The 144,179-nt window shown below is 35.1% G+C and overlaps 2 protein-coding genes and 1 long non-coding RNA gene across 4 annotated transcripts; 2 read left to right on the top strand and 1 right to left on the bottom strand.

Annotated features, from left to right (window-relative positions):
• Positions 1-30,122: 30,122 nt before the first annotated feature.
• Positions 30,123-44,736, top strand: POU1F1 (POU class 1 homeobox 1). 2 transcript variants are annotated; one of them, XM_068545607.1, is made up of 6 exons: positions 30,123-30,264; positions 33,092-33,241; positions 40,407-40,631; positions 42,704-42,868; positions 43,603-43,663; positions 44,526-44,736. In XM_068545607.1, exons 1-6 carry the CDS (start codon positions 30,123-30,125, stop codon positions 44,734-44,736), a joined length of 954 nt encoding a protein of 317 aa, XP_068401708.1. The 2 variants fall into 2 exon arrangements, with proteins under 2 accessions (XP_068401708.1, XP_068401709.1); XM_068545608.1 differs by having other exon boundaries at positions 33,170-33,241.
• Positions 44,737-50,280: 5,544 nt separating this feature from the next.
• CHMP2B (charged multivesicular body protein 2B) lies at positions 50,281-79,470 on the bottom strand. Its single transcript, XM_068546903.1, has 6 exons — positions 79,190-79,470; positions 63,695-63,786; positions 58,336-58,530; positions 54,692-54,794; positions 51,328-51,434; positions 50,281-51,123 (listed from the first exon to the last, which is right to left on the bottom strand). Exons 1-6 carry the CDS (start codon positions 79,221-79,223, stop codon positions 51,013-51,015), a joined length of 642 nt encoding a protein of 213 aa, XP_068403004.1. The 5' UTR covers positions 79,224-79,470; the 3' UTR covers positions 50,281-51,012.
• A 96-nt stretch (positions 79,471-79,566) lies between these two features.
• On the top strand, positions 79,567-86,647 carry LOC137765811 (uncharacterized). The gene is made up of 4 exons (XR_011074256.1): positions 79,567-79,644; positions 83,147-83,318; positions 83,801-83,882; positions 86,558-86,647. It is a non-coding gene; the product is annotated as an uncharacterized lncRNA (long non-coding RNA).
• The last annotated feature ends 57,532 nt before the right edge of the window (positions 86,648-144,179 follow it).

A 144,179-nucleotide genomic window follows, 5' to 3' on the forward strand; every position in this document is an offset into this window, starting at 1 on the left:
TTTGAATATATGACACTAAATATATTCTAACAGAACACAAGCGTTGGGAACATTTGAGTTGTATAGTGCAGGGCTCAGAAACTCAAAGGCTGATGTGGATCAGACTAGTCTCTCTTCTCAGGAAACTTCCACAGACTACCAACACAAACTATGAAGAAAGTGAACTTCTACTTCAAATACCCTCGGCTCAGAATTTTGGGCCTTTCCCTGCCTCCATTGCAGTCTTTCCAATTCAATTTCTCAGAAACGTTCTGATACTATAGTTTAATTAAATAATGTTTCAATTGTTTTGCAAAACTTAGTGGCATAGAAGAAAAATGATTTATTGGTTTCATGATTTTTTGGTTTGGCTGGGTTCAACTGGATAGTTCTTCAGGTCTAGGTAGTTTCAGTAGAGGTAATTTGTGTATCTGCCTTCCACTGAGAGTTGGATTATAGCTGGGTATTTAAGATGGCCTCAGTTACGTGTCTGGTACCTCAGCTGGGGCGGATGAAACTGCTTGAGATTGACAGGTCTTCTCTTCCCAACAAGATTCAGCTTCTAACATGGGGCCCAGCTTTCCAAACAGCAAAAGTGGAAGCTGTCAGGTCTCTTATGCTCTTGTCCCATACTGCTATAGGGTCACTTTTGCCACATGCTTTGGGTCAAAGCAAGTCACATGGCAACATATATTAAAGGAAGGGAATATGAACTCCATTTCTTGAAGAGAGGGACATCATACATGCACAGGAGAAGTTATTTCTGTCACCCAGTTTTGGAAGCAATCTACCCAAAAAGAATTTTTTTCTATAAGTGTATTAAATTTCAACTTTATTTCTAATTATGAAATAAAAGGCATTGCTGTGCTCTGTTAAAGAAATTCCAAACCTTATCAAATTAGTAGCAGAATTTGTTAGCAATCATGGATGCTTCCTGGAACCATCTAATCAAGATATAGGTGTTACAGACTGATTATCTGTGTTCCCCCAGAATTCACATGTTGAAGTCCTAACTCCCAATATGGTGGTATTTGGAGATGGGGTCTTTGGGAGGTAATCAGGTTTAGATGAAGTAATGAGGGTGGGGCTGATGATGGATTAGTGTCTTTATAAGAAGGAAAAACAAGACCAGAGTTTGTTCTCTCTTCCATGGAAGGACCAGAGAAAGGGCATCTGTCTTCAAGCCAGGAAGAGGGCCGTCAAAACCAAATCTGTTGGTACTTTGATCTTGAACTTCCCAGCCCTCAGAACTGTGAGAAGTAAATATCTGTTGTTTAAGTCACCCAGTCTATGATATTTTCTTATAGCAGCCTGAGCTAACACAACAAGTAAGGCTAAGTAAGGCTAATCCTTCATCTAGAAAAACAGTTTCTCCAATAACAGCTCCATTCTTCATTATTCATGTATAAAATCTAAGTGACTTTTACCACCATCAAATTTCAGTAACAAGCTTCGTGATTTTTTCATGACTTATAGATTAATATAAGCTGAAATCACCAAAGATAAAGTCTTTGGCTTATGCAGAATATCGTCGTGTATTTGAGAGCTATTGCTGAAATTCAGTGGCTTACAGGAACAGCAACAAGATTATACATTATAATATATGTAATAGATATTACAAGAATATTTATTCTTCTTGTCCACAGATCTGTGGGGCAGCCAGGGAAGCTCTGCTTCAGGCTGTGGGTCAGCTGGACTGGGCTCCCGGCTGTGGACTGGCTTCCGGTGTTCTCCACAGGTCTCATTCTGGGACCAGCATCCAGGGCATATGCTTCTTTTGAGAGCTAGTAAGAGCATACCAACGCAAGTAGAAATGCACAAAATTTGTTAAGACCTTGTAAGACCTACCCATACTGCACTTGCTGAAACAAGCCGCTTCACCAAAGCTAACATGCATGGGACAGGGCACTGTATTTCACAGACTCAAGGTCACTGCAAGTCACATGCAGAGGAGAGAAGTAAAGAACAGTAAACAATATTCCCATCTACCCACAGCAGGACAAATCCCATGACTGACAAAATCTAAGGACAACATTGGAGTGGCATATATGACTACTGATGCTTCACGAGGTGAAGATAACTGATGTTCATAACAGTGATCTTGAACCATCTAGAAAACATGGCATAATGTTCAAGAATTTTAGTTAACAATCAAAATGTTTCTAAAACATTTTAACACCAAAAATGATTGTCTCTAATTTCACAAAAAATTTATTTTTGTTGAACACATCCTATTATAGTGCCATATAATTGACATTATTGTACTTAATTAAAATTTTCTTCTATATCCTATTTAAGTCTATAATTCCTGTACTCCAAAATCATATTGTTCATTTTTTCTCTATATTCACGCTCTAAAACTGTAGTGGAGCTGAACTTTAAGAAAGAGGTATTTTCTTTTCTTAATTTCAATTTAATCTAAGGAAATCCTAGAAATGTATTCTAAAATAAGCAAAGCATAAGCAATCAAAACTGCCTGGCTCTTCCACTCTATCATACTGAAGCAGCATTTAAAATGCTTTTAACATATTTCTTTTCCTTTGAATTTGTAACTGTTGGAGAAGGTCATCAAGAAGACCTGAGTGCCCTTTGACACTCAAACTTGACCTGGGCAATTGGAGGCTCCTCCCCCATCCCCTGTCCTTGGAATGTAAGTTCTACCGCTAGGAGTTGCCTTCAAGGACATAGCCGTGAAACAGTAATGTGTTGTTAAGACCATCTGGATGGTTTATGTGACCGAATCCAGTATTAAGGCCTCTATATAAACTTTTATACATAGATTCTGGAAGGCGGGTGCCAAGATCTACTCATCTTGCACCTGCCCAAGACAAACCTCTTTTGTATGTAAATTCCCTTGTTTATTAAACCTGCCACCTACAAATCTGGAGTAATCTGCCTCTTTCTTCTGTCTCTCCTTACCCTCTGTGTACAGGGGTCAGTTCCCACCTGGGGAATTCCCAAGGTTGCAAACCAAGAGCAACATAACTCAGTGTTTAAAAAATTGAAATGCCATAAATTTCATTCCAATAATAATTCATTATACATTTTACCAACCTCTTGAATGTTCTTAACAATTGTGGCCCTTGAAATTAAAGCACATGAATTAAGTTGAAAATGAAATACATACTACTGTTCTCTCCATTCCCTTGACTTGTCTCTTTTGATATGCTCAGATAAAATACAGTTATGCCTAGGTACAAGCATACCTTGTTCTGCGCTTCACTTTATCGTGCTTTGTAGATATTGAGTTTTTTGCAAATTGAATGTTTGTGGCAACCCTCTTTCAAACAAGTACATCGGTGCCATTTTTCCAACAACATTTGCTCACTTCATGTTTCTGTGCCATATTTTCATAATTTCCAACTTTTTCATTATTATTATATTTGTTATAGTGGTCTGTGATCAGTGACCTTTGATGTTACTATTGTTTTGGGGCACAACGAATCACGCTGCCCATATAAGACTGTTAACTTGATCCATAAATGTAGTGTGTGTTCTGACTGCTCCACTGAACGGTCCTTCCCCCATCTCTCTCTCTCTCCTTGGGCCTCCCTATTCCCTGACACACAATAATATTAAAATTAGGCCAATTAATAACCCTACAATGGCCTCTACGTGTTCAGTCAAAAGCTAGAAATGATTAAGCTTAGTGAGGAAGTCATGTCCAAAGCCAAGATAAGCCAAAAGCTAGGCCTCTCGGCCAAACAGTTAGCCAAGTTGTGAATGCAAAAAATAAAGTTCTTGAAGGACATTAAAAGTGCTACTCCAGTGATCCCATGAATAATAAGAAAGCAAAACAGCCTTATTGCTGATATGGAGAAAGTTTTAGTGGTCTGGTTAGAAGATCAAACCAGCCTTAACATCCCCTTAAACCAAAGCCTAATCCAGAGAAGACCTTAACTCTCTTCAATTCTGTGAAGGCTTAGAGAGGTGAGGAAGCTGTAGAGAAGAAGTTTGAAACTCGCAGAGGTTAGTTTATGAACTTTAAGGAAAGAAGCCATCTTCATAACGTAAAAATGCAAGGTTAAGCAGCAAGTGCTGATGTAGAAGCTACAGCAAGTTATCCAGAAGATCTAGCTGAGATAATTAATGATGGTGGCTATGCTAAACAACAGATTTTCAATGTAGACCAAACAATCTTATATTGGAAGAAGATGCCATCTAGTTCTCTCTCTCAAGAGAAGTCAATGCCTGGCTTCAAGGGGTCAAAGCACAGGTTAACTCTCCTGTTTTGGGCTAATGCAGCTGGTGACGAAGTTGAAGCTAACGTTCATTTACCATTCTGAAAATCCTAGGGCCCTTAAGAACTGTGCTACTGCACCTGTGCTGTATAAATGGAACCACATAGCCTGAATGACAACACATCTGTTTATAATGTGGTGTACTGAATATTTTAAGCCCACTGTTGAGAACTACTGCCTAGAAAAGAAGATTCCTTTCCAAATATTACTGCACATTGACAGTGCTCCCAAGAGCGCTGATGGAGAAGTACGACAAGATTAATGTCATTTTCATGCCTGCTAACACAACATCCATTCTGCAGCCGTGGGTTGAGGAGTAATTTCGACTTTTCAGTCTTATTATTTAAGAAATACATTTTGTAAGGCTATAGCTGCCATAGATGGTGATTTATCTGATAAATCTGAGCCAAAGTAAATTGAAAACCTTCTGGAAAGGATTTACCATTCTATATGTCATTAATAACATTTGTGATTCATGGGAAGAGGCCAAAATATCAACATTAATAGGAGTTTGAAAGAAGTTGATTCCAACCCTCATGGATGACTTTGAGGGGTTCAGGACTTCAGTGGAGGAAGTAACTGCAGATGTGGTGAAAATAGCAAGAGAACTAGAATTAGAAGTGGGTCTGCCGATGTGACTGAATTGCTGCAATCTCGTGATAAAACTTGAATGGATGAGGAGTTGTTTCTTATGGTTGAGCAAAGAAAGTGGTTTCTTGAGGTGAAATCTACTCCTGGTGAAGAGGCTGTGGAGATTGTGGAAATGGCAACAAAGGATTTAGATTATGACATAAACTTAGTTGATGCCACAGCAACTCCAACCTTCAGCAACCACCGTCCTGATCAGTCAGCAGCCATCACCATCAAGGCAAGACCCTCCACCAGCAAAAAGATTATGATTCGCTGAACACTTAGATGATGGTTAGCATTTTTAAGCAATAAGTATTTTTTAATTAAGGTAGGTACATTCTTTTATTAGATATAATGCTATTGCACAGTTAACAGACTACAGCATAGTGTAAACATAACTTTTATATGCAATGGAAAATCAAAAAAATGTGACTCACTTTATTGCAGTGGTCTGGAACTGAACCAGCAATATTTCTGAGGTATGGCTGTATTTAAAAACTAGGGAAAATTGTATGACAAGCTCTACTAATATTATTTAAATGGTATTTCATTGAATTGAAAAGTTATTTCTTTTGGAAGGGGGAAAGGAGGAGTTTAGTTACAAGCTATAGGTTTTTATAGTCATAATGCAGTCATTACATTTCTATAAAATATAACATTTATTGCATGAATTATTCCTTATAAATTAGACACAAATTTACACTGAAGTTGAAATACCAACAAATGCCCCCAAACTAAAGTATATATTAACATATTCATAGTAAAACTATAACAAACTCTGAATACACATACACGCATCAAAGTCATTCAAGCTATTTCCTTTGTCTGGAATTTTCTTTCCTTATTTGCCAAAATTGTGAATCTTACTAGTTATGAACAAGTGGATTCCTCACCTTTAAAATTGTTACTGATAATAAAGCCTCTAAATTTAGTTACCTTAAACAATGGTCTTACATTTCCCTGAATTCCTAGAGCATTTATTGACTGTGCCTTCTCTTTGAAATTTAGCTGATATTGGTTTGTATTTTAGTTATCTTTATAAGTGCCATATCTCTCCCCAAAGACTATAAGCTCTTGGATATTAGGAACTGAGTCTTATAACTGTTTGTATCCTCTGAGCCTCACGTGGTATGCATTTTGATTATTGGAAGTCCGAGGAATTCATTACTGATTAATGAATTTTGAGGCTTCTTTAAATTGTATGATGATCGATAGGGAGAAATCACAAATACACATGTACATACATTATCATTGTACTTTTGTTTATGCAATCTCTTCATGTAATTTGAGGGAAAACATATAAATAAAATGTGTATTTTAGAGCTAGGTTGGTAGATTGTTTTTGTAAAGGGCCAGATAATAAATATTTTAGATTTTACAGGCTATATTATCTCTGTTGCAACTGCTCAGCTCAGCTGTTACAGTGTGAGAACACCCACAGGCACTACACAGAGAAATGAGCAGAGCTATTTTCCAATAAAACTATATTTACCAAAGCAGGTAGTAGGCTAGATTCTTCTGCCCAAATCTGGAAGGATTTTCTAGTGTGTTGTTCTAGAGAGTTGACCAGGACATATTAAACCAAAAAGCATACATCTTATTTCACTTGTACTTAGGGCTACGGAATAAATTAACCAATGTTCACTCAAAAGAGTTTGTTTTTCTCACATACTCCCTGATATTCAGCAAATTTTATGCTAGCAAACAAGTTTAATGCAGGTTTTGGTATTGCAAAATTTGAAAATACTTTGTAGTACAGCATAATTTTCTTTGTGTTAAAAGTATATTCCCTCATGAATCTATGGTTTCAGTGGTAAGTTTATTTAGGTAACATAAATGTTGTTACATTTTTCTCGAAAATTGAAAGAAACAATTAACATTTACTCATGATCCAGAGTTCATTTTAAACATTTTAATCACAGAGTATAATTTTTTATTAATTAATAAATACATTTGGGAATCTCTTAAATAAATACCACTCTAAGGTTTATTCCAGGCACCAGGAAAACTGCACAACTATCTCCCTTCATCCTGTTTGTTCTAGAAACACATTCAATGTGCATTCTTTGTGCTTCTCTTTTGTGTGACTCCAGATTTTCTGCAGAAAAAGTGATAGACAATCATCTGTATAATTCATAAAAAGACTTGGAAGTCAAAGTTAAGCTTTGATTTTTTACTTACAGTTATTACTTTAAAAATATTATTAGACTTGTTTTTTTGTTTTGTTTTTTTTAAATTTATTTATTTATTTATGTATTTATTTATGGCTGTGTTGGGTCTTCGTTTCTGTGCGAGGGCTTTCTCTAGCTGTGGCAAGTGGGGGCCACTCTTCCTCGCGGTGCGCGGGCCTCTCACTGTCGCGGCCTCTCTTGTTGCGGAGCACAGGCTCCAGACGCGCAGGCTCAGTAACTGTGGCTCACGGGCCCAGCCGCTCCGCAGCATGTGGGATCCTCCCAGACCTGGGCTCGAACCCGTGTCCCCTGCATGGGCAGGCAGATTCTCAACCACTGCGCCACCAGGGAAGCCCCTAGACTTGTTTTTGAGAAAAGTTTATTTTCCTGACAATAGTCAATAGTCGCAGATAAATTTTAACAATCCCTTTTGTTTTCCTGGCTCTAGATGTGTGGTAGTGCCACCTGTTGGTATACTTGAAGCAAATGTCAAAATCATGAACCAAAAAAAAAAATCTACATGTTGGACATAGTATAAAGATGCATTAGAAAGAGCTAGAACAACATAGTATAAAGATGCATTAGAAAGAGCTAGAACATTAAATAACCTTGAATACTATTTGAGGTGCATAAAGTTACTTCACCTAATTTGTATGTATTTTATTTTTTAAAGATTCATTTTTAAATGCAGTAAAATTTTTCATCTCAGACCTTTAGCAAAGTTTTTTTTATAATTGTAAAACTTTCTAAACTTCCTAATGAGGAGTTTACAGCTTTAGCTACTAAAATTGTTTTTATTCAGTTTTTTGTTTGAAATTTTTATGAAATTTCTCTATACTTCTCAGCTTTCTCAAACAGAATATTCAAAACACAATTAATCTGATGCTTACTCATCAATGGCAAGCATGCCCTCAATCAACTTTCCACTCTATTTCCCAAGTCAACTGATGAGTTATCACTGCCTGACAGAGTATTTCATAATACTAGCCGCTCTGTTTCCCTCCAATTTTCTTTTTATAACCTCTTGTATTCATGGAAATTACCTAAACAATGAACAACTTTTAAAACAAAAATGTTAAACAATCGGAATGGAAGTATTAGTGTCAGCTTGCAAAAAAGCTTGCAATTTAATACTAGAGTATTTGTAGAGGGAGGAGAGAAGACAGATCTCTACCTTAGAAAGTTTTAATTGAATTTTCTGTAATAGATGAAGGAAACAAAAGTTTTAGCACCATGTATGAACTCTCAGTAACTGACTCTTTCACTCACCCCACTCCTTCAACATCTTTTGAACAACCGTTAACTGCTCTTTTCCTGGGTCAGAAAGATAAGTAGAGTAAAAATGGCAGAGCTGATTCACCCTGAAGGTGAATAGCATAGCAGACAAGTTTATATAAATGTAGTAGTTTCCTCATGTCAACTTTCTGAGCATTTCTAGAATCCCCTCTGGCAATCATCCCCCATTTAGTAAATATCTATGCCTTTATGCTGCTGTCCAGTTACACAGTGACCACCACTAAAGTATTGATACTTGGGACATTTACGGTCTCCATTAATGCAGTCATCAATATGTCATCACCTTCCTTGGACCAAAGACTATGGTAGCACTCTCTGCCTTCCTTTTGCTACATGGCTCTCAATATTTTTTGCTCCATTTTTAATAGTCAAATTTTAAGTGCTTTTACCATAAGCTACCTTAAATTCCTTTAGAAATAGTCTAGGTATAAAGATTAAACATATTCAATAAATAAATACCTGTTGTAGGCTTTTTTTCCCTTGAAGACCTTTTTCTAAAAAAATTATCCGTAGAACTAGTGACTTAATACATTCCTGGTTAAGGCTTTGCATGGTTGATCCTTTTCAAAACTTTGCTTAAACCAAAAGAAGACATATGAATGTGAGCTTTTTATCTACCTGATGTGTTAGTGGCAGGTTATGGGGAAGAAACAAGGTCTTGTGGACCCCTGGAATTCCACAATTTGTTTACTGCTTTTAGAACCCCAAATCAGAGCTGACCCTATGGGAAGTTAACAGTAAAGGTACCAGGACACATCTCATCTTGGTTTCTATTAGCATCACAACCCATTTTGACAAAAAAGAATCAAGCAGAATTTTCCAAACTTCTGTAGGCTTGCCAATGTAAACCAAATCTAATGTGATTTCTATAACAAAAAATATTTAATGCTTTGTAATGCTTATACGAAGCATTAAATCTACCAAAATGTAGCAAAGCCATGCATCATCACCTATCACTGTGGAGACACATTACTTGACCTGAATAGATAATGCTGTGTATTGATTCAAAGCATTAATCTCCTTTTAAGGAGAAAATTCACACTCTTGTCCTGTGTTGCTTTATTATTAAACGGTGGTCAATGCTGGCCATCTGCTTGACGAGCAACAGGAAAAGTGACTTTAATTCTATTGGACACTAATTTGTTGAGGATTTGAGTTGGCACGTCATTGAGGAAGCCTTCTTTCATTTCCTTAAACAGTTATCTCTTTATGTAAGTTTGCTAAAAGTACTTTTTCTGTCTCTAAAGAACTATTTTAAGAGATAGTTTTAGTCTGAATTAAAAACTTCAGCTTATCCCTTTACACTTAAAATTCTAAACCTATCCTTGGAGACTGACTAGCCCATCCTCAACACCTCACAATGTAGAATCTCTTCGTGAAAAACCACTCTGTAGGAGTAAAGTGGATATCTTTTGAAGATGCATGGATTACCCAAACTAGCAGAATGAGATTTAGTATAAATGAATACTAATTTAGCGAGAAATGTCTGCTTATATGACAGAAGGTTATTTGCTACAAGGAGATGATGACAAATTTTCTGTTTGTGTGTTATTAATGCTTATTGTGACTAACTAGTGGTTGTAGACTAATTCAAAGGTCGGAAGGTTAAGTGCAAGAGTGCCTATAGTAGCGAATGTCCAGTAAATGTCCTGATGGTCAAACACTAAAACTTGGGACCTTGGAAAGCACACTAAGTTTTTCCCAAGTCATAAAGATCCTGCGCTAGGAAATACAAGGACTCAAGCGTTGCCCCATTTGCCTACCTAAGCTGTGATCAGTGCTGGTGTAATTTGCCATGCTGGATACTGACTTGGCAGGTAAAGTTTTAACACCTAGTTATATTACTTACTATGGAGATTATAGGTAAATATAGACTCCACCAAACTTAAAAGCAATTTATGACATCGTGGTAAACAACCCTTGATTTTGAAATGATTTAAGTGTTTTCTCAAGTGTTTAAATCAAGTTGTTTGCAGTTTAAAACCGCCAACTCACCTAGGTAGACACGCACATTAAAATAGTAAAAATTATTATGTTTACCATGAAAGTCAGTATTTAAGCAATTTTCTTATTAATAGTTACTTTTAAAAACATTTTGATGGAATATTTACAAGATGGAGAAATGTGACAATGTTACTTAATTCTTCCCTCAAACAATAACTGTGCATTCTATAAATATGCCTATCCTCTTTCTGACATCTGTGTCAGGACATTTCCTGAGTTACTTTTGACACAGGCAGTGCTTTGGCAATATTTGCAATTTGAGAGGAAACTGCAAAAATGTTTCAAGTAACCACATAGATGACTTGAATCATACCTCAGGGAAGAGGATGAAAAACCAGCTTTAGACAATGTTTCATTCTAGGCACACATTTGTAAAATCAGATTGTAGGATATTATAACATTGGTGGCCTGTTTCTTTTTTTATTTCAAATCCTTTTTCACTATAATATTTTGGCTTAAGCTTGTGTTATCATGAAAGCATCTATTGCCTAATTCTACTATAAGATTTGCACTTCTCCAGATGTGATATGACTTAAGATATTGACAAGCAGCAGAAGTAATCACATATCTGATCATCTGGAATATGTCACTACCTGTGTTAGTATATAAACTTGGAAACCATTTATGGGCAGATCATGGAGAATTCTTTATCTTCAATATAATACAATACAATTTGTGATACATTTAATACGTGCAGCTAGTACATTCAGTTTTACATTTATACTCAAATAATTTTAGTTATAATTTTACTTTAAAGTCTATTTTAAACTCTTTGAAATCCTGAAATCAAAACATTCTGGTATAATCTCATAGGTTGTATACTTTCTATGCATTTTACATCTTCCAGTTCTGGATAGGGATATTACATGAAGGAAGGTATTGTTTTTACAAATAGTAAGAATAATTCAGCTAGCCAATAATCTTGAACACTGATGATTAATAGCTGTATTAGTTAGTGTTCTGTAGAGAAACCAAACCCACAGAATTATAGTGTGTGTGGGTGTGTGTATTTAAAGGAATTGGCTCCTGTGATTATGGGGACCAACAAGTCTGAAATCTGTAAACATCTGGCCTATTGGAAACTCAGGCAGGAGTTGGGATTGAGTCATGAGGCAGAATTTCTTCTCTGAAATCTCAGTTTTTGCTCTTAAAGCCTTCAACTGATTGGATTAGATCGATCACATTATTAAAGGGTCGTCTCCCTTTCTTAAAATCAACTGACTGTAGGTGTTAACCACGTCTATAAAATACCTTCACAGCAACACCTAGATTGGCACTTGATTAAATCACTGGGTACTACAACCTAGCCAAACTGCCATAGAAAAAGAACCACCACAGAAGCTAATGGAATTAATTTCTCCTTATTACCATTTTTTCTCTATTACCTTTCCAAAACCTTTGAATGAAAAGACAAAATGGCATGGTCATAAGGGGAGGTTGCTACTTTTGAAAAGCTGCTACACTTAAACGGTTGTTAAAATGAAATTACTTCCCTTAAAGAATGAATTTTTACTCGCTTTTTGTTTAACAAACTGGTTTGGGCAGAAGTGAAAAATAGAGAGGAGTAAATGCTCTGAAAATGGAATGACTAATGTAAGAGACACCATTGCAGAAAGAAAGAAGAGTATGTATGTTTCTAACAAGTTCAAAAAACAGAAGCTTTAAAAGAGCAATTATTCAAATGAAGGACCTGAACTGGTTAGTGATGTGAATTACAGGACATATACCCTGTTTTTTTCCTAACGTATATTTTTTTTCTTATTGGGGCAGTAGAGATTTGGGAATATTTAGTTAAACCAAACAAATTCTTGAGAAATATATGAGTTTGTTTCACTTTCTAAATAAGAACTTCTAATTCCTACATTGCACAGATGGAATTCCTTACACCTGCTCTGCGTTATTATGATGGTTTAATTCAACTAGCACTCTGCATATGTGCATGCTGCAGCATTCACCAGTGCAATGTCTCTGAGACAGATATTGTGAGCTTTCGTCAGCATCTCCCGGATGGTAGATTGATTTATTGTTAGAACACTGGTAAGAGAATATTTCTGATACTATCACAACCAACAACAAAAAACAGACAGCAAACTACCAATTCTCCTTTCACCCGCATTGCAACCCCATTCTGCCCAACTTTCTTTCCTCTTACTCTTCTTCCTTTCATAACTCCTATGCTGCAACCATATAGTTGGCTATTAACAGGCATGACAGTTAACATCTATAGACCCTTTTTATAAAAAGAACTGTGGGCCTAGGTTAGACGACTCCTTCTGAAAAGCCTTCTAGAACCAAGAGTAAATCATCTAAGGAATCTGCTGAATTCTCAGCAGTCTATATAACTTCAGAAGTCCCTGATTGCTCTAATGTTCCTAAGCAATGTCAGCATGATTGTGCCCATCAGACATTTTTAATATTTCCTTCCTGAATGGTAGCCTTCAAAATAAGTTATATTTGTATCAATGGAGAGGGAGGATTGAGGAATTCACATTGAGTTTGATATTCTTCCATATTGGTCTCTTCAGATCACAAATTAAGAGAGGTCAAAAAATCATTAAATAGTTGAAAGGCCAAAAAAAAATGACCAATAAACAAACAAATAATCAATAAACATCCTCATTAGTAATGAAAAAGAATCAAGTTAAAGAGCAATAATCAGATACTATATTCTTTCCATCTCTCTATACATATTGTTCAATACTTCAAGGGTATGTTGAGACCTTCACACTCATAAATAGCTAGTCAGAGTGTAAATTTAAAAATCCTTTACAGAATGTAATTTTGTAATCTCAATTACCAAATTACAATCCTTAAAATATTCTGATCTTTTGAAGAATTCATTTTCATAACAATTCATTTTTAGTAGTCTAGTCTAAGGGAGCAATCATAGATGTTAACAAATATTTATATACAAAGATTTTCATTGCAGCATTATGTGTAATTTGTCAAATATTGAAATTGTCCTAAATGTTCAATAATAAGTTAACATTAACAAATACAATAATATAAAGGGAACCCTCCTACACTGTTGGTGGGAATATAAATTGGTACAGCTACTATAGAGAACAGTATGGAGGTTCCTTAAAAAACTAAAAATAGAGCCAGCATATGACCCAGCAATCCCACTCCTGGGCATATACCTGAAGAAAACCATAATTCTAAAAGATACATGCACCCCAATGTTCATTGCAGCCTATTTACAATAGCCAGGACATGGAAGCAACCTAAATGTCCATCAACAGAGGAATGGATAAAGAAGATGTGGTACATATATACACTGGAAAATTACTCAGTCATAAAAAAGAACAAAACAATGCCATTTGCAGCAACATGGATGGACTTAGAGATTGTCATATTGAGTGAAGTTAGTCAGACACAGAAAGACAAATATCATATGATATCGTTTATATGTGGAATCTAAAAAACGGTACAAGTGAACTTATTTACAAAAGAGAAGTAGAGTCACAGAAGTAGAAAACAAACTTATGGTTACCAGGGGATGGGGGGTGGGGAGAGGAGGGATAAATTGGGAGATTGGGATTGACATATACACACTACTATATATAAAATAGATAGCTAGTAAGAATCTGCTGTATAGAGCAGGGAACTCTATTCAATACTCTGTAATGGCCTATATGGTAAAAGAATCTAAAAGAAAGAGTGTATATATGTATATGTATAACTGATTCACTTTGCTGTACACCTGAAACTAACACAACGTTGTAAATCAACTATACTCCAATAAAAATTTTTTACAAATTACTATAAAAAAAAAGATATATGATGAAACATTATATAAACATCAAAAATACCTTTTTTAAAGTTTTTTAAAATATTGAGAAATGATCATACTATTATATAAAAAGATGATATAAATATATATTGACAGAAAGTATTAACCAAATTATATTTGACAAACTAAACAAATATTTCCTAATGTTTTTCATGTCTCTTCTGTCTTAGTCTTTCCTTTGTTATATGGGCAAATGTCATTTGGAAAAGAAAAGGCTATGAGACAGGGGACTAGAATGAAAGAAGTTAAAAATAGCCTTTCTGATCGCCAGAGAAGGGGCCCATGGTTAAAATGGTTGCTATTATTCCCAACATGCCAGATCTTAGGCTTTAACCAAGCACCGGACTTTCTAATCCTGCACAGAGAAGAAAGAAACCAATGTAAAAGCATTATGTTAAGTGGTTTTGCATCAATTATATATAGATATATAAGATATATAATATATAAGATAAGATATATAGTATATATAATAAATACACATATGTATATTACAACTATACATGTATATCTAAGGTTGTAAAAAATAACTAAGGGGTTTTAGTTTCTTTGATCATTATTTTCCTTTATCCTTAACATTTTTGTTTGCTAATAATGATATTTACTTTTACTCTTAATAATTTATGTACGTGTGTGTGTGTGTATATATATATATATATATATATACACATACATATATATATGTATATAAAATCTATACTACCCTTCTCTCCAGGGATAGAAAGTATACCTGTCTAAGACATAGCAGGCTTGTGCCGTAGAGGTGGTCTTTGTTAAGGATGTGTGAAACCCTGAAATTACTGGGCAAATAAAATGGTTATAATTTGAAATTTATGTATATTTAAACTTAGATCTCAAATACTAAATTTAATAAAAATTTACATAGCTGTCACAATCTAGTTAATAAAAGGAAGAAACATACCTGTTCATTTTGATCAATATTTTACAAAACAATATTAAAAATCCTTCAATCCCTAAGGTAACATAGGCAAGTCTTGATAATGGTTAGGTTGTTTTTATTTTGTTCCCATTAAGCTTTAGAAGGTGAATGTCATTGCCCTCTTCCATGCTTTGCCTGTGTTCTTAGCCTCTCAGTCACAAGCTGTCCCACCAGGATGCCCAAATTAAGTATTCCCACCATCCAATCCTAAAGTCCAAGTCAATATATACCTGTTATATGTCCACTTGGGGTTCTGTTCTATATAAATCTGACAAGTTATGGTTATGATGGGCCATAATTATATTTCCTCAACCATGCCCGAGATGCATCACATAGAGCCCTATATCCCAGTTTACCCAGTTCACACCTGTTACCCAGGATAATTTTGAATAGAATCCATTTGCTTCTAAAGGCTGTCCATATTTGGATGATAAATTATATGGTCACCTTAATCATAACAGAAAAGGACTATTTGAATAAAGAGATAAGCAGTGCTTATTATCAAAGACCTGTCAGTAGAGATAATTATCAGGGAGTAAGAAAGGTGTGGTCAATAACATAATGTAAGCAGCTATATTAATTAGCCTTCATGTAGAACTAGTCCTGATATGACTTAGTGTCAGAAATTGAATTGCTCTGTGCATCATGATGATTTACTCATCCTATTTTTGTCACTGATTAAAGTAACTTTTTGAACCTTGATTTCCTCATCTGTAACCAAGACTAATATCTCCCATACTAATTACCCAGAATGGATTGTGTAATTTAGTAAATTATTTATCTTAAGTTCATTGGAAGAGAAAATATGCAACATTATTTTACAAAGATTCGCCTCTTACGGTCACATCTACTCTGGTTACTTCTATTTTTAATTAATGCATCTCATTCTTTGTACTTTCATGAAGCATTATGATTTATCCTGTATCTTCCTAAGAAGGCTGATTTCCTTCTAACCAAAGGGGTTAAGTTTGATTTTTTTTTAAAACTTCCCATGAAATTATTCATTTCATTTTCAAATATAATCTTTTAGATTTTAATACTAAATATTAATTGAAGAAGGTGTAGATATTCTTTCTACAAGCTATGCATTCAGTAAATGGGATAATGCAGCATCACAAATGAACATTTAAAACCAACAGATGTCCTTATGCCAGCATCTAGCTCCTCCAAATGCAACGGATGAGGCCAGGGAGTAGATGGAAACAGACATGATTCTTGCTTATCTCAAAGGTGTAATTTAGAAAATGTAGAAAAACCATTATTCTAAAGAAAAATACACATGAAGAAATTTTAAAAGGATTATATAATAGTAATATTCTTTTTAGTTTTTTTAAAAGAATTATTCAACATGCTCCAGCTCCTCTCCACATCTCAGATTATTTCTTTGCTTATTTACTTGGATAAAGTTACATTTGGGATTTTTAAAAGAACCAATATTTGAAAACAGTAGTGTAATTAGGATATTGCCCAAGTGGCCATGGAGACAGGAGGGAAAGCTGTCCCGATTGCTCCTTGCGTTCCCTCCAACATCCTCTGCTGCTTTTCTCGTTTGGTCATAGAGTTCTGCCAGCCTAATTGCCTTTCCTCCAGTTCAATTACTGCTCATTCTTCAATGCTGGATTACAGCCTCAAATTTTCCATAAATAATTTTCATAATGACTTCAACTTGAACAATATTTTCTTTTCACAATCTCCTTTAAGTAAGTCTTAGAATTTAGGCTAAAATACTTTTTGAAGAAGTTCATTTATATTTTTCTTCTTACTTTTTCCATATTTTCTTTCTCCATCTTCTCTTCCCATCTCTTCAAGTGCTTCCATGACTTTTATGGCAAGACTTTCTAGGTTATGTTTCCAAAAATCTAAGCACTTGAGGGGGAAGGGAGATGGGAGCCTTCAAACTCTTCGGGCTAAGAGAATACATTAGCGGTATTAGTGGTGTCAGTATTGAAGAGGAGACTAGCAGACAACTCCTTGGCAGGAGCCAAGGACCTCAGGAAGGATAGACACAAGTGCTTGAAGAGGTTTAATTCACACCCAGCACTACTGCACCAAAGATTTATGTTTCTCAATAATGGCAGAAGTGTAACGATGAAGGCCTGAAGTGACCATGTAGATTGGAACAAAAAGTATCTAAACAGTAACCAGTGTGATCACATCTTCAGGGACTAAGGACCCCTGAAAAAAGAGTGGGGATGTGGATTTTCAAGAATGTCTTATATTACATTTCCCACAAGTCTTATGAGATGGGGGCTTTGAGTTTAAAAGGACACTACTTATAGAAATTAACAACTATAGTCTTTCTTGTACAGCTGAATTTCTGAATGGAAATGTATAGATGTTTTGAAATTGTTTTATAGAGCCTCGTGGGAAGAAATTATGCCCTATCATGATTCTTCATATTAAAGTAGAGCTGGTGGGAAGCAGTTTCTTACAAATTTCTTGATGCTTTAAGTCTCATCCTCGTACACCAGCTTTAGAGTTCAGACACCTCGGTGGTAACTCCAGGTCTGTCATTTCCTCATTGTGAGAACTCGAAGAAGCTGTCTAACCTCTCTGGACCTGTTGTATTTGAGCTCTTGTTCTCTACAACATAGATAAGGCAGAAATCTCAGATCCCTTCCCCAGAATTGTGTTTTCCAACTTCACTTTTGGTAGGTGGTTGGGTGGAGAAGGAAGTCTTTTAGAAGAAACACTCATTGAAGTTATGCTGTGGCATGTGATTGTTGTTTTTGAGAGAACTTGCTTTGCCTTGTAGATGTTCCATTCCCAATGTCATAGGTACTGTTTTTCTATGTAGCAGGCAAGTGTCTCCTGGAGCATGACACCTTCAAATGTACAAGGTGGAGATGGGTCCTTGTGGTGAGAGTAGAGAGGAAGGGAAACATGGAACAGGGACCGCCAAAAGATTTGTAGGCTTCCATCCAGAGCGGTCTCTGTAAGGTTTGCTTTTTATGAATATCCCTACCTACACCAATTACCACTCAATTTCTTTACTTTCCTCTACTCCAAACTTCTTTTAAAAAGTCTGAATTTCAGCTTCCAATTTCCAGTCTCTCTTTTACTCTGTTACTAAGTGATCCAGCTTTATATTGGATAACTGTTGATTTTTCCTGCCCAATGTCTTTATTTTCTTCTTTAATTAAGCTTCAATATTTTTTTGGATAGCTATACCTTTTGTTAATTGTGTGAATATATACAGTTTAGTGTGGTCACTAAACCCAAGGTCCCGACTATTACTAAGCAAGCATTCACTTTACCATACCAGCAACACAGGTCTGGTATAGATTCACCAACGTATTTATCCTTGTTTGTTTCTATTATCTGAAGATTTCTTTTTCCTTCTTTCTCTTTATTTCTTTTTCTTTCTTTCTTTCTTCCTTCCTTCCTTTCTTTCTTTCTTTCTTCCTTTCTTTCTTTCTTTATCTTTCTTCTCTCTCTCTCTTAGTTATATATGTTTAAAAAACTCTTTATTTTATGCAGCATTTCCATTTGTTGCAGAAAGTTTTCTGGGTTATATGAGTGACATTTTTTCAGAACTGCAAGTATTAAAAATTAGTGTATTTATGGTGATTTTGATATACAGACCTTTATATATGTATGTAAAGCTAAATCTGAAAGTCTTTTCTTTAAAAAAATCCTTTTATTTTTTCTTTGAAATTTCCATCATGAGATTAAAAAATCACCTATAAATTCTACTTGTAAGACAACATTTTTAAAAATAATAGACACTTTAATCCATGTGTACTTATTTGATATATGCTCCAAAGTGAAACTCTTTTTCCAACGTATTTTTCAATAGTGAGCCAAATGTCACAGGACCATTTACTAAATAACTCTTTCTTTTCCTACTGATTCGTAAAGGCATCTACATCAAAAACAAAATTCTCACATTGATACTTGTATAAATTATTTTGAAATTATTAGTAGAATTTGACAAATTATTGTAAGTATAAAAGATTAAAAACTGTCTTGTCAGAAAAGAATTTCGTTTTAATGTTTTTAAGTTAACAATCTTACCTTCTCTGTTTTATGTTTCAAAGTGTTACAAGTGACCTTTTACAGGTGATGGGTATTGATTTGAATATGCTGATGAAATTGCTTGGTTTGCAAGATGTTTGATAAAAAAATGAAACCTTAAACTACCAACTGTGTTTGAACAGATGATGTTTTTCTGCTTAATGCACCAATATTCATTAAACAGAAGTATGTGTCCAAAGTTCAGGTATGAATAAAAATGAAATGGATTTTCTCGGTGCTTACATGTTAATCTCCATTAGGTCATCGTTTCTCAATATCTTTATGATTTGTACTTTGTTCTTCAATATAAAAAGAGCAATTAAAATATTACAAAGCTTCCCTGAACTCTGAAGAACTTTTGTTCTCATTACTAATCATTTTTAAACTGGAATTCTGTAGTTAGCTTTACAAACTTGCGTAATTGGCTAATTCTAGGAACTTGTTCTATTCCTATTTTCATCCATCTTATTTCCCTGAATTATCTCTCCAGATTATGGATATCAAATACAAGTAAAGGATATACTAAGAAGAATAATTTAAAAAGACAAAATTCTTTGTAATATTTTACATGGTGCTTACTATATCATAATTACCTGAATCATATGATGTGGTATATTTGTCTTTTATATCTATCACATGTGAAGCACGACCAGAGTTTCCTGCTATATATGTCTCATGTGTCTGTTCCTACCTACCGTTACACAAGATTCTCAGTGGATCTTTTAAACACATGGCCTATCATTAACCCTCTCTTGTCCCTTCATCTCCCTTCCCCCAACTCCCTCTTGCTTTTCCCCTTCACTTTTCCCCTCACCCTCTCCAAACTATTTGACCCCTTGGAAAATATGTAGAGTTAAAGTAAGGCAAGTAAGAAACATGTTTATTTCACTATGTATCAACTAGTCAATACATTTGTTTATTAAAGGGAAATGTATTTTGCAAAATAATTGTCATGTGTTTTTTATATTTTGTAAATTTTATCAGTATTTTAATCACTCATCATTCATGACGTCTGATTCATTGACTCAATTTTTCATTAGAAATAGAATTATCATATTCACTTTAATATATAATGTATTTTTAAATGATCTTATTTCATACAGTGAAGTAATTAGGTGATTCTGACCATATTCAGTTTCATAGATGACTCCATTAAAACTCACTTTTTAATTTTCATTCTTCCATAGATCCTAAGAATATCAGTGTCATTGGTTTTATGACATTTATTGGTTTTATTTATTTTCTGGGTTCAACTTTATTGTCATAAACATTTCCAAGCCAGTTATTGTTTTACTAAGATTCATTATTTATCATTATTTAAAATTCAAAATTTAGCTAATCTAGCTTTAAAAAATTCTGTCAAAACACTTTGTTTACACTCTACATGTTCTCTGAGAACCGTGGGAAGAACAGCTTTATCCTCAGAGATAGTTCCTTTCTTTAATGTACAACAGAGTGGTTTTCATTTGCAGAATCAATCTGGTTCAAGGCAGGTGTCTCAGTGAAAGAAATTCTAATTTTATTTACCCTTTATTGAACCTTTCATTTTTTCTTAATTAAACTTCAAGGCGCCTGTCAGGAGTAATGTAATTACCTTCGTTTTTATTCAGAGACCTAAGATCTAGGCAGCTAATTATTCATAAAAAATATATATGTATACACATACATACACATACACAGGACACAAACATATATGGTTAATTGCTAAATTGTTTTAATCTGTTCTCTCCATTTTCCCCTGCAGAAACAAATGCACTTTACTTGCTTAATAAGACACCCAATAAAGAATTGAAATTACCTCCACAGACTTGTTCAGTTACTACACTGAAAGAGTTCTTGTACTGGATGAAAATATATGTGGAGAGATTAAGATTTTTAAAGTAAGTGCAAGTCAGAATATTTAGATATTTCTGTGATAGTAACACTACAAGAAACATAAAGGAAGTATTTTCAACTAAAGAAATATAAATAACAAATTTACATTTAATAATTTATATATCTAACAATGTTGGGAAAATATAGAACAGAGATCAGCATAAAATCACTTGGATATTGTTAAAATTACACTCAATTAAATAACATATGCTGGGGTAACATGATATATTTCAAAACACTTAGCACAAATGGGTCACAGAGTAGATGTTCAATAAAAAATAATTGAATCTGGGCTTCCCTGGTGGCGCAGTGGTTGAGAGTCTGCCTGCCAATGCAGGGGACACGGGTTCGAGCCCTGGTGTGGGAGGATCCCGCATGCCGCGGAGCAACTAGGCCCGTGAGCCACAATTACTGAGCCAGCGCGTCTGGAGCCTGTGCTCCGCAACAAGAGAGGCCGCGATAGTGTGAGGCCCGCGCACCGCGATGAAGAGTGGCCCCCGCTTGCCGCAACTGGAGGAAGCCCTCGCACAGAGGCGAAGACCCCACACAGCCAAAAATAAATATAAAAATAAATAAGTAAATAAAAGAGCCTTCCCTAAATTAAAAAAAAAAAAAAAAAAGAAAGAAAAAAAAAATAATTGAATCTGAATTCAAATTAGAAAACGTCTTATTGTTTACAATAAAAGAATGTTCTTTCCTAATAATTGGGCACTAACCAGAACTGTGTGCCTGTGAGCCAAGAGCAGCCCTCAGCACTATTCTTAAATAATGACCCTCAGGCACTGGGGTTTTTCAATAAATTTAGTTATGCTGCTACTTAGTTCTCCCACATTCATCAAGCCATTCATTTTTCCCCCATTTTAATCATTGACTGAAAATAGATATAGCCACATCTGATTCAGAATAATATAGAATTCTGAAAGTTTAGGTTATTAGATCTGTTTCTCAAATGATCACACAAATTTAAAAACTTTATCTGCTCTTGACATTGCTGCCTGATAAGTAGGAAATATAAAAGTAGCATAAACATGGTAGTAAAAAAAAGAAAAAAAACAAAGCATAGGATAAGCAGAAGAGGAGTAAATGATATAGATAACATTTCAGGAGAGGTAGTCTTAAAGCAGAACATAGTATTAATTTGTCTTCTAAAAGCCTTCTAATTCATTATGATCTATAATGCCTAGCTTACCGTCACTTTAAGAACATGTTTTTCTTCCAGTTTTATTGAGGTATAATTGACATATAGTACTGTATAAGGTTAAGGTGTACAGTGTAATGATTTGATTATTTATATGCATCATGAAATGATTACCACATTAACTTGAGTGAAATATTTTTTAGCAAACGTTGTGAATCACGCATAAATAACTGAATTTTTTAGTTGACATATTCCAGCCCCACTCAAACAGAACACAAAATACTGAGGCAATCCCAAATAATCAAACTTAGCCTTTGATCTCTATCAGAGGAAATGAAACACCTTTCTTTCTCCTACTTTGCACCCCTGTTTACCTTGTCCCCCTTCTACAACCCCTACATTAGATTATCTTGTGTCCTGAACTAAGCCACAGCCAGATGATTATAATTAAATAATCTCACTGCAGTAACTAAGGAAAGCATTCGCTTCTTTCATCTTCAGAGATACCTAAATGAAAAAAGGAGTCAGACTCACTCGGCACAGTATCAATTAATTTGCTGTGTTCTGTATACATTTCTTGTTACACCACATGATATCCTTGTGTCACCCAATAAGACTACTAAGGAGCTAATCTTTTTTTTTTTTACACCATGAGTGTAAGGAATAAAAATATAATTTCTAATTTAGGTTCAAATAGCAAACACCTCTTGTGAAAGATTTACTCACTCCAAAACGTACCTCTATGCATCATGTATTAACGCTGTCTAATGAAACTTGGAGCAAAGATGTTTTCCAACTAAATTTTAATTCAAGCACAGCAGTCCATTGTTTAGACAAGACTTACTCTATTAAGTGAGTGAGGCAAATAATAAATCTACCCATGAACTATAGTACAACAGAGATATGGCCCTTGTGGAAGAGCATCATTCCTAAGTCAATGTCTCACCTTGACATTTATTTCCCATAAGTACCAAGTTTACCCTTTAGACAGCATTAAGAAAGCATTCATCTTCAGCAAGGCTGCAAGTCATTGACATTATCTCTTCCTTGGGCAATAAAGAACCTTGATTTCTGGATACGAAAGAATTTAAGCAAGAATAAACTGCATAATGCACACATTCGTTGCTGCTTTCACAATCAACAAAGAGCTAAATATGACATGCATGACTGCTGCATGTTTTGAATAATGTCTGCTTCCAATGTAACAGAGTTTCTTTTCAAGCCATATGTCTGTATAATCTTTTCTTTAAAAACTGGTTGGAGTAAAATCTATCATCTTCTCCAATGTTGAGTTGTGGGAATACTACATTTTATTGTCACTTACACTAACTGAATAAATTAATTTAGATTCATTTTCATATGCTGATGGGAATCCCCCATCTTAATTCCTTCTCCTCTCTCTCTCTCTCAATCTCTCTCTGTTTATATATAGAGAGAACATATGTAACATATATATAAATAAATATATATATATATATATATATATATATAAATTCTAGTTAGTTCAAAGTGATTTGAATTACAAATTGGTAAAGAAAGAATATTAACATTAATTGAACATATTGAATAGGGTTAAATTATTTAGTAGTGCCAGTCCATTACCCCACAAGAAATAATATCTATATTATTCATGTAATACACCTGGGAACTAATATAGGTTTGTACAGAGACCCATATGCTGAGAAGGTGAGAATACTACATCTTGTAGAGAATTAGCTCTTTTTCCATGTTTTCTCCCTGAAGTCATGTGACAAGCAAAAAGTCTAAATATAAAGATACGTAGAAAGAGTCAGGGAACTATAGTTAATAAATCTCAAAATCAATACACCTTTTCCTTATACAATAAAAGGCAGTATTACGTAGCTTGTTCAGGCTTTAAATGGATTGCTTGGATTCCTATACCATCTCCGTTACTTACTGTATGACTTTTGGTAAGTCTTTAACCTCTCTATTCCTCAGTTTCCCAGTCTGTAAAACAGTGCCTAGGTTGCTGGATTAATGTGAGGATCAAAGAAAATAATAACCATAAAGCACATAGGCTTAATAAGCATAAATGTTTATTTTAAAATTCACATATTAATAATTGTTAACATTTATAGAGAACTTATTAGTATTATCTCCATTTTATAGAAAAAGTAAACTGAGACACTGTAAGGTGAAGTTACTTTCCTGTCACTTCATAGCTATTAGGGTGTCAAGCTTGAGTTCAAGCCCAAGTATTTTGGCTCCAAAATCTATCTACATGCTGAACTATTACTTTATTTCTCAACTCATGCAAAAATGTAGAAAAATTAAGAAAAAAGATTTCACTTCTATTACCTGGAGACAAATAGATTTGAGTATTATTTCCTAATAACATAACAGCATTTTTTCTGGGTTTATATATTTTTGTCAAAATGTGATTATTCTGTCAAAACTCAGTTTATTTTTAAAAAATAATTGTTTAGTTAATTGAAGAGAAGCTACAATGAATGAACCAAACTAACAAATGTGCCTCACCAAGACGTCTGCTATATTTTCTTTTATTACCTTAACTTGAAGTGGATTTTTCTGCTTATTTATCTGATAGTTTTCAAATTATGCTATAATTTTCTTTAGTGTCTAAGCAATTATAAATGAACTCTATTGCAGCATTATTTACAACAGCCAAGATATGGAAGCAACTTAAGTGTCCATCAATAGATAAATGAATAAGATACAGTGTATGTATACAGTGGAATATTACTCGGCCATAAAAAAGAATGAAATTGTGCCATTTGTGACAACATGGATGGACCAAGAGTGTATTATTCTAAGTGAAATAAGTCAGGCAGAGAGAGACAAATACTGTATGATTTCATTGAGTTGTGAAATCTAAAAAACAAAACAAATGAACAAACATAACCAAACAGAAACAGAGTCATAAAACAGAGGAAAAACAGGTGGTTGCCAGAGGGGAGGTGAGTGGAGGGAGAGAAATAGGTGAGGGAGATTAAGAAGTACAAAGTTTCAGTTACAAAATAAATGTCACAGTTGTGAAATATATAGTATAGAGACTATAGTCAATAATTATGTAGTATCTTTGTATGGTGACAGATGACAACTAGACTTATCAACGTGATCATTTTGAAATGTATAGAAATATCAAATCACTATGTTCTATACCAGAAATTAACATAGTGTTGTAGGTCAATTATACTTCAAAAACAAATAAAACTCATAGAAAAAGAGACCAAATTTGTGGCTACTAGAGGTGGGGGTTAGGGGAAAGAGCAATTGGATGAAGGTAGTCAAAAGGTACAAACTTCCAGTTATAAGAAAAATAAATACTAGGGATGTAATGTACAACATGATAAAGATAATTCACTCTGCTTTATGTTATATATGAAAGTTGTTAAGAGTGTAAGTCCGAAGAGTTCTCATCATAAGGAAAAAACTTTTTTTGCTATTTCTTTAATATTGCATCTATATGGGATGATGGATGTTAAGTAAACTTGTTGTGGTAATCATTTCATTATATATATAAGTCAAATCATTATGTTGTGCACCTTAAACTTATACAGTGCTGTATATCAATTATATCTCAGTAGAAAAATGTTTTAAATAAATCAAATCTAGAAACATAATGCATACGCCAGCTTAAAATGTTAAGAGGAATTTTTTAAGGCTCCAAAATAACAAAAAACAACAAAAACAAAAACAAAACCCCTAGACAAAAGAGAATTTTAAAACTTAAAATCATTAAGAAATGCACAAAGGAAAACATCAACATATTTAGTTCATGCACAAAAAATTATATATGTCAATATCCAATATAAATTTAAAAGACAAACAAGAAATTTTAAAAAATTTAATCATTAAATGATGGAAACAATGAAAATGAAACAATGACAATTAAAATTAATGTTTTAATATATTTAAAAAACACATACAAATTGATAATAAAAATCAATATTAAGTAAAAAGGCAAAACAACATCTGTTATCAACAAAACAATAAATACATATAGCTAATATAAATATGAAAATATAGCATATTAGCAATAAAAATGCAAATTAAATTAATAAAATGCTATTGTCTTAAGTGACTAATAGAGCTAAGTGTTTAAAATTTAGTTTATTAATACCATTGAGAAAGCAACAAAAATGTAAGATTTACTCTACTGAGGCTATTATGAAATTGCAGAACAGCATCAGTCACATTTTAAGGGTGTCTTCCCAGGTAGCAATCCATCCCTCATTGTCTACAAATGCCTGAGCGCTTCCAGTGCAACCCAATCCATTCACAAATGTGGACACAGGGAACCATGTTGTGCTTCTGGAACACAACAAAAGCCATGGCCAATCAGAATGTTTCTCTCATAAATGTAGACTGAGAAATGGCAAAATAATCTCTTTGGTTAAAAGCTTAAGGTGTGATCTGGAGATCTGTTAAGTGGCCATAGATGGACTCAACCTAGGTTGTGTTGTAGAGAGTTAAAAAGTGAGAGACACAGAGTAAGGGAGATAGGAGAGTCAGAGAGATGTGGCAGATGGCTTTCATTTCCTATTCAGTCCCTCCCTATGGCCTGACCTCTGTGAGATCCAAGAATCCTCTGTATCACCTAATAATAAACAATTATTTTTTGCTCAACTTGTTCCTGGTATTTGAAACCAAATCATAATAGAACAAATTGTTTGAAAAATAAACTTGGAAGACAAGCCACAGACTGGGAAAAATTATTTGCTAAAGACATATCTGATAATGGATTGTTATCCAAAATATACAAAGAACCCTTAAAATTCAACAATAAGAACAAACAGCAACCCAATTTAAAAATGGACAAACGATCTGAACACTTTACTGAAGAAGATATACAGAAGGCAAATAAATATGAAAAGATGCTCAACATCATATGCCATCAGGGAATAGTAAATTAAGAAAACAATGAAATACTACTGCATACCTACTAGAATGATCACAATCCAAAATACTGACAGCACTAAATGCTGAGGAGGACGTGGAAGCAACATGCACTCTCATTCACTGCTGGTGAGAATACAAAATGGTACAGCCACTTTGGAAAACAGTTTGCCACTTTCTTACAAAACTAAACATATTCTTACTATACAATCCAGCAATCTTGCTCCTTGGTATTTATCCTAAAGAGCTGAAAACTTATGTCCACACAAAATCTTGCACACAGGTGTATACCCCAGCCTTATTCAAAATCGCCAAAACTTGGAAGTAACAAGATGTCCTTCAGTAGGTGAATGGATGAACTGTGGTACATCCAAACAATGCAATATTATTCAGAGCTAAAAATAAAAGAGCTACCAAACCCTAAAAAGATCTGGGGGAAACTTACATGCATATTACCAAGTGAAAGAAGCCAATGTGAAAAAGCTACATACTGTATGATTCCAACCACATGGCATTCTGGAAAAGGCAAAACTATGGAGACAGTCAAAAGATCAATGGTGCCAGGGGTTAGGAGGAAGGGGAGAATGAATAGGCAGAGCAAGGGGGATTTTTAGAGCAGTGAAACTATCCTGTATGATACTACAATAGTTGATACAGGTCATTAAACCTTTGTTCAAGCAAGTTGAATACACAGGAGTGAACTCTAATGTAAACCGTGGACTTTGGATGATAATGATGTATCATTGCAGTTTCATTAATTGTAACAAATGTATCACTCTGGTGCAGATGTGAGGTGGACCGTGCATATGTGGGAGCAGAGTACATACAGGAACTCTTAGTACTTTCTGCTCAGTTTTGCCGTGAACCTAAAACTGCTCTAAAAAAAAAGTCCTTCGTTTTTAAAGCAATTTAAGAATGTTTTCAAGAACTTTAAAAATATCATAAGGCAAACTCATAATCCCACTTCTAAGAACCCATCATAAGGAGGGATATTCAAAACAATCCTATAGATAAATTGTAAAAATGCATTGTGTAAAAACAACATTTTGGACAAAGAGTTAATTGCATTGTTATTTATAAAAGTGAAAAGCAAAAAGCAATACAAACACCCAACAATAAACGGCTAAATTGTAATAGAGCTATATAGTTCAGTACTATGCAAAAGCAAAACTGTGTACAAAAGCTGATTTAAAAATCTGATAAATTAATAATTTACAGTGCTAAGTAAAGATTATAATGGGAACATCTACTTCCTGGCTTCACACAATTTTAACTGTAACAGTCTGGTTTCCACTTCACAGCACAAATAGTTAAAAATTTTTAAACCATTATTAAGGAAATTATGTCTAAAATTGCAATTTTAGAATTTTAGGTGGCAAATACTGGTGAAGTTCTTTGTTGCTGTTCCAGGCAAGTTTTACAGTGCCCCTCTTTATCATTTGGTTGATGTACTTTACTGACATATTCCAATGACTCAAACTATAGCAAAATTATTAGGGGCAATTTTCAAGTACTATTCTCTCTAAATATCATTTAGTTTATTTTAAAAATTATTTGATGCCCTATAAACTTTTAATTTTCTTAGCAAATCTCTTTATAAAAAAATTCTCTTTATAAACACATCAAAAAAATACTTTTTTGTATATATGAAGTCTGAAAATTACAAGAATTCTGCAAAAGTAAAATAAATACGTTTGATTACCTGTAACCTTCTTCTCTCATTAAAGAAGACAAATGGAGCTTCAAAGAGAATTCAGAAAAGAAAATATGTCATTTTTACAATAAATATTTTCAGGCAATATCTAATGATTTGGGCAACCTTATAACATCTTTTTCCTACAAAATATTAACTGGTTAATGACAAGCGTTCAAATTTCAAGTTTTTGAAAGTGTATTCTCATCAATATCGACATTAAATTTAGCACAAAGCAACCAATTCCAAGGTAAATATTCCATAATATAAAATTTCAAAAATATCTAATGGAGCATAAGTCCTTGCTTATGTCAGTAATATCTATGCCTGTCAGGTTACTTCTGGTCCCTATATTATCCCTAGTATACATAATAAAGACAGTATTGCATTCATTCATTTATATGTAGAGATCATGATCATTGTGAAATCATTATAGTGATAATTATCTTTGAATCAATTGTTTATAGTATATTATTTTTTTCATAGTCTTATAATGTCAATATATTTTGTGTGGAAAGTTTGCACCCAGTGCAGGTTCTGGAGCGGAATGGCAAAGATCAGAGGCTCTGGCACAATCAAGGTTAGTGGGAATGGTACAGATCTCACAAAGATGTGACATTTGCTGACATAACTGTAGAAAGTGACTAGAATAGTGTTGACATCTAGTAAGAGCTCACTAAGTGTATGTTCTTGTTGAATAAATTGAAACAAAGGGAGAGATACTATCACTAATGTTCATCTTCTCTACAAATTACTACAATTTTATTTAATATTTTATCATTTTCTATTTGTGATATAGTAAAAATTCAATTGTTTTTATAGTTTTTCAGAATTATATTGAGTGTGAATCACTAGTTGGCAATATATTCATTCTCACATTTAGTCTTTTATGCTTCTTTCAATTTAAACTTAAAAATTCTGCTTCTTAAAATTATGTAGCGTGTACTTCTCTTGTTTTGTTATTTTTCAGATTTAATGAGGTTATGAAAAAAAAGAAAAAATCTCATATGTATAAATTTATCATTTTGTTAGTAGCAAAAATACACCTAGTGTGTTTCAAATCATTGTAGTGTTATTTCTTTGAGGGACACTTTTTTTTTTTTTTTTTAAGTTCTTGATTCCTTTCTAAAAGGTCTGAATTACTGAAGTTGTCAAATAAAGTTTCATATTTCTCCTTTGCCTTCAGTCTGTACCCAAGAACCAGCTTCCCCTCTTGGGCATGGATTATGTTTGGGTAAGAAGGAAGACTGTCCAGATTGATGAAGCAATACCCCTGGGAAAAGACGATTAACATGTATAAAGGGATTTCCCTGCAGTATAAATACCAGCACGCGCCCTCCCGGTGCTCAGAGCCTCCCTGATGTATATATGCAGGTAGTGAGATTTGAAACGGCCCTTTGAGATGGTGATATAATAAAACTCTGACTTGAGGAGCAGCACTTCTCATTTTTCTGCTCTTTTGTGGGAATGAGTTGCCAACCTTTTACTTCGGCTGATACCTTTATACCTCTGAATTCTGAGTCTTCTGCAACTCTGCCTCTGATAATGCATCACAGCGCTGCCGAGTGCCTACCTGTCTCCAACCACGCCACCAACGTGATGTCCACAGGTACTGACTTCAATAACCGTCTACGTGTGGCTGGGCCTAAAATGTCAGGGTGGACTCTTTGAATCTTGTTAGTTTAGAATCTCATTGCTTCTTTTATTTTCATTGGTGTTAAGTTAAATATTCAGGATATCGAAGAGGTCAAAATGCCTAAGAAAATTTTCAAGAAATATTAGTAAGTGTAGTAATTTCTATTACTGTTGGTTTTATTATGAAAGAGATCTGTTTTCTATATAAGTAAACAGTGAGTCTGAAAACCATTTTTATGTAGACATGTATGGATAAAGAGCAAAGCTAAAGAAATAGTGTAAAATAATTTAAAAGGTGTTATCTCTTTATCTAAGAGATTTATTTGGTTTTTAGATTACGTTTACTACCATGTCTAAAAACAGTCATGCACCTCACAGTAAACACAAGTGAATGATTCCCAATGCCAACAACAATGGGTTTCAAAGAATAAAATAATTAGGTGTTTAAATACACTTACATTTTAAGCATAATTAAAAACTCGGAAATCAAATCAAGAGGCAATATAATATTTAGAGCCCATGGACTGAGTTGAATTTTCTCAAAATTGAGTTCTGAAGAGACTTCAAAGTTTTTATATTTTCTTATATAACTTTCTTAAATGAAAATTAAACTTGAGAATTCAAATATATTGTCTCAAACACAACCAAGCAGATAAGTATATTTTGTTAATGTGTCCATTTTTTATGCAGTAACAAAGTGTTTTGAAGTTGATTTATAAACAGTCTTGAGTTGAGTAAATGTCTTCTGTTTAACAGCACTTTCCACTTGTTTTAAAAGCAATCTAAATATGAACTAAATTTTATACATTTACGAATCAAAATTTGAGTTGATACATTTATATGCTGATTTAAAGTATTTTAGCCTTATCTTTTGTTATAATTAAGCAGCTTTCAAACTTATACGTAAGTTTGGCATTAATCTTCAGCTGAATTTTAAAGTATCTAGAGATCATATGTTTAGACTTTGGGAAAATTATTAATGTAGTGATCTTTTTATCTACTAAACATTCTCAGAATTTAATTTAAAATGTACTAATGAAAATATCCTCAAACATATTTTTTGGAAAATGTAATAAAGTATTTTTATCAAAGAGGTGTGGTATAAATAAATTTAAACAATTATCACATAGCTAATTGTATATTTTACATTATAGGCATTTATATAGGTTGGTGATGAGAAGGATAATGCATTGTTTGCTTAATCTACTGTGTGTGGATAGTATTTGGCTAGAATAAAAGTAAAATTTGGAATTGAGGTTAAAATTAAGCGAGTTTAGGTCAAAACCCTATTTATTTATTTAAAAATAAGTAAATAATGTATAAATAAATAATTTATAAATATTATCTATAGCTAATTCATAAATAATTATAAATAATAATGTATAAATAAATAATTTAAAAATAAATAAATAATGTACTTAGTAAGTTAGCCTACCCTTTTACACTACTTCCCCAAATCAGAAAAACAAAAGGTATTTAAACCTTGGAAGTAAAAAAATTCATAATCAGAAAAGTGACCTAACGTGTTTTAAATAACAATAACATTGATTTTTATAATTTTTCCATCAAATTGTACTCATATACATCTAATTGTCTAAGTAAGGAATTAAAAATAGTGATTATAATGAGCTGAGCACTTAGATATTGAATGCGTTTCATGTTCATTTGTTTAATTTTGGAATGCATAGTAATCACTTTAAAGTGACTTCAGTTCTCTGTGTCAGTTGTAAAATGAAAATTTATGCAGATATTTTAAAGTATTAAAAATTGAGTTATAGTTAGAGAAAATATGTTTTACTTTCTGAAGAAATTTTGTCTTTAATCGGTAGACCATATATTTTCAAAGGATTCTAAATCTATTCTTTATAATATCTCATATTATTCAAGAATATACAATTTTATTTATGAAAATCCACCACTACATTCAGGATATCATGAAAAAAAAGAGAAAATAAAATACATAAGAAAACGTTGGCTAGTGATTTTATTGTCAGTAGTCCATTGTGATTCATGTTTAAAGCTTGATAAAAGTTTAGTAATTCTAATTTATAATACTTTCAACATACACATTAATTCAATGAAACCTATAACTATTTATAAATGAGGTTAAGTTTATATGCTAGGTTCAACCTTTATAAACCTCAAGTTACTCAACAATCAATGAACTTATTTTTTGACCAGCTTCATCATTAGAATTGTTGAATTAATTGTGTGCCTGAAGAAAACCTACAACCTCATGATTTCAACACCAGCCTAAATACATTGTACATTGTCGCAGGCTTTTCATAAGCCTCTGAACTTAGTGGGGTTTTTATTATTATATCCAATAAAAGGCTAGTGACTCTGCCATTTCCTCTTTGATGGAAACAATTTGTTAGGTGAATAAGCAGAAGTAAAGACTGATCGGGAGTTGATTTCTGTATTCATTGCTCCAGAAAAAGACCACTGTATTATACTATGTTATACAAGAATTTTAAGAAACTATCCTCTCGTCAGTTCTTTGCAATGTCTATATTGGGTGGAACCTGCGAGAATTCGGCTACTTCCAATTAGCCAAGTTTCAAACTGGTCAATCACCCCAACACAGAGCACAGGATATAATTAATGAAGGTTCTAGTCCACTTTGATGATTCATGATCTCATTATTTGAGACAAATTTCAACCCCTAGTTTTAACCTACTCATCAGAGAACCGCCCCCAAATGAGAACAAATTATTGGCATATAACTTTAAGAATAGCTTAAACGTGTACTTTTGAAATGAAACGAATGTGTCTTGAATCCTCGTACATTTTCTTACCAGTCCCGTCTATTTTGTCTTTGATCCAAACTCCTAAATGTTTGTGCACATATTTCTTGGTGACAACATTGGGAACCACAGCAACAGGACTTCATTATTCTGTTCCTTCCTGTCATTATGGAAACCAGTCATCGACCTATGGAGTGATGCCAGGTAAGACAAATTGTCTTTACATATAAGATTGAGTTTGGGGACACGTGGATGGATTTCCTGGGTCTGAGGGAATCTTGACCAGAGTATATCATGAATTTCAGATCTCTTAACCTTGGAAATGCTGGTAAAACCACCGCTTATTGAAATGTTCTCTGATCTGTGATGTCTTCAGAGACCATAATAGTTATACCTGATTGCCCCTTCTCTACACACCTCTGAACTGCTATGCTTCTTAACTCTTGTGTTTGCTTTGTATGATTTTTATTTTAATTCTCTACTGCCAAACTGCTCATTGTCACTTGTTTATACCATTAGTGGGCTTGCCTACAGTAATAATAAGGTAGCCGCGAGCCTTATGTGTCTATTTAAATTTAGATGTAAATTAACTAAAATAAGGTCAAATTTAAAATTCAGTTCCTCAGTTGCACTAGCCATATTTCAAGTGCTCAGTAACCTTACGTGGCTACCAAAGCAGATGGACCAACTTATAGAGCATCTTCCTCATCACAATATTTCTCTGGCCATTTGGTCCATAAAGATAAATAAGGCATTGAAGGCTAAGAGTGATTTGCAGCTGCTTTAGCAATAGTTGAGTCTTCGGCAGCCCTGTCTGAGATGCTTCTGAGTCTTAGATGAGACTGAAATAGTTGAAGTTACATATCTTTTTTCCCTTTGGATAAGTAAAGCATCACTAGATCAAGATAAACTACTTGTTTATTGACACTTGCATGAAGATATTGATAGCACATTTCTTAAGGAAAAGAAAATATGACCTAAGAGATCCACTCATTACAAAATATATGACTTAATTTTAGGATATGGCCATAGAAACAATTTTGCTGGGCACAGAAGTTTTTTTGGGTATCCCTTAATCTTTTATATTTATTTCTGCAACAGGGAGAGAAATACTGTGGGTAACAATAAACTACCAAGGATCTATGGGAGAATGTGAGTGTGTGTGTGTGTGTGTGTGTGTGTGTGCACACTTGTGTGATATTGAGAAACTCTGGATAGAGAAATCACATATTAGGGAAATCTTGTGTTTTGTTATCCAGAGTAGGTAATAAAAAATCAAATATGGATTTATGCTTAGACATTTGAAATAAAATTGAACAAAGAATTTAGTTCACCAAACTTTAATTTCTCAGAATTTCTCTGTTTGGCTCAATAAAACATTAAAACTTTAAAATAAAATATTCCAGAACAAATTAGCTTCTTTTACCTTCTATTAGGCAGCATTCTGAATAAACTAGTATCCTCACCTTTATATAAAATGAAAACTGATGTTCTTAATGGTTACCTGTAAATCCTAATGTCTCACTTTAATAAGTAAGAAATAAAGAAAGCCATATTTTTTCTTCCTCTTTGAAAACAGATCATTTATGATTCATATACGTAGTAGTTAATCAGTATTCATGGTGAATGAGAACGGCCCTCGATGATGAACTACTTTCATTATAAAATAGAATAATAAGCATTTAGCCACTAGAGGTGCAGGCAGAATGCCTTCTGTGGCCTCCACCACATTTTGATTATGGAGACTGGAAATAACAAGCTCATGGCCACGTGCTGCCCTTTCTTGGAGGAAAAAGGCCTTGCTCTTCCTTCACAGTAAGTCCCAGGAACCCCTGTACAACTATAGGCTCCCTCTATACCCAGCAAGTGGCAGGAATGGATTGAGGTTGGCACAAAGATAAAACCAGCCACAGACCAAATACTTTTAGACGGTTTTTGCTACCACCTCCCTCTCACCAGATCTAGGCCAGTGTCTGCGGAGTTCACAGCTGACCTGAGAAATCTAACACCCTTCCAATTTCCAGGATTGGAGAGAACAGGCCCAGGTTCACACTGGGAGTCCACAGGCAGCTCAGATTGTGCTGGTACAAGTTTCCCTGGAAGGCTCAGCAAACTCTCTTCCTCATTAAAAGCTGAAAAGGAGAGACCCCTGGAAAAGCCCTTTAAAATGATTCAAAGCCTGGGTTAGTGACAATCACGAGAAAAATTGCCCTAAGATTTGGAGGTATTGCTGTGGTCTTAAACCAAAATTAAATATATTTTGTCACTGAAAGAAAAATTCACCATAGCAAGCATAGAGATTATATTCGAATATTTTTTGAGAGGGATATCATTAAAATGTGGTGTGCTTTATAATTTGTTACAATGTCACTATTTTGACATATATTTGGTAATTAGCCTTTGCATCATGGCCGATTAAATCTCAGAGAATCTGAACCTTTCTGCCGTCATCCCCATAGAAGCTACACCAATTGAGTTGTAAAACACAAGAATTCAGAAGTATTCAGGAATTCAGAAAAGGTATAAAAAACACAAGAGAAACCTGGCAATGTCATCTGAATTTTCTGAGAAGTCTCAAGGCGTTCATCAAATCAGCTGCTTCCACACGATCCACAGAAGCGTCTAATCATCAACAACAAAGACAGATTCATTGTCACATACTCCATATAAAAGTGAAGCCGCAGAAAGAACAATATTTCAAAGGGTGTGAAATTGGCTTTATTTGAATATGGTTATTTTGTCACTGTACTCTGCTGCTTACATTTAGTTTGAGCATTTCATTAAATTAATAACCCATCAGAAGACAAGAGCTATAGCTAAATATTTTGTTAAGGTTGGTAGGGAGGACTCTAATGATCAGATGTATCCCCTGTGCTTCATAGCCCAGGTGTGGGCATACCAAAGAGAATGACTGATTGGATGAAATGGATTAGCCACACCAGGAGCTAATGACAAACCTTGCTCAAGTCAGCATCTCCAAGTGTCAGTCTCTTCATATCCAAGGTACAGTGGGTACCGCAGGTCTATCAGAGTTGAGTTGTGGCAACTTTGTACCAACTCAACCTGGCTTTCTCCTTGATCTTCTCTTCGGATACATTCTCAGTTAAATTTCTTCTTCTGTCTCCTTTCTCCTGAGAACTTAGATAATTCAACAGCCTACAGTATAGATAATAGGAAACAGGGAATTATAAATGCTATTCAAAAATCTCTTCTGGAAAAACACAAAATAAAGCAAAATAACAACAAAAACCCTTCAAAACTCTGATTCCTGGGTATCTGACATTGTGTCTGTTCTCCAGTTTCTAAAGCTGGGTCAAAGTTAGAAAACAAGCTTAATGAGCTGCGTACTTTGTCCACTGTCCTGTGGAAACTGGGCAAATCAGCTACATGGTAATGATTGCTAAATCCAGCAAGGTTATGACATAATGGCCACCCAAGATGTGCTGTAAGAGTCCTTGCTTAAAAATTAATTTTATCAGGAAAGCAAAATAGCTGATATTGGGGAATTAATCAAGAAGATGGATGTTCTTTTCTCATGAGAAGTGGATAATAAGAGAAAAGATTAGTATGGCTGCAAGTGCCCTTTCCACCTGGGCTAAGGCAAAGGGTAACAGAAATCTGTTTGACAGTGACATAGAGAAATAGTCTACTTTGGAGCCCATCTCTTCATTCTTAAGTTGTCTTCTTTTTTTTTTTTTCTGTTTCATTTTTGTCTTTTTTTGTTTTATTTAGTCTTACTTTTCCCTAACTTATTCTGGTTGTGTTGACACTAAGGGAAGGAGTAATTCTGACCATCTTTTGCCTCTGGATCATGAAAGGACTTTCAGTAGCACTGACACTATGTATTTTCCCTAAATTTTGTAGCCTCTGTCTCAACTACACAACTCGGTGATTGTAAAGCAGCCACAGGCAATATTTAAACAAACAGGCATGCCTGTGCGCCAAATCAACGTAATTTATAAAACCAGGCAGAGGACCCTGTTGTACATGAATAGGATGTACAAATGCACAAAAGAGAAAAAAAATCACAATTCGAATTTATGATTTGTTTCACGTTGTCATGCATGAGGACAAAAAAAAAAAAAAAAAGAAATGGAAATATTCAAATGCACTTTGCTGTGCATGTCTACAGCAAGGTGGGAGTATTTTACTGTGTCCCTCTGCTTCCCCTGTTTGTTCTTTTAAAGCTTCATAACCTCAGAGATGTTGTCAGTTAGCATCTGGCTGAGCCACATGATGCAGAAGAGCCCCCTGCCCTGTATCACAGAACCTTGAGCCAGGTCCCCGCAAGGCAAGACCATGGCCTCCCCATCACCTGCTTTAAAAGACTCACCTCTGTTCCTCTCCCTCCTCCGCCACCCAGAAGTACATGCAGAGCAGTTCAGAAAGGCTGTGGTGGATTAATCTGCAGTGTGAAAATACATCTTGGGCTGTAAAGAATGTACAAACACTTCCAAGCTATTTAGGTGTGCGCTTGTTCTAGGCTTATAGACAATTTTGCTTTAGCAATGTTTTGGAAATTGTTCATGAAACTTCTGCTGGACACGACTCACTGCATCTTATTCTCCTCCTCCTCAACCTGACTTTTCAATAATCCAGGCTTTAGAAAAAAATTTTAAATATCTTGTCATGTATACCATACCAATCACTCCCCATTTTCCCCCAAATATAGGATCATATGATAGAAACCACAGGTTGTTTGGCTGTGCTTGTGACTATCATGAATTTCTGTTTAAGGTTAGTTCCAGGAAAACCGTGTCCTTGCAGATAATTGTGGATACTTTCAATTAATGAAAAATAAAAGCATGTCACACATTGTGCTTTCCTTTTTCCTCTGGATGCCAGACTTTTGAACATGGTATTTCCTGTGTACTTTTTATGGACTCATGTTCAAATTTATTTGCTAAATGTGCATTTCTCCAGAGTATTTATAATGTATAAACTAGCTTTAAAATTTTCCAGAAATAGAGATGGCACACTTCCAATATTTGATTAAATAAATATAATACTTTTGTCTGAAAGCGTTTGTTTAATGTAGCCAAATATGTTTAAGATGCAGAAATCTTTAAAGTCATTTGATTTCCCTGAGTGCAGACTACCTGAAAAATGAACTGATTATTTTGATTTGGTTTACTGCAATGTTCATTGGACTTCACTTCTAGTTTCAACTGTGTAGTGAATTCATCATAGCACCCAAGGAGAGTTATTTAACTTGTTTTTATTCAAATTTTAAATTGTAGGTAAAAAATACATATCTTTTCTACTTCATTTGTTTATATAAGGATAAGAAGATGACAAATGTAAAATGAACACAGCACGGAGATTTGTAGCAGTGCGACTATTATCAGCAAGAAAAATTGAAAAGAGTGATCAAGATTGCTAACAAATTCAGACCTTTCTGCATCTCATGTAAACGATATGCAACAAATTACTTATGTGAAATAAAAATAATTTGACACAGATTACATGAGTTATCCAAAGTGCCTTAAAATACATTAAATATGCAAAATAAAACAGCAGCCTGATTTGTCTCTCTGTTTTTACCGTTTCTCAGAGTATTTAATCATTAAGTGTATTAAGTGGCATTTGCTCTTTCTGAATGATGAAAGAAGTGAAGAGTTTTTCATATGTGTAAGATTCAACTCTGAAAGCAAAGCAAAAGAAGTCTTGAGATGAATATTAAGTAAATGTTAAAATAAAAGTGATCAGTTTTCTTTTTTATATATTAGTCTTTTCTTTTACTTCAACTAGCAGAAATCTAAAACTAATAGAAAGCTAAAAATGAACCCCAAAGGTAATAAACATTAACAAATTGAGTTATGTAATAAATTAAAAATTGATATTTAAAAAAAAATGAAACTGGATAATTTTGATTTTTAGAAGTAACATTAATTGCTCTAGACAGGAATAGTTTCTTTTGTATATTTTTTACATCTGTGAAACGGCTAAATTTATTTTATGCTACTTTGTTTAATTTCTCACTTGTATGTGTATTTTGCTTCAGAAAAGTAATATAGTCTACTGGATAGGAGTACACTATATATATAAAATACATATTCTCATGTAAATAATATAAGCCAACAATTTGCTGACTTACACTATTCTTTGCTCATTACGTGTTGATATATTAATGTAAGCTTTATATATTCTGGGAAAATACACTATTACTCATGTCTGACTTGTGAATGTATTTATAGAGAAATTATAGGTAGCATAAACTCGATGTATTTTTTCAGTAAGTTTCTAAGAATGATTACTGCAGGTAGTCTGTAGTTATTTATTTTTAGTGTAAATACTTATTTGTACTCACAAGAAAGATTATTAATTATTGCATATTTTATTTACATCAAAATGTCTTGGTTATACAGGTGTCATTTAATATAAATTAAAGTTAAACCTCTATGAATAAAAATGTAAAGTACTGATGAAGAAAACAGAAATAAAATGTGTGGGAATTTGGCTTATACCATCCTCTCACCCACACTCCACGACTGAGGCAGACTCTTCTTTCCAAATGAAGAATGAAATCTAGAAGCAATTAAAAAATTAAATCTTTTAGTTTTTTGTGATGTATTTAACTCACTAAATGGATTCAATGCTTCATCATTTATGGGTGATTACCTATCATATCTAGAACTGCACCCTTCCTTGCCACTTATTTTTGCTTCCTAAATAATTGTCAGGAAGTGATTCCATTATATTTTATACTTTTCAAGAACTCTTGTTGCTGACTTTTTAACGGAACTTCAAAAATTACTTTTTGTTAATGTCTGTCGCTTGTTAACGTCGAATCTATTTAAACATATTAATGTATTTTGTGTTCTCATAATTTTCTTTTTACCTGCCTTTACTAAGTTAAGCATTTACTGAAAAAACAGTGGGGTTTCTTAATAATGTAAAATCAATTTTTCAGTCCTATGAAAACTTCCCAGCATAGCCCTTAACCACGTGGCTTGATTATAACAAACATCATAGATTATTTGTTCAAAGAATTAAGAAAACAGAGATGAATATGTACATTCTGGTTAAAGTTGAACCTCAGATTCCCAGGAATAGATGTCTTTTAAGAGAAAAAAATGATGGAAAACTCACACTTCTGTGAAATTTGCTTATTTCTATTTTAATTATTTGTAAGTCCCTGCTTCTTTCCTTTGGCTTTGCATTATCTTCGTTTTTGCTGCTCCCAGGAAGGTGGAAAATAAATCATTGCATTTATACTAAGCTACTCTTCTATTTCAGAAGACTGAATGTCAGGTAACCTTTCAGAATTGAGACTGGCTGTCACAGAATAATCTTATGGGCCAAACTCTTGCATGTATAGAAATGGGGGATAATTACAAACGGTCCTTTCCTTTTCTTGCTGTTACAGGGAGCTTAGCCCCTTGTCTTTATAAGTTTCCCGACCACACCTTGAGTCATGGCTTTCCTCCCATGCACCAGCCTCTCCTGGCAGAGGACCTCACAGCCGCTGATTTCAAGCAGGAGCTCAGGCGGAAAAGCAAGTTGGCTGAAGAGCCAATAGACATGGATTCTCCAGAAATCCGAGAACTTGAAAAGTTTGCCAATGAATTTAAAGTGAGAAGAATTAAACTAGGTATGTGCTTGTTATGAGCAGTGGGGCACACAACCTGCTCTGCAAATTCTTACTCTGTTACTGTTCAGTCTCTGACACTCTGCTCAAAAGTCCAAGACAGTTCTCATTCTACATCTCTACTGTGGATGTAAGTTACTCGAATGATGACAAACCTTCAAAAACCTTCATTTCCCTGTAAATTCTTAGTAGCCAAAATACATAGATTTCTAAATTAATGGTACTCTTTTTCAGAGATAAGTTTTGAAGTGCCTTTTTTACCTATATTTTATTTGAAGAGATACCTTTGTATGATTCAAAGGCTAAAAAAGTATAAGTGAAATATACCCCTTCTGCTTGTTTTTCCTGTTTATCAGTGTTATGTGGCCTTCCAGAGATATTTTATGCATATACATACAAGCAGATACATATATTTCTTCATACAGATTTTTTTTTCACTTAACTATTTGTTTTGGAGAGCTTTCAATATTAGTTTTTTAGAGAGCTTTCTGTAATGCATCTGCCAATTTCCATTTTATGAATATACTACCAGTCTCCTGCTGATGGAATTTATATGGCCTTCAATCTTATGCTACTGAAAACAATACCACAATAATTAACTTCATAAATGTCATTTTGCACCTATATAAATACATGTGAAGGGAAAGTGTTAAAAGCAAAATTGCTTGATCAAAGAGTATGTGTGTTTGTAATCTCGATAGATGTCAAATTGGTCTCTGTGGAAGTTGTACCAAATTTTACTACCACCATGGGATGGGTGTCTCTTTTGCCACCCTTCAGAATATGAGCTCCACGAAGGCAGGAGTTTTTTGTACTTTGTTTTTTGTTTATTTATTTCTTTTTTGTTTTCTCCTTAGGGGCATATCCTCAGCACTTAGAACAGTGACTGGCACATAGAATAAAAAAATAGTTGTTGAAGGAAAAAGATGCTATTAAATCTTTTGGATCTTTGCAAATCAGATAGGTCAAAGTGGTGCCTCGTGGTAGTTTCATTTTAAATTTCTCTTATTATGAGTGAAGAGTGAAATGTTCTTTCATGTGTTTGACAGTCATTTGTAATTCCTTTTCTGTGAACTGTCTGTTCATAGCCTTTGCTCACTTTCTATTGAAAAGTGTTTTTAATGTAAATAACCATAATAATTAACCTTGATTTTAATGCATGAAATGTATTTTTTAATGGATTGAAATGATGGTGCAAACTTTTGCATTTGTGAAATGAGCCACTGGTAATTTTTAACGATATTTATTGATGGGCATCATATGTAATCATTTTATGCATACAGGTATATAGCCTTAGGCCCTGAATTAATATGTAGTAACTATTTGTCATAAACACAGCAATAGGCATCTTTATAACATTCATTTTCAATTTGCTATTTATATTGCTGTGAATGTTTCAAGTTCTATATTGATGGCTTATATCAACTTGTATTCTAAAAATGTTTGAGACAATCTATGAGAACTTTTTTGCCTGGAGATAGAAGCATTACTGAATGATATCATAAATATGCTTGGAGGTATACATAAAATATTGTGTGATCAAAGTCTCATAATAAACATGTTTTTAGGGAAAGTAAACACAATTCTTAGTTTTAGGGAAAGTAAACACAAGTCTTAGTTTTATCTTCAACATGTTGAATTTTTCACTCTTAAAGTTGAGATAGAAATATTTATGATATATCACCATGTATTTTATGCATTATATTTAATATACTATAGATTTTGAGTATATATCATCAGATGTTTAATAATAATGATTAAGAGAGAATTTTTAAATGTCTTCTAAAGTGTTTATGACACATCTAACCAATCTGGCTAAATATTATGAATGGCAGATGTTCCTACCTGAATTCTTTTGACTTCTAAAAAAGTAATTTATTAACTAGAAGGAATTTTTTTTTGAAATACTGAACAATTCTACACTGAACCTTACTGTTATTCTAAGTTGCCAACAAATATATGGTTAAAAGTGGTAATTAATAGTTGACAAAGATACACAAATTTGTACAATAATGGACCAAAATGAATGTTTCTTGAAAAAACTGAAGTTAATGGCCTTTGTTGTTTTTTCACAGGATACACCCAAACAAATGTTGGGGAAGCCCTGGCAGCTGTGCATGGCTCTGAATTCAGTCAAACAACTATCTGCCGATTTGAAAACTTGCAGCTCAGCTTCAAAAATGCATGCAAACTGAAAGCAATATTATCCAAATGGCTGGAGGAAGCCGAGCAAGTAGGAGGTACAAAAGTTGTTTCTGGAGACTCAGTGATGTTCTAACCTGAAAACAATGCCTTCCCTTGGTTGGATTAATGCTAAAGTGAGAGGCTTGAAGTTTGGTTTGGGTTTGCTTTTTCTCTTTGATGTGAAAAATAAATATCTTGTTTCATCACACTAAAAAAAGCAAGGCCAGTGCGAGTATAGAAATAAGTTCACTGAGAATGTAAATTGTGAGAGAATAAACTGTATAAGGAAAGCCTCTAGACAATATGGCATAGGTGTGAAGTGGTAAAATGATTCTTTTTAACACATCCAGATTGTTTTGCCTCTGGGCTATATACTGTAGTAATTATACATGAATCATTTTTATAACCTAATATAAGTGTAGCCAGAGCAGTTGCACACACAAGCAATTGCTAGATGAGCAATTTATTGTGATAAAATTATATTAATTATATTAATGTCAAGGCTGGATAAAGAGCAAGGTTTGAGAGCATTCAGAGCAAGTGTTCCAACTAAAAGTAGGGATAGGATTTAAAGACAATTGTTTTCACAAAGTTAATATTTATTTCTGTGTTAACATTTTAATCTAGGGCTTGTAATCTAAAATGATGTAGATCGCAAAACTTTAAAACAAAAATGTATGGTAATTTTATTTTGCATTGTTTTATAAAGAAAATTTTAAATCCAAATCTGATAGTTAAAATAAAAAGACTTACTTTGTTTTTGGAATTATTCATCTTTTCCCCATCACAGCATTATACAATGAGAAAGTGGGTGCAAATGAAAGAAAAAGGAAACGGAGAACAACTATCAGGTATACTTTTGAGATATTAAGAGTTACTGGAGAAGAAAAAGATATTTTACAAATGGAATGAGCATTTAAGCATAATATAGGTTCAATATAACATAAAAATGAATAGAGTCAATTGAGAAAATAAGATAGGTGAAAAAGCATAACATTTAATAAATTACTGGTGAGATAGAGCTGGAAATTTAAAATTTCATGGAAAAATATGTATTGTTTGATTCAAGAACAGTTTTACTCTGCAAGTTTTGGATAAAACAGAAACTGGACAATCACTTCTAAACAGAGTGACCGTTTCTATTGTCCTTTTAGACATCAGTCTTGCTCTGGCAGTATGGTATCTATGTTATTACAAATAACAAAACTAGTCATCAGTATTTTAGCTGCATAAAGTTCAAGGTAACTCCTTGCATTTCAAGCCAGAAAGATTGTTCATTGATCTTTTTGTAATTTCCATGAGGCTCACAGAGGAATTGCTAAAATACAGTTTTTGTTTTAGTGGGTTCATTTCATTTATTGTAAATAAATGATTTCTGGGAGACATTTAGAAATGCCCACAGAATTATTTCCTTCTCAGTAAGTCAGTGCCCTCTTGTGGCACAAAGTGGGATAAACAGAATGTCTGGGTCCCCCTACTTATTTCTTCCTGTGACTCTGGTATAGGTAGCCTACGGAAGACTAGCAAGCATCCAAATGATCAACAAACTGCACATTTATCTTTGTTGAAGAGCTTTGAAGGTGTTTTCGGAGTCTTTAAATTTCCTTTTTATGTTAATATTTAGAAAATTCAGCCTAACAATTTTGATCTGCCGAAAACATCCCTAAAAATATACTATCTCCCTTTCTCTCCTGTCAACTCCCCACCTCCCAGTATTGCTGCTAAAGACGCTCTGGAGAGACACTTTGGAGAACAGAATAAACCTTCCTCTCAAGAGATCTTGCGGATGGCTGAAGAACTGAACCTGGAGAAAGAAGTAGTGAGGGTTTGGTTTTGCAACCGAAGGCAGAGAGAAAAACGGGTGAAAACAAGTCTGAATCAGAGTTTATTTACTATTTCTAAGGAGCATCTTGAATGCAGATAAGATTTCCTGTTGTGTAATAGCCAGTTTTTCTATTTTTCATTCCTTTCTCTTCTTCAGCCAAACTAAAAATTCGTTTTTTGGTTAGCTTCAAAAAAATCATATCAGTAACTTTTGCAGAAGCTTTTCTTTTCTACTTTAAAAATAAACACGACAATTTAAATTACATTGATGAATTATTCTCAGAAGCCACATTGTACTTTTTAAGCCAGAGACTAATAGGAATAAAACAGTGATTCTCTCTCTCAATATATCTCTCCCTCTCTCTTTATACACACACACACACACACACACACACACACACACACACACACACACACACACAAACACACAGGGGAGTGGTCTTTTAGTTTAAAGGTTCCTTTTCCAAAGGCTGTGTATCTGCTTTTTAATATTTTAGTCAGTAATGTCATGTAAAGAATATCACCAGAGAAGATCCAATTAGAAAATTCCTTAACTGATGTCCTGCTTACCATCAGCTCTAATAGTTTGTTTGAACTAAACTTTTTTTTTTTATAAAGTTATTTTATTATTTATTTATTTATTTTTGGCTGCATTGGGTCTTTGTTGCTGTGTGCGGGCTTTCTCTAGTTAGGTGAGCGGGCTTCTCGTTGCAGTGGTTTCACTTGTTGCAGAGCACGGGCTCTAGGTGCACAGGCTTCAGTAGTTGTGGCATGTGGGCTAGGTAGTTGTGGCTCGCAGGCTCTAGAGCGTAGGCTCAGTAGTTGTGGCGCACGGGCTTAGTTGCTCCGCGGCATGTGGGATCTTCCCGGACCAGGGCTCGAACCCGTGTCTCCTGCGTTGGCAGGCGGATTCTTAACCACTGCACCACCAGGGAAGTCCTGAACTAAAAGTTTTGCACTTAAGAACCACAGGGGCCTTTGAATTTTATTATTGCATTTAGGAATAAATCTTAGAAGTGACACCTTTGAAGTTAACATTTAGGGCATAGAGCCCAAAGAAGTGTTTCAAAAGAAATTTGTAGAAATATTAATTTATGTTCTTTTTATTCTTCCCAGACATTAGCTTTTTTGATGTTTAGCTTTAGAAAATATGCTTTATTGATTCTTGAGCCCCACACTGCTATTTCTGTAAGCTGTAAAAGTGCAAGGAAGATGTCTGGCTTGTTTGCTGTTTTTTCTCCAGGGTCTGGGAAAGCCTATGCTCACAACGGGCATGCAGTCTTTGTTAAATGAACAAAGGGCTGTGCTCTTAACAATGGCTACGAACTTGAAGGGAGTCTAATTTAATAACATAACTTATTTTTGAAATCTCACAACCTAGAAAATCATCTGGGGTCCTATCAGAAAAGATGATCATTTTTTATGTAATTGGTTAGAATATGATTTATTATTAATAAAAAAGTTTGCTATATTTAGCTTTTCAATTCAGAGAGTTGTACCGTAAGGGACATATTTATTTAATTTATAAGAATGTGCACTGTACAGCACAGGGAATATAGCCACTATTTTATAATAACTTTAAATGGAGTATAATCTGTAAAAATATTGAATCGCTATGTTGTACACCTGAAATTAACATAATATTGTAAATCAACTATACTTCAATTTAAAAAAAGAATGCACTTCTTTAAAACTTGTAGGCAGAAGTAGACTGTAATGTGATAGCACTATCAAATAATGACTTTGTTTTGCATTTTGAATGTAAATCTGCTGGCAATGTTTAACTTATTTTATGTAACAAAAATGGGAATTAGACTAAATTTTTTTATTTAGAATGCTTACTAAACTACACTGTCCTGTCTCTTGCTTTTTGTAATATTAATAAAGACCAAGCATTATACAGGTCATAATCTATGTAGATTATGTATGTCTGTGCACACATAATCAGCATTAATTGGATGGCTAGAAACTTTGATATATCATGAACAACAAAAAAAATTAGTTTTTATGGGATTGACATATATACACTGCTATGTATAAAATAGATAACTAATGAGAACCTGCTGTATAGCACAGGGAACTCTACTTCGTGTCGCTGTATGGTAGAAACTAACACAACATTGTAAAACAACTATACCCCAATAATAATAATTTAAAAAAATTAGTTTTCAGTGGCCTGATCATCCATGCTTAAGGACACATCTAGCACCCAGGAGGTGTTAAATAATATATATATTTAACTATATATTTAATATTTACTATATATATATATAAAGGCTTTTCTTATTTGAGAGTAAATTCCAAATTTTTCAGCTATGTGGATTTATAAGTACTTTCTCTTGATAATTCACCTGCTTAAAGCATACATTAGTTGGGGAAGTGATTCTTTAGTTTGCAAAAGGCAGGGCAAAATGTACATACATATATACACACCTAAAAATACATATATGCATGCCTTTGAAACTTGCAAATAGGAGCAAATGTAATGCAATATAAATCTAGAATAGTTTTTGCACTTAAAATCCAGACTTTTTGCACTTAAAACATGAAACTGCTGGGGATGTTTAATCTGACATTATGTAGCAAAAACAAGCATGTGTACATGCTTAGTCATCATTACAGATGTATGTTTAGATCATATTATCAGACATTTATTTTAAAGGTCATTCTTTGCAACTTTAGATACAATTAGCATTGGAAACCAATTTTTCTCCCTAAAAATATTTTGAATCAATACTTAATATTGAAATAGCAATTCCTTAGTTATTTAGCTATTCAGTGGTTGTAAATGCACTGGTATTTGCTATAAACTCATTTGTATAAATGAGTTTTGAGACTATATTTTCTAAGTATATTGAGATAGAATTTTAACAGATACTGGCCTTTTTAAAAAAAGAGAATAGTTAATGTTATTTAGAATCCTAAACTGCAATTAAAGAAATGACAAATGTGATTTGCTGTGCAGTATCTATGTGTTCATACATTTGGGAATAAACATCAAAAGCTGACTTTAGCCACACAGCCTTTCCATCTCATGTTTTTGTGAGCTCTTCTGTGGTGAATCTTCAGGAATTCAGTAGAGTTCCGCTAAAATGGAAAGATCTGTTTGTCACTTACCTATTGGTATACTCAATTTTACCCTGTAGAGGTGGTTGAGAAACTCATTCATGTAATTTACCTTTCCATATCTAATGGTGGAAGTATTTATTTAGTTAAAGGAAACCTTTTCAGTGGTTGGGGACAGAGGGGTGTGTGTGTGTGTGTGTGTGTGTGTGTGTGTGCGCGCGCGTGTAGCACGTCTTCAGGTTCTTAGGAGGATGGCACGTGGGGGAGGAGGAAGTGTGTGTGCTGTTCCAGTAGCAGGGTACCTCACCTCAGACTTCAGGATCCTCAGGCTTCAATCCAATTGACTCTTGAAGGAACTAAGTTACAGGAATGGTCTTAAATACCTTTATGGGACTCAGCTTCTACAGAAAGGAAATTGGAAAGGTGATCTATTTTTTTGTAGCTGCAAAACCCTATTCATGTAGAGTAATGGCATCAAAGGAGAAGGTCATCACAGGTCTCTTTTCAGATCTGCACATACACTGTTTTAACATGGCAGTGTCTGAAAAGGGGGTGCATGTTTAAATTGGGCCCACTGGGATCAGGCTAGAAGCGTCACTACTGGGCTAGTAAGGAATGCACATGTGGCCAAGGGGCAAGGGCAGGATTCTCCTAAAGGCATTCATTACAAAGAATAAAATACACATCACTGTGCAGGTCAAATAACATAAAGCTCACAGGCTACTAGATTCCCCACTCTGGTCTACAAGGTCACTATCTTTTTAAAATTTTTTTTTAAATTTATTTTATTGAAGTATAGTTGATTTTCAATGTTGTGTTAATTTCCTGAGCCCATTTCCACTATCCCTGCCATGACCAGGTGCTCCTCTCAGAGCACAGAGTACAGTCTGTGCAACACAGTCATCCGACAGATGGTCATTTTATGTTTTCTAAGATGAGTATTGACATTTCTGTACCACATTCTACTTCTCTGAGACTCAGCAATCTCCTCCATCCATGACTTTCACACCCAGTAATAGGCTATGACATTGGGCTGCATCCCTTTCAGTAACAGAGAAATTGCTATACTCCTCTGCTCTCTTTCTACTGGCAAACTTTTGTTTGACTACAGCTGTTAAAGAAATCCTTTTGCCAGAAGTAGGAAATGAGGGAAATCAACTTTAAAAAAAAAAAAAATCAGTATTTTCATTAAACTCAGTGTGTAAGAATCCTTGTTTCCTAATCTTAAGGGTCTAAAAGGAAATTTTATTTTTAGCAAAGGATAGCGTAACATTACATACAAATTTATAGTGACTGTTCGTGAAAACTGCCACTAGAGCATTTTATAAATGTAGCCAAATCAGAATGACTCTACTTTTTCCTTTGGATCCCAAAGTCTTCTGTGGCATCCATTTTTGACTGAAATTTAAAAAATAAGCTCTAAGACCTATCTGTTTAAAAATGGTTATCCCCTGGAAGTTCTAGGAAAGAAATTATCAGATAAATTTCATGTAAAACCACCAAGTCTTAGACTTACTCCATTCACAAACATCAGTCCTGTATCAGCTGCTAATTCTTAAAAAGATAATTATTGTTAAAATGTAAGTAGCAGAGTTATCTAATTTTTCCTTCCAAGAAAGTAATAAAAATCAGTCTTTTGAAAAATTACCAGATATGCATAAAACTTTTAACTTCAGCAGAAACCAAAAATAGAGTTAAAGAGATAAGGGGAAAAAAAGCATAACAGCAATAAACCTTTATTGGGATTTTTTTTTTAACAAAATAATTTTAAAAACAAAACCCCCCACATGTCAACAAGAAAGTAAACAAGAAAGTTAGTTAGCATTATTATGTACATCCAAGAATCAAAACAAGTTCTGGGTTAACACTCCATAATCCAGTAAAATGTTTTGACCCATCAATGTTCAGGGTAACTGCATTTAATATTATCAATAACGGAATCTTATCTTTGAACATTATAAAATGGTTTATGGATTATAGACTGTAAAGTGTAGGTTTTTGTTTTTCCCACCAATCCATATGCCACATGTCTACTAGTCCTAAAATGTATTGATGTTGTCCATATTAGTCCAAAATATCCATTATCCCAAATCAACCAGGTTACAGCTATCTGATCTCCTCCAGAAGAGTTTTTATGCTGGGATGTGCTAGAACCCATATATGACAACATCATTTTTCAAAGCTAACCTAATTCTAAATTCTAACTAATCTGCCACTTCTTCACTTATTCTCACTTTCTATCCATACATTAAATACCATAGCAACTTTACCTTAAAAAAATGCAGCTAATACATTAATACACATTCAGGCAGTAATTTCGGACAAAGTTGTAGTTTATTTACCATGAAAAAATGCTAATTTTTAAAATTTAGGTTGAGTACTGTCATAGTAGTGTTATTTAATTGAGAATGATGCCTTCAATTTAGAGGGTTCAGTGTACACATTAATACAGTTCAAAACTAAAGAGATTAAATTATAACTCATATGGAGAAAATCTCAGTTCTTGGCAGAAAGATCAAAATATATTGTTTTATTACTATAAAATGTTATTAATTCAGTGTCTCTTTTTGCTAATTATATTTAATTCACTTTTATAAGCTTTACAAAAAAGAGCCTGGATAATTTTTGTAAAAGGCTTCAATTTGAGTTTAAAATGTAATTCTTTTCTGTCAGTTAAAATGATTTAAAGATGTGCACAATATGTTTGTGCTATTTAAGGCAGGTGCCAAGCACATTTTGAAAGGTAAGAAACTTACCAACTAGAATGTTCTCCCAAAGGAAAAAAAAAAGAAAAGCTCGTAACAGTTTTTGTTTAAGACAGATGTTTAAATAGCACTCTTCTTTCAGGTAATTTAAAAATAATTTGGCAGCTGAACCGCCTATGGTCATAACACATATCGCTAACAAAGGACAAGTTAACAGATACAGAATTAATGATATACTTTTAATATTTTTACAGGTCTCTTTAAGCTGGTGCCTAGTGGCTTTAACAAGATTTGTATTCAGTGAAAAAGATTTAGAACATAAACGACACTAAGTAATGAATATAATTTCTCTATGCCATGCAGAAAAGAAGTCAACATTTTACACATCATCACTCCTAAACAGTTTTAATTAAAATCCAAACTGTTCCCATTTTTGCATCATTGTCATTCTTTGGCAAAAGATTCAAAACAGCCATGGGTTAGGAAACAACTGTTTACTCATGGTCTTCATTTTTGCAAAATAAATGTGTTTTGTAAAAGGAATCTGCACTGTGCCTGGTTTATACTAAATAATTATAATAGGCAAAATATAATGGCTTTTCTGATTAATCTACTCCTAAAGCTTTGAGTTGCCGTTCAATCTCTTCGTCGGAGATAGTAGCCTTTGAAGTAGAGGCAGATGGTAAGCTTCGGGCTGCTGATGGAGCTTTGGCCATCTATATTAAAGAGAGAAAAAGAGAAAAAATGTGTATTATCAAACTTTTGGGATAGGACATAAAAGATGTGCTGCAAACAGGTGTAATTTACTTTTCAAACAAATATTAAAAACATACAACCTAACATAAAGGAAAACTTAAAACAATTAAGTGACACAAATGGTAGAGAAAATATTTCCAACTGAGAGAATAAGACATTCATACCTTTCCAGAGATTTCAATTCCAATTTCATCAAGAACTTGATTCACAATATCTTGGCTTTCTTCTTCATCATCAGAGCCTTCAAAGATGTCATCAAGTGTGTCATTGACTTGAGAGGAGGGGAGGAAACAAAGCAGTTACTTTCAAACAGATTTCAGGTTAGGTTTATATTTTTAGAAAAAGGCCCAACTATGTAATTTACACAGTACAAATAAAATTTATGAATGGATGGAGAAAAGTAAAGATCTTAGGTAGTTTACATTTAAGTAGAACAGAAAAAAAATTAATAAACAGTTTGTGATAAATGGAAAGGTAAATGATTATAAAGCTTCAAAGGGAAGAGAGTATATCCACCTGGGGGGAAGTAATATGTGAGATGGTCCTTGAAGGACACATAGGATTTAACCAAACAGAGATAGCGTAGTGTGAGCAAAGACATGGTGGAAGGCAATAGGGAATATATATAAGTAAGAGTAAGTTCCTCTGTTTGGTTATTTAAGATGTATAAAGGGAAAATGGTTGAGAGGGAAAGAATTAAAGCAACTGGCCTGTGATCATTACTAACATGATCACCGGGGAATGCCCCCAGAGAAAGAAAGACAAGTAACCTAGTCTGACCTCTCTGTAAGCACGCTGCTAATTGGGCTCCTGCTAAACAGACTAATATTAGCTAGCAAGAGAGTCCTTGTTTATGGAATGCTCCTAGCAGGCTGTTTTTGCTTTGGTATTGCTATAGCTACTATCTATGGGTTTATATCCATGACTCCCCAGAAAATAACACATAAGGTAGGTGACCATCTGAGGTATAAATTTAATATATTTCCTAAAGTGCTCTCTTCAACATGAGATGATAAGCAAACCTATTGGACACATCATCTCTTATGCTGGGTCAAAGAGCTTATGTCTGATATGGAAAGAAAAGATCTGGAGAGTCATTTGGGATGTCCCACCACTCTCCTTGTTTTGCATGTGCATCTTAATAGTTTGTATCCTTGACATTGCTACTAAAGCTTGACATTGGTTAAGATCTCTGATTTGTCTGAGCATGGTTTGATAATTTAATTTCTTGTGTTAGTTCAATAGTATAAAGTCAGTTGGAAAAAGCTAAAGAGCTTAAGGCCAAAAAAGTGGACTATCATCTCCGAAGAAGTAAAGTGAATGTTAAGACTTTAATTACAATCTCAATTCTTCCACTTAGTACCTGTGCAACTTTGGAGGAAGTCACTTTACCTCTCTGGGTCTCAGTATTTGCATTGACAAAATAAAGGGGCTTGACCTGAAAACTGTTTCTGATTTATAATGTAGGACTTTATTTTGTAGTCAGAAAGAAGCCACTGCGGGAATATGATCGGCACACTCAGAGGTAAGCTTCTAGAAAAATAATTTAGCAGTGATACTCAGATTGTAATGAAGTAACAAGGGAGGTGGGGAGTCCAGGTCAGAGTTTATAAGGGCCTGAATGAAAAACTGCTTGCAGAAAAAATGAAAGAAAAGGATGGAGGAGAAACACCAGAATGGTGTAATCAGGATGTAATAAAAATTTCCCAAAGATCTTGTTTCCAAAATCTAAGTGTGAACAAGCATTGGCACAACACTGTACAATATAAATTCTAATTGGAGAAAGACATGTCCATTTAAACCTTGAATTTATCTTTGGGTGAAAATACTAATGTTAAAATACCTTACTGAAAAAACAAGTAACCACCAATAACTACTATTCTTTCAGACTCACTTTCAGATTACTAAAACACAAACAAGAACTGTGACAGATACAAGTTTTAAGTACAAGCTTATTGACTCTTTTCATGATAGCTTAATGGAATAGTTAATCCCTCTGTTAAGATCTGCTCACATCTGTGCCATCACTGGAATCCACATAAACATATTAGATACCGTGATCATTATATAAATGACAATTCTCTCAGTCATTAAAAATTCACTAATGATGTCTTTGAAAAATTATATTTTTGAAAGTAAAGGTTCAAAGTAAAAACTAAAGTAAACAATTTTTGGAACTATCAAAGATACATGTACAGTATCATTAAACCTTAGAAGGAAAACAGATACTCTGAAATAGAATACTAGAACAAAGGTAAATTTAGTAATCCTAGTAATTTAATTAGATACTATTTTATGCAATAAATGCCGTTAAATTAAAATGCTAGCAGATAAGCAGAACTAAACTGGCATATCCCAACACAGTTGTAAAACAATTAGAAAATATCTTTGCAAAATAATGATGCCAGCTTTGACATATCATAAAATAATGATTCAATGTGGACCAGGGTGTTGTGAAGGGTCACTCATTCGTTATTGGTGAAATAAAGATGGGCATAGTCCTTCTGGAAAAAGTCTGGCAGTATGAATCAAAAGCTTTATAAAAGTTAATACTCTAAGAACACTGAAGAAATTCAGACAAAGAAACATATTTATCAAAGGATTATCAAATACATTGAACATTTTAAAACAATCTTATTGGCCAATGTAAGAATGGTTCAATAAATTAGGGTATATTGATGTTACATAATATTAAAGCCATTAAAAAAAAAAAGACTTCAGAGAAAATTCAAGGTAATGAGTACATGTTTATGTTATACTACTGTTTTTTAAAGGCAAGGTAAGATTCAAAATTGTCCATGTTATATTATCTCACTTTAGAAGACATGGAAAAATATAGGAAAGACATATACAATGTTAACACTAAGTATATCTGGGTGGTGTGATGATATAAATTTTTTTTATAGCTTTGTTCATTTTATTCCTCATATTTCCACCACAGCCTGTAGTTTATACTCAAAAAGAAGAAAATTAAATATTAAATTTAGACTCTGGAAAGGGAAAAAGAAAAAAGAATGAAAGAACTCCGTTATCTCTACCTCCAATATAAATAGATGTTCTATAGCATGAAATATATACATTAAATTTATATATAGATAGATATACATTAGATATTCTATAGTATGAAAAAATATAAATATATCTTTTATATATATTCATAGATCTTCTCTAGTATGAAAGAATCAACACAACTCTTAAACAATCTAACTTATACCAGGAAGCGGTATTTTATTCACAAGTTGGTTTGGGTCCTCTAATCAACAAAGTAAAACTGCTGAGGCCAATATGGCATAGAAATACAGCATCACATATTTTATATTTTTCCTTCAGTTAAATGTTAATAGAATTTTGAGCCTTCTATAAAAATACAATGAAATTACAATATAGTCATCTATCTAGAAGGGAGCTGTATCATTTCTTTTCTCATCATTTGTGCCGTCGTGGATGAGAATATGAGGTTGCTAGTAAATAAACTTGCTAATTCAAAGAGAAAAACCTGTAAATTTCATTACAAGTTATTAAACTTACTCATTTCTTCAGTCATTTCCATTTTCATGTTTTCCTTCTGGAAATTCTGCATTGTTTGTAATGTCTTTTGTGGATCCATCTTCTTGTTAACTGCCTGCATTGTCTAAATATATGAAAAGATTCATGTTAGCTACACAATTACGAAAATTTTACTATGGAATAAGTCCAAAGGGAGCACATCAAAAAAAGGCAGGTTTCTTAAAGATATTCTACCATAATCAAACATAATAGTGTTAGTATTCTAGAAAAAAATGAAATGCTCATTTGGAAACCACCTGCTTAACATCTATATAATAAAGACAACTGCGAAAAACCTCATCTGAACAGTAGGCAAAAAATTATATAATAAAAAACACTGACAACATAAAATCCACTGCTACTCAAATGGGAAAACTACATTTGCCTATAATGTGGCAAGCAGGTAATATCTAAATTAAAAAGAATTTTTTAATTTTTTCAAAAATTTTCAAAAGTTTTAATGTCTAAATTAAAGGATATACTGGCATACATATTTAACCTATTAATTCATTTTAAACCATGATTTCAAGAAATGTTCAAAACATTGAGTTTTGCAAAAATACGTGAAAAGAATTCTCTTACATTTTATATTCACAACTACTTTTATTAAAAGAAATTAATGCCACCTAGTAAGACCAAAATATTTTATATATTATTATTATATATATGTCTGTGTATATATTATATGTGTGTATTATATGAAATATGTCAGTTTCAAAGATACAAAGCAAACACAGTCTTTTATGCATGCTGCAGTCAAAGTAATCTTTGCAAGTATGACACTGTACCCCCCCACCCCCCACCAGCCCACACATACCTAACTCTCCAGTGGCTTTGCATTGCTTTTAGTATTAAAAGCCAAATTCCATAATTGACCTGTGATACCAAGCACCATTTGAACTCTGCTTAACAAGCCAGTCTCATTCTACACCACTGCCCTCTAGACACACTGATCTTATATTTCCTTAAATGTGCCATGTTTCCTCCCACCACAGGACCTTTGCATATACTGTCCCTCACCTGGAATGCTCTTCTTTATTTGCTTTCACTATCAATACTTCAGATTTCAGTTTATATACAACTTTCTTAGGGAAGTAGTCCCTGACACCCTAGGTTAGAATAGATACCCTTATTAAATCCTTCTCACTATAGATAAAATTTTATTTATTGGTGTAAATTATATTACTTTACTCGCAAATTACATTATTGTTACAAAAATATACTAAAAACAACAATGATGCTGACAGTGATAATAGAGCAGCTAATGCCTATATATATTAGCTTTCTGTGTGCCAGGCACTGTTCTAAGCACTTTACATATAATAATATTTAAAGTTAATTGACATTTAAACCTAACAAGTCTTTATGTGCTAGGTATTACCATTTCCCCTCCATTACAAATGGAGAATGAAGGTATAGGAAGGTGAAATAGCTTGCTAAGGTCACATAGCTACCAAGTGAGATCTGAACCCAAGTAATCTGACTCCAAAGCTTATGTTTTTAATCACTGCACTAAACTACATCTCAAATGGGCTGCTTTTTAAATAGACTTTAACCTATTACAGGTTAAGCCCTTGCCTGGTTTTGCTTTCCATTTCATCTCCATCACTTATTATAATTCCTACTTAGGGGACTTAAACAAATATTTCCTGAATTAATAAATTTCTGAGAAATTTAAGTGAAAACTAATTCATACATTGCTATATGGCAGGACCACATTAGGTACCTTTTCCTCCCCTATCACTTGCAGAAAATTGCAAAATGAGCAGTCTTCCTCCTCAACATTATTGAAACGTTATCCAGTCCAGGTGTGTGATCTTCAGATATGACCTCTTCCTCAAATTAGACAGATGTTTAGTTCTGTCAACTTGGTAAAACCAAAAAAGGGAGAAAAAGTTTTTGCCTTTAACTGTGTTTTTCACTGTAAAATGACTAAGATTCCTAGAGAGTAAAAACTAACAGAACGAAGCTATATCGAAACATTCTGTTTTTTTAAGGAACACATGTGCCACTGTACATAAGATGGACACATTCTATTTTCATGTGTCCTGCAGTCTAAAAGGCAATTATACTTGATCCTCATTATTTCTGGATTCCTTAGTTTTGAATTTGCCTACTCACTAAAATATATTTGTAACAAGTCAACACTTGCAGTACTTTTGTGCTCATTTGTGGACACGCGCAGACCTGCAAAACATCTGAGTCACCCAACACACGTTTCCAGCTTAGTTCAAGCAAGGTGACACTCTGCCATCTTGACTCAGCACTAATACTGTAAATTCGTGTCTTCTTTGCTGTTTATTTTGTGCCTTTGGTTGGTTGGGGGTTAAAATGTACTAAAGTGTGGTCTAGCGTTTCTAAATGCAAGAAGTCCGTGACGTGCCTTGGATCAAATGTGGAAAAATTGGAAAAAATACAAATGTGGAGAAAATACATTTGTTAGATAAGCTTTTTTCAGGCATGAGTTACAGTGCTGCTGACCATGAGTTCAATGTTAATGATCAACTATGATAAGTAAGGTGTCTTTCAACAGAAACATATAAAACAAGGTTACGTATACACTGGTTGACAAAAATTGTGATCAAAGGCTCACAGGAACCTAAGTCTGCATTTCCCCTAGGAGCAATGGTTTGATATTCCCTAATTCAGTATTCCTGACTTTATAGAACGTAACTACTGCAAATAATGAGAATCAACTGTTATGTACTATTTTCCTAATATAAACCTGTACTTTCTCTCCTCTGTGGCTTTTCTTCCTTTTGCTCTTCACATTCATATTCTTTCTGCCCTTTATTTAAAGCCTAGTGATATTTAAGACCTAGGTCTTCTGCAAAGTCTTTCAGATCAAGTATAATTGCCTTTTAGACTGCAGAACACAGGGAAATAGAATGTGTCCATCTTATATACAGTAAGTACTATTCAAGGATCTGTGCAGTTTACTGAAACCTAGCATAGACTGATGTATAGTGAGTTTCCTTTTCAGACACATCTTAACCCCCTCCCATCCCCGACTGAACTATATAAGATCTGTGAGAGCAGAGCCTTTGTCTTGAACTTCTGATTTCTCACAATTCTTAATATACATCAAAGAGCTCATTATTTATTAAATGTCTGAAAGGCTCACAGTCCTTTGAGTTCTATAGTAAGAACACTAATTTTTTTTAATGTAAAGACTGTAAGTTAAACTTAAGTTCCTGATAAAAATTAACTGATAAATTCTTCTCACAATACTCATGTGTCCTTCTGACACATTCATGAAAATGAATCAAGAGAAAATTATTATTCAAATTATTATACCAAAACTTATGGCATAATGAAATAAGGCCAAAAATCTTAAAATGATGTTTTAAGTCAATTTTTAAAATTTAGAAGCTACATATAATCTTGGAACAGTGGAACTGCCCTGGAACAAAAAATTTTATATTAAAACAAATCAATAAAAAAAATCTAGAAATATTTATCTGGATTATGTAGTATTATAACTCATTTTATTAAAAATTACAAAGATTCTGTACCACATATATATCAGAAGGTGCTTTAAATTTAATTTGAATCTAATCTGAATACTGACATTTAAATATCTCAGATAAAATCATAACGCTATGGATTTAAAGGTTCCCACTTACTTTTGCTGTAGTAGACATTGCTCCTGCCATCTTCATCTGGGAATTCATCACTTTTGTTTGTGTGGACATAGACGTGACTTTTGAACTTACAGCAAAAGTTCTTGTTTTCTGTTTCCTTAGATGTACAAGCTGTTTGGCTAAAACTCTGCAAGCTTCTTTATTACCAATCTTGGCCATTTTCTTAATTTCTAATTCCTAAGAGAGGAAATAAAAAGAGGGGAACAAAATCATTAAGGGGGAGTCCACAATGATTTAAGAAGAATAGACTGAACATATATAATATACCATTTCACCCTGATTATGAAAAGAGAAAGAGGCTAGTATAAAGCCACAGAAATAGTAATTTGAGAGGGAAATTTATTCTACATGTTTACATGGAAAAGAGAGAACTAGTACCTTCATCCAGAATTACAAAACAAGTGTACAAAACAGTACTCACATAAAGCCCAGAAGAGAATTTAAAAACTCAAACCAAAAGCAGGTAGGAAAAAAAGGAAAAAATAAATAATCAAACGAAGAGTTGGTAGGAGATAGCAAAAAAGAAGACCACAGTGGTATATTTAAAGCTAATAATACAGACAATCATGTTAGGTGAAAAGGTCCATCTCCATCTCAAATAAAAGGCAGACTATTAGATTAGATAAGAACATAAAGGCAATTATATGCTATCTCAAGAAACCGACTTTAATTACCAAAACAAAGCTAAATAAAGCTAAGTAAAAGGATAGAAAAATATATTCTATATAAATACTTATTAAAATCTGGAAATTTGGAGTGGTTACATTAACCAGATCAAAAAAACTTAAAAAAAGGAGTATTACCAGAATAAAAAGGGGCATTTCATAATAATAAAGGAATTAATACATAAAGGTGTCAAAACAATCCTAAATGTGTACGCACCTAAAACAGTACTGCCAAATTTATGAAGCAGAAACTGACAGAACTGAAAAGAGTAACAGACAAATACGTAACTAGGATGAGGGGTACCAACAACTCCTTTCTGAAGTATATTGCTGTACTTGTTAGGACAAATGGACAGAAAATCTGTAATGATACAGATTTACAAAAACACTATCACCAACTTGACCTAAGCAACATTTACTAAAAGCTCCATCGCCAACAGCAGAATACTCACTCTTTGCAAGTGTACACTAAAAAAAAAAAATCACCAAAATATATCATATTCTGTAACAGAAAACAAGGCTCAACAAATATAAAAGGATTGAAAGCATACGAGGTATGATCTCTAACTACAGTAAAATTAAACTAGAAAGCAGTAAGAAAAATATGAAAGGAAAAACAGAAGCAGATATCAAACAATGTGGTTTGAAATAAGTCATGGGTTAAAGAAAAAAATCAGAGGGGAAATGAGATAATATTTTAAATTAATAAAATGAAAATGCCCCATATCAAAACGTGTGAGCTGCAGTTAAAAATAATTCTTAGAAATGTATAGCGTTAGAGCTTACATTAAAAAAATGAATATCTCGTCAGCTTCAAAATAGAGAAAGTAGAAAGAAGAGCAAATAAAACATAAAGTAGGGCTTCCCTGGTGGCGCAGTGGTTGAGAATCTGCCTGCCAATGCAGGGGACACGGGTTCGAGCCCTGGTCTGGGAAGATCCCACATGCCGCGGAGCAGCTGGGTCCGTGAGCCACAATTACTGAGCCTGTGTGTCTGGAGCCTGTGCTCCGCAACAAGAGAGGCCGCGACAGTGAGAGGCCCGCACCGCGATGAAGAGTGGCCCCCACTTGCCACAATTAGAGAAAGCCCTCGCACAGAGACGAAGACCCAACACAGCCAAAAATAAATAAATAAATAAAAATTTAAAAAAAGAATAAAGTAAACAAAAGGAAGGAAATAATATAAACAAGAAAAGAAACCTGTGAACTAGGAAAGAAAAAAATACAGAAAATTAATGAGATCAAAGGCTGGTTTTTTACAAGAAATTGATCAAATTGATAAACCATCAGCCAGTCAGAAGAGGGAGAAAAACCGAGACAGAGAGAACACACAAACGATAAATATTGGGAATGTAAAGGGAGGCATCACTTTATATCCTAAAGATGTTAAAGAATAATAAAAAATATTATAAACACGATGTCATTACCTTTTAAAATTTAGTAGAAATGGGCAAATTACTTGACAGATGCACACTACCAAATCTCATTCAGGAAGGTAGATAGCGTGATCCATTCTATATCTATTTTCTAAAAATTGAAAATTTTAGAATTTAAAAATCTATCCACAAAGATAGATTTTTGTGTAGCTTAAAGTCTATCCACAAAGAAAACTTCACTCCCAATGGCTTTACTGATGAAACCTATCAAACATTTAAGAAAGAAATACACAAACCCTTCCAGTAAATGAAACAGGAAGGGACACTTGCCAATTCATGCTTTAAGGTCAGCAGTATTCTGATGTCAAAACCATATAAAGACACTATACAAAGAGATAACTACAAATTAACAGCTTTTATGAACAGAGATACTAATATTCTTATGAAAATTTCAGCAAACTGAAATAAAAGTATTTTTAAAAAATTAATCATTACCAATGAAGTTTATCCCAGTAGCAAAAGCTTGATTCAGCTTTGGAATTCATCAATGATGTAATTCACTATACTAACAGACTAAAGAAGAAGAACTACATAATCATCATTTCAATAGATGCCAAAAAAAAAAAAAAAAATCACTTGACAAAATTAATTCCCCATAAAAACTCTCAACAAACTAGATGCAAAAGGAACTTCCTCAACCTGAGAAAGGGCCTCTACAAAAAGCCTACAGTTACTATCATACTTAATGATGAAAGACTGAATGTCTTCCCCTAAAATCAATAAAAAGGTTATAAACCACTTTTAACATTGGAAGTTCTGGCCAGTGTAATAAGGTATAAAAAAAAAAAGCATCAAGATTGAAAAGGAAGATGAAAAATTTTATTTACACAGATGACATGATTGTCTATGTAGAAATAGACAATAGAATAGAATAAAATAGAACAGAATCCACAAACAGGCTACTAGAATAAGTGAGTTTAGGAAGGTTACAGGATAAAACATCAATATACAAAAAAATGAATGTATTTCTAAATACCAGCAAAACAAAATCAGAAATCTGATGAAAGAAGCACAGGATCAGTATAATTACAAGTGCAAATACTGCTGAGAAAAATTTTAATCTAAATAAATAGATATAGCATGCTCATGGGTTGAAAGATTAATATTGTTAAGATGGCAAATAGGTTCAATGTAATCCCAATCAAAATCTGATCCTTTTTTGTAGAAATTGACAAGTTTACTTTAAAGTTCATAGGGAAATACAAAGCACCTAAACTAGCCAAAACAATTTTAAAAAGAAGCACAAAACTTAAGGGTTAATGCTATATAACTTTAAGACTTAATTATTAAGTGTTAGTAAAAACAGTGTGGTATTGGCTTAAAAACAGTCATATAGTAAAGCAATTATACTCTAATAAAGATGTTAAAAAAAAAAAAAGAATAGTCATATAGGTCAATGGACTAGCATAGAGTCAAGAATGAGGCCCACGTGTACTTGAACAAATGATTTTCCGCAAAGATGACAAGATATTTGAATAGGGAAACAAACGATGATGGAACAACTGAATATCCAAATGCAAAATGTGAACCTCTACCCTTACCTGACAACATAGTAAAACTTAATTCAGTAAGATTCACAGTCCTAAATGTAAGAACTGAAATTATAATACTTCTAGAAGAAAATCTCAGAGAAAATATTAGTGACTTAGGGTTAGGCAAAGATTTCTTAGATAGGACACTAAAAGTACTAAATAACAGAAGAAAAAAATAATAAATTTCACTTGATCAAAATAAAAATCTTCTGTTCCTCAAAAGACACTCTTAGGGAAATAAAGGACCAAGCCAAGAACTGGAAAAAATAACTGCAAAACATATATTTAATAAAGCACTTGCACTCAGAATATATAAAGAACTCTCACAACTAAATAATTAGAAAACAACTTGACGAAAAAAATAGATAAAATATTTCAATAGACACTTTGGCAAAGAGAATATATAAATGGTGAACAGGCACATGAAAAGATGCTGAACATCATTAGTGATCAGGGAAATGCAATTTAAAATGACAATCTACTACACACCACTAGAAAGGATAAAATATAAAGACTGTAAACTCCAGCTATTGGCTGGGATGTGAAACAATTTTACTCTCATATATAACTGGTGGGAAAAGAAAATATTATAGCTATATATATATTCTCATATATAACTGGTGGGACCAACAACTTTGAAAAATTGTTTAGCATTCTTATACAGTCAAACATACATTTAACCTGTGATCTACCAAGCAATCCCACCCCTAGGAAACATATGTTCAAACAAAGACTTCAACTGAATGTTTATAACAACCTTTATCAAAATAGCCGAAACCTGGGAATAACCCAAATGTCCACTGGCTGGTGAATGGGATAGACAAAATGTGAAATGTCCACACAGTGAAATAACATTCATCAATAAAAAGGAGTTAGTATTCATACATGTAACAACACTGATTAATCTCAAAATAATTATGAATGAAAGAAGCCATATAAAAATGAATTCACTTTATGATTCCATCTATATAGAATTCTAGGAAATGTAAACTAATCTACAATGACAGATCAGTGTTGCCTAACTATGGAGGGAAACAGGAAGGGATGGGTAGAAGGGATTACAAAGGGAAAAAGGAAACTTTTGGGGATGATGGATATGTTCGTTACCTTGACTGTAGTAATGGTTTCATGAGTTAATACATATGTCAAAATGTATCAAATTGTATGCTTTAAAAATGTACAGTCAACTGCATGTCAATTATACCTCAATCATGCTGGTTTTTAAAAATATTTTAAGCAACATACATTTAAAAGTATAACATAAAAATACAGAAAGATAGCCAATCTATTAAAAAAGTACATTTATTATCACAGACCCAATAACAGTTAAAATATCAAGTAAGACACCTATGAGTTAACAATTATTTTCTTGTAACACTGTCTTGTTTTCTAGGACTATTTTATCTTTGCTGTTAACTGACAAGAAGGTGGCTCTGTTTTGAGCAATATTTCTTCCTAGGCATTCATGTCTTTCACAAACTGAAGAATATAATCAGCAGAATACACAATACACAGAATCCTGATAAAAGTCAGCAGAATGACACAGTAAACAAAAGTAAGCAGAAATTGCAGGAAGACGTTAAATGTCATTTCTTAGTAAAGTAAATCACTTACCACCTGTCGTGTCTTTTTCCTAGTTAGCTAATTATTCCAACACTGATTTCTAAATTTGTTTGAAAAGTTAAAATGAAATTCAATGTTCTACTTACCAGCTGTTTTTCTTGTTTCTCTAAAGCTGCTCGATCTCTGATTATAGCCCTCTGTGTACCTCGTAACTCTCGATTCTGTTCCTTTATTACATCTAAGAGAACCACAAAAGACACCTAAATGTATGAGTTGTAAAATCTTCTTCAATACCATTTAAAATACTGGACTCAGAAACCTCAATAAAAATAAATAAATAAACCTTAATTTACAAGGTGTTAATTTTTTTTTGTTTCAATTCAATATACTAAAAATTAATCAAATGTTAAAACAAATTATAAATATTGATTACATAAAAAACTACAGAAGTGCAAATATGCAAATATGCTATAGTTTGGCCAAAAGTATATATAAATCACAGTAAAATACTCCCTTAGAGAACTGATTATTATACAATGTTTTATATGGCATATATATATATGTCATATGCATACACACGTGCACGCGCGCGCACACACACACCCTTTTCATCTCTCCTTACTCCAGTATCACATGAAATTCCAAGAAGGAAGACAAGCAATGTGTTTATTACATCTTTTTTCCTACACTAAGTCATCACAACAGAGTGAAGCAGCCGACCTTCCAATGAAGCAGACCTGGATTTGAATCGCACCTCTGCCACTTGATAATTATATGATGATACCTTGCAAAGTTAGTTAACACTCTAAACCTCAGGTTTCTTACAAAATTAGGATTGTTGTTAAGGAGTAAATAACATACACAATGCCCTGATATATTGTAAGTGTCCAGTCATTGTTAATGTCTTTTTCATTTATCTCAATTCATCAGGATCCACCGGTCTCACCTTTTTTTTTAAAAAAGATTTTTTTGATGTGGACCATTTTTAAAGTCTTTATTGAATTTGTTACAATATTGCTTCTGTTTTATGTTTTGGTTTTTTGGCTGTGAGGCATATGGGATCTTAGCTCCCCAACCAGGGGTCGAACCCACACCCCCTGCATGGGAAGGCGAAGTCTTAACCACTGGACTGCCAGGGAAGTCCCAGTCTTACCTTTTGAAGACTTAAAATATTAGTCTGAGACTGACAGACTATCATTTGGGTTAACTGTTACTAAACAGTGATTTCTTCAAAGGATCACAGATATGGATAGTAATGTTTGCCAAAACTCTTCCCTCATTGTCAGGAATCTTGCTAAGTGCTTTACATACAGTATACAGTATAATGTTCACAATTATGCCATGGAGTTGATTTTTCTATTATTTTATATATATGAGAAAACTAAGTGTTAACAAGTTTAAATAATGTGCCCAAGGAATCCAAGTGTTGTCTCCTGAATCAGTGATCTTAATCATTTCACTAGAGTACCTTTTTAGTAAAGAGGTAGATTTAAAACCACCACCACCACAACAGAAAGAACAGTCTCTTCATCAAATGGCACTGGGAAAACTAGATATCCACATGACACACACACAAAAAAAGAAATTGGACCCCTACCTAACACCATATATAAAAATTAACTCATAAAAGATTAATGACCCAAATATAAGAGCTAAAATCATAAAACTCAGAAGAAAACACAGGAGTAAATCTACATGATTTGGGATTTGGCAATTGATTCTTAGATATGACACTAAAAGCACAAGCAACAAAAGAAAAAAATAGATAAACTGGACTTCGTGAAAATTAAAAACTGATTAAAGGACATTATCAAATGAAAAGACAGTGTAGAAAATGGGAGGAAACATATGTAAATTATATGAGTCTAGTATCCAGAATATATAAAAAACTCTGACAACTCAAAAACAAAAGACAAACAAGTCAATAAATGAGTGAAGGCCTTGAATAGACATTTCTCCAAAGAAGATACACAAATGGCCAATAAACACTTGGAAAAGATGCAAAATATCATTAGTCATCAGGAAAACCAGATACCGCTTCACATCTGCCAAAATGGCTATAATCAAAAACAGGAAAATAAGTGTTGATTTGCCAGTAGGAATGTAAATTATTTCAGCCACTATGGATAACAGTTTGGTGGTTCCTCAAAAAGTTAAACATAAAATTACCAAATCACCTCACAATTCCCCTCCTAGGTATTCACCCAAAAAAACTGAAACAAGTACCTAAACAAATACTCTACACAAATGCAGCGCTATTTACAATAGTCAAAAGGTGGAAACAACTCAAATATCCGTGAACTGATGAATTCATAAACAAACTGTGGTATATAAATATAATATAATTGAATATTGTTCAGTTATTTTAAAAAATGAAGTACTGATACATACTGCAACATGGATAAACCTCAAAAGTGTGCTAAGTGAAAGAAGCCAGTTACAAATGGTCTTTTATGATTATACTCATATGAAATATCCAGAATAGGTAAATCCACAAAGACAGAAAGCAGATTGATAGCTGCCAGGAGTTGGAGAGGGGGGGAACGGATGAGTCACTACTTAATGGATATAAGGTTTTATTTTAAAGTGATGAAAATGTTTTAGAACTAGAGATGGTGGTTATACACCACTGTGAATGTACTAAATGCTACAGACCTGTTCACTCTAAAATGATTAATGTCATGTGACTTTCATCTCAATTAAAACAGCAGCAAAGCCAGCAACCGTTACCTTTTTAGTGATGGAGCACCACAACTTATATTCTACACATTCCTGTTTTAATGAAACTTTACTCAGAATACAAATAACTAATTACACTGAGTAATAGACACTATAGTAAGTGCTTCACAACAACCCCCAAAGGTAGGTACTATTATCTCACTTGTTTCAGAGGGGGGGAATTGATATTTGGTGAGGTAATCTGCCCAAGGGAGAAAAAGTGGTAGGATTCACATACAGCCATTCTGATTCCAAGGCCTCTGATTTTAAATATGCTATTACACTGTGAAGCTTTTAGGAAAACAAAAAGTAAAGTTATCAGAGATATATAATCCTTATAAATATAGATCCATATCAATAAAAATACTGTTAAAACAGAATGAAAAACATTTCAAGTCATTATATAGAATATAACTAATCAACTACAATGACTTTCTGAATAAAAGTTAAAATAAGATGCCAGAGCTCCTATATCCTACATACAAGACATCTATTTCTCCTCCTTTACTTACTCTGTTTCTCAGTGAAGTTACATTGGTGGACATCTCATGCTCAGGACTTACTAAGAACACATTCTATATGTTCCTTAAACATAAGCATATGAAACCATACAGTATCTATATGGGAGGTGAAACGAGAGGGAGCTCTCTCCCTCCACCAACTTCCTTCTGGATGGGAAACATGTTTCATTTAAAAAAGAGGGAAGGAGATATTCTATAGACAAATATATTTGGGAAATGTTCAAGTTGGAAAAAAAAAATAAACCGATTTGTTTGCTTCAAGGCTTCTAAGAACATTTAACATAAGAATATACATTATCAGTCTTTAAGGGGAGAATATGTGAGATTGTTTCCCAAATTTATTAAGCCAAGGATCCCTTTTAAGAAATCTCTATTAACATTTCTCAGATATAACTGTTTCATGGAGCATTGGTCGGGATCCTATTCTAAAATAACATGACTTATTAGTTTGCTAGGGCTATCATAACAAACACCACAGACTGAGTGCTTAAACAACAGAAATTTATTTTCTCCTAGTTCTGGAGGCTGTAAATCCAAGATTAAGGTGCTGGCAGGGTTGGTTTTTCCTGAGCCCTCTCTCCTTGGCATGCAGATGTCCACCTTCTTGCTGTGTCCTCACATGGCCTCTTATCCATGTGTGCCCATCCCTGGTATCTCTTCCTCTTCTTATAGGGACACCAGTCATATTGGATTAGGGCTCCACCCTCATGATCTCATTTAACCTTAATAATCTCCCTAAAGACCCTATCTCCAAATACAGTCACATTAGGAGTTGGGGCTTCAACATACCAATTTTAAGGGGACATAATTAGGTCCACAACACATGATATTTTTCCTCTGACATGTACAGATTCATACTAAACAAAATAACAAAGAAAGCTCTCATTTCCCCTTTCAAAACAATCATCAGCCTTTTCATCCTCAACATTTAAACCCTCCAAATTTTTATCTTTTGGTCTTAGTTCCCTATTTTGCCCAAGGCAATGGATTGGTATGAAAACATTCACCACTTATCCTACTATTTCAATAGAAAATATGCCCTAAATTTAAAACTATGAAATTACAAATGAACTTTTAGAGCACAGCCCCTTTGTATACTAAAAACTCCCTGAACTCAACTAGGATAAGATGAAATATTAAAATAATGATGACGGTCTCCTAAAGTTACTAAAGTACTGGGCTGAAAGAGAAGTCATCACCGTATTGATAAGCTGAATTGTGACCAGGTAATTGACACAGTGCAAAGCACTGTGAAACACTGCTGAAAGCCTTGACTGCTAAGATCTAGAATGTTATCCACATACATTTTTTTCATTACTTGGGTGGCATAATGAAAAATACATTATTTGGTCTTTGGCTTGAGTTCCTGGCACAAAGGTCCTAAAACCCTTGGAATTTCCTGAGTGATAGAAACATCTTTTGACTCAGAGAGGAGTACACCTACATAGCTTCAGGATGGGGCTGGTTACCAGAAAGTCCAAATATTTGATTAGAAGGTGGGGAATTTCAGCCCCATCCCTCAGGGGAGGGGAGTGGGGCCAGAGGTTGGGTTATAATAACTCTTGAACAAAGACATTGGAAGAGCTTCTGGGTTCGTGAACATATTGATGTTCTGGGAAGGTAACATGTCCAGAGAGGGCAGAGAAGCTCTGAGCTACACCCCTCACCCCACCCCCCCTGCATAATAACTTGCTTCCATTTGGCTGTTCCTGAGTTGCATCCTTATAATAAAATAGTAATACTAAGTAAAGCACTTTCCTGAGTTATGAGTTGTTCTAGTGAATTACCAAACCTGAAAAGGGAGTTGCGGTGACACTAGAATTTATAGCTGGTCAGTCAGAAGTACTGGTGGTAATCTAGGACTGCGACTGGCCTCTTAAGTGAGGACAGTCTTGTGGACAGAGCCCTTAACTTGTGGTGTGGGGTCTGTGCTAACTCCAGACAGTTAGTGTTAGGATTGAACTGAACTGCTGGAGACACCCAGTTGGTGTCAGAGAATCAGAGTAAAGAACAGATATAGCCATCTTTGTTGAAAAACAAGTATGACATGAAATTTTAACAAAACATAATTTAATTAAAATAGTTTGACTTCACTTTTCTTAATTTTATGTAACTATGTGCACCATAACTGTCACTGTATATAAGAGAAGGAAAATAAAGAAAATTAACTACTGCATATTCCACAGCCTTTTGTTAATAGACCTATTAATATTTAAACAGTTCTAGGCTATAAACCAAGAGCATCTAATGTTATACTAAAACAGAGTCATAACACTTTAAAACATATTAAGGTAAGTAGGAAAAGACAGTAAAATATTTTTTCATATGAGGTGACAGGTATATCTTATAAAACAAATTACTCTTTAATTTCCTTTAAAAACAATCTCTACACTAAACCCCCAGTTAATGATTTGGTCTTCTAGATAATTCAGAAGGAATAACATGAGAAAGATTCTGAGACTATTTTAATGTTTTTAAGGCCAAGTTTATTTCCAATCATATTTATTTCTTAGTAGGTCTGATTTATTCCTAAGATTACAAGCTCTTTAAGAGCAAGAAACACATTTTATTTTATTTACCTATCTGTATTCCCATTTTACTTTGTGTCAACAACTATACCAATATATTAGTTAACAGTAATCTAAGGCAGCACATATATATCAAAATGTAAAAGGATTTGCCTTATAGTCATAATTTAACACATTTCTTTAAAAATGTATAATAAAATCTATTGATTATCAAGAAAGATGGCTGATAATTTAACAAATTATCATAGTAAAATCTGAACTACGATAGATACCTTTCTACAATGGAAAAATGTAACACTGAAATAATCAGATGTTTCTCTTATAATTTTTTGCTGTCCCCTTTTTTCATTCTGAGTTATGACCATGACAGAAATATGTGCAAGTACTGCTGACCTAGGAGAGACGGAGCGCTTGGCTCTGCCTATCCTGTGCTTCCCTGTCCATCCCGTTTCCTCCTCTAGTCAAGAGCACTCCCTGAACTCTCATACGCCAGCACTTCTTCTACCTCGTAGGGTGTTGTGAAGCGTTTCGTAACAGGTGGCTACAGGGAACTTGCAAACTGTGAAAATACATGGAAGTGCCCGTGGCGTGCTCTCTCTGTTACCATTTGGTGAGGTCCAAAGGGTCTGGGAACTCCCCCACCCACCACCCTCTCCTCACCCACACCCAGCACAACACTGAGAAAAAGCCACTCAGGCCAGCTCTACTCTGGGCACTAAAGCCTGTCTCAAGCCTTTCAGGCTCTTTTTACTGAACAAAAGAACACATGTATACATTAGAGTGATAAGATCACTGACGTAAATTTTGGGCTTAAGAAGATACAGACAGAAAAGCTCATTCTGTACTCTTTGGTTCTGAGCCAATAAGGCCTATCTGCTTACAGAAAAAAGAAAGAAAGAAAAAAGCCAAAAAATAAAAAATAAAATCTAAAAGGGCCTCCCATGTGGTCTAGCTCACTAGAATTCTCTACTGGGGTTTGAGACCAAGCCCCAACTTGAATTATGGCTGTCCTTCTAGACCCTGCTCATTTACATGCTATTTGCACATCTGAGGATTAAAGCAAAAAGTGGTTACCAACTGCAAATATGGACATTCATTAATTTGTGAGTAATATCCTCTAAAGTGCCTATCTTTTGAGAAAAGGGAGGGGGCCTGTCTCAAGCTTTCAGGATAGTTCAGGATTACTGCCGCATGAGCGCTAAGGCACAACTCACCGACTGTACCACTCAGCTGGATTCAAGCTGGTCTCTTAGACAGCATCCGCGCTACCATGTACTGGGTTTGCCGCTTTACTATAAGGTCATGATGGACTTTTTTTTTTTTTTTTTTTTTTTTTTAACAATGTAGATGAATGTTTATTTAGTCTGTGGATAGTATTTTTTTTTTTTAACATCTTTATTGAAGTATAATTGCCTTACAATGGTGTGTTAGCTCATGATGGACTTTTTAATCTAATAGATTTTTTCTGCTTTTAAATGTATTTTTTCAGAGAAAAATCATTTTGATTTATGCAACTTTATTGCCTACCAATTATTCTGAATCTAATGATCACATGGATTGAGAAAGGAGCACAAAATGCTCCCACATCCTTCCTTACCATCTCCATTAACTGGGTTTTGGAGATCAAGATCCAAGAGGAAAGTGAGCTTCCTCTTCAGATTTCATGTGCAAGCTCTGCAAGCTAGTATCGATGGAAATAGTGGGTACTGTGGCACTGGTATAGTGGGATAATGGATATTAGGTAAACCCTGATCATGGCTATGAACAGAAGAGCTGGGAGTGTGAGTTCAGCTACAGCAGTCATGGTGGAGCTCACCAACGAACAATAAAGGGGGATGGAGGGTCCTGGCCATATGGGGCTATACCACCTTCTTAGGTTGATGAGGAGAAAAAAACTGCAAAAATGCTCCAAACTCAAAGGTTAAGGGATAAGAAACAAATACTAAAGGCCAGTAACCAGAAAATACCGGCTCTAAAAGTCAAATTTACTCAGAGGCAGAAGAACAATGACAATGAGAGAGTGGGTGAGGAGAAGTCAGAATTTGATATGCAAAGCAAACTTGCTTCTCAGGCTTTGGACACGATATATGAGAAATCAGGGAGAAAAGGTATCAGCTTAATTAACCAGTTTTAAACACATAAAAAAGAAAAAATAAAAACAAAAATAAATAAACTATAGGAAACAGAAAGGACAGTAGAGAATCATGCCAACAGCTTTATTCTATACATAGATCCACTTAAGAACCAGGTTGAAGTTGAAAAACTCAGCAGGACTCACTTGGCAGGAAGAGGTAGAACACTAAGAAGAGAATAGGAGTCTAGCCCTAAGGTAGGATAAAAGGAAGCAAAAAGGAATGCTTTTCCCCCCACCAGTAAAGTCTCAAAAGTCACTCAAGCCCTGAGGAATTCATTAAAATGAATTTGTTCATTATTATTAAAATATCAGTGTTTTCAAGAGCTGAAGGAAGGTTTTGAGATGTCAGCTGTTGGCAGATCTTTGGGTCTCATGTAGTTCTCAAAGACACAGCCTTTGGCATCATCATCAACAACAGCTTCAGAAAACTGTCAAAGGGCAGTTTTCAGCTTAGATAAGTAAGGGAATGAGGGAATGACCCTTTGAAAGAACAGTCTCACAGATATATGGATGGACTTGAAGGTAGAAAATGGTAGCATGAAAAGAAATACCAGTCTTTGCTATCATGCTTGGGATGGAGAAATACAGAGGAAAGACATTTTCCTACAGAAATATCTGTTCCTAGGCTTCTGAAAGGGCCTCCTGCCTCGCTGTTCTCTATGCCTAGGAGGCTCGCGTACCAGATCATCACATGACTATTTCTTCTCAACATTCTGTTTTTCCCTCAAATGCCACATAAGTAGGGAAATCTTTTTTCATCACCCAGGTAACCACTCTCCCACAAACACAAACAACAACAAAAAAAACAGCAATAATGGATTTGGGAGGCGGGGCAATAGAGGAAATTTTGAATTTCATTCCATATTAAATAATGGTATTGTATACTATTAAATTTTTTGAGAGTCATAATGGCATTGTGGTTATACAGGTGAACAACCTATTCTTGGGAAATATTTGGTGGACTATTTAGAGATAGTTTCATTATGTCTATAATTTACCCTAAATAGTTCAACAAGAACCCACATATGTGTATATAAACACATATAAAGACATACACACATAGAGGAGGGAGAGAGAGAGCAAATGTGGCATAATGTTAATAATTGGTGCATTTAGGCAATGAGAAAATGGGTGTTCACTGAATACTGTCACTTCAACTTTTCTGTAGATTTGAAATTGTTCAAAATAAAAACAGTCTACATTCCTACAAATAAACAAATAAATAAAGTATGGAGAATTTTTGCTCAGAAAAATGCTCAGAAAAGAGAACGGTGCCCCTGAATCCCTTATTCAATTATTTTTCTTTGGTGTGCCAAGAATTTAGGGACCAAACAGAAAGTAATTTGAGTTTTTAAATATTCAGAATAATAATCACTCTGGGAACACACAACACGCTAGGAAAGATCTGGGTACTTACTGTAGGTAGCACCATAAGAATTTTGTATTTTACTTGGAAGAAAGCAGAATGTTTCTGAAGGGGATCTAATTTATATAGATGGTAAATTTTATTCCTTCTTGAGCTACAAAAAATGTGGCATCACAACTGACTCTTGACAGATTTATCCAACTTAGTCAAAACTTCACAGGTTCTGAACTCTGGAAAACTAGCATACATGGATACCACCCCAATGAGGCAAAACCCAAGAAGCTTTGTTCCTCTACTGTCAGTAACATTCCTCAAATTATCTCTAAACTTGTACTAAGGTTCGAGGTGAGTGGCGATAATATGGATGTAGACTATAGTAAGCTCTGGATACTGGGAACACAACTTTTGGTTAGTAAATGTTACTATTTTGGAATTTAGTCTCTAAATTCTAAACTGCTGCAGTTATTTTCATTTATGCTGAAGACTCTCTGCAACCTTGCAAATGTGGAATGACGGAAAAACTTAGAAAAAGCATAATCCAACTTTGGAAGTGCGTGAGGATCTACTTTGGTTCTGGCGAATGCAAATCGGGAAGCAGATGGGGGGAACACAAGGAGTGAGGCATTTAACATAATTTGAGGTGGCATCAAAGAAGAGTTTCTAGAAAAAGAAAAAACCTGACACAGTTCAAGTAAGCTAGAGGAAGAAAAAAAAAGAATTCTATGCATAAAGTCATTATAATTTAAAATATGTCAGAGTGGGTAAGAGTATGGTATATACAGATGAATATGAGAAGTGTTCTTGGAGAGTAAAATGACATGGCTAGAAAGGAAGACAAGGACCAGATCAAGCAGGCCCATACATACCTTATTAAAGAGCACTCACTTGATCCTTTTAGTGCTAGAGACTCAAATGGATATATACTGAGGAGTAGCATAGTAAGATTTGGATTTCATATATATCAATCACACAGGCAACTTTGTATTGAGTTGGCCAAAAAGTGCCATTGGTTTTTAAGTAAAAATAAAAGACACACTTTTCATTTTCACCGAGAACTTTACTGAACAACGTTATCACCATTTTGTTCCATTACCTTCTGCCATTTTTCAGGCAACTGCATAATTCCATCTTCCCAAAACTTTTTATTTTTTTGAGAAAAGAACTGTTCCAGGTGCCTTTTACAGTCTTCCAGGGAATTGAAATTTTTTCCATTAAGAGAATTTTGTAAAGACCGAAATAAATGGAAATCCGAAGGTGAAATGTCTGGTGAATACGGCGGATGAATCAGAACTTCCCAGCCACTGTAACAGTTTTTGCCTGGTCATCAAAGTAACATGCGGTCTAGCATTATCTTGATAGAAGATTATGCGTTTTCTGTTGACCAATTCTGGACGCTTTTCGTCTAGTGCTGCTTTCAGTTAAGTCTAATTGGGAGCAGTACTTGTGGGAATTAATCGTTTGGTTTTCTGGAAGGAGCTCATAACAGAGGACTCCCTTCCAATCCCACCATATACACATCACCTTCTTTGGATGAAGACCGGCCTTTGGTTTGGTTGGTGGTGGTTCATTTCGCTTGCAACACGATCTCTTCCGTTCCACATTATTGTACAGTATCCACTTTTCATCGCCTGTCACAATTTGTTTTTAAAACAGAATGTTTTCATTACGTTTAAGTAGACAATCACATGCAGAAATACCGTCAAGAAGCTTTTATTCGCTAAAGTTATGTGGAACCCAAACATCAAAGTGATTCACATAACCAAGCTGGGGCAATGGATTTTCAACGCTTGATTTGGATATTTTGAGTATGTCGGCTATCTCCCATGTGGTATAACATTGATTGTTCTCAATTAATGTCTCGATTTGATCCCTATCAACTTCAACTGGTCTACCGGACCGCAGAGCATCGTCCAGCAAGAAATCTCCAGCAGGAAACTACGCAAACCACTTTTGACACGTTCGATCAGTCACAGCACCTTCTCTATACGCTGCACAAATCATTTTTTGCATTTCAGTTGCGTTTTTACCTTTCTTGAAATAATAAAACATAATATGCCGAAAATGTTGTTTTTTCTTCCATCTTCAATATTAAAATGGCTACACAAAAATTCACCAATCTTGACAAGTCTTTTTTTTTAAATGCACGCTGATATGACAGCCATTACATACAATCTAACAAAATTGTTTCAAATGAAGTTAAAGACAACTAAGTGCTACTAGAGCCATCTTACAGAAAAAAACAAACAAACCTTTTGGCTAACCCAATAGATGAATGATTTAAAGGCTATGAAGTTACAGGAAAGAAACACAGAAAAGTGATGTAGTAAAGTGTAAAATAAATGGGATCTGAATAAGAGCAAGGAAGATCATATGTGCCAAACATTTAAGAGGCAAAAGGAAAAGGACTTGGTAATTAATTGAAGGTAGAGGGCAAAATCAAGAACTGCCAAACACTAGAAGAGGAGAACCCAGTAAAGGAACTGACTTGAAGGAGATGGTGATGAATTCTGTTTGGGATCTGTTTTAATTTGAGGTATCTGGGACATCAAGGTGGAGATACTTAGCAAACTATTGTATATATTGGTCTGAAACTCAGAAAAATATATCTAGAGATACACAATTGGGATCCATCAGCACTTGGGTTATATCTAAAATAATAAGAGTTTAGATAAGATCATGTAGGGAGAGAATGTACGATTAGAATAGTGGTAGTTCAAGATGGAACCAAGAAAAATACCAACATTTAAAGGGCAGGTTCAAATAAGAAAGGAAGAAAGGAGGAAAGGAGGGAGGAAAGAAGGAAGGAAGAAAGAAAGGAAAAAAGAAAGAAAAACATAAAAGGAAAAAGAAAAAGAGTAGTCAAAAAAATTTGAGGAAAATTAAGAGAGTGTTATGTCATGCGAGCTGAAAGAGAATTTCAAGGAAGAAATTATTGTCAAAATCAAATTCAAAACATAAGCCCAAGAGACGATCACTAAAAAATGACCACTGGATTTGGTGATCTAGAAGTCACGGATGATCTTAGCAAGATTTCATTCATTACATGAGATGTAAAACAAACTGCTGTACAATGGGGAGCATCAGAGGAGTAAAGAAGTGAAGATAGGAGACATCACCACTCCTTCGAGACGTTTCGATGAAGAGCAAAAAGAGACTGGAAAATACTTCCTAAGAAAATGTTGGGTTAAGGGAGAATCAGGAAAAGGAGGGTTGTTTCCAGTTCTACCACCATTAGAAATTAAAGTTCTAATACTAATTCTAATGACAGAAAATAATACTAATACTAATACTAATGAGAGAAAATAGTCTGGCTCACAGACAAAAGGTAGGTGTACATGGTACCTACCAAAAGCTGAGAATTCCATGTACTTAGCAAGAACAGCAAAATTAAACTGTGCCACAGGCTCTCCAATAAGAAGAAATAACAATGATAATACCCAAAGAGATGAGGTCCTGGCTCTGCTGCAGGCCCGTAGCCAAGTTAATTTAGTAGCTGTTTGATCTTGGGCAAGTTACTTAGTCCTTTGCCTCTCAGTTTCCTCATCTATAAAGTGGGGATAATAATAGTACTTATAGGTTTTGTAAGAATTAAATAAGATACTGATACAAAATGCTAACAGTGCTGGCTTAGAGTAATACCTCAAATTTGTCTTTGTTGAGGATAACAGACAAAAAGTATATAGTGCCTAAAGAACTTCACTTTTTAAGAGGCATATTTAGTTGTGCATTCATGACAAGTCCTCATGGCATCCTGATTTATAGGTTCATAATTAGCTTCAATAAATAGGTCACCATTAGTCCACTTAGGAAAAAAACAAAAAACAAAAAAACACTGTAGATAAACACATTGCCATATATATGCCTTATATATATGTATATATCTTATAAATCAGTAAAAGTACTCAACTGTAATTTCAAATTCAAAAGAATCTCTTCTTTAGCATTGAGGTACAATTCTCATTAATTTTTGTAACAAAGTATACACTGCAGAGACTTGTTCATCTTTATGTCAAAAATGAATTAAACATAACTCTGAATAGTAGTAAGTGTGTAATGTTGTCTCCCTTTTTAATTTACAATGTGCAGTATTTTTTAATGATATAATATGCAACTCTTCTAGCCAATCCAAAGAGACAAAAAGATTCAATTATTCTCCAGCTCTATAAGCAGTTACATATTTTCCTTTCATATCAGAATTTCATTGCTGCTGAAACAGATAAAAAGACAGCATACAGTAAAAGATCTTGTGATCAATAATCAACGAGTCTAAGGATCTGGGAGAAATGCATAAGAATACATTTAACTTCATAATATATAGCCTCATTATTGCTAAGAAGAATGCTGTCACCTTTTAAACAAAACACCTTATTTTTGATAAAACAAAGAATAAAAACATCAGTAAATCTCTAGATCAAAATAATGAAAGTACAGATCGACAGTTAAGATGTCATTAAGTGATCTGAATTGACATGATAATTTAAGAAAACATCAAGTATGCAGTTTGGTAGTTATAGTGAATGTACATAGTGGCCAAAATTATATTCAGAAATTTCATACATAGATCTTTAAGACAGTAGTATAGTTCCTTCCAAAAGTCCTTAGGATCTTTTTCTCGCAAATAAGTCTATTTAGCTAAAACATTATTTCTTGGATGAATTAACCCAACTTCAAATAAATATACAGTTAAACACCCTCACTGCACATCCTCATTGTCTTTTTTTTTTTTTTCTGCTCTATACTTCAAGTACAATAGTCACTAGATTGCCAAAAGCACCAGGAAGCACAGCACTGAAAATATAGAACTGATATTCATGTCTTAGTAAAAATTTGACAGATATCAAGCAATTAAAGCTAGGATGTTTGGCTTTTAATGTTAATTTTTAAAATTTAATTTGTAACATCACAGTAAGAAAGATGCAACCCTTTTCCTCTGTTTAGTAAATTCTCACTCTATAAAACTGAAACCAAAAAAATGAACCATTTTTTCCCCTGGAGTACTATACAATGACTGAAAATTATATTACTGGTACTGAAACACTGAAAAACTAAAGTGCCATGTTAAAGATTAAATAGGATTCTCAGGTAAAACACACATAAAACTCATTTCACATAATTGTATTACTTCCTATCCCAACTTGGTAGTTATTTCAGGTATTGTAAGTGGTATTTCTCAGTTAATAAAAGGTCAATTTCACCCACTCAGAATAAGCGAAAATATTATTATGCTCTGTGATAAATTAGGGGTAAAATGCCATTATGTGTTGAAGTAAAGGGTAGGGTGGCAGGGTAAACATATGTTTTTGTCATCCTCCACAAAATAACTGTGCTGGCCTTGGAAAAGTCACTACAGAGGAATGAAGGAGTTACCCCAGGTCTGGACTGACCACCCTGTTGGTACCAATCACTGTCTAGCTACCACTGCTCCTTTTGTGGCAGAGTTAGACCCTTACAAAGAAGTGATTCTTCGACTGAACCAGCAACAACCTAGATTCAACATGTAATGAGAAACACGATTTTTAAATAACTTGAATGAATTTGATTCCTAGTAGAGTCAATGAAAGTATCAAGACTAATTAAACAGTTACATAAACACATATTACAGTCATTCCTTATAAATACCCATTTGTATATTCCTGTACATTCACTTTTTTCCCCTTAACATGACATTGAGCTAAATGTCTGAAGCAATGCAAGTCTCTTAAAATGTAAACTTCTAGGCAGATAATGCATACCATATCTCTTTAGATAGCAAAACACAATCATAAGGGAGAAAAATCTACTATGAAAACTAAATCCAGGCACTTCCCCTGGATTTCTTTAATTTTTCTACCGGTGTCAGTCAAGAAGCATTTTTTTCACGTCTCTATTGATGGGGTGTTCCTAGGGCAAGACCGGCCCGTACCTAAGTTCATTTTGTAACAGTAGCCTATTACACCCTCCCCCACCTCAACACAGGTTTCCGGTTTGGATGCCCAGAAGTAGTACGGCTCCAAACTGAAGGAGCAGTAAACCAAGCAGGGGAAACCAATAAGAAATTCATCAAATCACCAAGTCTAATGACACTCAAGGGCCAGCCGCATCCTGCCTCCGTGGATGCTCAGGATCCCGCTAAAGGAGAAACCTGGGGGCGGGGCTGTTAAGGACTATGTTATCAGAGAGAGGAAGCAAGACTGCCCAGGTGAGGTTGAGGTGGGGTGAGTCAGAAGAGATAGGGAAACAGAAAAGTGACGCACGAGGTAGGTCAAGTGGTCACCTGTGGGGCCACTTGATCCAGCCCCGCCCCCAGGGACAGCAACAAGAATCGCGGCCGGAAGCCCCCAAAATACGCCGGGGAAAGACAGAGCTGGGCCCCGTCGGCCCAGCCTGGAACTCACCATCCACGGTTTTCTTCTTGAAGAGGGACGCCATGGTCAGGGACCGCGTCCGGGCAGCCCGGCTCGGCCCGGTCCGGCCCGCGACTGGGAAAGGACCGGAGGAAAAGGACAGGCCTTTGGAGGGCTCGGGATGGCGGAGCGGATGGGCAAGAGAAGAGGGCGGGGTCTCCAGGCAGGACCCGCGGAGGGCGGGTAACCACGAACCCTGCCGCAGCGGAGTTGCCCTCCGCTCAGGTGACCGCGAACTAAGACACTTTTTGGAGAAGTCACTTCCAGGCAGCGCCTGCGTGATCTGCGCGCGCGCCTGCGTACTGCGGCGCCTGAAGCTGCAGCGCTGCCCTCACTTCAGCTGCTGCCCGCTCTCCCGCTTGCAGCGTCCCGGTGTGGCGAATCATGCGAGGCTTGAGGTGGTAGCAGTGCGTAGGAGACTGCAGGCGGTGTCAGATGGCTTCCAGGTGCGGGTTCCGTGCTGAATGCTGACAGAGATGAGCCTTACTTAGCGCTCTTTTTGCCCCGGAGAAGCTGGAAGTAGGGGGGTCCCCAGAATCCTAGGACAAGCGTGGGTCGTCCTGGAACCAGTTGATTTACGACCATCCCCTTGCTGTCTGTATCAAGGCATACATAAGTGCAGGGGCTGGTGATAATGCTGAGGTCCGAGCCCCGGTGGTATTTGTCTCGGGAGTTCACACTCGTTTGGGCCCTGACTCGCTCAGCGGTCTCTCCGACGTCGCCCACGCAGCCCCCTGCCGGACCCGAGGCGCTCACTGCGGCCCTGAGCCGCAGGCTCTGACCACCAGGTGTGGGTCTCCAGGGATCCGGTTTCTAGGCTTGAGAGTGGCGGGGGAGGAAGGGAATGGGGAGCAGCTCCCTTAAGGCACCATATTTTATTTAATGTTCTTGGCTGGAAACATGAAAAAAGAAATCCATACACATTTGTTGTATACCGGTTTAAATGTCGGCAGCTCTATTTCTTTAATATCTCAATTTCTTGTAATTGCTCAAGAAAAATGTATGGCTACACTGTGAACCTATTAGAATGCTACATACCTGTACATTGGTATTCACTGTGGAAAAAAGCTCCATATTATGTAAAAGGAAAAGCATAATGAATTATTTCAAGAATCCTTCTGTGTATAAGCGTAAATATGGGAAATACTGTCTTTGGATCAAGACCTTGAGTTCATCGTTCATTTTGTGAGTGTGTGTGTGTGTGTGTGTGTCTTCCTCTTTCTGTGTGTACACATCTCTGTTTAATATATTATTTTGCTATTTGGAATCTTAATTTTACTTTGAACTTTTTTCTCCCAATCTATTAGTGCTTTAAGCAGCACTGCCTTCCACAGGATGAAAATCATAGTACTTTTTTACAAAGATGTGATTTATGATAGGAAGACACCGCAATAATAGTATCGGTATTATCAGTCACCTCTGGCTTTAAGAATCATGTCTCAAGGATTTTTAAATATTTGGGGTAGTCAGACTTTCCTTCCCCATTTCTCCCCCTCTTGAGACATCAAAGCCCTCAGGGCCACTGATCATCCCGCTGTTGCTGCTAAAATTCAGCTAAGAGTCTGCTCATGAAAACTTTCTCGGAATAACATAGTAGTATGCAAGGTATAAGTATCTTACTCCTTCTCAAGTTATTTGAGATATTGTGGGAAGGTGAAGAAGTAAGGAAACAGGAAAAAAAAAAAAAAACATAAGCAGGAAACAGCCTCTGCCCCCAAGTCCCGGCCTTTCTTGGGGTAAGCTCTATAGCAAAAAGGCGGTTTGCCCTGGCTGCCTGTTGTAATGAATAGCACTGAGCTGTGCTTGAGTGCCTGAGAGGCAATAAGCTGTGATGTGTCTAGTGATCGTATTCCTCCCTGCTGCAGTCACCCTTGTTTTATTACTCCCACACAATCCCCCCCACTGACCCAATTGTAACAGTTGGGAAAATGCCAAAATACTTAGCAACCATATGGAAGACCCTCCAAAAGTGCACAGCAGGAGCTAAAGACAGGGCTTCCTCATTACAATAAAGACAAAATAGAAATATGCAGTATTTAAGCTGAGCACTCAAATAGTTTTAATTCTCCCCTGGTTTGAAGCAGGCTGATATGCAGCTGATAAGCAAACTGACATCCATTCTGATTAGTTGCTGGCCAAACTACTGGTTTATATTTTGTAGATCACTCCTTATTGAAGGGCATGTACACTTAAATATAACTGAGATTTAGGACACCAAGGTGCCATAAATTAGAATACAATGGTATTTTTCATTTGTTCAAAATCACCGTCATCGCATACAAACTCACTGAATCAACAAGACATATATATAAGCATAGTGGATAGAGAAGATGTTTTAATGTTATTCTTTTTAAACCTCATTAAGAAATAATGAACTAATATCCTATGGTCATTATGACCCAATACTAGTCTTCCAAACTGCTCAGGCAGTGAAAAATATATTTGTTATATACCTAATGACACATACCATGTTTTGTGTGAAGAAACAAATACAGTCCCACCATCATTTTCTCTTATCCACCTTCCTACCAGGTTTTTCATCTTTTATCATTTACTTGTTACTCTCTGACACGAATTCCAATATGTGGGATTTTTTTCCCACACGAAGCCATTCTCCAACACCAGCTGGGTGTCCTACGACTCAACTCAATTCCAACACCGTCTACTCAGAGATATAGCATCAGATCCACAGCATAAGGGCTCAGTCCCAAAAGATCATCCTCACTTCAGGTGCCAGTCGCAAGTCCAGGTTGTTACCTGTGCTTCTGACCAACCATCCATAAATCAGAGGTTCCTATGACCCCCCTCCTTGGGTTTAATTAATTTGTTAGATTATCTTACAGAACTCGGGAAACCAGTTTATTCACTAGACTACCAGTTTATTACAAAGGATATTAAAGGAATCCACAGCCAGATGAAGAGATACATAGGGCCAGGTCCTGAATGCAGGTTCTTTTGTCTCCATGGAGTTTGGGACCCAGGCACAGTGGCATGTGGATGTGTTCTGGTTCACCAACCTGGAAGTTCCCTAAACCCAGACCTTTTGGGTTTTTATGGAGCCTTCCTTACATAGGCATGGTTGATTAAATCATTGACCCATGGTGACTGAACTCAATCTCTAGCCCCTTTCCCCTCTCCAGAGGTTGGAGGAAGGAGACTGCAAGTTCCAACCCTTTATTCACATGGTTGTTTCCCTTCATGACCAGCCCCCATCCTTAGAGGCTTTCCAAAATCACCTTATTAACATAAACTCAGGTGTGTTTGAAAGGTGTTATGAATGTCAACATACATTTATTGCTCTTATCACTTATGAATTCGCAAGAGTTTTAGGAGCTTTGTGCGAGAAATGAGGAGGAAGACCAAATGTATATTTCTTCTTTATAAATCATAATAGCACACTTGTCCATCACAGAGGAACAGGCTTTAGCTCGGTATAAGAAAAAGAGCTTTTAAAAGCAGAGCTTCTCTAAAATAGGATGGGTGCTGTGTGAGATAGTGAGTTCCTTGTCACAGAAGTGTTCAAGCAGGAGCAGGTTATTGTAGAAAGAATTCCTTTGAAGAATCCAAGGTTTGGTGAGAAGGTTTCTAAGGTTCCTTTAAATTTTGGAATTTTATTATGAATAAAATATAGCTCAGGCCAAATATCTTGGCGTATGGTGTCCCATATGCTACAGGTAATACCATCAAATCTTATTGGCTTCACCTTTAAAGATATGGTAAAGCCAAAAAAATATAGCATTTTATGCTGGAGAGAGTGTGAAGAAAAGGGAACCCTCTTGCACTGTTGGTGGGAATGTAAATTGATACAGCCACTATGGAGAACAGTATGGAGGTTCCTCAAAAAACTAAAAATAGAACTACCATACAACCCAGCAATCCCACTACTGGGCATATACCCTGAGAAAACCATAATTCAAAAAGAGTCATGTACCACAATGTTCATTGCAGCTCTATTTACAATAGCCAGGACATGGAAGCAACCTGAGTGTCCACTGACAGATGAATGGATAAAGAAGATGTGGCACATATCTACAATGGAATATTACTCAGCCATAAAAGGAAACGAAACTGAGTTATTTGTGGTGAGGTGGATGGACCTGAGACTGTCATACACAGTGAAGTAAGTCAGAAAGAGAAAAACAAATACTGTATGCTAACAGAGATATATGGAATCTAAAAAAAAAAAAAAAGGTTCTGAAGAACCTAGGGTCAGGACAGGAATAAAGCCGCAGACGTAGAGAATGGACTTGAGGACACGGGGAGGGGGAAGGGTAAGCTGGGACAAAGTGCGAGAGCGGCATGGACATATATACACTACCAATTGTAAAATAGATAGCTAGTGGGAAGCAGCCGCATAGCACAGGGAGATCAGCTCGGTGCTTTTTGTCCACTTAGAGGGGTGGGATAGGGAGGGTGGGAGGGAGACGCAAGAGAGAGGAGATATGGGGATATATGTTATGTATAGCTGATTCACTTTGTTATGCAGTAGAAACTAACACACCATTGTAAAGCAATTATACTCCAATAAAGTTGTTTAAAAAAAAAATAGCATTTTACCATTCTGAATCATCCCAATACAGGTAACCTTCATCTTTCTTCTAGATCATTACCATCTATGTCGGGGTTCCCCAACCCCTGGGGTACCAGTCCACGGCCTGTTAGGAACCAGGCCACACAGCAGGAGGTGAGCGGCTGGGATCCCGAACCATCCCCTCCCCCACACCCCCGTCCATGGAAAAATTGTCTTCCACAAAACCGATCCCTGGTGCCAAAAAGGTTGGAGACCGCTGATCTATGTTATTTTTCTGCTTCCATCCTTACCTCACTCTTCTTTTGTCACAATATAGAGACAGAGTGGTCCTGTTAAAATGTGAATCAGAGCATCCTGATGATGCTCATCTGTTTCTCAGAAAGAGATCAACATAATCTCAATACTTATGTCTGGACCACACATACATATGTGAATGCGTACATACACACACACACACACACACACACACACACACACACACACCCGTTTTACAGATTGAACTTCTGTTATTCATTCGTTATATGTTCAAAATTTTACCATCCAGGTTGCCCTCCTAATTATTTCCCTTCATTATGAGTCACTCACATGGAACGTAATTGTTTACATGCGATCCTAAAATTATGCCATCTATTACCTCCCTTGTTCTGTACATGGAATTTCTGATAGCACTCTCTTCGATTGCATTACCATTTTTGACTGTCATGTTCTTTGAAATGCGTCACACTTTTAGTCAAGTAAAACTTTTAGCATTTTTTAAAAATATGAATTCCTACTCAGTCCACTCATCCTATTCTTGATTATGGATAATATTAACCCAAATACAAAAGTTTTCATGCATCACTAGAGACATCCATTCATCTTTGTATTGATTCATTGATTCATTTATAATTTGAGGCATTGTAGCTATCTATGAATCTATTTATACAAAATCATCAAGATTTTATTTAATTTTCATTTTTAAGATCATTTTGAAGATTTTTGTCATCTTTATTAAGACAGAAAAACTTCTGCTGATATCAAGGTACAATATGCCTGTTATATCACATTTTATCAGTTATAACAACCATAAAGATAAAAAAGATGAGTTGAGTTTGGCGTAATTTATTCCAGAGGAAACAACATTCACTCCACATGATCAACAATTTGTTTTTCGAGTATTAATAAAACATAATTTAATAATCTATTTAAGAGTGTTTTCTGAAGTATTTTATAACATAATTTCCTCTTTGAGAACCAGAATATTTGCCATTCTCCAGTCTTTTGCTGTCATAGGCTATAATTTTAATGGACACCCTCTTTTACTCGTTTGGCTGTTATACAACATCACGGTTGAGAGTGCTGACTTTGGACATAGACTGCCCAGGTCTATAACCAGCTCAGCCACTTTCTAGCTATCAGACATGGGGCAAGTCATTGAACCTCTCCATGTCCATTTCATCACATGTAAAATAGGGATAATATTAGTACTACCTTCAAATGGCTGTTGAAAGAATTAAATGAGCTAATATATGTAAATACTCAGAGTAGTGCCTAACACATATTAAGCACTATAAGATATTGGGTCTCTGTGTTAATATTCCTAGATCTTACCTTTCCATGTTTCCTCAAGAGTAATCACTTCACTCTGAAATTCACTAATCTGTAATAGAGAAAATATAAATCTTCGATTTGTGTTTTCTGATTCTGATCCTGGTTACCTTCACTCTATCAGTCACCCCACTTCATTTATCCCCCAATTAGCCAATTTCCTTCTCCTTAATTAAAAACAATCTGTTTTTCTTGTCCTTGATTCTATTATATTTATAGAAGTTGCCTTGTTACAGGAATATGTGTCTAACATTGGTATTTATTATATTGGGCGGATCCATTGCAGGTTTGTTTGTGTTCGTCTTTTCTCCCCAGCGTCCCATCCTAAGCTCCTTGGATCCAGAGAGACTATCTTGTCATATGCTTCAATCATTTCCTGTTGGAATATAAATATATCAATATTTAGTCAAAACTTAATAATGCAGTAGCATCTTTTATTACCTATGTTTCTGTATTTTTAATGCCAAAGGGACAGAATGTGTATTTAGTACATTTGTATTAACTTGACCTACTCAGTTTCGAGGCTTTATATATATCTGAAAGCAGCCACCATTATCCATCCCCATAAACAACATAGATCTAGACAGCCTGGTTCTGAGTCAATAAATAACCCAAGGATTAATGTGGATAACCCCTTTTTTGTTTCCTGTTTCACTTAGATTCAAATTTGAGCAGACCATAAGCTGTTTTGCTATTTCACTAACTACCTTACACAATACATTCTGCCTTATATTTAATAATGCTACAGTACAGAATATACACACTATATTCTTACACACTATATCTTGCCTTATATTTAATAATGCTATGGTAAAATAACATGTCAACTTATGTAGCATTAAAAATTTTTTTAGAGACAGAAACTTAGGACAGAAAGAGTCATTGGCAAAGTTAAAAAATCTCTTATTTCTTAAGAGATGTAAACAGTTGAGAGAAATAAAAAAGCTTTGCAAAGTCATATAGCTAACAAGGTGTTGAGTCAGAAAATGTGACGACAGACTCCTTTGGTGAGTTCCTACTTCATAGTCAATGATGCTGACTCTGTTTGTCAATTACCATGTGACTGTGACTGAGTAGGTTGTGTGTGCTCAGGGGGCAGGACACCAAAGAGTGTGGACTGTCTAAGGTTGCTACTTCCCACATTTGCTCACGGAGAAAGACAAGGTTTGATTTCAGGGCAAGGTAAGTTAGAGAAGGACCTCCTGTTTTACCTTTACTTCCTGGTTCCAATCTCTTGTCAGGGCTCAACATCTACACGTGGATCCCCCTCAATCAACTTCTCCAAATTCAGCACAGAAGAGGCAGCACTTACTCCACCTGATTAAACAAAGGACAACATTCAAATGAGATTATCTCAAACACATAGATAATTTTTGTCCATCTCAAGCCAAATAACGTGTGCAACATTTTCCCATATTTTAGCATGTTCACCATGTTTTGGCATTAAAATTTCAAATTTTTCCTATAATTACTGCCTCCATGCTTTTATGGTTCTAGAAATTCACCTCATTTTTCTCTTTGTCAAATCTTGCTTTTAAAAATATCTGCCATAAAGAATGAGTCAAACAAGTCCGACATTTAGTCAATGAAAAGCTAAATGAGTAGCCTAAATGTGTATGGCTGCACATCATCGGTTTTATAATCAAAAAGAGTTCGTGTGTTATTTGGAATATGTAACAACATGATCCTTTTTGAAAAATAAACTAAACTTTGCCCTGAATTTCTCACAGTGTTGATGGAGTTGCACATGAGTAAATCAAGACAGGATTTGTGCCCCCTAGCACAACACAGCATATGTATATATTGGTGGGAGTATTCTTGGTGCTTTCTCACATCGACTGTAGCAGATTTCTAGGAAAGGGAGTAAAAGACATTTGGACAAATCCTGACATGGGATTTTTCATTGGAACAGACTTGGTTTAATACTTTGTTCCAAATTCTTCTTTATGGATATAGTGCATTTGTATTTAATCAAATTTTATTTAATTGACATTTAATTTTGGTCTCAAGCTGCATTCATAGTGTTGACAATCAACATATTTAAATATTTAAATGACTGACTGCCTTTTTCTTTTATCTTCCACATATGTCTGGCAAAAAAGGTTTTAATAAACATTTATTACATCAAGTCAACAATATTCAATCAACATTTAGCTTATAATTTAAATACATTTCAAAAATGCATATTGGAGTAATGCCACTCAATTGTATTGTAAGAAAGACAAATTAGGTAGAACTAGACCAGAATGCTCAATAATTTATTCAGTCATTTATTTCTTCATTTGTTCATTCACTTATGCTAGAATTTTAGAGGTGAGAGGGATCTTAAAAGTCATCCATTACAAGCTCTTCATTTTACAAATAGATATCAGGACCCCATAACGAAGAATTGCTGAAGCTCACTGTTGGTCAGTGGGAGTTCTACAAGGAACCCCAGTGACTCAGGTCTCAAGTCAATGCTTGTCCTGTCCTATAGATCTGTCTTAATAAAGAAGCAGAAAATAAAGAAGAAGAATAAAGAGACAATCTGGAAGGCAGTGTCTGAGAAATCTGCAGGCATTGTTGACACATTTACACATTTTGGCTTATGAAGAAATAACAGAATGTTCCCACCACTTTCAGTGCCCAGGATATAATTCATGTAGCTCATTGAAACAGGTTGTGTAAATATGAGAGGCCAGCCTTTTGGATAAATTCCCCATTCTCTTAGGTACATTTGAGCTAGGAATTTTTTCTTTCAGCAAATTATTTCTGCCATTCAAAACTGAGATTCAGGAGAGCACTCATAAATATTTTTATAAGTATATTCTGATTTTAATGAAGATAGAAAATTATTTTAGATCAGAAGCATAAATGTCAAATTTGAGATCAATCAGTCCCTGAAAAGAATGATGCCAAAATGGGATTGTGATTATGGAAACGGGATTTTCTGAAGCCCTATCTACAATCTGCTAAAGAAATTAGAAAGTGATGAAGGCAATTCCCATGAACAAGTCAGGATGTACACATGTACCCAGCTCATCTTTTAATTTCTAAGCCATCAGAAAGAGTTCTTAAGTCTCACAGTTCCCTCAAACCCAATGTAAGGTTATCCAGGTTAGGGTGGTGAAATAGAGATTGGGAGAAAGTACTAGTATTTCTGTGGGACACATTCTGCATAGAAGAAGCAAAAGGCACAAAAATAAAAAGTGCGGACATTTTTACGAAGGTTCTTCCAGAATATGGTTTAAAATTGAAAAATAAATTACAAAAAGTTTTATGTCAAAAGAATGCCAAATGACAAGGAAGACCTTTCCAAAATCAAGTCAGAAATGTCGGTCAGATAACTTATATGAATACAAATATAAATTATGCTTAATCTTAGTCATTTTAGTAATATCTGACATTACAAGAGAGGGCAGTTTCTTTTTCTACATTTTGCTCATAACCCATTACGTAGTGAAGCAGATCTAAGCACAGGGTTGTGTTACCAGGGGAGGTTGGGGACCCTCCCTGTGGGGGTCATAAATATAGTTTTCCATCTGCTGGAAACTGTTTAGGTGAAGCACGCCTGAAGTCAGGGGCTGGATCAGATGATCTCTGGGGGTCTCTTCCAGCCTTTTGAGTCTTTGAGAGAAATTTCTAATCAGCATGCTAATGAGTACTTTAAATTTGTATTCTGGTTTCCTTGAAGATAATTACCAGAAACACTAAGCAGAGAATAGCATTTCTAAATGCCTGTTTAAAAGAAGCAGAGAAAGAAGAAAGAAAAAAAGGATTCTGTTTAAAAAGAAAAAAAAAAAGGTAATAAAATGTGACCCACTTGATGTCAGAGAAGGCAATTACCTGAGAAGATAGTATGGTTCAGTGGTCTTGTTAACGTCTGAGAAAGTCCAAGGTTGCTGGATCTTTTCCTTGTTCTTATGATGTCTTGCTGGGTGACCCAGGGCAAGTCACTTGACCTTAGTTTCCTCATCTGAAAACGCAAGACCCCAGGAGTTGTGCTTGATTACCTGACTAATATCAAGCTACAGGAATTAAATGAAGAATGGAATTTCATTTTGGGCTTCATCACTGCTGCAGAGATGACAGATGGGAATCATATGAATGAGGTTAGCCCCTGCGCTTCACTAACTGACAGAAAAAAAGTCTGAATGACATGGATGGTAAACTACACTTTGAAAATCCTTTAAGAAATCTTAATTTGGATATTATATGGATGATAAGTACAGCAAAGATGTATTTTGATTTCTACCTTATGGAAAATCAACTGTAATATTATTCTATATGTTCTAATTTAGTTACTCCAAAATTGGCCCCAGAAAAAAAGGAATGGGAGAAATACATACATTAGGCCAATATCTTTTCTTCCCATACCTAGTCTTTAGAGGGGAAAAAAACTTTTTTATTAATATTAATGTATAGCTGCTTTATAAATAAGACCAAAAATGTATCAGTCCAAATTATTTTCCTCCTTATGCACTCCTTTTCTTTACCAGTAGTAAAATAAGTTTAATCTGAATTTTCATATGTTTCTGGCACAAAACATCGTTTGCCTTGGGTGACTAAGCTGGCAGGTTTCCAAACCTGGTACATAGGGTTAAATGCTTAGCTCCATGTTATTTCCAACAACACATTTCTCCCACCAGAGACCACTGCTTGTTTTAACAAACATGCCCCAAACAAGAAATCAAATGAGGAAAGAATTAAACTTATGCCTAACACAGAAGATAATGATTTCCAAAATCAGCTAAAACTTATCTCTGAGTACTACTGATAACCATTATCTACATTTTAATAAACAATATATTCCCATCACAGTGAAAGAACCAAACCCATTCTGAAAAAGTAGTTGGCATTTATAAAGATTGCAATTATATGCAGCCTTTTGTTCACGAACAATAAAGAGAGGGCAGGGATATCACAGGAAATACTGTTCTACATGAGGTTTGGGGAATCATAAATTCTGGTTCCGACTCTGTTATTCAGGTTTTAGATGGCATTATACCTTAGTTCCCACCATCTGTACGGTATGAATAATCATATTTCTCTAACTCATAGGTGTATTGTAAAGAATAGACAGTAAAAAGTAACTCTGAACATATAACCATTCTCAGAGCCCAGATGATAAGGAAAATAAATGGTTAAGAGATACAAAGTAAGTGGGTTGAACTTTCTAATAAAACTCTGAGAGTCACATTTAACCCAATAACAAATATATATTCTAACAGTGTTTACCTACCAAAATTTTTATATGGCTCAATTTTATCTACAAAATGTGCATGATTTGGACTTTGGGATTTTATTCCAAAGTCTGTGAGGAGCAACAAAAGAGAAAAACACAGCCCAACCCTACATTGTTTTGGTATCTCTTACATGAGGGATCAACTAATGGTACATTCTCCCTGTAAGTCTCTGCAGTATTTAATATCGAACTACATCTTTAATTGAAAGATTGAACTACTGTAGTTGAAGAACAGGGACTAGGGCAACTGTTAGAAGTTGAAGAAATGCCTTTTTATTCCAGGTATTGACACTTATTAACATGACACAGGCAAAATGCCCAGCAAGACTTTGTTTCTTTCTTCTAAATTTTGAATTCCAAGGATACCAAATCTATATGTCCAATTTAGAGCAGATATTTACCCCTAGATATTCAGAGACACTCAGAATAGAAAGGTTAGAGTATACATATGGCCATTAAGCATGATATTTGCTTATTAGTGGGTTATTTGCAAATATAGGAAAAATCATTGTGAACCAAGGAATCACCCCTTGTGCTGACTTCTAAAAGCATGTTACTAAATGTATATTACTAAATGTTATTAAAAGCAAATTAGCATCCTTTGGTATATGGGAGAAAGATAACATGCTGACTTTCTTCTCTTCATGCTTGAAAGAACATTTCCTATCTCTGCTGCCTGATAAACACTTCTTTGTCTTAACTCCTTTACCCTCCATGGAAGAAAATCAGAGTTTAGAAATGTGGAGGTGGAAGTTGTGTGTCTCCAATTCCTTTCTTTGTATAACTTTCTGGGAAGATTTTGCTCTCAATAAACCTTTTTTTTTTTTTTTTACCCTTCTCCCTCAGCTTCTTCCTTTTGTGAAATTTGAGCTTCATCCAAGAAAAATGAAATAAACGACACAAATAAATAAGTTGAGGATCTGTGGTTTAGTGTTAGGAAAGTCAGAAGGAAAGAGAATTTCACGGATGTGTAGTCAAATCTGTGAAAATCACATACAGTAGATGGAAAGTAGGGGGCAGAGAAAAAGGCCATTTGATTTTGTGATTATCATTGGTGACCTTCAGAAGTGCAGTTTCATTGGTTTAGGACCAAAAGGTCAAAATGCTTAGAGATAAAGAGCAAATGATTGTGAGAAGAAATGTGGGGTCATTGAGTAAAGAATACACTTCGAAATTTTGAGAGTTAAATAAAAGGAAGTAGATTGTTTTCAAGATACTTGTAATATAACCTCACAACATCTGGTGGGGTGTGTGTGTAGGTCCGGGAAAACTCTTTTAGTTGGTGGACCCAGGCATATTTATGGAAAAAGTGAGAAATGCCTTCATGTTTTGTACATGGCTTTCTGTAGTCCTAGCCCTATCAACCTTGAATAGGTGCCCATGAGTACTTTTACGTTTTTTTTCATCATTCATAACTTATCTTTTTCATCCTTCTCATTCTCCTCACCTTCCAAGGACCAAGGTCAAGAATGTACCTTGAAGTCAGGGCAACTAATTTTGTTTTGGGGTTTCATCCTGTCCTGAGTTTGGAATAGTTTAGAGCATCTGGATTCTTTTCAGTGTAACATCTAAGAGGTAAACATTTCTTTACTAATATTGACAATCTTAAAGGAAGGAAGTGCACAAAAGGAGCAGGAAACTTCTATTCCTCAATGAGTGTATTTATAACAACATGAGAGCTCCTTGTGGAGACAGAGATGAAAGATGGTGGCACCATTGTTTATCAAACTGAGCTGAAGACTACTTGCATCACAATCATCTGTGGTGTTTATCTATGTCACTGATTTACTAGACAAAGATCAAAGGAAGGTTTATCTTTAGAAAGGAAAAGGAGTATCTTTGCCTCTGAGATTTAAGAAAAAAAAAAAAAAGCTGGATGAGCTTTAAGGAAAAGTGAAAAAGTGGGCACATACATAGCTTACTTATAACATCTTGATTCTCTAAGTGATGAGGAAGTGAAGTTCTCTACTGAGAAAGAAGTAAATGGGTGGAATTGTGAGTAGAGAAAAAAATAGAGAAGTTTTGGAATGGTCACCTGGCTGAACTCCCTAGGAATCAACAATATTTTGTTGTTTATAAGGCATAATTTTTCTAACATTTTAACAATTGATGGCAACTTAAAATCAGTGCTGGCTAAGTCTTAATGTAATTTCTATTTCCAGCACATATGAGAATTCTATCATGGCTATCCATATCGTCACTTAAATTGAGTTATGTGCATTGCTGAAAATGTCATCAAAATGATTACTCTGTGATTCAGCATTGAAACAATAAGTTATTTTGTACTTAGAAAGGCATGGAAACAGAGCAGTGGGACATGAATTTGATATTAATGAAGCAAATATTCATCAGAGGAGGAATGAACACAATTCTATAATTTCTTGCAAAGAACAACCAAAAGTTTTAATTAGATCCAAGAACATAAGACATGCATATATTTATTACTGAGATGTTTGTAAAAAGATTGGCAATTACACACCAAACAATGTAACTGAAGGGAAGAGAAATTTCCATATACCTCAGCATAGATGAATGAACTTTCAAATCAATGAAAAGTTGGTGTGACCAATGCAATTGTAACACAGGATTATTTTTACAACATGTGATTCAGTTGAGTCAAACAAGATAAACTGGTGAATCCTGCAGCTCTTTGACATGTCCCCAAATTAGACAATAAATACCAAAGCACTAAGAAGATGAAGATCATGAGCCTGGATGAAGAAAGGCAATGTATGACCATGAAGCTGTGCATAATTGCCAACAGCCAAATGTTCCCTCCATGTTGCATTTTAACCTCAAAATATTTCTGAAAACTATCTCCTCAAAAATGTTACTCTATATTTTCATGCACATACATAAATGCATGTGCACATGCACGTGCACACACACACAGATGGTTGGAAAATGACAGCTATTAGACTGGATATATTTTTCGGGAAGACACCTAGGAACTTTTCCTAATGAGTATCAATATTTTGCTTCTTGATTTTAGTTACTGGACATGCACTGAAACAGTTTAAAGATAAACTTATACCAAACTCTAATGACTCAGTTGTTATTGCTACCAGTATGAGTGGACAACTGCAATCTCATGATTTTTCAATCAACTAACTATTTAAGGACTATTTAAAAAAGGGCATGAGCCCTTGTTTCTGAAAGAAAACTATCTATTAACACCTGCTAGCAAGATTACTGAAGTGTCAGATATCAAAAACTGCCGAATGAGAGTCAAGAACCTAGATGAAAATCTTGAAGAAACTAGTGAAGATGTAAGACATAACCATGCATCAAAAACACACTTAGCAGGACAGAAGATGATAATTAATATGAAAACATGCTCATTGATGAAGGAGTCAAAAAAGAGATTCGGAAGAGTAGGCTCTGAAAGTAAACATTTCAGGAATTCTATGCCAATTGAAATTGAGACTTAGAAAATTATGTGTCCTCCCCAAAGTGATATAGTTTATTATACTTTTCTTTAAGTGTATGCATAAAATTATATTTTAAAAAATTTTACATCTAAATAAGTCTAAAAGAGCTCTTTCAACATGTGTAAAATAAAAAATACATAAGTTTCAGGAAAGCATGTCATAGTTTAATTGACAGAATTTTTTCTTCTCAGTCGCACATAAAAAATGGTACTTCTGAGTACTGATGGCATCTTAGACTAAATAAAGTGTTATAATAGGGATTTTTACAATGTTATTTGTCATTTTTTTCTACGTATTCTAACTCATTCATCCATTTGTGCAACCCATAATAAGCAGCAATTTTGTTCTAGGAATGCTACAAAAACTAGAGATAAAAAGTCTTGTGATTAATGTCTTCATAGTCTAGTTGGGGAAAAAAGTAGAAGTAAATAACTGTAATATAAGGCGATAAGCACTGTATTAAAGTATGTACAAAAAATGCTATTATTGGAGTAACTATGAAGAAGTCACTGGCTCTGCCTTGGAGATTCTGAGAAAACAGAAGAGAGACTAGGGATTAAATCATGAATAAGTTTTATTCGACAAAAAAAGGAACACATTTTGCGTGGAGGGAACAATATATGCAAAGATCCATTGGTAGTGAAGTGTCTGAGAATATTCAACAAATAGTGTGAAGATCAGAGTGACAGAAACACCAGTATCAGAGGAACTTAGAGGGATAAACTGGAACCAGATTTTGAAGTATTTTGTTGGCAATGAGAAGATTGTAGTAATTGGAATCACTGAAGACTAGTAGATAGAAACTATTAAGATAAAGTTTGTAGGAGGAGGATTATTTAAGGGGAATGCAAATGAGTTCCACTGTAGATATGCTATGTTTGATAAGTTTATGAGATGTCTGTGGAAAGCCCTCCAAGACACAATTGGAAATTCAGTTTGAAGCTTGGGGAAGATGTGGAGCAAGAGTCATTAGCCTTGCTGAAGTGAACTTTCTTAAGGAACATGCAAGAAAGTGAAGAAAATAGTCAAGGATGGAACTTTGAAGGGACTCAGCATTTAAGAGCTCTCTAAGAACAAGGAGTCAGTAAAGGAGACCATGAAAGAATAGCAGAGGGAAGAACTAAAAGAGACAATGTTAACATCAAGAAAGGAAAGTATTTCAAGTGACAAGAGCATCTAATGGTATCAAATATTAATACTCAAACAGGATAAAGCTTTTAAAATAGTTCATTGGATTTGACAATTAGGAGGTCATTGGTGAGTCTAGAAAGGGCAGTTCTATAGGATAATTGGGGATGAGGTCATGGGCAAAAGTGGATTATAGTGAGTTGAAGAACAATAGTAGGGATAATAAGACTATGAAAGAATAAGAGTAATGATAGATAATATTTATGGAGCACTTACACAGTGCTGGGTACCGTGCAAGTGTTATGTAACATTATGACATATAATTGCCCAACCAAATTTTCACAGTAGGTATTAAAATTTTATAGACTTAGAAAAGTTATATAACTCACAAAGACATATAGCTTTCTATAGCCGTCTATAAAGGCAAAAGCCAGGTTTATACTACTTTATATACCATTGACAAGGAGTAAATAGAAACTTAGGATGTTTACAAAAGTAAGTACAAAGTATTCTTTCAAGATGTTTGAGCACAAAAGAAAGGAAGGAAGAAGATGAAGGAGATAGTAATATTGAGGAAAGTTTTTTTTTTTTTTTTTTGAGGTGTTTGGGGTGAGAGGCAGAGTTGTTTTTAGATTAAAGAAGACTTGAGTTATTTTAACTAGTTAAGAAAAACAGAGTTTCAATAATGCAAAAGAGAAAGAGGATAATTAGAGGAATGAGAGCCCAGAGAAGGAAAGAATAAAATTTCTAGTTTATGGGTCAAAGGTTTACTCTCTGAGAATAGGAAAAATCTGAACTCACAGAAGGAAAGGAAAAAAGAATGTGTGGCATTATATATAGATAACTGAGCATGGTAGTGGAGTTATGGAGTTATTGACTGATACTCATCTTTTTTTTTTAACAGTGTAGGATATGTTTGAGTATTTGAAGAGTATAGTAAACATTTACAACAAATGTCTCAAGGAACTGGAAAAGAAGAGAATTATAATAGTAAGCACTTTATTGGTGCAGTTTAAATTAGAAACTATAACTTGTGTGAACTCCAATAAACATTTCCGTGTGATTTATCATTACCACTGTGTAAGACATTGATAATAGAAGAGAATTGAAGGTGGTTCTTGTATTGATCCATAGATAGTGACTGGTTACTGAGGGTGCAGCAGAAAGATGAGAAAGGGAGAGAATTCAGGAAAGCGGTGAAAGTACCATTTGGGTGAAATCAGCACAGAGCTGCTAAGCAGGGTGGGGTTAATTATAGAATTGCTAGTTGGTGTCAAAGCAGAAATGCAGTGTAGGCAAACAGTGAGAAATATGAAATAAGAGGTGGTTGTGAGAAGAATACCAGAATTTCAGAGTTTAAGCTTTCAGGATCACCCCTGAGAGTTGACTAGTTCTAGTGTTCTATCTTGAAAGAATTTCGCTAAAGTAGGAGGAATGAGAAATCCCCAAGTTAAAATCATGTCTGGTGAAGTAAACAGAGTTTAAAGAATTTGAATTTTACTCCTGGTTGAGTAATTCTTCCAGCATATCTTTCACTAGCAGCTTTGACAGAGAAAAGTAATTCACAAGAATACAGCTCTAACAAAAACACACAGATTCCTATGCCTAACTTTTGATTTCCTGAAAAGTGATCCTTTTTCCTCTCATTACTCTCTAAAACAGACCTTCTACTAGTACACAGGACTGAGAGTAATACCCATTGGACCCCAAATTCTGGTTAATGTGGCTAGTGCTGTTAATCTACATCTAGAAGCCTGTATTTTCCTCAAGGTTAAAGCTTGGATCTATGAGAACAATAACCATTACCCTTCTTCAAGGGTTAATTTTTGTAATCATGATCAGCCACTGAAGATTGGCAATCAGTTTTGAAGAAATTTGCTCATGGTTGCCTATCTCTTTATTACTAAGACCAAGCTTAAGCATTTGCATAGTATAAATTTGCATAATGTACTCCATCAGCATTTATGTGGTATTTTATTATTTTATCTCTTCTATTGTTTTCTCACCCTTTGCTTTTAATTGTTACATTTTTTTTAAAAGCTTATTTCAATGACAAAGTCATCCAAAGATGGCGCATAAACAAATATCCATGCCTACTATTTTAATATTTTACTATTTAGATAAAGTTCTGAGTAATAAGGCAAGAGATTTCTTACTTAGTTACATCTGATTCATATTTTTTGTCTCAACCAAAAGTATAGAAACTATCTGAACACTGAAATCCTTATCCCATTAGCTAACCTCTATTTATACATTTTCTTCAAAATTAACTTACTTTATATGTAAGCAAGATGAGCTCTTACCATGCATCCCGACCAGTTCAAAGACTACTTATCACAAAACCTTTCCTGATTTCCCCAGGCAGAGTTAATTACCTCCTGATCTCAAACAACTCTGCTCATGTATGTCATTTATCATTTACCACATTGGATTGCACAATCTGTTTATAGGTCTGAATCTTTCTTTAGACTTTGATCCAGTTGAGGATTGAGGCTGTCTTACTTATCTTTGAATCCAGAAAAGCAATAAATGTGTGACTCAGATTCTATGTAGTTTGAAACAAGTCTTTAAACATTTGAGTAACAGTATAAATTATATAAGGAAAATTGTACAAATCCTAAGTGTACAACTTGATGAATCATAAAGAGTACCCAGCTTTGGTTATGAAATGACACCCCAGAATCTTTCTCAGTCGCCTCTCACTCAGGGGGACCCTGCAGAACTACCCTCATGACCCCTTAGTCTTAAACCTTCCCCTTGTCCAGTAGTAACCACATTCAGACTTTTAACATTATAGATTAGTTTTGTAGTAAATAGTAAGAAACTATTTTATGTAGTTTTTGTGATCTTATGTAATTTTGAGGTAAATAAATTTGTACCTTCTTTATTTTTTGCCTTTATTTTATATATATATATATATATATATATATATATATATATATATATATATATATATATATAAATAAAACACAAACTGATGACAAGATCAAGACCAAGAATAATTCAAATTTAACTATGCCAATAAAAGTGTCAAGTAGTGTTAATAATGCTTATCTAATTTGATCACTCAGTTTGTATGAGATACTAAAAACTAGCTGACAAGCATTTATCTTCCAGGAACAGAGAAACAGATACCCCCCAGTATGATGGTGTTTGGAGGTGAGGCTTTTGCAAGGTAACTAGGTTTAGATGAGGACTTGAGGATTGGGTCCTTGTGATGGGATTAGTGCCCTTGTAAGAAGAGACACCAGAGAGCTTGCGGTCTCTCTCTCTCTCATTTTGTACACACAAAGAAGAGGTCATGTGAGCACCCAGTGAGAAGGCAGCCATCTGCAAGCCAGGAAAAGATCTCTCACAAGAACCCGATCATGCTGGCACCCTGTTCTCAGACTTCCAACCTCCAGAACTATGGGAAATACATTTCTGTTGTTTAAGCCACCCAGTCTATGGTATTTTGTTATGGCAGCCAGAGAAAACTAAGACAATGGTATTTACAAATGTTCATGGTATTTGGACCTTAAGCTTCTTGTGTATGCGTAATGGTATTTCAGTTTCCCAGAATGTGTACAGGAAGTGTACATGAAGCCAAGTTTTGTCTTGCCACAGCTGGTATGTGTATCATTTTCAAATTTTGCAACTGAGAGTTCAGCAATAGTTCCTTTTTCCACTGTTAATGATGCAATTAAACATTATCAAATTTAGATTAGGTTTTGCACTTAGCGCAGTAGCTCTCACTGAGGGTGATTTTGCCCCTCAGGAGACATTTTTGGTTGTCACAACTCATGGTGTAGTGTGGAGGGTGCTAATGAAATCTAATGGCTAGAATCCAGAGATGCTGGTAAACATACTATGATACATGGACTGGTCCCCCACGACAAAGAATTATGCATCTCTAAATGTCAATAGTGCCAAGGCTGAAAACACCTGGCTTAAAGAAATTTCCATAGAAATAATTTGACTTTATGCTAGCTTGTCATTTGTTGGATTTTTGTGATGCCTAAGCTTTAACAAATGTTTACTTACATGCATGTGTCATTTTTGTTTTGCTTTCCATTTTTAATTTCAAGGGAGGATAATATCAATTTAGGGAAACAAGGGAAATTAAACTAGAAATACCTGAAGAAATTCAGGAGCTAAAAATGCTCAAACATCATTTCTCATACATTCTGTCTTGTAAGTTTCAAGGAAGGGGCTGCCTTGATTTAAATGTGCTTTGGACCATACTCAGTTCCAGGTAGATGATATTATTTATAATAATAATTATGGATATACTGAGTCATCAAGAAACATTTTTCACCTCTTATTTACACTACTGCATTTTATTTCATGAACTATGATACCACATTCTAATCAATTATTTCCTGGAACTTCGATTTAACTATATTCTCATTCTCTGTCTGTGAAAATTAACAATATTTGAAAACAACTTTTCTAGTGGAAAGGTTACCAGATATAGCCTACTCTTTAGAGCATGAGTCGTAGAATATTCCTATACTTGAATGTTGTACTTGGCTTTAAAAAAAAATGGTTACATATAAGCAGTGACTCTTTATATGGCTTTGCTGAAGGTAAAACTCCAACCAGTGGTGTCACTTGGGTAGAAAAATGCTGCTGTTTACTGCTTATTATGCTTTACAATAAGGCATGTATATTAGTAAAGAACGAGAGGAGGAGAGAGGCAAAGAAAGAGCAGCAGAAGAGACAGATTACCTGGGGCTGTGTATATTATCACCCTGAAGTCAGTAGGGATGGTTGCTAAATGCTCTTACAACTGTAATAGCCTATCTCATGTTAATTCTAGCCTGAAGCTTCCTGATACTTCTTGTTCAGAGATAATGGGGACAAAACTACTCTTTTTTTTTTTCTTTTCTGGTTGAACAGCACATTTTTTTTGTCAAGGATGTCAAATAAATTAAGCAGTCTTTGCAAACAGCAATACAAAAGCCTTTTGCTTTGTAGGAATTCCCAGTAATAATATGCAAGAGTTATTACCCTTGATACTTAGTAGATTTTTTAATGGCTAGCAATAATCATTTTGATTGAATATTGGCTTATAATAGGCTTGTAAAGGAATTCAAGCACCCTTAGCTGCTTTCAACTTTAGCTTCATGTGCCTCAGGAAAATCCTTGAAACAATAGATCTTGGAGTCATTAACATGGAAATATTTTATAAAAATGAAAGTTAATAACTATTAACCTCAAAAGTGAAGCCAATTAAAATGGACTCCTTATATTAATTTTTAATACTTTAATATATTGGTGATCCTTTTCTTTGAAAGAGGAAATTATTTTCTGGCAAGTTGCAGTTTAATTTTCTTGGACATTCAACTTTTTTTTAGCAAAGAAATTTCATAATTTTCATAATTCCTGGTTTACAAATCAGCTGGGAATTTATACGCTTAATGTCTCTCTAAATATTCCAGATTCCTTCAACCATTTGGGAAAAAACATTGGGATGTTTATTCAATGAAAATATATTGTTTGAAATATTGGAAAGCAAGGTTGTTTTAATATTTTGTTTCATATTTATGTCTCCTCAGAGAGAATGCTTATAGGCCATACTTTGTTTTACTAGACTTTGAGAGTAAGAAAGAAATACTCCAGAGGCTAATCTACTGAGAAATATGTGAAGTGATTCTACTGTGAGGCTGTAGAATCCACTAAAACTCAGCTTCCACAGCATGAAGGACTGCAAGAGAAGCAGGTGTGAGGCTAGATTGGACTCTGAAGAATTATGAAAAATGATTTCTTACTTGTTGTTTTATCACTTCCTAGCTATCAGGGCAGGATAGTATCAGTCATGGGGAAACACACTAGTTGAGACCCTGGAGTGTTTCTGCCCAAAGGACACCACAGCATAAGCTGGGGGGAGGATGGCTGCAAATTGAAAGGTCTGCATCTGCTATTCTTGGCTTCCTTTGAAGCCGTTGATGGTAAAAAATGACAGAAGTTCTTATATCGCCAAGGAATTTCCATTATTATCAGTTTTTTTAAGACGCTAAATAAAGCACTCTGAACTACTCTTGCTACTTTCCCATGTAGATTTTAATATTTCTTTAGTTTTCACTGGTTGATGATTTTGATTCTATTCTATATGTGGAGTATTGAAATGCTTACTTTGTCTTTACAATATGGAAAGAGTTCATTGCCTTCTGGAACACACAGACTCGTACCATTACATAAGCATTATTAGGTCAGGAAACCATATAATAGGCCTTTAGCTAATAGTTACTGAATTAGTGAAGAGATGCTCACATATTCTTGCGCATTTAAACAGACCACTTGATTAAAACAATGTTGAAAAACGACATAATTAAAGACCAATTCGTCATGATTTTAGGGTATACATTCTGACTTATATGTACAAAATTAATTGCAATGACCCATAATCAATATAATATGTAAGTTAAGTGATTTCCCAGTGCTGGTGTTGGGTTACGCCAGTTCCTTTATTGATCACAAGGGCACATTTGTGATATTGACTTCTGGGCTGATGGTAGGGTCTGTCATCTTAACATATAAACAATGTGGTAGGGAAAACTAACTGCTCATGGTGTCAATCAAACATAGGACTTTAGACCAATTAGTATCGTATTCCAAGTAGGCATTTAAACATAATATTAAATTCCAGATTATCCACAACTTTCATATAAATGAGTGATCACCTGTCCTAATGCTTTTCCCTTTCCAGGCTTAGATCACCCACCCCTCCTTATTGTCTTTTCCCTGCCACTCTATAACTGTCTTGGGACTACTAGCCTCCTTTCTCTCTACCATACACCCCTTACAATGATGTCTCAGGCTAGACTCTTTGCTGACACCTGCACTAATAGCAGAGTAGATTATCTACTCTTCTTAATTATCTTTCCCACAGCATGCTTCCATTAGCTTGGAAAATTGACTGTAGGTATTAACATTCATAAGCAGAACATGTGCTATAGAAAAAAAATTAAGGGAGAGAAAAAAATGAATCTTTAGTTTATAAGAGATTAGTTGTGTGTGGTGTCATATATATGGTATCTGGAGTTTTGTGGGGAGCATCTGCTTTTATTTTGTTGGGAAAGTCGTTAAGAATTTGGAATGAGATTTTTCAAAGGATAGGAGGAAGTGTCGCATAAATTTTTCATTGAGAGGGCATTCAAGAGAGAGAGTTTCAGTGAGGGAAAATTGTTGCACTCATAGTGAGAAGACAGGAAGCAGCAAATGATGAGAACTGAAGAACAAAAAGATTGGCAGTAAGTTACAGAGCTGCCGAGGAGGCCTAGACAGGGTGAGGGGGTGAATTCAGTGGAAAATGGTCAGCAGCAGAGCAATTACGGAAGAAGAAAAATATTTTTCCTATATTCTTTGAGTCAGTCCAATAGATCACCCCTGCAATTCTTGTTCCTATGTAATACGTAGTTATCCCTATTATATGACTGACAAATTCAAGTATTAAATAGATTTAGTGATTTCCCCATGTTGACAAATAATGAGACTGGAATTTAAACCCGTAGAGTATGATGCTTGAGGATGTACTGTGATTCAGTAGGCTATTTGAAACATTTGTACTGTTTCTGAAAATCATAGCTCAAAGTTGCATTGCTTTAAAAGCAAACAAATAAGAACAGCAAATACAAATAATATGAAATGATTGCTACAAGTCTGTATTACCTTAAATACGTTAACAGTGAGTATAATATATAGGAGAGTGAAAACGAAAATAAATTTGTGATTTAGTTGTCAGAGCACTTTAAAAGTGAAAAAAATCTCAGGAATGCTTAAATTGAAAACAGGATTAGAGAATTGTTCAGCTGTACAATAATAATCCAACATTTTATCTTTCTTTGTGTTAGATTAAATAACAGTTCGAACTTCTATAATTTTGCATATTTTCAAATTAATTCTCATAATAAAGATAAAGGTCACTTATATACTTACCTGTCATGAGCCCCTTAGATGACCTAAGACTTCCTGGTATATTATTTTTGAGGTTTTAGAAAAAAAGGTGGAATTTTGCTCTCATACTTCTTTTGGGTTGACCTCACAAAAATGAGTATTCAAAAAAGAAAGGGCACTTTGAAGTGATTTATTAATTGATCTGGTGTGAGGTATAGTGGTCTAAAGTTTTTTTGAAAATTCAGACTTCATCTTGCTCTGTTTGTTCTCATGTGTTTGAAGCCGGCAGGCTTTCATTTGTGTTTCTGCTGACTTGCACATTTCACACAATAGGCCTTGTTATTAAGGGCCTGATCATGGTCAGTGCAATTTGCAGTGTTAGCTAATTTTTGAAACTAGCAGTGAATTTGAAATCAATTACAGACTATTTTGGGTTTATTAGTGTCCATGAAGGGTTTTATGCCTGTTTGTTTTTAATTGAGTAGAGGGGACCAAAATAACAAAGGCTGCTTTCTCTTAAATGCAGAAATAAAGTGGTGCAATCTTCAACTGAACCAGTGATAATAGCAGTGGCAAAGACAATATAACAAATGATTTGGCAATGAAAGAGCATATGCATCTATCCTATTTGCTATTTGTACATCCTAAAGCATGGAATAAGAGGGGCAATGTTAAATTAATTAAGTGACCAAAACCAAGAAATAATACAAGTTTTGCAATTTCATGCAAATTTACCAAAAGGGGTCAAAGTTCTAAACATTCCATATAATCAAATAATTTATTAGGTTTGTGAGGTTAACTGCTTACAGCTAAACAACTTGTAGATTAATTGCGTCTCATACTAGAGTAGAGTTAGAAATGTCTTTCTGCCCCCTATCCCCAAAGCAGGAAAACCCAGCCTCAGGCACTCAAAGTGCTATACAGGAAACAGTAGGTAGCATAAGTCAGCCATGTCAAATTAATGTTGCTATCCTGGGAACATAGATAGCATAATGAAGGAAAAATAAGGACATTTAGGAGAGAGAGTCCTTCAGTAGGACATCCCTTCTGTCTTTTATTTATGTGCAGAAAATAATGATTTATGTCCCATTAAAAATAATAATATTAGGAGTTTGGGATTAACATATATACACTATTATATATAAAATAGATAATCAACAAGGACCTACTATATAGCACAGGGAACTCTACTCAATATTCTGTAGTAACATATCTGGGAAAAGAATCTGAAAAAGAATGGATATATATATATAACTGAATCACTTTGCTGTATACCTGAAACTAACACAACATGGTAAATCAACTATACTCCAATACAAAATAAAAATTAAATTAAAAAATAAAAAAATAATATCCTGAAAATTAATTTTGAGAGACTAGGTATACATTTTAGATTCCTTTGTTCATTCTTCTTCTACTTTTTTCATATTTGGTTAATTCTCTGTAGTAGCTCTCCAAGTTTCCAAAAAGGGTAGAGGGCATGGAGCATTGTGGAAAACTTGAGCAAGGAAATATTGTATTGAATCTGGTTTTTGTGCGTGGAGTTCTATGTATAAATCTCCTTGTAAGGCAAGTCCATGGCTGCTCCTTGCTCCTGGGGTTTAAAGCCACCCTTGCTCTCGTTAGATGATAGATTATCAGCAGAGAGGAACAACAGGTTTGAATTCACAATGATAGATAATGGGCTGAATAAAAGTGTGCTCTTGAACTTGGTTGAACAGCCAGCCTCATCACTTGAGACATTTAAAAATACACTGGATAAAGAGAAAGAAAATGTCCTTCAGGGAAAATCATTTCTTATACGCAAAAATAATCTGTCTTTTCAAGATTTTGTTTTGTATGAAAAGTGGAACTAATGATATACCAACAGGAGTCTGAGAAATCTTTAAACTCACAGAAAAGAGCTGACAACTGTGGTGTGAGTGAGAAGGAGAAAGGCGGTCTGTCCTCTAACAGGGGGCATGGAGTGACAAGTCCAGGATGGGCTCGGCTCTACCCATTGTTTATCATTTAGCTGAGAATCCAGTGGCGTGCTCTAGGCCATCTTTTAAGTACCATTTCTGTAATTCACAGAGAAAAAAGAGGAACTAGAGGTAATTCATGCAAATGATTACGAAATGATCTAAGATAGTGAATAGAGGGGATTTCACTTTTCCATGACTCAAGAAGTGATATTTTGACACACTCTAATGACCTGTGTGGAAATGATCTCTTTGAAATACTCAACAAAATACATAAAGTACTGATAAGTAAGAGTTTCTAAATCACCACTAAGAAAAATACTCAAAAGAACAGTTCTCAAACTAAGTATCATATGATTAATACAATTTAGAAAATTATGTTTATTCAAGTACTAAAGTATTAGTTTATTTCCAAAACAATCTTGGACACAAGCACAGTGGTGATTAAAAAAAAAAAAAAGAAAGAGATGGAAAGCCATCTTACTCCATTATTTGTTCTAATCTGCAGTAGCAAATGAGATATGACCTGTTCCAGATATTTGGATTTCTTAATGTGCTGTAGTAAATAGATTGTTGCTCATATTATAATAGATTGGACTCATTGCCTGGGGCGGGGGACAGCATTATAATTAAAATGTTGCCAGAGTGTTATCAGAGAATATTTCCCCATGTTCTTAAATTCCTTTAACCAGAGGGTTCATTAAGTTTTATGAACATTTGTTTCTTACCATTGAGGAAACTTTTGAGATTTTTGAGGTTTTATTTCCCTTTCTGAGAGACACATTAAGGCATTTTATATTATCTGTTCAAATACATAGTGTATCTGTGGCTAAGAAGAGGTTAGTTCTATAAAGAAGAAACCAAATGCTGCCAAGGTGTGTCATCAAATTTTTGTATGTCTTTGAATATTGTATATATATACATTCTGTAGAAAAGTTTAAAGTCAGTTCCCGGGAAAGAAAGTTTGCATAAGGAAAAATTGTTGTGTTATCTTTACCTGATCCCCAAATCCGCCTCTATCTCCCATTCTCACTTTTCACAATACCAAATCCAGTTTCTTTGCCAAAGGTAAGGAGAGTTTGTCCAGAGTAAGGATCACCTTGCTCTGTCTCATAAGGATCACCTTGCTTATCTAGGGCAAGGATCTTGTTTTCCTGATTCATCCCTGGGCTACTCTGGCCCACTGCAGGGTTAATGACTAGAATTGGGAAGGTGTAAGAAATAGAAAAGAGCGTATCGACAGGCACAGGTGTCATCTAGTGACGATGCCTGGAAATGTTTGCTCATACTGATACTCCCTGATTACCCCTGGGTTCCTCAGGTACATGCCTTGCTGGGGGCCTCTGATTACAGTACCTTTAATGTGGGAAATGCTGGCCTCGAACAGTCCATTCTACTTATGATTGCTCGTTCAGGACCCTGGGCACGCAGAGGGCCATCCCTCTATTGGGGTCCCCGACCCACCAGGCAGTCATCTATGTAACATTTAAAAGGGCTTCAGCCTGAACACAGAGCACCTCTTGAGCACAAGTCAAGGAGGAACAGTTCCCTTTCTTCTGCCTTTAATTAAGTTTGCTCCCATCGTAGCCTCTTTACCGTGCTGTCCAGTCCATGCTCTCTGGACTTTTTCAGATATGGTTCCGGTACCGGTTTCTGTACCTAACAAATTTCAATGGCCAAGTGTTTCTCTTAAAGGCTCTGCCACTCAGCTTAGGTCAAGAGGAAAGAACCACCTTTCCCTCACCCAGTGCTTGGGAGTGCACGTGCATGTGTGTGTGTGTCTGAGTGTGGAGGGAGGTGTCTGTTAAACCACTTTAAAATTTCTCTGCAACTTCAGCCGAGAAGTGGGTGATAGGTGGAGGGTTGCAAGTCAGATTTTGCCACTCTCTCAATCACTCCACCTGGAAAGTGCACCACCTCCTTTTTGGAATGTGGCAGCACATAGTACCTGTTGCCTTGTTTTAGACCTTGTGGTAAGAACTTAGTTAAATACAGAAGGAGTTGTGCTTTAAAATCTTTTTCCATGCATATGTGGGTTTGGCTTTTATCCTTAAGGCCATGAATTGTCACTGTATGATTTTAGGTAGGTGAATGACATAAACAGAATTATGTTTAGGGAGTTCACTTTAGCAGCAGAGCAGGCAATGTGCTGGAGGAAAGGAGACTGATTTTAAGGAGATGTGGCAGGACACAGCTGCAGGAACCTAAGTAAGACTCAGTGAGGCTTGAAGTTACCCAGTCGCTGTGAAGAATGGTGAGGTGGAGTCAGATGGCAGAGGTATCAAGGAATTCATATCTGTATGACTTGGTTATTCATTATAGACAGGGAATAAATGAGAGGAGACATCAAGAAGGATTTCCGGGTTTCTGGATTAAGTAACAAACAGAAAGTGGTTCCATTAATTGAGATGGGAAGTATGGGAGGGGGAATAAAACATGGGTGACAGACGGTGTCAAAGATCCTGTCAGTTATGCAGCAAAGACAGATACGTGTTTACACACGTGTGCGTGTAATCTGTGTTAACATTACGTATATCACGTAAATTCTTCTTAACTAATCCTTTCTGCCGCCTTTAGCAGGATCCAGGTTGGAAGACTCTTTCACAAAGAAACAGGAATCAGGTGGCCTCCATTGCAAACCCCAGGCAGGAATGTGGTGCTTGGAACAGAAAAACACAAACTTCAGATTGTTACAGATACATTTTCAGTTAACAAGATCATAGGCGCATAGCTGAAATACTAACTTTATATTACACTATTATGCTGACGTTAAGGAGGCCAATTCAACTGGGGTTTGATAGAGTAAGTATTTTTAAATGAATACAACTTTGTTCACCATTGTAATGGCTACTCCCATTCAGCTAATTTAAAGTAAAGAAAGGGCAGGAATTTGACTTGTTGACATGAAATCAAGGAGCTTTAGCCTGGAAATATTTTCTTGTGAATCAACCATCAAATAGTTTAGTTGAACCATGGCTAAAATATTCAGGGCTTTCTGAGGCCAAATGGACTAGCTGTTTTTTTCATGCTTTCCATCTCCTTGTTAATATTATATAGAGACCTCCTCAGAGGCAAAAAAAAAAAAAAAAAAAGGAAAAAAACTTCAGTTTGTTAATTACAGGGCTCATGATGTGAACATTGTACTTAGATCGGGCCTTAGCTCAGTTAAAGAAAAAAATATGGTTTATTCCTAAATTACCCAGAGTGTCTGTGGTAAATTGCAGAAATGACCATAATTCTTTGCAGCTACTCCCTTTAAGAGATGGAGTCATTCCTCCATTCTTTGAATCTGGGCTGGCCTTGTAACTTGCTGTGGCCAACAGAATTTGGCAGAGTGATGTACTGGTTCTGAATCCAAGCTTCAAGAGACCTTGTGTACTTCTTCCCTTTCTCACTCTTTACTGTCATGTGAACAAGCCTAGGCTAAACTGCTATGTGGTGAGAGAATGGTCCAGTTATCCGTGTTGTTCCCAGATATCACCTGATCAACATCCAGACATGTATGCTAGTCTAGTCCAGACGGCCAGTACCCAGCCATTAAGATCAGTCAAGTCTGACCCGGATCAGCAGAACCACCCAGCCAACCTGTAGACTCGTGAAAAATGATGAATGGTGGGTGTTTTAAACCACTATCTTTTATGGGTGGTTTGTAACATAGCAAAAGCTAACTGGGACAGGAGCTATTCTTAATAAATTATTGAGTAGCTTAATTTGCTCAAATATCCCACTTTTTGAGAAATTTACTAAGGTCTGACTGCAGGTATTTAAATGACAGTCATACGAGCCAACAAAACATCTAGACTTTGTCTACAACTATAGAATTTTATTGGTGTTTTATTTATATTTATTATGAATTATATGGATATAACATAGATTAGGGTATTATTTTCTAACTTTATGATATTAGAAAGATTATTTGAATATTAAAGAATATTAATGATATTAATCTTTTAAAAGCAGGAAAGGAAACAAAAGATAGTTTCCTTCACTGTTTGCCTTATATTTTAGAACTTATACCAAAAATAGGAGGGAGTTGAGCAATTTTTTGTCCATGTCACATTACTATTTTACTGCTAATTACAACTATGTGGTAAAATCTTCCATCCTAAAATTAAAGATATTCAGACCAAGATATAAAAAAAAATTTTTTTAAACATTTTAAAAAGGACTATATCAGCAAACAAAGAGTAATAGGACCACTATTTACTCTCATATTATACTGTCCATCATTAGTGGTTTAGATTCAGCTAATTTCTATTGGGATCAGCAAAGAGCAAACTGTGACTAATTATCTAATCTATACCTCCAGGGTTTTAGTTATGGCCTCTTGTTCAATTAAAAATATTCACATGCAATACAAGACTTTTTGAGATTTAAAAAATTTAGGGGTACATTGACTAATTAAGCACAGTTCGTTATTATACTAATTAACATGTCTCATTTGGAACACTGCCAAAGAGCAATGGTCAGTATGAAAATAGATATCCTATCTTTCCAGTGAAAACATTATATTTTATTCATGATAAAATGCGGATAGAAGTCACTGACTCCATTCTGTCATGATGTTATTAACATTAATAAAATGATTTTTAAGAGAATAATATGAGAGCAATAAGAATTTCGTGATTGATTAGCACAAGCAAATCTTTGGGCATCTTTCACAGTTTCAGGGCTAAAATGAGCAAAGTTAAGATAAGCATAGTGTGTTTATTTCTTTTTATTCATTTAACAGCCACTTATATGATTTACTCTATGGCAGTTACTGTTATAAGTGTCTATGAATATTAGCTCCTTTAATCTTCATAACAACCCTACATATACAATTATTATGTTCATTTTACAAATCTAAACATTGAGCCAAAGAGAAAAATTAAGACAAAGAGAGGTAAAGAAACTTGACCAAGTTTAAATGGTTAGTAAACAGCAGAATATGGATTTTAAGCCAGGAAGTCTGATTCTTATCATCCATATTTTAATGACTATTCTATAACATAATTTTGCTTTCTGAGTTTATCACATTGATGTGATTAAATGTTTGGTCTCATATCCCAGAAAAGGGACAATATTTCTTTTCTTAAGCCATTGAGATCATTTCCCTGGTATGGGCTATTTTCAGCTATTCTATGTAATCTTTTGTATGATCTTGCTTTCACAATGCCCAGAGTTGATTTTGCCATCCTTAAAGATCGAAAGGAATGTTAGATATACAGATGAAGACTGGAAATGTCTTTCAAATATCTGACATGTAGCCTATCCAATGCCAGATATAGAAAAGTTCTTGAGTACTTGAGTCAATAATATTACTTATTTACTGAATTATATAATATATATGCATTAAAACTAAATTTCACAGCATTGAAAAACATTCCTAATACTCAGTATTATAGTTGCCTAAAACTCAAAGTGAAGCAACAGATGGAGGGGAGGATACAGAGAGTCGCCAGGCGTGCTTGCTAATTATCATGTACTACTGTAGGCACAAGCACTGTATGTAAATTGTCAGTTGTATATTATATTTATCACCAATGTCATCCTTTATCTGCAGGCTATTTTCAGAAGCTAAGTACTCTGCCCAAACTATTAACTACTTCATTTAGTCCAAAGTGGAAAGGGGCCTTTTATGAGTAGAAACGCATGGAGGTGGCAGTCGAGTTCATAATTTAGCAATGTATCATGAATCCTTAACTTTCCCATTTAAATATTCTACTTTGTGGGCAAATATAGATTCTCTTTCAAAATATAGCCATAAAATATTATCTCCAGGAAATAAAAAATTATTCTAATGTGGCATAGCACCAAGATATTATTTCTCAGTCAACTTTCAGCTATGTTTTTCCTTAGGGCAATATTTAATGCTGCCATTATAAGATATTTTGACAGGACATAATTTCTGTAAACCTAAATGCTGCAAGGGATTTTTTTTGAGATAAACTCAACCATATTGTGGAAAAATTAAATTAGCTTTTTAAACATGGGAAGTTATGTTCAATAGAAGGACATATGATTAATATTCAGACAAGACAATACAATTTCAGCTGAAACAATATTATTCCTGCAATAGTCTATTAAAATGAATCCAAATTTTATATGTTACAGCAGAAAATGTAGACAGATGATAGTTAGAAATATTAGTGTAGGTATCATTTAGAAATTAATTATTTTTAAAGTCAAGAATAAAATTAAATAGCAAAAGAGTTGATATTAAAGAATATCAGGTATTCTGTCAACAAGTGTTTGAAGACCCACATGGGTGAAGCAGTAAGAAGCAAATTTGGTGGCACAATAGCAGTGGGTGAAGGTATGAGTGTCTTTTCTGTTTCTTTTCCTATGACTTTTCTCCTGACTGCACCTGTGAGAACAGAATGAGGAGGAAAAAGTGAGAAGTTTACTGTTGGGTAAATTTTAAGGGAGATTATGTATAACAAACATGGAGAAGTTAAACAGGTTATTGATGTTTCAAGACAGAGGTCTCTTTTTCTGGAAGGGTCTGTAGGGCACACACAGATCAGCTGCAGCCTGTATGAAGTCAGGGGGACTTATTCTGAGGACTTATGAGCTTAAGGTCTGCCAGCACAGTCAACCACAAGTAACATAAATTTGCTTCAGCGTGCTAGAAAGAAAATGAAAAACTAATTTGAGTTATTGTCTACATTTCAAGGGAAAATGTGAAGAGATTTTGAATTGGACAATTCCGATTCAAAGTGAAAGTGAAAGTGAAAAACAAAGAAAGAAATCAACATGAGGAGGGAAGATCATAAAAGGTGAGGCGCAAATAACAATGATCCAAGTAAATGCAGGTTAATACCATGATGATATATTGTTCTTTACCCATCAAAATGAAAAGATTTTTTTAAATGGCAAATTAAAATACTAAGTATGATATAGTGCTGCGGTTATCAAAGAGTGATCCACGGACCCCTATGAATCCCCAAGAACTTGTCACAAAAACCACATGGTCAAAGCATTTTCATAATAACACCATGACATCACTTGCCCTTTCACGCTCATTCTCTCACAAGTGTACTGGAGAGTTTTCTACAGGTTACTTAGTGTCTGATGAGTCATCACTCTGAGAACTAATGGAATGTGTGCTTTGTTGTTTACATTTTTTTCTAGTTTTAATTTTTAATATGGTAAATATAGATAGCTCTGACTCACATAAATGAAAGCTCTCTGGGGTCCTCAATAAGTTTTAAGAATCTAAAAGGATATGGTGACTAAAAAGATTGAGGACTGCTTGTATTGTTGTAATGAGCACACCAACAATCTTTCTGAGTGTAAAGTACTTAAAAATAATCATTTCCTTGATCTAGTACTTCCACTGATAACAATCAAAGCTCAAGTAATATTCAGAAAGCAGACTAAATATTAATTACAATGATAAAAATCACAATATTAAAGTAGTAAAATATTGGAATTACCCAACAAATGGAAATTTTTTTAATAAATGCTACTAAATCCAGGGAATCAAACATTCAGGGATTTAAGAAATGATTTACAAACAATAGCAGTGTTAAAATAATAAACCCTAATAAAATGACTGTGGTTTATCTGCCTGTCAAGGGGGCAGGCTTGTGTAATGGTTAGAAGCAAGCCCTGCCACAGCTTAAACTGTTAGCTATTATGTGACATTTTACAGGCGACTTAATCTGTTTAAAACACAGACTCTACATTTACCATTTGAGCACTATACTGGTTCCTACGAAATAGGGTTGTTGTATTAAATGAGGCATTGTATGTAGCATTTAGAATGAAGGTTGGTACATTGATCAATAAATGTTATTGTAAATATCTATGTAAAATATTAAAAATTAAGCTAAAAATTATTCATTATTCAACAAATGTTTGTTAAACTTGGGTCAGGGCTGAGAACAAAAAAATCCCCAAGGTACCATTGTGGAACACACATTAGAGATGGCTCTTTTTGGATGGTAGTGTTGTAAGTAATTTTTTTCCTGTAGATATTAGCATATTTTCCAAATTTTCTACCATGGGCAATATTGATTTTAGCAGAAACATATATTAAACATAGAAGAGACAAACAACTCTGGTTTTGATCAATTTTTCCATTTTTAATTTAGAAAAATCTAAATTTATAAAGGAATTATGTGGTTTATATTAGGAAAAAGAAAATACATTTTCTAAGAAACTATGATTAGCAATAATCCAGTATCTAGCTACTCTTTTTAAAACTTAAAACCAGTAGAATCAAAATAATTGTATAATATCTGGAAAATAGAATTTGAGGATAGGTTAAATACACTAAATAAAAGTCATATGGTTAACGGTTACTTAAATAAATAACATGATGTTTCAAGTTTTCTGAAATACAATTTTCAATATTCATAAAATATTGGAAATGTTTATACCATCTGACAAAATAATTCCACTTCTTGGAATCTATGATCAGTAAATTATTAGAAGAATCTAAAAACACTTAGGTGAAAAAGTATTTATCAAGGCACTAACTTCTAAATGAAAAAAAAAAAAAGATAAAGAAACAACCTAAATATCAAAAAGGAGGAAAGATTAAATTAATTGTAGGACAGTTATAAAGCAGAATTTAACATAGTTTTTTAACATCATTAAAAAACACTTTAATGATGGTGAGGAATAATTTCTAATGATGGTGTTATGGACTTAATGCTGTGTCCCCCCACAAATTCATAGGCTAAAATCCTAACCCCCAAATTGATGATTTTAAGAGGTGGGGGACTTTAGGAGGTGATTAGGTTATAGGGTGGAGCCCTCTTCAATGGGATTCGTGCCATTATACAAGAAACCCCAGCGAGTTCCCTCATCCCATCCACCACGTGAGGATAGAAGGAGAAGGTGGCTGTCTATGAACCAGGAAGCAAGCTCTCACTAGACATAGATTATGTAGACACCTTGATCTCAGACTCCCCAGACTCCAAAACTGGGAGAAATAAATGTTTGTTATTTAAGCCACCCACTCTATGGTATTTCTGTTATAGTAGCCCAAACAGACTAAGACAGATAGGGAAATGATCATGATAGAGTATTAAATAGAAGTGCAGGCTGCGCATGGTATAAAAACTGGATCTCCACCACACACAGTCATAAATATGCACCCTCACTCACTACCCCTCTCCATATGCTTAGAAAAGAAGCCTGAAAGGAAATAGTCTCAAATATTACAGCAATTATATTTTTAAAATATTTTAATGTAAGCTTGTTTTATTTTTATAATCTGAACAAACAGGCATAAGAATGAAAATACAACAAATATGTTATTTATCCTGAAGGCTGTGCAGTGTTCTCACTTTTGTATTGGGAGTATGCAATGGTCTCAGATCCTTTTGAAAGAACAACACTCTATTAGGGTCCCAGTTCCCATGACAAAGCTGTTATCTTTAATCCCTCCTTCATTCTAGGCATCTGCAGCCAACATGTCACCAAGTCCTGTCGTAACGTTCTAAATATCTCTAAACAGCTCCCAACTTTGTCCTCTCTCCACCTTCTCTTCTGTTTAGCATAAATCTAAATCCTCAGGTTTTCTCACTTGTTGTGTTGCCTCTAACTGTGATTGCTGCCACATTCTCACACTCTCCCATTCTCATCCTCCACAGAGTTCCCAGGAGCCTTTTCTAAAAACCTGTCTTCTCATGTCACCCCCCTGCTTAAAATCTTTCAAAAATTATTTTGCTCAAATCACAAGGCTCTTCTAATCTGATCCCTGATTACTTTTCCAGCTCCATGACTTACCCTACCTGCAGTCTACCAAATCATTTGCTTTCCCAAGCAACCAATGCATCGTTTCAAAGTTCCATGCTTTTGTCCTGCTTATTACCACTCCTGGAATGTGTGTCACCACCTATGAACTTAATTAACAGCAGCTCAATTTTCAAGATTCGGGTAAAAATGCCTTTCTCCCTTATCCTTCTCTGAAAGCTCCTAAGAGGACTTGGGGTGTTCTTTCTCCATGCTCCCAGAACACCACTACCCTAACTTTGCACTGTGGTACTGTGACTGTTTGCTTAGCAATCTCTCTCTGGCCCTTTTATACTTCCTTATCCCCAAAACTTGGAAAATCATCTGGCACTTGAAGGTTCTCATAAAATATCTTGCCTTCATAAACACTTCCCTTCTCTGAGCTCCATTTCTCTTCTAAGTTTTTCCCTTGGCAGAAGGTTCCTCTATCAGAGTACCCTAAGAGTGCAGGTGAATGGTTTAACAAGGGAGCTCCCACTAAATACGCAGTACCAGTGAGAAGGGCTTTTGTAACCCAATCTCCTGATTGCTATTTCCATAAAGAACTGTTATACAAATGGTTAATCTGGTATTATTTAAAGTAGTCCATGAATCTCTAGGCTCACAGAAAAAAAAAGACATTCTGTGGTGAAATGCGCATAGACAATACTGAATATTGTATTATCTCCTTGGAGAATAATGGTGCCTATAAGTTTGTAAAAAGTGTTGAAAATTCCTGCAGGAAAGAAACATTTAGTTTTAATTCAGGCTTTTTCCAAATCATTTAACAGGGACTCTGCTTCTAACTCAGAAATAAATAAATCAAAAAAAAAGAAAAAAAAATAGTACCTATGAACATTCCAGGGGACTACAGTTCTGATGGAGAGCAAAAATTTCCCTTAGACCCCAAGCACTGACAATGACTTATAGATTTCTTTTTTTTTTTTTTAACATCTTTATTGGAGTATAATTGCTTTACAGTGGTGTGTTAGTTTCTGCTTTATAACAAAGTGAATCAGCTGTACATATACATATATCCCCATATCTCTTCCCTCTTGAGTCTCCCTCCCACCCGCCCTACCCACCCCTCTAGGTGGTCACAAACCACCACTGAGCTGATCTCCAGGTGCTATGTGGCTACTTCACACTAGCTATCTATTTTGTATTTGGTAGTATATATAAATCCATGCCACGTTCTCACTTCGTCCCAGCTTACCCTTCCCCCTCCCCATGTCCTCAAGTCCATTCTCTACATCTGTGTCTTTATTCCTGTCCTGCCCCTATGTTCTTCAGAACCATTTTTTTTTTAGACTCCATATATATGTGTTAGCATACGTTATTTGTTTTTCTCTTTCTGACTTACTTCACTCTGTATGACATATTCTAGGTCCATCCACCTCACTACAAATAGTTCAATTTCGTGTCTTTTTATGGCTGAGTAATATTCCATTGTAGATATGTGCCACATCTTATTTACCCATTCATCTGTCAATGGACACTTAGGTTGCTTCCATGTCCTGGCTACTGTAAATAGAGCTGCAATGAACATTGTGGTACATGACTCTTTTTGAATTATGGCTTTCTCTGGGTATATATCCAGTAGTGGGATTGCTGGGTCGTATGTTAGTGCTATTTTTAGTTTTTTGAGGAACCTCCATACTGTTCTCCATAGTGGCTGTAACAATTTACATTCCCACCAACATTGCAAGAGGGTTCCCTTTTCTCCACACACTCTCCAGCGTTTATTGTTTGTAGATATTTTAATGATGGCCATTCTGACAGGTGTGAGGTGATAGTTCATTGTAGTTTTGATTTGCATTTCTCTAATGATTAGTGATGCTGAGCATTCTTTCATGTGATTGTTGTCAATCTGTATATCTTCTTTGGAGAAATGTCTATTTAAGTCTTCTGACCATCTTTGGATTGGGTTGTTTGTTTTTTTTTTTTTTTGATATTGACCGGCATGAACTGCTTGTAAATTTTGGAGACTAATCCTTTGTCAGTTGCTTCATTTGCAAATATTTTCTCCCATTCTGAGCGTTGTCTTTCGTCTTGTTTATGGTTTCCTTTGCTGTGCAAAAGCTTTTAAGTTTCATTAGGTCTCATTTGTTTATTTTTGTTTTTATTTCCATTTCTCTAGGGGGGTTGTCTGAAAAGATCTTGCTGTGATTTATGTCATAGAGTGTTCTGCCTATATTTCCCTCTAAGAGTTTTATAGTGTCTGGCCTTATATTTAGGTCTTTGATCCATTTTGAGTTTATTTTTGTGTATGGTGTTAGGAAGTGTTCTAATTTCATTCTTTTGTATGTAGCTGTCCAGTTTTCCCAGCACCACTTATTGAGGATGCTATCTTTTCTCCATTGTATATTCTTGCCTCCTTTATCAAAAATAAGGTGACCACATGTGCATGGGTTTGTCTCTGGGCTTTCTATCCTGTTCCATTGATCTGTATTTCTGTTTTTGTGCTAGTACCATATTGTCTCGATTACTGAAGCTTTGTAGTATAGTCTGCAGTCAAGGAGCCTGATTCCTCCAGCTCCGTTTTTCTTTCTCAAGATTGCTTTGGCTATTCAGGGTCTTTTGTGTTTCCATACAAATTGTGAAATCTTTTGTTCTGGTTCTGTGAAAAATGCCATTGGTAGTTTGATAAGGATTGCATTGAATCTGTAGATTGCTTTGGGTAGTATAGTCATTTTCATAATGTTGATTGTTCCAATCCAAGAACTTGGTATATTTCTCCATCTGTTTGTATCCTCTTTAATTTCTTTCATCAGTGTCTTATAGTTTTCTGCATACAGGTCTTTTGTCTCCTTAGGTAGGTTTATTCCTAGGTATTTTATTCCTTTTGTTGCAATGGTAAATGGGAGTGTTTCCTTAATTTTTCTTTCAGATTTTTCATCACTACTGTATAGGAATGCAAGAGATTTCTGTGCATTAATTTTGTATCCTGCTACTTTACCAAATTCATTGATTAGCTCTAGTAGTTTTCTGGTAGTGTCTTTAGGATTCTCTACTTATAGTATCATGTCATCTGAAAACAGTGACAGTTTTACTTCTTCTTTTCCGATTTGGATTCGTTTTATTTCTTTTTCTTCTCTGATTGCTGTGGCTAAAACTCCCAAAACTATGTTGAATAATAGTGGTGAGAGTGGACAACCTTGTCTTGGTCCTGATCTTAGTGGAAATGGTTTCAGTTTTTCACCATTGAGAACAATGTTGGCTGTGGGTTTGTTATATATGGCCTTTATTATGTTGAGGTAAGTTCCCTCTATGCCTACTTTCTGGAGGGTTTTTATCGTAAATTGGTGTTGAATTTTCTCAAAAGCTTTTTCTGCATCTATTGAGAGTATCATATGGTTTTTATCCTTCGATTTGTTAAGATGGTACATCACATTGATTGATTTGCATATATGAAGAATCCTTGCATCTCTGGGATAAAGCCCACTTGAACATGGTGTATGATCCTTTTAATGTGCTGTTGGATTCTGTTTGCTAGTATTTTGTTGAGAATTTTTGCATCTAAGTTCATCAGTGATACTGGCCTGTAGATTTCTTTCTTTGTGACATCTTTGTCTGGTTTTGGTATCAGGGTGTTGGTGGCCTCATAGAATGAGTTTGGGAGTGTTCCTCTCTCTGCTATATTTTGGAAGATTTTGAGAATGAGAGGTTTTAGGTCTTCTCTAAATGTTTGATAGAATTCCCCTGTGAAGACATCTGGTCCTGGGCTTTCATTTGTTGGAAGATTTTTAATCACAGTCTCAATTTCAGTGCTTGGGATTGCTCTGTTTATACTTTCTGTTTCTTCCCGGTTCAGTCTTGGAAGGTTGTGCTTTTCTAAGGATTTGTCCAGTTCTTCCAGGTTGTCCATTTTATTCGCATATAGTTGCTTGTTATAATCTCTCATAATCCTTTGTATTTCTGCAGTGTCAGTTGTTTTTTCTCCCTTTTCATTTCTAATTCTACTCTACTCTAATTGATTTGAGTCTTCTCCATTTTTTTCTTGATGAGTCTGGCTAATGATTTATCAATTTTCTTTATCTTCTCGAAGAACCAGCTTTTACTTTTATTGGTCCTTGCTATTTTTTCCTTCATTTCTTTTTCATTTATTTCTGATCTGATCTTTATGATTTCTTCTGCTAAATTGAGGGGGTTTTTTGTTCTTTTTTCTCTAATTGCTTTAGGTGTAAGTTTAGGTTGTTTATTTGAGATGTTTCTTGTTTCTTCAGGTAGGATTGTATTGCTATAAACGTCTCTCCTAGAATTGCTTTTGCTGCATCCCAAGGTTTTGGGTTGTCGTGTTTTCATTGTCATTTGTTTCTAGGTATTTTTTGATTTCCTCTTTGATTTCTTCAGCGACCTCTTGGTTATTAAGTAGTGTATTGTTTAACCTCCATGTGTTTGTATTTTTTACAGATTTTTTCCTGTAATTGACATCTAGTCTCATAGCCTTGTGGTCAGAAAAGATACTTGATAAGATTTCAATTTTCTTAAATTTACCAAGGCTTGATTTGTGACCCAAGATATGATCTATCCTGGAGAATGGTCCATGAGCACTTGAGAAGAAAATGTATTCTGTTGTTTTTGGTTGGAAGGTCCTATAAATATCTATTAAGTCCCTCTTGTTTAATGTATCATTTAAAGCTTGTGTTTCCTTATTTATTTGCATTTTTCATGATCTGTCCATTGGTGAAAGTGGGGTGTTAAAGTCCCCTACTATGATTGTGTTACTGTCGATTTCCCCTTTTATGGCTGTTAGTATTTGCCTTATGTATTGTGGTGCTCCTATGTTGGGTGCATAAATATTTACAATTGTTATACCTTTCTCTTGGATCGATCCCTTGATCATTATATAGTGTCCTTCTTTGTCTCTTGTAATAGTCTTTATTTTAAAGTCTATTTTGTCTGATATGAGAATTGCTACTCCAGCTTTATTTTGATTTCATTTGCATGGGATATCTTTTTCCATCCCGTCACTTTCAGTCTGTATGTGTCCCTAGGTCTGAAGTGGGTCTCTTGTAGACAGCATATATAAGGGTCTTGTTTTTGTATCCATTCAGGCAGTCCATGTCTTTTGGTTGTAGCATTTAATCCATTTACATGTAAGGTAATTATCGATATGTATGTTCCTATTACCATTTTCTTAAATGTTTTGGGTTTGTTTTTGTAGGTCTTTTCCTTCTCTTGTCTTTCCTGCTTAGAGAAGTTCCTTTAGCATTTGTTGTAAAGCTGGTTTGGTGGTGCTGAATTCTCTTAACTTTTGCTTGTCTGTGAAGGTTTTGATTTCTCCGTCAAATCTGCATGAGGTCCTTGCTGGCTAGAGTAATCTTTGTTGTAGATTTTTCCCTTTCATCACTTTAAATATGTCCTGCCACTTCCTTCTGGCTTGCAGAGTTTCTGCTGATAGATCAGCATTTAACTTTACAGGTATTCCCTTTTTATGTTATTTGTTGTTTTTACCTTGCTGCTTTTAATATTTTTTCTTTGCATTTAATTTTTGATAGTTTGATTACTATGTGTCTTGGCATGTTTCTCCTTTGATTTATCGTGAATGGGACTCTCTGTGCTTCCTGGACTTGACTGACTATTTTCTTTCCCATATTAGGGAAGTTTTCAACTATAACCTAGTCAAATATTTTCTCAGTCCCTTTCTTTTTCTCCTCTTCTTCTGGGACCTGTATAATTGGAATGTTGATGCATTTAATGTTGTCACAGAGCTCTCTAAGACTGTCCTCAATTCTTTTCATTCTTTTTTCTTTGTTCTGCTCTGCAGTAGTTATTTCCACTATTTTATCTTCCAGGTGACTTATCCATTCTTCTGCCTCAGTTATTCTGCTATTGATTCCTTTAAATAATTTTAAATTTCTTTTATTGTGTTGTTCATCACTGTTTGTTTGCTCTTTAGTTCTTCTAGGTCCTTGTTAAACGTTTCTTGTATTTTCTCCATTCTATTTCCAAGATTTTGTATCATCTTTACTATCATTACTCTGAATTATTTTTCAGGTAGACTGTCTATTTCCTATTTATTTGTTAAGTCTGGTGGGTTTTTACCTTGCTCCTTCGTCTGCTGTGTGTTTCTGTGTCTTCTCATTTTGCTTAACTTACTCTGTTTGGGGTCTCCTTTTCACAGGCTACAGGTTTGTAGTTCCCTTTGCTTTTGGTGTTGGCACCCAGTGGCTAAGGTTGGTTCAGTGGGTTTTGTAGGCTTCCTGGTGGAGGGGATTCATGCCTGTGTTCTGGAGATGTGGCTGGATCTTGTCCTTCTGGTGGGCAGGACCACATCCAGTGGTGTGTTTTGGGGTGTCTGTGACCTTATTATGATTTTAGGCACCCTCTCTGCTAATGGGTGGGGTTGTGTTCTTGTCTTGCTAGTTGTTTGTCATAGGGTGTCCAGCACTGTAGCTTGCTGGACATTGAGTGGAGCTGAGTCTTAGCATTGAGATGGAGATATCTGGGAGAGCTTTCACTGTTTGTTATCACGTGGAGCTGGGATGTCTCTTGTGGATCAATGTCCTGAACTTGGGTCTCCCACCTTAGAGGCCCAGGCCTGACACCCGGACGGAGCACCAAGACCATAGCAGCCACACAGCTCAGAAGAAAAGGGAGAAAAAGAGAAAGAAAGAAAGAAAGAAATTAAATTAAATTAAAAAGTTATTAAAATAAAAAAATAATTATTAAAATTAAAAAAATTAAAAAGTAATTTAAAAAAAGAAAAAGAAAGAAAGAAAGAAAGAAGAGAGCAACCAAACCAAAAAACAAATCCACCAATGATAACAAGCATTAAAAAGTATACTAATAAAAAAAACACAAAAGAACGGACAGACAGAACCCTAGGATAAATGGTAAAAGGAAAGCTATACAGACAAAATCACATGACGAAGCATACACCTACACACTCACAAAAAGAGAAAAAGGAAAAATATATATATATCTATACATAAAAAGAAAAAAAGGAGGAAGAGAGCAACCAAATCAAAAAACTAATCGCCCAATGATAATAAACTCTAAATACTAAACTAAGATAAACGTAAATATAGAAACAAATTAGATGCAGAAAGCAAACCCCAAGTCTACAGTTGCTCCCAAAGTCCACCACCTCAATTTTGGTATGATTCTTTGTCTCTTCAGGTATTCCACAGTTTCAGCATACATCAAGTTGATCATGGAGATTTAATCCACTCTTCCTGAGGCTGCCGGGACAGCTTTGGATTTGCGCACCGTGTGTTCTCCTGGGGAAGTTGTCCCTGGATCACGGGACCCTGGCAGTGGCGGGCTGCACAGGCTCTCGGGAGGGGAGGTGTGGATAGTGACCTGTGCTTGCACACAGCTTCTTGGTGGCTGCAGCAGCAGCCTTAGTATTTCATGCCCGTCTCTGGGGTCTGTGCTGATAGCCACGGCTCTCGCCTGTCTCTGGAGCTTGTTTAGGTGGTGCTCTGAATCCCCTCTCCTCACACACCAGGAAACAATGGTCTCTTGCCTCTTAGGCAGGTCCAGTCTTTTTCCCAGACTCCCTCCTGGCTAGCTGTGGCGCACTAGCCCCCTTCAGGCTGTGTTCACGCAGCCAACCCCAGTCCTCTCCCTGGGATCTGACCTCAGAAACCCAAGTCTCAGCTCTCAGCTCCCGCCCACCCCGGCGGGTGATCAGACAAGCCTCTCAGGCTGCTGAGTGCTGGCTGGCAGCGATCCTCTGAGCGGGAATCTCTCCACTTTGCCCTCTGCACCCCTGTTGCTGCACTCTCCTCCGTGGCTCCGAAGCTTCCCCCCTGCCACCTCCCCACCCTGTCTCCACCAGTGAAGGGGCTTCCTAGTGTGTGGAAACTTTTCCTCCTTCACAGCTCCCTCCCAGAGGTGCAGGTCCCGTCCCTATTCTTTTGTCTCTGTTTTTTCTTTTTTCTTTTACCCTACCCAGGTACGTGGGGAGTTTCTTGTTTTTTGGGAAGTCTGAGGTCTTCTGCCAGTGTTCAGTAGGTGTTCTGTAGGAGTTGTCCCACATGTAGATATATTTCTGATGTATTTGTGGGGAGGAAGGTGATCTCCACATCTTATTCCTTCGCCATCTTGTAGATCTCTCTAAAGATGTTTTAGAATGTTTATGCATTTGCTAAGTCAAATGCAAGAGAACATCCTGTTTTAGCCTATTTTCTCATTTAACTTGTCATTTTTAAAAATTAATATTCTATTCAATTAATTTGACTTTCCCAACAAATCCAAGATGAAAATAATAATTATATTTTAATTTTGTATGTCTAAAAAATACATAAATTTTAATCTGAGGACTACACTATTATTGTCTGAACTTCTTTTTTTGTGGCATTTTTTTCAACCCTTAGAATTATATTTCTAGAATATATTGTGAACTCATTGACAGACTAGTACTTCCTAGAGAATGAAGATTCTCTCCTTTATCCTTATACCCTCTGTACTTAGCAGGGTACCTGGCATGGTGAACACATTTAATATATTTTTGTTGACTGAATGTATAAATTAACAACTTCTAAATATTAGTATCTTCTATTTGGAAATTTAACTTTTTCTTTTCTTCAAGGTTGTATTCTTTGTATTTTAGATTGGTTGTTTCTATTTAAATGTATTAAGACCCTAAGGGATCATTTTCATCTAATTTTATTCAGATGGTTCCAGTCTTAAAAACAAACACAATCTTTCAAATCATTTACCGTTACTAATTTTGGCCATTTTCCATACTTCTTTTTCTTTGTCTCAACTTCTGGGATATTTTATTGGCCTGATTTTTTAAAGCTAAGTCACAGTTTTAGTGACAGAATGAAGAGGTGGGAGGAATTTTTAGAGACCTAGTAATCCACTAAGTAAATTTAGAGATGTAATAATTGTGTGTCAAATAATTTGCTCATGGTTCTAAAAATAAATAACTGCAAAGTTAGGACTAGAACCCAGATCTAGATTGCATTTCTTCAGGCTTCTTTCCATTATAATCCTAAATTTTGAAGGTTTTTCCCCTGTTTTTTTTTTTTTTTTTTCTTTAAGCTGTTCATTTATTTTAAAACCATATACTGAGGGCACACGTTTTGCCTGGTCCTGTGAGGGTCATCATTAATAAACATGAACACATGGAAAGGTCATCATTTGATTTGAATAGACACACATGGCAGTTAGAAATATGGAAACGTTCTCTCTCCCATGTGTAATACTTCTCAAATTTTTTCAGATTTGTTGTTTTGCATCTTAAACATGCTGATTCAGCCTAGTGTTCAACACTGAATTTCTTTACTACTTTTTAAATTATAGCCGTCCCTTGAGAAACTTGATTAATTCATATTGCTGAAATTATCACCTTAGTGCAAATGACATATGGTTTCATTCTGTTTCTAGTCTCTCTGGTTTGGAACATATTTTTGAAACACTAATAGATTTCTTATCCTGGAAGCCTCTTAATGTTTTGACATTAAGCATAGGCATTATAAAATGTAGCAGTGTTAATTGAGGATGGTAATCAGGATGTCACCACTGGGTCCTATTTCGTGAGAGTTAATGTAACTCAATTATGTGTGGTATCCTTAGAATGGAAGTTTAACAATGAGCTATTGTTTTAATTTTATATTGTTTCTATGTAAAACTGTGCTCTTTGTAAAATAACAGTATTTAAAACTTGCAAAATATAAGTAATACTTATTGCTACTATAGTAGATGGTAGTGTTTACCAACATTCTCAAGTTCAATCCTTTTAAAGGATATTTTGATATTTTAAATGCACATATTCCTTGTAATATTTCTTTTTACTGTTTAAAGAAAACTACTTGCCCTTAAGCTTGAGAATTCAGTTAAATATTTTAAAAACTGCCAATCAGCAGAACTAAACAATATTAATAATAGCTGGTTTCACTAAAAGGCCCATTTTTTAAAAAATGAGATTTAAATCTAAGATTCTTTTTCATCAAATTCGTTTTCTCCTTTTCTACACTGACTCTACCTTTGAGTTAATATCTCCAGTGTGAAACTGGGGCCAAGTGTAGAAATATCACAGCGGTTGAAAGGGCTCTTCACAGGAGATAGTGAGTTCATTGTAATGAAAATTATCAAGGTCAATGCTATTTGACTCTGGCAGGAGACTCTACAACATGCATCTTTAAAATTAATAAGGACAAATTGAAATGATGGGTATTAAATCTGCTCCTGGAATTCTGGGAAAAGCAAATTTTATTCCAGAAAATCTTTTGGGAAGGCAACTTGGTGATTTGTCTTTTCAGTACTTGATTCTGGTTCTTTCCCTTATATTTTTGTTTTGTTTTTGTTTTTTAGAAAAGGCCTTTCACATCTCATGCTTTGCTTTTTCATTGGTAATTTTCTTTCTATCCTCTCAACATTACTCTTCTACTTGTTACAATTTGGATTTTGTCTCTCCACCTCCCCGACCCCAACCCATATAATACTCTTTGGTTCTGTCCCTTCAGAGGCTTAATTTATTTGCTAAAATTAGCTGATAGGACAGGTACTTTGATTCAGTTCCTGGTCTGTGCATCAGGTTGAGAAGTTTTAGCTACAAATTACAGAACACCCCAGTTTATGGTGGCTTACACATTGAGTCAGGAAATTATGTCACATAACCAAAGTCCATAAACAGAGCAGGCCGGAGAATAGTATGATTAGATACTCAATAATGTCATTGGATACCTCTGTTTTCTCTGTCATTCTGTCATCCTCAGTGTCAACTTCACACTGAGCTAATTTTCTTTGTGCTTGCATCATGAAAGGGAAGGATTGTAACTTTTATGAAAAGGAAGTCTTCCTCAAATGTCCTCAGCTGACTTCTCATGTCCCACAATCTAGGTAAGATACTGGACATGGGATTTCCATGATTGGTTTAGAAAATCCATTTGGGCATCAACTACTAGCATATGGACTCTGTGAGAGTGTATACTATCTAACTTGTGACTATTCCAGATGCCTAGATATTATCTGGCACATAATAGAGTTTCACCTTATAATTTTGAGTAGATATTCAAACCCTCATGATTAATACATATGGCAGGTAACTACAGATAATGCTCCCAGAAAATCAGCCAAAAGACCATCTGTTCATTGTCTCCCCATGCTTTCCTCCTCTCCTTGAAATCCCTATCCGCACAGTCAACTCTGCTTTAATTCCTAGACCAATCTGGACTTAAAAGTTTGAGTCTGCCCCTTTTTTGTCTTTAAGTCCTTCATTAGTATGGATGGGATTAATAATACCTACCTTAAAGAGTGGTTGTGAGGATTAGAAAAAATGTAGGCATAGCATCTGACACTGTGCCAAACATATAGATGGAATCTGATCAATGGTAGTATTATTTTCTGAATTCTTTGTACCAGACTAGCTAAGATCATGATATCCTCCCAGGCTCTCTCCTGTGCCACTGGTTACATTTGTGGCAAACCTGACCTGAGACCATGGTTCACAGGGCTGATACTTGGACCTCACATAGTTTTTAAACTCTCTGTGTTGTCCCTGCTCTGAAGATGTTTTTGGCACCAGAGTGTCTATACCCAAGGTCCTAACTGTACTGCCTCTGCCCTCAGCTTCTGATCTGGTTTCTATTTTAATTCATGCTCTCATTGTCTGTCTAATTTCTTAGTGCCCCTGGGGTGCTGACTTTTGCTTTGCCCTGATCTGCTCCTTACGTAGGTGCTGGAATTGCCTCCGAACTCATTTGGTGACTTGGGCTTCCATTTTTAAGGACTGACTTCCTCAAGGCCAGTGTCTTCCTGCCTAAGTGGACATCCTAGTGTCATCTAACTAGATTACCCATCCTCATGCTTGTCTATCTTGCTGGTATATCTCATTTCTAAAGCTTCAAACCTCAAACCTAGGTATTGAATGAAAATCACCATCTATGACTTAAGTACCCTGCAGAATGGCTAATAGTAACCAAACCCACTCATAACAACCATTCTGCCCTCTGGGATATTTCAAATGCCAGTCTGTGGCTCTGTTTCCACTTGGGCTTTTATTCAGGCATTTGCATCCATGTCTTCTTCCCAACTTTACACTTGATACCATCCACTGTCTCTTTAAATGTGCATAGATTTAAAGAGTTAAAGAATATCCTGATCATGGCTTATTTTTAAGAGAAACTGTATAAGACTGAGTATGGAATGAAAGAAAGATATATTAAAAGTGATGAAGGAGAGGTAAAGGGGAAAAGAGGAGAAAGCTTATTGGAGCTTATAGTTTTTAATATCAACAATCATGATTGGTAATTTCCAACTCAAAACAGTTTTTAATTATTTCCTTCATCAATTCCCTTCTTGTAGAGTTTTCTTTTTTTTCTCTAAGGGAAGACAATGTTAAAAGAAAAAGCCTCTGCTTAGCTTAGTTATTGGATTGGCCAAAAAGTTCATTCGGGGTTTCCTGTAGCATCTGTCAGGAAAATCCCGAACGAACTTTTTGGCCAACCCAATAATTCCAAATACGTGAGCTCTTCTTACTGTGCAGGGAAAATATTTTTGTAATACATCCAGTGGTGAATATCTGATGACTAAGTGGCACATCACCAGGTATTGTATAATACTATCTACAGGGGACTCTCTGCTCGGTCCTGATGATTGGAATAGTTTATACATTACCTCTGTTCATGGTATCTGAAGATGTACTGGTTTGAATTTTTTGCACTCTTCCCCATCTGCTTTTAATTTTCTTCATTATCTTGTCTTGTGAGGGATGTATTTCTGTGGTCCAACTCAAATTATTTTTTGGATTAAAATGGATTAAAAGGGTTATGGCAAAACTTCAGGAAAATCCCCTACATGTGTCGTGAGAGTATTTGCTCTGCCTATGCCATGCTTTTCCTTATTAGAGAAGGCAGATTAATTTGACAAGGCCATGACTCTTCTCAAACAAGATGCAGTCAAGTCTCTGTTTGCCTTCTAAGAGTATGCATAGACACCATACATGCTCTCTTAAGACAGCTGCATGCATGCATATATATAAATGGGCGTGTTTTCATTTTATATGTATATATTTACTTATATAGATATATCTAACTAGAGAAATAGCATTTATATAAGTATATGTATATATATATATATGATAAAACATGCCCATTATATGTGTATATCCATATTCATATCCAATTCTAAATTTACACTATCTTTGATATAAGTGCTCTATGGAGGGCAGGGAGTCTTTCTGTCTTTGTTAATTAATGAATCCCAAATACCTAGATCTGTGACTCACCTGCTTTGAATGAAGGAAGGGATGTTGGCTACTAATGTATGCTTTATAAAATATTAGGGAAAGCTTGTGATTGATATATTTGTGAAATAATTAGTGTGCTTAGAACACCTTCTCCTCCAGCCCAGACATCTAATCTTGCCTACAGGGGCTTAGCTGTTGGTCTAGGGAAAACCCACACTGTCAGCCTCCAGTGCCCTTTGAACCTTCTAGGATCTGGGGTCCTGAGCTTCTTTGCCGAGTGATTGACTCTTACTTTCAGGCAGAAATCTGGAAGTAATGTGGGCATATGAGATAGTACCAGTATTTTTAAACGTATAAAGAGAGAAACCAGCATATAAAAACAAAAAAGGTTTGCATTTTTGAATAGGTGATATGGTATCTGTGTATTTCCTAATGATGGCTATGGGCTTCAGAATATACCAGATCTAATAGTGGAAAAACAATAAAAATAAAATCAATGTCAAAAGTCTAAGAGCAAATTTAAAAAGAAGAGCTAGCAAAAACTCCAAATGTAGGAAATTCCTAGGGCTTTTGTGTCAGTTGAAAAGACAGCAAAGAGATGGGTAAACATATGGTTGGTGTAGTTGGCTGCTTGTAATTCTGTGTTATCTTAAAAAAAAAAAAAAAAAAAAGCCTTTCATATATAAACTTAATTTCAATTGGAATACCATAATCAAGGGTTCGATTTTGTAACTGAGACAACATAGGTCACTTTTAGTGGTGGGAATTAAATCGATAATCTTATGTCGACCTTTCATCTGCAGTAGAGGAATCTGGACTATTTAAATAACCCCTTTTCTTGAACAGGCATCTCTTAATAATTAACTTCATTTCCAGAGGTCTATCCACTCTGGTTCTACAGAAAGCAAATGGTACCATGATGCCTGCACGCCTGCATTCTTGACACGTAGTGAGTGCACCCTCTTCCTTTTATGGATGAGGACATCCCTGGGCACTCAACAAAAATTTTAACTGGAATCAATCCTCAATTGGCTCTCTATTCTCTACTTGAGTAACACACCCTGATTTCAAAGAAATGCTGACATGTGGAAGATTAGCATGAAGGTGAGAGGGAAGAAAGAAATCAAGGCAGTAAACCCTAAACTTATGTATGTGTTGAATATTTCATGGGTAACTGCATATGGGATTGTGTTTTTTTAAAGTATGTGTAACATCTGGTTCTTTTTGTCACTGAAATCATGTGCAGTGCTTTTTTTTCTACTCAAGAACAGATTTTCTATTGTTTCATAAATAATTTTGCTTTTGTACCAAAGGCATTTGTATTAATTCAATATGGTGCAATAAAAGTATTCATGGAATGGATTTAACCATATTGTTTACTGATTGCTCCACTTATTTGCTTTATGTTTATCTTTAGTCAGCTATCACATCAAGTTTTTTTGGTATTCATTTGGACACAGAAATTAGATATAGAAGGAAACCCTACTATTTATGGTTTTTTTTTTTTTTTTACCTGGTGTTTGGAAGTCAGGAGGTAGGAGGGGAAAGTAGAATTTAAGGCCACTTCATTTTGCAAGGAAGAAACATGTATATGTAAATGCTTCTGCTACTGCCCTCCATTTAACAAAGCAACAGAATTGCTGGGAGTATCTGAGGCTTACCAATAAATAATAGACCAGCAGAAGGATTCAGTTCCATCTTGGGGTTGCATTTTGCCACACAGACTGATGGACAGAAAACAGACCTGAAACATTTTTGAATATGTGGGAAGAAAAATTAATTAAAAGCTCAACTTGTCAGTTTTATAAACAGAAAAATTTAGAAGTTTTTCAATTTCATGATAATTATGACTTCTTTTTATACTTCCAATCTTAACTTCCATTGTAATGCAGGATGAAGACCTCACCCCATGCTCAATGATTGAGCTGAGTCTTCTCTCTCGATCTATAGGCACCCTGGAAGGTGTCAATCTTGTATATTTTTTATGCTAAATTTCTGTCCTGTCCCACTGTTAACTCAAAATGAGCCTGCCTGAAACTGAAATCAATGTCTGTTTCCCACTAAACTAGCATTTTCTTCAACCTCTCTTAATTCTAATAACGGACCCATCACTTCACTGTTTCTGCTGCCACCACACTTCACCTTATGGCTTGACAAGTTCAAAGGTCTCCTCATTGATCTCTCTGCTCAGATCTTCTAACTGGGTCAAAAAACTGGTATTTTGATTGAAAGATTTTAATACCTATCATCTGCATATATATTTTAATACATACCTGCCCTGCTCAAGTATTTTTAGTGATTTTCAGTGATTCTTTGCCTCTTAGAGAGTAATTCATAAACTTTTATTAAGCCTGGCATGAATAGTCCTACACAATCCAGGTGCAATTTACCTAATAGCGTACCCCTTGCGCTGTAAAGTGTTTTTGTAGAAGCTTCCTGGTTGTGAAAGCCATGGTTGTGAATGCCACATTTAAGCTGGGTGGTATTCTAGTCCCTTCTAAATTTATGACCCTACGATTCATAGCTTTTTGACCTTAATTCTCACTTATTCCCACTATTCCTGTTACAAATTTTGTTTATGTTTAATTAATATGCACGTTGGATATAAAACAATGTTTGGGGTGTGTTTTCTACATATCTGAGACCAGCTTACCTTTTAGAGACCCTTTTAAATTTCACCTCATTCACTCATTCTTTCCTGGCCACCTAATCCCATGTTTCTGACCTTAGGTTGCATTTACTGTCAGAATCTCTACCTTAGCATTATAATTCGTTGGCATGAATTACCATTTGTTTTTCTAGTAATGTGTGCTTCTGATTAGATTGTAAGGTCCTGAGTAAAGGGATTGTTTTTTTTTAAATTTTTATTTCTTTATTTATTTATGGCTGTGTTGGGTCTTCGTTTCTGTGCGAGGGCTTTCTCCAGTTGCGGCAAGCGGGGGCCACTCTTCATCGCGGTGCGCGGGCCTCTCACTATCGCGGCCTCTCTTGTTGCGGAGCACAGGCTCCAGACGCGCAGGCTCAGTAGTTGTGGCTCACCGGCCGAGTTACTCCGCGGCATGTGGGATCTTCCCAGACCAGGGCTCGAACCCGCGTCCCCTGCATTGGCAGGCAGATTCTCAACCACTGCGCCACCAGGGAAGCCAAGAGATTGTTTTATATCACTTTGTTTCCCCACTTCTTGTACAATCTCCTGCACTATGCATATTACAGATACCCACTGAACATTTGTTGATGATGTCAATGATCCTTTAACTTCACCACCTGTGTGACTCCTGGTCAGCTTTCCACGCCCAGTACCAATTTGCCTGCTGCATTCGACCTTGCCTGACTATGAAGCCTAAGTAACTTCACATTCTCTAAAAGTTCTTTCATACTTTTAGCCAGTTTCATTTTGTTCTTGTCACCACAATTAATTTTTCTTTCTCTCCCTCTCCCTCCCACCCCCTCCGTCTCCTTCTTTTAAAGGCTGTGGGCACATTGCAAGCTTGTATAATAAGTATTTGTGATTGACTGGTAACTCCTCTGAAAGCATCTGAATCTTTTTCCAGGTCACAAATCTGTAGACTTCTATGAAACTGTTGTACTGTGATGCAACTGGGTCATCAGGATATCTGGGACTTAAGAGTAGTGTATGTAAAACCACAGAGTACAACTCTATAACTCCAAGAAAGTATGTCCCATAAAACCCAAACTACAGGGCTACTTGAATGGCTCAGTGAGCATTTACCAACCAGCTGGAAGATTGAGGTGACGTCTCTCCACTAAAGTGCACTGCTCCATGTCCTCTGCTTCTGTGCACACTGCTCTCGAGTATGGGGAGTTTGGCACATGTTTATCAGACCAGCCAAAAACCTGAATGGCAAGGAGATAATTCAGAAACCATCGGACAGAGCGCCAGATGAGCAGTCTCCATGATCACAGTGCCAGGCATCCCCAGTGACTAGATACACATTTTTGCATGACTCTATTCATTGATTCGTGCCAAAGAAAGACAACAGACGGAAGGTCCCATGTAGACAGCTGTGCCAAATGGATGTGGCGCCACTGCTACTCAAGAGTGTCAGTCCTAGTAAACCAGGGCTATGAAGACAGCCAACGGGTGGGGCGGCCCAACATAAATATAGATAATATTTGTGGTTTAACTCCCACACAGTTATGCAGAAGGCATTATGGATTGGCTTACAGTTTGATCTGGTATTTTTAAAAATACTAAGGCATAAATAAAAACATGACCTAAATGCATAAATAGAGGTCTCTGCCTACCATGTGCTAGAAGAATATCTTAGGGTCTCAGGACTAAAATAAACATGATTTCTACCATGTGCTCAAACAATTGAATTTTGCCCAATTCAAAATTAGGCAAAGCATGAGTATTTACTAGTAAAATTAACTTCTCTTCTCTTTCTTCTCATTATAGCTACAGGCAAAGAGAGGAAACCTGAGCCATTATACAGTGCTTTTAATTGGTATATGAAGCCAACTGTGTTAACTCATTATAGAAAACCCAGCTTCTCTTCTCTGCCCGTCACTTCTATGTGGAGGGAATTCGTATACTGAGGATAATTACCTGAACTTTCCCTTTTACTTTTATTCCATAAACACATCACTAGATTTTCTTATTGTTTTGAGTAAAAAAATGTGTAAATAAGGGAAAAACAATAAGGGAACAAATGTCTCATATAGAGATGAATTTCAAAATTTTAAAGTTCTGTTATTGTTTAAATTACTGTGAAGAAATTTTTTTTTCCGAAAGGGAAACTAAAGATAAAATGGAATAAATTGAGGAATGAGTCATATAAGCATCAAATAAGTATGATTTCCTAATAGATTAAAGATAAGGATATCAATTGATATTTGTTTGTTTTGCTCTAAGAAAGTGAATAAATTCCTTTTCATCAGGGAGAAACACAAATCATATAAGTGATTTCTCTAAAGCAAAACTACCTTTTCCAACAAAATTTGTAAGTAGTTGGGCCATGTATAGGATCTCCATGGTTATTATCTGCCTAAACTAGTCCTCATATTTAGATCTTTTCTACCTTAAAGATATAACACTTTTTCTTTGGCGGTAACTAGTCTTCACACCTTAGCTTACCTAATGCCTGAAACAGCACATCAAATGTTGGTATTTTCATGTAACAGATTAATTAATCAATTATCACAAAATTGGTATAGTAAAAAAATGTACAGGTTTTGCACCACACAGATAAGAGTTCAAATCCAAACTCTATGTTGTAGCCTTCAGCATATCACTTCATTTCTCTGCATCTTAATTTTTTCATTTGTAAAATGATACTAATTTGCAGCTTTGTTGAGATAATTTATACAGTGCCTGGCACATGGTAGGCTTAAGTAACTGGTAGGTCTTATTATGGCCTTTTAATCAGAGAGACCTATGCTGTAATTAATTGTTTATATATGACCTTGGGAAGATAACTCATCATTCCTAATTTTATTTCAGTTTTTACAACAATGAGAACAAATATGTATTAGTAACACCTGGAATACAGAGCTGGATGTAACAATAAGAATATGAACGAATCAACCCAGCAAATAATCCTAGTCACACAATCCAGAAAGGGAAAGAAAGTTGTATGATGAAAGTAGAAAGTACAGGAAATCAACTATGAGGTTCAAGGGTAGGAATTCTTTTTAGTAACCTAGGTTTATTATTTTTTTTTCAGAAGCAAAGGAAAGCCCTGTTCTCTGATCAGAGAATGGAGAGGTGGGAGCTCCCGCTCTAGAGCTCACTCAGCGCATGATCTCCCCACAGACCGTGGGCGGGGCTGCTTTATAGGGATCTCCTGGGGGGGGGAGGGGGAGGGGCGGGGTTCTCATCCGGCAGGCGCCGCTGCGCTGCGCACGCTCTAGATCGCGGGGCTGGGTGCAGCGTCTCTGCGCATGACCCGCCGCCATCTTGAATTGAGCATCCTGTGGGCGCTTCTGTACACAGATTGAGCGGAGGTGTCAGCGCAGCCGTTTCCCACTGGGAAGTCTGGTCTGGAGCGCCAGCTGTGAGGCCTCTGCACGCGGCACCCTGTAAGAAAGTGAAACAAGACTAAGCACAAGGGAAAAAAATAAGGTTAGACAATTTTATTACCCAGCTTCTATTTTTATTTCCAGAGCATTGTTAGTAACCCAGTCTTTATTATACAATGTATTCCAGACAAATCGTGCACTGTTTTCCTCCTTGACTTTCCTACTAGTCTAATATTCTCTACCCATTTTTCAAGCAAAAAAGAAAAAAAAAAAGACAGTGATTGAGATCGTGGTTATATAGGCAATGCGCGAGAATATTCCTCTGAGAAGTAAAGCAAAATTTACACTATTGAGAAGAAAAGCTGAAGCATTGTAAATTGTCTCTATCGACTAAAGAGGTTTGGGTTTGCAATATGCTTCACCCCAAAAGATTTAGAGCCACAAAATCTAAGATCCTTATTTGCAGTTTCAAAATCAAAATTACACAAGCAAAATATTAGAAATATAAACTTTTTTCCAGCTGTAAACTTTTGAATTGCTTTCCTTTTTTTTTTTTCCTGTATTTTTCTTCACTTGTTAAAGTGCTAGTATTTATCCACTTTTATGTTTTAAAAATATCATCCCACTGATGCATACATTAAAAAAGTCACTTGGTAACTGTATTCCTTCACTATGTATTCAAATAACACGGGAGAAATACTGTACATGAAAATACAGGAAGTGTTTCTAGACTTTCGGAGATCAATGGATTGGAACAGAGAGATCCCTGCATCCACCTAGCATTAAAGTGCCTGTAAGCCAAACAGATCTTCTGAGCGCACCTGAGGGAATTCATTCTGCTCAGGACTCAGGCTTTCGTACCAATTAAGTTGATGGACTGTATATTTAATAAATTTTCCAATTGTGAAAGAAGATATATATTGTGAAACCACAAATAACTCGGGCATGTTTTTATTATATTATATAAACCTTTAAAACACTTAGTGACAATAGGAAATGGCTTTTTGCCACACTTATTTTGAAGTTGTGTTACTTTTATTCTCGGTTGGCATGCTGTAGTATTTATACATAACTTGACTTAATCTGTGGGCCATTTATCATCAGGAGGAGGCTTACACAGCAGTGAGTGCAACCTTTAATGGGAAGATATTATCAGCATCATTATTAGTAATATTTATATAGTGTAATAAATAATGTTTATTTCTAAACTGGTGTCAACAGAGAGAATCTCTGCCTTGAGGATCTAGTTGTAGGATGCAGTTTCTTAGAGATCATATTTGCATATGGTTTGGGCCAAGTCATGAAAATACTTTTCTGTTTACCTTTCTGACTTTAGTATCTGGTAGCCACTTACTTGACTGAGGTGCACTAAGTAACCTGAATGGAACCCACTCTTTTGACTTGCCCAGTCTCAGTAAGAATGAGGGCTAATTCTGATTGTTCTTAAATTACCATAGCTCACAATCTGGAGGTTGACCATATGGTTTATTGTCCAACCCATGACAACTGTTAGAGTGCATGGGGGTCCCATTAATAATTTACCTGGGAGAACTATAAAGCAGACTATTTCATGCAAACTATACACCTTCCTGGTCACCTTTGTTACGGGTGAAGCAACTTCATTGATATCTGCTTACCTGCCTCCCCTACTAGTTGATCATGTGAATACAAATTCGGAATTTTCAGCTCTACCATTTACTGTTTGTGCAACATTAACATTAAGATCTCAAGTCCTCTAAGCATCTCTTGCTTCATCTTTAAAGTGGGCGTACTGATAAGGTGGTTCTTGTATATAAAGGTCTTGTTATGGTACTGGGAAATAGCAAGTACTCAACTGATGATAGAGATATAATGGGCGTGGCTCACAGCCCCTACTCCAGCCTGTTCTCTTCTTCTGTTCCTCATACTCAGAGTTTTGAAACATTTCTATAACGACAGTTTTGAATATCATCTTCTCTTTGATATATGCTTTTCTTACATTTCTAGATCCTCAAATTGCCAACTCTTAGGCCATGTGCTTTAACATGCCCTCCCAGCCCCCACAAAAATGTCAGATTCTTTCCCATTTCTGGTCTTTCCTACTTCTTTTCCTACACTAACAAAAAGTCTATCAGAAGCAATACCTTCATGGTTAAGAGCGTTTGGAATCAGATAGACCTAAGTTGGTACCTGAATCTACATTTATAGTCCATATGGTGACATAGAAATTTATTTAACTGAAGTCTTAGTTTCTATGTACAAAATAGGGCCAATTATAGTGTCTCTTATGATTTAGTGTAAAATGCATATTTATCAAAATATGTAGTGTGTAGTAAGTGCTCAGGAAATATTAGCTATTTTTATAATTACCTGCTTTATGCTTCATCCCTCTAGATTCTTTCTCTGTTTAACAAAATGATGCCCACTGTGTTTCACATAATCAAAGACTCCATCAATTTCAAGGTGCATCATTACATTATGTACCAAAAAAAAGAAAAAAACCCTCTGCTAGTTAAAAGATCAGACATTATAGATTATAATGCATATTTTAATTTTAAAGATGTTAAAATATAAACATGTGCATTTTAGAATCAATAAATGTAATAGACAAACATGTCAAATAATCTGTTTTGATGCATTAATGGGAGCCAACTTTAGAGAATATCCCTTTTTAAACTTTGATTTACAGAAGAATCATCTGAGAGTCTTTTTGAAATGCAAATTTGATTAAGAAAAAGTAATTTCTGAATTAGATTCTGACTCTTCGATTGAACCTGGGATTCTGCATTTTTAATGAGCAAGCAGGTGATGCTGATGCAGCCGGTTTGGGGTCCACACCTTGAAGAACAAGGAACAAGGATTCTAACATCCTAGCTAAGGGTCATTTCCTAAATATAATGCTCTCATCAGAATGATAAAAAAGGTATTTCAAACTACTTGTGCCCCATTCCAGGAATATCTGCTATATCACAGCTTCTCTCTTTTTGGTCCCTTCTTTTCTACCGCTCATCTCTTTCTGTTCTCCCTCTCTCCCTCTCTACCCTGCACCACCCCCGCACGTGGAAACACAGTGAATCACTCTTATTTTACTTCTGAGCAAAACTGTTTTTGCAGATCTCTTGATTTTTGTCGGAACATGAACATTTCCCCTTTCTTAAGCAGAAAGCACCAGGAAGGAACAGTGCAATGCACAGGACAGAAAGAAGTTTCTTTGAACCATAACCTTTTTTTGGTATTCTAACAGAACACTAGGTTTTTCAGAACTAATGCAGTCAGTGTTAGCAAGAATCCTTTGCATTTTGGGGGAAGATTGTGCTTAGCAGCAAGGTAATCGGCTGAACTGAGTGGACGATGTTTTATTTGACCAACAGATGGCAGTAGCAGTCTCTTTTTCCCTGTTGCAGTAATCAGAAAATTGAAACTAACCTGCTCATAAGATCCTTCTAAGAACACTCATCAACTTTTCTGGGCTCCTTGAGTTTTTGGCTGATTTCAAAACACTATCTCTCTCTTTGAGCCCTGGACGACTTAATCACTCTTATAAAATGTAGCACTATTTTCAGGAGACATGCCGCCTACCAAACCCATATTTGCCTAATTCAAATGGAAAACCAGGAGACTGTGACTGTCTCATTTCTAATATGCATAATTTTTTATTTTACACGTCTGGAAATTTTAGCTACACTAAAAATATATTTCTTTAAATTCAAAAGGAGAACTCATATTTTTGAAAATTACATATGTTTGTAAATGAGCCAGAGTAAATCATTTCACCAATCTCCATCAAGATCCAAGTTTTAGAGCTATGCAGTTGTACATGTCAAAGATATCCAACATGTTTCTATCTATGATGTCTCTGAGAATATTTATTACTTTTGTTAGTAAGTTTTGATAGGATGTATATCTACTAAAGCTGCTCAATACTCCTTTTTACAAATCTTCTCTTTTCTATTGGGCAGAACTATATTTGAATATCTTTTAATAGAATTTCAGTTAAGAGATACAGAAAAAAATACCTTTATTCTCAGTGTTCTACAAGAGGATACATGTGAAAAACTATGTATAATCTACTTGTCATTCTAGAATTATAAACATCTATATATGTATAACTATTTCCTATTTAACAGCTACCATTTAACTACCACATGTCTGAGCATCATAATTTAGGTGCTAATCTTAAATTTAAACTCAGAATATTATTGATACATTTAGATGCATTTTTATTCTATCCATAAGTTGTAAAATGAATCTTTATAATTCACGTTGATACCTTCTTTCCTTGATACCTGCTTTAACACCTGGTTAGAGCTCAGGGTTTGAAAGTTTTTGTTCCAATTTTTGCCATGGCTTCATTTAACTCATCTGTTTAAGGGTCACTTTTGCTTTTAGACACTTAATTCAGAAATGCAAATAACAACACAGAAACTTGTATATTCATACCCTATAAATATTTTTAAATGAATTAATGGAAAAACTGAATGCTCTCCCCTAAGATTGTGAACAAGGCAAGGATGTCCCTTTTCATCCCTCACTCAGCATGGTACTGGAAGTTCTAACCACTGCAAAGAGGCAAGAAAATGAAATAAAAAGGCACAAATTAAAGGCAGAAGAAATAAAATTGTCTCTATTTGCAAATCCAATGATTGTCTACATAGAAATCCCAAGGCAACTATAAAAATACTCCTAGAAGTAACAAGTGAGCTCAGCAAGTTATAGTATACAAGAGCAACACACAATTCTATAGACTACAATGAGTGTGTAAAACCAAAATTAAAGACACAGTATCATTTACAGTTGCTCCAAAGACAATAAAATATTAGGTATAAGTTCAAAAAAAGTACATGAAAATTACAAAATGCAATGAAAGAAATCCCAAGAAGTCCTAAATAAATGAAGAGGCATACCATATTCATGGATTGGAAAATTCAGCATAATAAGATGTCAATTATCTCCAAATTGATTTACAGGTTTGACACAATTCTTATAAAAATCACAACAAGTCTTTTTGTAGACACAGACATGCTTATTCTAAAATATATATGGAAAGGCACAGGGACTAGAATAACTAAAACAATCTTGGAAAAGAAAAATAAAGTGAGAGAAATTACTCTATCTGACTTAAGACTTAAGACTTAATATATAGCTACAGAAATCAAGCCTATGTGGTACTGAGGGAGGGATAGACACATAAATCTATGAAGATGATAGAGAACCCAGAAATAGACCCACAAAAATATGCCAAACTGATTTTTGGAAAAACTGTGAAACAATTCAATGAAGGAAGGGTAACCTTTTCAACAAATGGTGCTGGAGTAATTGAACATCCATAGGCAAAGAAATGAACCTCAAACTAAAACTCATACCTTATACCAAAAATTAAATCAAAATGGACCATAGACTTAAACGTAAGATTAAAAACTATAAAACTTTCCGAAAAATTGGGTGAAAATCTTCTGTATCCTGAGCTAAGTAGGGAGGTATTACACTTGATATCCAAGCATGAACTGTAAAAGGAAAGTCTGATACACTGGACCTCATCAAAGATAAAAACAATTTTGTTTTGCAAAAGACACTGTTAAGAGAATAAAAAAATATGAGACTATGAAGAAAAAAATTGCAAACCACATACCAGACAAAGGACTAGAATGTGAAATTTACAAAAGCTCTCAAAACTCAGCAGTAAAAACACAAACAATCCAATTAGAACATGGGCAAAATCAATGAACAGACATTTCACTGAATAGGATATATAGATGACAAATAAACACATAAAAAAATGTTGAATATCACTAGCCATCAGGAAAATGCAAATTAAAATCACAACTTGACATCACTAACTACCTATCAGAATAGCTAAAATAAACATATGTACGTATATATATATGTATTTATATATTCATATATATATAAATAATTGTGGGTGTGTGGTGTGTGTGTGTATTCATGTAATGGCTGAAATAAAATATGAAATAATGACAATACCAAATGCTGGTGGGGATGCCAGTCATATATTTCCACTTACGCATCTGTGGATACAAAGTGGTACAGTTACTCTGGAAAATTTTCTTTTTTCTTGTAAAACTAAACCTGCAATTACTATACAGCTTGGCCAATGCACTCGTAGGCATTTATCGCAGAAAAATAAAAACTTCTGTTCACACCAGAAACTTTACAGAAATGTTCATAACCACTTTATTTGTAATATCCCCAAATTGGAAACAAGGTTCCCTTCAATCAGTGAATGGTTAAACAAACAGTGGTACATCCATACAATGGAATACCACTCAGCAATGAAAAGGAAATATAGTTATGGACACAACAGATTGAATGAATGTCCAGGGAATAATGTTAGTGCAAAAGGCCAAATCTCCAAAGTTACATAATGTATGATTCCTTTTATATAAAAGTTATTTAAAAGATACCAATTTAGAGATTTAGAACAAATTAGCAATTTCCAGATGTTAGGACCAGGAGGAGAGAAGGTAGTGGGGCAGGCAGGAGGTGGACATGGTTATGATAGGACAATAGGAGGGATTCCTGTGACAATGGAACTGTTCTGAATGTGTTCTGAATCTGTTCTTGAATGTGGTGGTGGATACATGATGCTCCAGATATGATAAAATTCTATAGAACTAAATATGCACACATGCACGTGCACACACACAGACAAGTAAAACTGGGGAATCTGAATAAGACTCGTGCATTATATCAAAGTCAATATCTGTTGTAGGTTGTGCTATTGTGTTGCAAGATAGTACTATTGGAGGAAACTAGGTAAATGGTACACAGGACATCTCTGTATTATTTCTTACAACTCCTTGTAATCCTATAATTATCTAAAAATGAAAAGTATGATTAAAAAAGTTACAGAAAGAAAAAAATTAACCTTTTAAGAAGCTCAGTTGTTTCTTAGTTAAGAAATAGTTCCAGAAACAACAACAAGAAAACAAATTAGTGATATGCTAGATGTCATTTTGAACTCTTGATTATAATAATGAAAAATGATGACTTATGATCTTCATTGTTTATCAATGTATTTAACATACAGAGTCTCATTTTAATTTTTACAAAAGCTCTAAAAGTTGTATGGATTTTTTTTTTTTTTTTATTAAAACAGAACATTGGAGAGTTTAAGGTCAAGAATCTTTTTGGCCCAAAAGCCAAAATGTGAAGGGCTGAGATTTAATCCCAAGAATTTTGGTACATGTATTCCGCCTAGAATAAAAAGGAGGTATTTCCACTTCAAATTTAATTGCTTTTAAATCAAGAAGAAAGATACTAACAGTAAGTTTAAATCTATGAACTACAATAACTACTAAATAAATTTAGCTATGAGGATCCTACTCCAAAACGTATATCTATGTTAAGTTCCGTTTACAGAGATATCAGATGGCTATTATGTATTGATGTTGTGACCAAGCAAAGAAATAAGTATAGAGTAACTTGGAGTCCATATAAGGTAATTTTAATAAAAAAAAGTTTCTTCAACAAAAATATCTTTCTACCATTCTACCCTTATTCTTAAAATCCTACCATCCAATTTGTTGCTTTGATTATAGCGCTGAAGTCCCTTCCAAGAAAATAATGTCCTCAGAAGTGTTACTTGTCCCTTATGTATTTGTCACCGGGGAAGGGTAATAGGACAAACCAGCAATTAATAAGTTTTCTCAGAAGGATTTTTTTATACAGAAAAAGGTAGGATCTTAAATAAATTATTCAGGACAAAGAAAGAGCCAAAACAGAAGTAAAATAGATCAATGTGAAGACTTCAGATCTTTGATTCTCAAAATGTTATCCTTAACTCTAAAATTCTAAGTCATTTATTTGATTCATATAGGCCAATAAAAAGAAGTTCCATAGAATTTCATTTGTTTGTACTACTAAGGGTAACGTACTTACTCTTAAGGGCAATTAAGGGAGACATGTTCAGCTCAGGCGGATAATTACTGGTCTTCAAGGTAGGATTACCAACTATTACAAAGTTCCTATTACAGACACTCATGGATCATTGGAATTAATGGTTTTCTGGAAGCACACTGTTTCATGAATCACCTTGATCTTCAGTTGGTTCAGGTCCTTTATTTCTTACAGTCTTGTGTGAATGTGTGTGTGTGTGTGTGTGTGTAAGTTACAGTGAGCTTAGCTTCTTCATTATCAGCTTAATTTATTGTGGATTGCTGTTTATATAACAATAGAGGGTAAGAACTGCCTATTTTGGGCTTTATCGTAATTAAAATTTGACTTGTATACATTGTCGTTAAAATATGAATCATATATCTGCTGCTAAGGCCAATAGATATACCATCTCTTCCTATCTCTGAATTTGAGTCATTTAACTTAAAATATACTATAAAAATAAGTAAAATAAAATTCTTGAGTTATTTTTAAAATATATGCAGGATATTGTCTCACAAAATAAAATCATGTGTATAAGACTCAATTCTTCCCTTGTAAATTGAGTAATTTTTAAGTAAATGAACAAATACATTGAAATAAATTGTAAGGAACAAGTTTGTTTCAAGTTCTTTATTTTTTATCCTTCTTTTTACTGGAAAATGAGAACACGGGTAGGCACATCTCAGGATTCTTTAGTCTCCTTTGGTGAATGCTGGTCTATATTTCTTAAGAGTTCTCTGACCCAGGAATCTAGGAGGCAGCACAGAGGTACAGAGATTCAGAGAAAAGGAGGCTTCCAAGGGGAAGAGGGTGAATACTGCAGAAGGGAGGACTGTTGAAGACAAACGTGGATGATCTCCAAGTTAGCAGTGGGGTTGACCCTGTTCACCTCATTCTAAACTTTCACAATTTATTATATTCTGCTTTTGGCTTTTATTAAATGTTAAGCTTGTGTATTAGAATGTGAGATAGTCTGTGGACATAGAGAAAGGAGATTTACAGTCCAGATCAGGAAATTTAAAATGGATTTTGATGGAAGAAGAGGATGCTGTAAAACACATTTAAGGTTGAGTACTACATGGTAGATTAGAAAAAAAATTTGTGCGCATATATGAAGATGGCTCTAAAGTCTTTTATGTGTATACACACAAACGAAACTTTATCAGCATGACTGTTACTGACATCATCAATTCTAGAACCGTGTTGCTCAGGGCCGCTAAGCACTTCTAGATCTCAAGCATATTTCAGGTATATCTGACCTTTAACTCCCACAAGTAGTGAATCCCCATGGAAATGGATTGAGAAAGGGAACATAAAAAGCAATAATTTTTCTTGTAAAATTTCCATTTGTCAAAGATAGAAATAACTCTATGTGTTGTAAAATTTGCCTTGCCTTAGAAACAATTCAACAATGCTTTTTTTGTTTGTTTGTTTGTTTTTTTAACATTTTTATTGGAGTAAAATTGCTTTACAATGGTGTATGAGTTTCTGCTTTATAACAAAGTGAATCAGTTACACATATACATATATCCCCATATCTCCTCCCTCCCTTTATATCAGCTGAATAAACATATAGGGTTTCTTAAATTAATGAGTAAGATACAAAAAATATATATTTTTAAATAACTGGTGCTTTTGGTATATAGGAGTTTCTTGCTACCAGGGGGCTTAAATTTAAAGGTTTCTGCCATACCAAAGAATTTTCAAGGGCAGTGCATTTTATTAAAGATGTGAAAATTTAACTATGATGTCAATGTAACATCTTTAATGGTAATTAGAAAAAATAAAATGAAGGTAGTTATGGGGAAATAAAGCCACATGGGGAACTGAGTAGGCGGAAGTGAAATTAAATCTTACCCTCTCATTTTCTATTTTTTCTTTTTGGGGTAGGAAAAGTGCTATAAAGTAGACAAGAAAAATTATAACTCCTTATTAATTGACAGCTAATGGGTGCTTTTATTCTAATTGCACATAAGTCCAATTAAACTGGAAATATTAAGTGGATTTTCATTTAATTTGTCAGAATTCTAAAACAAGTGATTTCAGGAGAGCGTATGGACTTGTATAACAGTTCATTAGGATTATCATTTGGAAAAGAAGGAAGGGTGGAAGGGAGGGAGGAAAGGAGGCAAGGAAAGGAGGAAGGAAAGAAAAGGAGGGAGGGAAGAGAATGGCTAGCAACAGGTGGATACAGGTGAGTGTGCCAACCTTCCCTGGAGTATCGTTCCTCAGGCATAAATCTTCAAGAGCGGCAGTGTGATTTTACAGTATTTTAAACACACTATTGAAAAAATTCTCTCTGCATCACAAAAGTAATAAAAGCAAGTTATAGTAAAGAGCAGTAGAGACAGTTGTTTAATAATTTATCTTTCTGTGTACAATGTGAAATTGTATTGAGATAGGAACTTTTATTGTGACAGCATCTTATCAATGGTATGTCCTATGAGAAAATAATTGATTTGCTTTTTTCAGGGAAAGGAAAGAAACTGTCCAGATCCTTCACCTTCGAGCAGATCATTATGGTCC

Source organism: Eschrichtius robustus, chromosome 6 (assembly GCF_028021215.1).
Source record: "Eschrichtius robustus isolate mEscRob2 chromosome 6, mEscRob2.pri, whole genome shotgun sequence".
Classification (NCBI taxonomy): Eukaryota; Metazoa; Chordata; class Mammalia; order Artiodactyla; family Eschrichtiidae; genus Eschrichtius; species Eschrichtius robustus.

Excerpts from the sequence above, each read along its gene's own strand:
- CHMP2B (XM_068546903.1), bottom strand. The coding sequence starts at position 79,223 with ATGGCGTCCCTCTTCAAGAAGAAAACCGTGGATG. Across the intron at positions 58,531-63,694 it reads AGAAACAAGAAAAACAGCTG|GAATTAGAAATTAAGAAAAT; the intron begins GTAAGTAGAACA and ends TTCCTCTCTTAG. Across the intron at positions 51,124-51,327 it reads GAATTGAAATCTCTGGAAAG|ATGGCCAAAGCTCCATCAGC; the intron begins GTATGAATGTCT and ends TCTTTAATATAG.
- POU1F1 (XM_068545607.1), top strand. The coding sequence starts at position 30,123 with ATGAGTTGCCAACCTTTTACTTCGGCTGATACCTTTATACCTCTGAAT. Across the intron at positions 42,869-43,602 it reads GGAAGCCGAGCAAGTAGGAG|CATTATACAATGAGAAAGTG; the intron begins GTACAAAAGTTG and ends TCCCCATCACAG. Across the intron at positions 43,664-44,525 it reads AAACGGAGAACAACTATCAG|TATTGCTGCTAAAGACGCTC; the intron begins GTATACTTTTGA and ends CCCACCTCCCAG.